Here is a 111588-nt window from a genome sequence, read left to right on the forward strand (position 1 = left end):
CTGGGATTCAAATTTATATCCTTATTGAATTTTTATCTGCCTGACCTAAAAAATACAGAGAGAAAATTGTTTAAAACTCCCAGTATAATGTGGATTTTTCAGTTTCTCCTTGTAGTTCTGTAAATTTTGCCTTATATATTTTGAAGCTATATTGTTATGCATACTCCAGTTTAGAATTGCTATATTCTTATGGTGACTTGAAACTTTTATTACTACTTAGTAATGATAAGTAGTAGTAATTCTTTATTTGTAGTAATGATATTTGCCCTCAGGTCTATTTTGTTTAATATTAATACAGCTATACCACCTTTCTTTTGGGTAGTATTTGCCTGATATATCTCTCCCCACTGTTTGACCTTCAACCTTTATGGGTCCTCATGTCATAGACATCTCTTGTAAAAACCACTGACTTAAAAAAAAAACCTAGTCATGCAGTCATTTTTCTTTTAGCATTAGTTGTTTTAATTTTGTTATGATTTAAAAAAAATACAGCTGCATTTCTTTTAACCATTTTGTGCTTTCCATTTGCACTACTTTCTGTTTCTTTTTTCTTGCCTTCTTCTGAATTAAAGTTTTTTTCTAACTCCATTTTTTCCCTTTACAGATTTGTAAGTTATTGCCTGTTTTTATTTTTAGCACTTCTCCTTATAATTCAAATTTAACTTATAGTCTATACAAAAGCCCTTAGAATATTTTTACTCTGATCATCTCCTGCTGACTTAAATGCTAATTTTAAAGCATTTTATTGAAACATAACATACCTACAGAACATTGCACATTAGTGTTGAGCTCACTGAATTTCTAAAAACCGAATATATTATTTAACCAACACCTGTATCAAGAAGTAGAACATTACCAGTACCCTAGAAGGCCCCTCAGAGACCCTTCTAGTCCCTACAGGCACCCCTGACCCACAAAGGTAACCATTATCCTAGTTCTAGCAACATAGACTAGTTTCACCTATATTTTTTACACCATGTATTATGTACTCCTTTGTATTTGGTTTATTTTGCTCAACACCATGTTTGCGAGAGTCATCCATATTGTTGGATGTAGTTATAGATCATTTATGATCAAGAGTGCATAGTAGTTCATTGGGTGAATATACCCCGATTTCTTTATCGATTCACCTGTTGGTCATCTGAGTAGTTTCCAGTTTGGGGATATTATAGTGTTGCTATAAATATTCCAGTATGTCTTTTTAGGAAACATACATGTTTCTAAAGGGCATATATCTAATAGTGGAAGTGCTAAAGATTAGGTATGTGTATGTTCAGCCATGGTAAGATACTGCCAAACAATTTTGCAAAGTTCTAGTTCCTCCACCCCCTCACCCACACTTGGATATGTGCTATTTGTAATCTATTTCAGTTTTTGCTATTTTTAATCCCACAAAGTAGATATTATTATGTCATTCTGTTAATATTTTAGATTTACCAATGTTTTCCTTTTGGAGCCTCATTTTTTTCCACTTTTTTTTTTTAGTATAATTGACACACAGTGAAATGCACAGATCTTAAGTGTAATCATCCTTCCTTCTTGAATGTCATACCTCCTTCTGGGATTATTTTTCTTCTTCCTGAAAAACATCATTTAGAAACTTATTTAGTGAGAGTCTGTTGGTGATAATCTCTGCTTTTGATTTTTAAAATGCCTTTATATTGCCCTCATACTTTTAAACTTTTAATTATTAAAAATTCAAACATTTTTAAAAATTGAAAGAAAATAATTAACTCCCATGTACTTCCTGCTGGGCTTCAATAACTATCCAATCATGCCAACCTTCTTTCATCCTTACCTCACATACTTTACCCTCACTTGGATTATTTTGAAGGAAATTCCAGACATCATATGATTTCATCCATAAATATGTCTCTCTCTATATATCTCTAAAATATAAACTCTAAAAATTAAAAGATAAAATTTAAAGATAACCACAATACCATTATCACACTATCACACATGGTGATTCTTTAATGTTTGAGATCACTGAATATCCACTCAGTGTGACATGTTTATGTTTCTCATGTCTCTTTTAATTGATAGGATTCCCCTTCTATCTTCTTGTTTTCTTTGCAATTTTTTTGTTCAGGAAATTGGGTTGTTTGTCCTCTTCCCAGAGTATGGATTTTGCAAACTGTATCCCTTTTGTTTCACTTGAGTTCACTAGGTACAATCCTGAACCAAAGAACACACATAAATCAAGCCATCAAAATTTCCTTTATTTCTTCTAGAGGTATGTAAACAAGGATGGCATCATCTCTATCCAGTGTGAAGTGCTAGGTAATTGGCATCCTCTGTGTTTCCTAACTATTCCTTTATAGCGTTTTACATATAGATCAAATATTGACTTAAGGTGGGGAGGGTATAGCAAAGTGGTAGAGTGTGTGCTTAGCATGCACAAGGTCCTGGGTTCAATCTCCAGTACCTCCATTAAACAAACAAACAAAAACAAACCTCATTACCCCCCTAAAAAACCTAACGACATTTAATAAAAAGATCAGATATCAGATTGACTGGTAGACAATTTAAAAAGTTAGGATAACATCAAATACCTTAGGAAATATCTGTGTTAAGATGGGGAAAAGTAGATGGAGAATTTGAAAGTTTTTACTTTAAAAACATATTTCTTTCAAATTTGTAGATACTGACAGGTATATATAGAATAGATAAACAGGATTATACTGTATAGCACAGGGAAATATATACAAGATTTTGTAGTAGCTCACGGTGAAAAAGAATGCGACAATGAATATATGTATGTTCCTGTATAACTGAAAAATTGTGCTCTACACTGGAAATTGATACAACACTGTAAACTGACTATAACTCAATAAAATATAATTAAAAAATATATTTCTTTCAAAAATTAAGGAAAAGTTAGGCATCAAATTCCTCTGCTATAAATGATGGTGTCTTAAATATATATATATAATACTTAATCTAAATTCTTTTTGGAGGTTTTAAGTAGTCACACTCTCAATGGAAATAAATCTTTTAATAACTGTCTTATTTAGATATACTCATAGTACACTGATGACAAGGCAATTTTCTGAATGTACATGAGATAAGTGGAGTTAATAGCACTAAGCAAACATGACATTTTTGTTGTACTATGAACACAGATGAGTCACTAAGTAAAATGATTAATCACAAATCAGTGTTACTAAGCTCACTGAGTGACTATTCTTCCCTTGCAAGGCAGTTAGAAACTCTAAATTTATAAGCTATTGAGTTTATTCTAGCTATAAAGAGATACAAGCATCAGAGTATTCAGGAAATTTGTGTGTAATTAACCTAAAATGATAAGTATCTTATAATATATTATGGCATATTTTTATCTGGGTATTGTACAAATATGTAAAATGAAATCAAATAGCTACAGATAAATTTTAAATAATGTAATAGTAAAAAACTATTTTAATAAAATAAAAATAAGAGAATTTTAATGCATGTCACTACAACACTCAAGATTCATAAATTATCTTCATTTCATCAGCCTGAAAATGTCTTTGCTTCATTTTGCAATGACTAGAACTTGTAACCTTAATAAGTAGCATTATCACAACCTAAATCATGTTGAAAGGAACAAGGCTTTTACAAAGAAACAAACAGTACCTCTGCTTTCAATAAATACTCTTTTTTAACAGTAAGAAAATGAAGAGCAACAGTGCTTGGATTTTGTAAACACCTCTGTTTGATTTGAAATCATTAACCTCAGATAAACAAAGCTATTATTAATATGAAATTAACTAAGTTTTTTTGCACATGTGCAAGGAACCATGGGGATGTAAAAATGAAAATGAGGACTAATGGGGAAGAGAAAAACCCTCCCTAACTGTAAGGAAGAATGGCATACAAGCTAAATCTCCTTTAGATTATTTCCTTCCTACTTTCTTAGCATTAAAAAGTAGCTTTCCTTTAATGAAATGCATCATGGTTCCCTCTTGTGAAATTCTGAAAACCAAAGCAAGATAATGTAAGCTGTTCGAGGGCAGAGACTGTGTCTGCTTATTTACCACTTATCCCCAAGTGCTTAACAGTGCCTAGCATATAGTAGGCATCCAGAAGATACTGCTGAATACACAGATGAGGAAGCAGCATGAGTTTTCCTTTGCAGGATAAGGATACAACATGAAGTCATTTCACTGTTATTTAGTAAATAATATATTAGTTATCTATTGTTGTATAACAAATTGCCCGAAAATTTAGGAGCTAAAAACAACACACATTTAGTATTTCACATTTTCTGTGGGTCAGGAATCTGGACATGACTTAGATGGGTGCTTGAGCTCAGGATCTCTCACAAGGCTGCAGTTATCTCAAAGCTCCACTGGGAAGGATCTACTTCCTAGATCAGTCATGATTGTTGGCAGGAAACCGTTCCTCATGGGCTGTTCTATCAAGGCCTCAGTCCCTTGATTCCTTGCCATGTGGGCCTCTCCACAGAGCATGTCACAGCATGGCAGCCTGCTTCATCAGAGTGAGCAAGTGAGAGGACAAGAGAGAGCACAAGCAAGACAGAAATCAAAATCTTTTATAACCTAATTGCAGAAGTGACATCCCATCCCTATTGCTGTATTCCGTCAGTTAGAAGGAAGTCACTAGGTCCAGCCCACACCTAAGACAAGGGGATTACACAAAGGAGTGAATCACCATGACCTTTGGGGGCCACATCAGAAGGTGAATATTACAAATGCTGAGTAGACTGGTTGATTTGAGTGTAAGGTAAATAAACACATAGAAGATGAAGCTGGAAAGTAGACTGGGGTCAGGGCAACCGTAGAGGCTTGAGATGTCCTAAGTTGTCTGAACTTTGTCCTGATGCTCACTACTCCAGATGTAGTTCATGGATCAGCAGCATTCGTATCACCTGAACACTTGCTAGAAAGACAGATTCTTGGGTTCCTACCACAGACCCACCGAATCAGAGTCTGCCATTTTAACAAGATCCTATGTACATAAAGTTTTTTTTAATGCTGCTCTTGTTGCTGAGAAGGAGAAAATAGCTTTTGTGAAAAGACTGAATATGAAAGGAAAAGGAAGAGAAATGAATAAAAAATGACTACATTTGCTGAGGATGCAAGATAGGATTTGGTCTGATAATGGGATTACGAGATTTACAGAAGAATATGGTTCACCCTCAATATCAGTGTTTCCCATATTTAATTCTGCATTAAAATCATCTGAGGAGTTTTTAAAAAGAAGTGCCCAGTTCCTTGGAGAAATGCTTATTCTAGGGCTGGAGCAACATGTAGTGTCAGAAAATAAAGTGCTCAAAATAGAAAAGGATGTGGGTAGGTCAAAGGGACACTGGAGCCACTCTTTAAGAGTTCCCAATGTCCAAAGCTGGAAAAATGTGAGCAACAAAATAAATAACATAGTATTAGGTTATACCCTAAAGATAAAATAAATATCCATGAATCCATACTGATATAAATGATTGAATAAATAAATAAATGGAGAGGGAAATCATCCATAGAAAATTCCTGGTAATATATGTAAATACTTCATTCTCTAGGAGGTAGAGCCTATTTTTCCTCTCCTGAGTGTGTGGCTGGACTGAGTGACTTGCTTCCAAAGAACAGACTATGAAAAGGGTAAAATAGTAGCTTTGCAATGAAGAGCCTGGCAAACACTAGCCAGGTGACCAAAGTTAGCATGACTAATGTTAAGTCATGTTGATAGTATATACCACCCTTCAGGATGATGTGGTAAGAATGGTACCTCATCCTTGTAATCCTCCACAAATCTCAAAACCCCAGCCTAATCATGAGAAAAACTTCAGACAAACCCAAACTGAGGATGACATTCCATAAAATTTCTGACCAGTTCTCCTTATATTTGTCAAGATCATGAAAAACAAGTAAAAACAGAAACTTACAGATCAGAGGTAGCTAAGGAGACATGATGATTAAATGCAACGAGGGATCCTGGACTGGATTCTGGAATAGAAAAACGACATCAGTGGAAACACTAGTGAAATCTGAGTAACGAATGAAGAAATAAAGAACTCTGAATAAATCTGTGGTTTAGTTAATAGTAATGTACCAAAGTTGATTTCTTAGTTTTAACAAATGTACCATAGTTATTGTAAGATGTTAACATTAGGGCACTAGGTAACTGGTATACAGGAACTCTCTGTGTTATCTTTACAAGTTTTCTGTAAACCTAAAATTGTTCCAAAATAAAATGTTCATTATAAAACAATAAATGTCCAGGCCTCACTTCTGAGATTCTGATTTAATTTGTCTGGGGAAGTGAGGGGGAAGTGGTTAAACACCATTATTTTCTAAAAGTTCCTCAGATGATTCTATCGTTCAGCCAGAATAGACAATCATTACTATATACTAGTAGTTCTCAAACTCGAGTGTGCATCAGAATCCTCAGGGGCAGGGTGTGTGGGGGTGGTTGCCTTGTTAAAACACAAATTGCTGGCCCCTACCCTCTGAGTTTCTGATTTGGTAGGTCTTGGGTGGGGGCCTGAGATTTTGCACCTCTTACAAGCTCTCAGGTGATGCTGATTTTTCTGGTGTAGGATCCACACTTTAACCACTGCTCTATACTAAAATCTTATGGTGGTTTCTCTCAAACCACTGTGAAAAGTAACAGCATGATACAAAGCAGTGTGATACAGTGAAAGAGCACTAGTCTACAACTCAAGAAACTTGGATTCTAGTCCTTAACTTGTCATCATTCATAGGACCTGGATGAAACCTTCTCTTAGCCTTAAGTGTCTTACCTACAAAATAGACTGGTTTAATGACCATTAAATCAGAAAGCTGGGACTTCTTTCAGTTTTTCAGTTTACCATCATAGTTGTGTTATCTCAAATTTGATAAACAATTCCATGAAATCTAACTCAATATTTCTAAAACAGTAGTGAGAGATTTTTCTCTAGAATACATGTTATGATTATGAAGTAATGAAGACTATTTTAATCAGTAAGCCAGAGCTAATACATTCAAATTAGTAACATCCCAATTTCATGTCATCACCATGTATCTAGTCCAATGATGTTGTCATTGTCCCAAATATTTTTGGAACTCTTTTAATATACATCAAAGTCAGGTTTTAGGTTATACAAGAAAAGCAATCTTATTACTTTTAAAATCACACCTCACTGGTCAAATGTAGCCAGTATTCTCACTCACATTAACCACCAGACAGCCCTTAAAATGACCCTTGGTTATTTCAAAAAACCAAAATTGCCCTGGAAGAACAGAGTCTTGGACATTAGGGGGAAGAAAACTCATTTGAGAACTTGATAAAAGATTGCAGCCCTCCCCGGAAAAATGCATCAGCATGCAAAAAAATGTTGCCAACAACTTAAATCCCTAGACTCTTAGAAACTCCCAATCTGGGGAGATAAATATTTACCGCTACTAAAAAATCCAAATGTTCCAAAAAGACTCAGAAGGAATCGTTTAGAGGCAGCTTCTCTGAAACAAATGAACAACAGGAAATGCACTGAACTTGGGGTGTGAATAAGGCACCTCAAAATTCGGATTCTGATTTGGCTATGTCCCTAAGCAGTTTGAAGCAAACAAGTCACTTTTCTCTTAGTGTCAATTTCCTCATTTGCGAAATGGAGACAGGACGAAAAAGGGATTGAGCTATATCAGTGGTTCTCCATCTGTTCATTGAAACAGCAGCATCAGTATCACCTAGGAACTCATTAAAAATGACTACTGAATCAGAAACTCTGGGTGTGGGGCCTGGCCATCTGTGTTTTAACAAGCCCTCCAGGGGATTCTGATGTACACTTAAGTTTAAGAACCACCAAGCTAAATGATCTCTATGAAATTCCTTCAAGCTCTCAAATTTATTTGGAAAGTAACTTCGGTTAAGATACATAACAAAAACCAATAGTCTCAGTCATATCTTGTTAAAAAGATTTTCTAAAATTTCTAAGGAAATAAAAGGATAAGAATCTCTATTTTTATGTCCCCCACATTATCCTTATACTCTTTATAAATACTAGGTATACATATCTTTACCCATGTGGTCCAATTCTGGCTGAAAAAGAAAATTCTTCAACCCAGAGCTAGGTGAGACAGAAAATACCTGATTCAGCTTACCTTGAACAGTTACCCTCCCTCCTTCCTGCTACTCAAATTATTCCATGGATTTATTAACTAAGTAGTAGAGGAAACAACTGGAATTTGTTTTTATCTAAAAGTGGTATCTTGCTTTCACTGAAAATGTGCTCAAGATACATTATCAAGAATTATCAAGCAATAATAAAAGTATTCTCCCTTAGTGCAAACAAAAGCAGAATTATTTTGAAATTAATAAGACTAATAGTTTTTGTTTCCATTTCAGGCAAGTAAATCAGATATTTGGTATTAAGGAATTATCTTTATTGAGGTATGATGGTATCAGAGTTATGTATAAAATAGAAGTGTCCTTATCTTTTAAAAACCTGATACTACAATACTTAAAAATGAAGTATGTCACCTGTGGGCTTTAGTAACATCAAGTGTTGAGGTAAGGTGAATGGGTAGGGTGGTAAAAAAGATTGGCCATGGAAGAGCTGAAGTAGATATGGGTGTGGGGATTCATTTTACTGTCTTACAAAACTTTTTGTAAGACAAAGCAGAAAATATATCAATTCTCTTGTCTGCTGTTTTTGAGAAAAAAATAAGCATATCGGGATCCCAGCAACCAAATGAATAAACTAGAATGTTAGGAATGTTATTTACCCACTACAAAGCAAAATAACATTGTACCTAAATCTAGTACCTATCAGTCTATTACTAAGAAACACAGATAATGTAATATAAACATTTCACTTACCAGGAGATCCAAACTGACAGTGAGGAAGATGGTGGAAGACTGTCCGACTAAGTTAACAGGGGCTCTATTAAGGCTCTCACATCACAAGAATAAAGAGACACTCTGAGGGATGATTCTGAAATACACATTTCTACTTATTTGTAAGCAGTTTTAAAAAAAAGTCTTTAAAAATTTAAGTCCCAGTGTTGTCACTTAAAATCGATTTTGCATTAGAGGGGGATGAACTCAGAGAAAGCTCCATGGTAGCAATCTTTACGACAATAAAAACAGAAACTGGCACCCAATTTCCACGGTATTCAAACGTGAAATCGTATTCATAGTCAAATGAAATAGTCAATATTTGAGAAATTTTTCCATTAAACCACCAAGTTCCCAACTCTGATAGTGGCTTTAATGAAGCAGTAAAAGAAACAGTCGCTCTCCCTCTCATACCAATTACTTACAACAGATAACTGTGGGTAGCGGCTTTGAGTCACTGATAAAATTTCACTCGTAAAATAATGATAGTGGTCACTACATAAAACATCTAATCCAGTACTATCCAATAGAACTTTCTGTGATGATGGAAATGTTCTGTATCCTGTATTTTCCAACATAGTAGCCTCTTGCCATAGGTGGCTACTGGGCACATATGTCGCTACATGAACTGTTACTAATGGAATCAAGGAACTAAATTTTAATTTAATTCATTTAATAGCCACATGTGGCTAGTGGCTAGCATAATAAACAGCACATATAGCCCCAGAGTACCTGAGGGAAGAAAAACACACACCCACATACGTTTCACTTAATATCTAACTCACATTTATTAAAAATTGCAGATTACAGAAAAGCATGAATAATATTGGCTTTATTAAACAAGCTCAATTAACTTACCTTTGACTAATAAATCAAAGTATTTAATACCACAAAAGGAATTTTGAGCACGAGGTTGAGTCCAACCTCTGAAATTAAAAGGAAAGCAGCTAAGGTATTTTCTGGAGAGAGCAACCACAGACCTCCCTCTAGTGGCAAGAGATAAAGCTGCTGCTGAAAAGCTGAATTGCTTCTGCACTATACATAAAACTGCTCACAGACATTTACATAATTATAACTTAAAAATACTCTAGAACAATATATAAGGAAAATAGATCTGATTTTTGTAAACAAAGGTTAGACCTAATTTTCACTTACTAGAACTGATCTTTCCAGAAAAAAAAATGATTTGCCAATGACATTTGGGAAAGTAGGGCTTTCACAAAACAAGTTTATGGAGCCTTAACCAAATCGTAAGCAAAAGAAAAGAGCAATTCTTCTCTGTTGATAAATGTTCTGAGATGGGACATGAAAAGGAGTGGATTCAGAAGTATAAAGTAGTAAGCAGCAGTGGGTTTGTAAAAATTCATGGTACATCAAAAGAGACAATGTAAAATATTACAGGAGTTCTTAAAAACCCAGACACTTTTCATTCTGATAATCAGTTTCAAAAGACAGCTCTGCCACATTGCCATTTTAATTACAACCATACATACTGATTTAGATTTAACTACTGAACTACTACTTTCAAGTACAAGAAGGAACTCAAAATAGAAATGACTTGTGTTACAGCTATTGTTTTTCCCTCACAGTTTCAGGAAAAACAGCCTTTATATACACTGTAGTAAGTACAGAATGTACAGAAGACAGTTATATATACAAAAGTGCATTAATATAGTAATACATTTAGCAGAAATACAGGAAAAAAATCCTGGTTAACAATCTGATACATTACAGTATTAAGACTACTTGAAGATTCTCCAAACCAGTCAACTTCCTACTTGCTTTGGTTATGATACTGATGCTACATAACTAACCTTTGAAATTAAAACAAAAAAAAAATGAAATTTTTAACCATCTCTGAAATGTTTTACATATATATACTTGTATTTATCCTTAATAGCTTTTGACAACAGTTCTATAAAACTCCCAACACAAAGATTTAGAATGAATAATACCTATATCTAAATTAGAGTACTCAAAGAGGAAATTAAATTGATCCACTACAGGAACAGACATGGTCTGCTCCATTCCCAAAAGCCTCAGCTAGATAACCTAACCCCATAGTCTCAACTTAAATCCAATTGGTCAGCTACTATTAAAGAGCAAGCAGCTCCACAAAACAAGCCATGGCTTCAGGCCACTGTTCCTTAGAACAATTCAGAATAGGTAAGTGTTAACTTGTCTTTTATACATATTAATTCTACAACTACTTTCATATAGTCAAAATGCATATGTATAATTAGAGCAATTCTCCTCTTTTCTACCCTCATCCCTCACCACAAAAAAGAACACAGATTTATTTCCACAGGTTCCATTGACCACGAAGACGTAACAAAGAAATTCAACAATAAAAAGTATCACATATTGAAATCAGAGAAGATCCAATCCATTTTTCCAAGTTCAGTATGAATGTCAAATTAAAAATTAATTTACCATTATGTGATCTAGGTTAAAACATTAATAACCTTAATTTAAAATATAATTGTGAGGGGTGCTGAAAACAAATAATTTTAATATTAGAAAAAAATATGAAAAAATTTTAGTGAGTCAACTCAGATCTTCGGTTATACCACGCAACTTCCTTACTCTCAATAGCCAGTTACTTAGAGGAATTTTCAGAGTTCCTTCTAAGCCTTTTAGAATAAGTAAGTTATTTTCCAAAGAAACAAGAATTAAGCATTTCTAAGGAGCTATGTTCCAGATACTATGCTGACAGAGGTCTAAATATTTCTCAGATGCTTCTCACTCACTTAGCATAATTTAATTGTAAAGATAAAATTTATCTTACTTTGTCAGACTTAAAATGAATCCAAAGTTACTACAGTACATGTGTACACAAATACTTACTTTCTACCTAATAGTCCTTTTAAGGATTAAATTTACCTCTAAGTTTAGACATGTTGAATGTCAGTGTGCTCAACATCAGTATCATTATTTGAATGTAACTGGAAATTTTCCTGTCTACCATCTCAAACTATAAACTGACTTTAACCCCTTCCCAATTCCAAGCAAACATTTTTCTTGAAGATAGACCTGCTAAAAGGTAATTTGTTAAAGGGAAGGAGAGTGTTCAGGTATTACACGAATGAATACAACGAATCCCCCAAATTAATAAGAGAATCAACTTGCTATATAATCTCTGTTCTTGAAGTACTTTTTCCTTGAAAATTATCTTTCCAGAGTTATCTGGTTTTAAAAAGTATTCTGGCTTATGATGTTTTTCACGGAAAAAAAAAAGAATACATTAAGCTATACTTTAGATAACTTCAGTGACCTAGCTGGGCCAAAAATAAAGTTATGCAAGTGAAATTTAAGATCTGAAGGTTTTTGTTTTGTTATATACTCTATTATCATTGGTTTGATTTAATGCCTTTGCTTACTGATATCCAACAGTGTGGACATTTTATAAAACGAATTACAACATTCAGATTACTTTTGATTTTGGAAAAGCCTGATATTGACAAAAAGTATAGAGTTCCCCTTTAAGGCACATGAGGCTATATAGAGTAAGCCACGAACAAAAAATTCTGCTAGAGACTCCTAGAAACAAGACTTCTATATTTGTCAGATATACTAACATTTTTGGCTTAAATATGAAGACATTTGATAAATTTCACAATTTTTAAAGCTCATCAGAATCTGGATACCTTTATAAGGTAGTTTCTTGAAATTTTTCCTTCATGAGGGATTTTAGCACTTCTAAGAGCTAAATAAAATGAGATGTCCACCCAATCCATAGAGTCATTTAATTATAAGTCAGTTTCTGGAATTCAGCAATATCTAGATGACCCAAAGGACTGACGAAATGGACAAAACTGCCACAGCCTAAATGAAAATGAGACAAGTTTCAAGGAAAAAAAGTGTTATTTTACTCTAAGTTCTTCCTGGGGCAGAATGAGTTAACCCTTTATACTCCACTACACATTATACTACATCACCTTACTTTAACTCGGTTGAAAAACTGTAGAAAAAGACATGCCATTTTGTTTAATTCAAGGTTTACACCTTTAAAAGCTGTGGTAGGGACTAACAGACTTCTTATAAGATCCTTTTTCCAGTTCTGTTGAGATGTAATTGACATACATACAAGATCTCTAATAAAATGTTTCTGGATAAATATGAGGGGATTTTATCATGCCCTCAATTAACAAGGCTTACTTTTAAAAAGGAAAACTTTATTTGCTCCAATGTCAATTCTCTACAGATAAGAACTGACAGTGGAGAAAATAAGTCTCATATTTTTATTAATTGGTTAGTTAGGGTTTATATTTTAAAACAAAAAAAATATTGAGTTGGATTTGTTTTAAATTGAACTCAGAGAGAGACCAGACTAAATTTATAACTCATTCCAAGAAAGAAGTAATTCAAATTTGAATTATCAACATGAGGCATTAAAACCCTCCCAAAATATAGCATATTAACAAAGACAAGTGAACTTTGTCTTTTTCTGCTGGTTTTTTTTTTTTTGGTGGGGGGCAGGTAGGTAGAAAAAGACTTTGTAATCTCCCTCTTCAGTCATAAGCAAAGCCAAGTTGCTTAAACTTTAAAATTTTTTTTCTTTCAATCTCTTCCAAACTAACTTTATGAGCAATCTCTAATCTATAGTATTGTAAAGATAATGCATCCGGATTTTACAAAATTTCATGGTGCACTTTACTATAAATACTCAAACCTTTATAAATTTTAAAAATTGGCTTTGTGGCACTTTGGTAAACTTGTTTAATAGTGAGTTAAGTTAAATCTAGGGTAATAAGACTATGTGATTGTTGGGAGAGTAGAGTAGAGGAACTGGTCTTATATCATGACACAGTTAAGGATTTTCTTTTACTCGTCACTGTCAAGTAAATTGTTTCCAACTATTTAACAGATAAATGCTGCTCTACAGTCTCCAAAAGTGGCCTGTTTTCCCTGAAGAGTGGGTAAAGAGAACAATCATTCTCTGGAATTCTGCTTTTGCTAAGAGCAGGTAGAGAATTTAACTGTATTTGCTCTTCTCTCCATTTACTCTTCCTGTATTTGGAAGGGAAAACACAATGAAGTAGATCCCTTCCATCTTCCTCAGAGTATTCTGGGATCTATCCCCAAGCTTTCTTTGGGCTCTCCAAGATAGCCAGGAGCACCAAAGCGGGGGGGGGGGGGTAAGAGGAAAATCAGGACTACTCCAACTGATACCCATATACACATACATACTTTCTTAAAGTAAAATTTTAAAGTGTGAATTTAGCAGTCTTCAAAATGTTACAACTATACCACAGACCTCAGCAAAGCTGCAATGCATCAATTTTTTTCTCAGTTTCAATTCTTTAACCTTCAAGGAACCAAAATGAAATCAAAATTTCAAAAACACATGATTTAAGCAAATCTTAAGCAAAGGTTAAGACTTTAAATCAACTGAGAATTAAGAATTTAAGTTGTTAATCTTTTTCTTAACAAGTTACCTGATAGGATAAAATGTAAAAAGTAGGAATCTATCAACCTCTGACTCTAGAGTTTAAAAAAATACTGATTACAACTCCTTCTACAGAATCATGATTACCTCCCAAGTTTCCACAATAAAAAGAAAACTATGAAAGTCAGAAAGCAGCTTGATTGTCAGTAGTATCAGTTTCCATTTTCTTTAACCCATGTGAATGCTTAAAGACATGTGGGAAAATAAAAGGAAGCACACTACTTCCAATGTTCACGATAACAAACTCTCCATGAAAACATTTAAACTCCATTTCACATTTAAAATTAGAGTTCTATTAGTAGCCAAGAAGCTAAGGTTTTTTTCTATATCTCACTGCTCAGTGTATTTCTAACAATTTATAGAGAAGTTTAGCAGAACTGTAAGGGGTTTTTTTAGTTAATTTTGAACATAACCTGTTCACATGCCAAAAGCTGTTATACCAAATATTTAAAAATTAGAACTGTGCTGAAAATAAAAAGACCTATGAAAAGAACTTGATAGAGATATTTTCTGCCTTTAAGAGAGTTTCACAGCCTAAAATTTCAAAAAGCAGTGGAAAAGTAGAATTGGTTGTTTTGCTTAATTGATTTCTCCATTTGAATATTAATCAACATAGCATCAAGTCTAAAATTCAGCTACTAGTAACATTATTTTCTCAGTAGTCATCAGTTGCAGAAAGGAATCTGAATTTACATAAAGTGAAAAACAGAAACAAACCTAACAGGAAAGATATCAGGGTCTGATTTTACACCTTTGAGTTAATAATGAATGAAAACAGACAGAACTAAACCTAATGAAGGCACTATTGTAAACAGCAATCCACACCCCACCTCCATAACCTCAAAAAAAGATTTCCACTAGGAATTGAGAATTATGCTATGGCCCTATAGAAAAACTAAACTAAGAAATTGTAATATTAAGAATGAAACTGAATCATGATCGCTGCACACACACACACACACACACACACACACACACACACACACACTGACATAATAAACTACTTGTCAGCAGTACCTTGAAATCTTCTAAACTGTAAAACTACTAGTCTTTGAAAAGCCCACTTAACCACCCTTAAGTTTAAACAGTCAAAACATTTACTAAATCAGTGGTTCTTAAAACTAGAGTGTGTGGCAGAATAACCTGGTGCTTGTTAAAACACGATGGTGGGCCCCTCCTCCAGCATTTCTGATTCACTAGGTCTGGGGTGGGGCCACAGAGGATGCATTTCCAATAACTTCTCAGGTGATGCTAAAGCTGCTGGTCCGAGGACCACCTGCTAAGAACCACTGACCTAAATTATTAATGGTACATCAGCACAGCCCTAACCAAAAGTTTGGTCAAGATGCATGTAAACAAATAAGGATAGAATACTTAATGCTTAGAAAGAACGCTGATAAATTCACCCTTATTACATCAAAACATCTACATCTGCTTCATGGTCTTCCTCAGTCACTTTCAAGGACAGCACTTCTTCATTAAGGAAGAGCCCACTGAGCCTCTCCTTCCGAGCCTGCCTCTGTTCTTTCAGCTGCCTCTTGCGTAAGGCCTTCTGCTGTAACTTCCGCTGCTTGGATCGCTTCTGTCAAAATAAAAATTTCTACATCAGTGGGGTTCAGTTTTGACATATCCACTGCAAAGTATTTTATGGATCAAATTCTATATTTTCAGATTAGAGATGTTCAAATTTCTCTGCAGTATGATCCTGGTTCCAGTAAGTGAGCCATTAGCTTAGACTTGAAAATGATTCTATTTTTATGGTATTTGACCAATGAATCTTCTGATAAGGAAGGGTTGAAACTTGATCATTTTGACTAGTTATGGACAACCAATCATTTCTAAGATTTTTTATATCAAATTAAGGTACACCGGTGTCAGTGCAAATATGTAGTGAACAGTACTGAATACAAATGTAGAAAATATTGCCAAAATCTCTAGTGCTTATGCTTTTAAGGTGCGTTTCATCCAAAAGCACGAGCAATTTTATAATGTCTGTGAAAGAACCATGTCTTTTTCATATTAGGCAAATACCATCTTAAAAGCCCATGAGAAACTCAGTGGGCACTCTATTCCTTGTCACTGGTGAACTGATGCCAAAAAGGAATGACCGCATATCCAAAGAAAACCCTTGACAACCAACAAAGCTGGCTATGTTTCTGCTACTTCCGTAAGAACCAGGGAAGAAATCACTGCATATCTTCTAGTCACCACTGGGTTCCTCAAAAGTTATAATAGAGATACCCTTATCATCCAAAGTTGGCTCCAGACTGTCACCACTGCAAGGAACCGAACTCCCCTGCTAAGTATCACAGGACCATTCTATATACACTTAAAACCTCCTATTTTTTATCTGCCCAATAATATTATACAGAACTTTTTCAACTGTGAAAAGAGTAGACAGAAATTAGAGAAAGCATTATTACAGTTGAAAAAGAGCTAAGAAGAAACATTCAAGATTAAAACATTAAGAAAACACTTAACACACACACAAGACATAGAGAACATTCTTAGGAGCTAATAGACAGCAACATCAGCAACATAGTGAGATTCGCTCAGTAGTAAGTTGCAGTCAGTATTGCAATCTTGAGACTCACTCATTATTTCCATCAATTTATCTTACTTAAAACAGACACAAAAATCAGGTAAAATTGAAGGTTATATGGCTGTGGGTCAAAACTGTATTTCAAAGCACTCAGCCTAGAGGGCTTTGTCCAACAGCAGAGAATCCTGCTTCTTCAGTTAAAACCAAAACCCACATGCCTCTAGATAGCAGGATAATTTTAACTCTCCAAGAAATTTATATGAAGGAATACTAATGTTAATATTGAAAGGTAAAGTTTTGTATTGATTAGACGTTTTACTTTTGAATCCCGAATCCGCTCTGCTGCACTTGCAGACAAGTTGCTGTCACTGTGTGCTCGACTCATGTTGGCACTGGAGTTTGAAGCAGAGTTTCCAACACTGGACCCACTGCTGCTTGCAGAACTGACCATGCTGGCACTGCTGCTGCTGGCACTGGCACTGGCACCGCTCACTCCACTGGTGCTTGCACAACTAAAGTTGCTTCTCTTCCAGGCCTCTCTTGCAGGCCGTAGGCGAGGGCTATGCTCCTTGATATAGTTTCTGACCTTGGAATACACAGACAAAAACTGGTTAATGTTGTTCCTTGATGTTCTGCCCTCAAAATACTGGAGAAAAGAAGAATATTGTACTTAAAGATTATAGAAAGTGTTACAGATGTACATAGGTAGAATATAAAGACAAAAGAAATCTCTAAAATGTGGAAACAAGTACCAGAAAAATTGACAATGTTCAAAATTCTAAAATATATATTATGAAGCTAGATTTTTAAAAGCATGTGAAATATAATCAGTAAATGGAAGGCTACTGGCTTCCAGAATTTAGGATTATAAGAAAATAACATTCAGGAACAGAAACCAACAGTAAAATAAAACAGATAAGATTAGGCATTTTTAAAGGGTTGCCACTTAAGATGATTAAAGTTAAGCTGTCAATTATATCTAAGATTAGGGTGTTTCCTAGATCTTAGCTAGGGGCCCACAGTACCTGTCTTCAAATGCAAGGCATCAATTTACCATACTAATGAAAAATGGGCTGGAATGTAGAAAATGATAGTATGTCTGTTGAGAGAAATACTGAAATGAGAGAAATTTTTTGTAAATAATGATAAATGCAAAAAATTTTAAAAAAAAAGTAGAACATAAGTAGTCATTTAGCTATGCACCAGAGAAAAAGAGAACAGCAAAGACTATATTTAGAAGATACCAGAAATGTGTATTTCAGCATAGCAGAAGGAAGACTCATTCCATTTTATCCTAGCCAGGATCAACTACTTCGTAAGACTACTCAAATCCCTCAGATTAGATGTCCACTCAAGTATAGCTCTCAATAATCAGTATTTTGATTCTGGCAATTGGCCTTTTGCAAGCTGAGTTAGAATAAATCTATACCTTAGTGTAACCACCCCTTAAATTTTGAAGTTAAGTTTCAAAACCTACACAACTAAAAAGCAGGTTCGAGATCCTCGGTACTGCCAGTTGACATGTACATAAAACCTCTTAAAACCAGATGATCTAATATTGCATTTCACAGCAGTGACTTTCACCTTAATTACCTATGTATTTACATATGACTATTCAAGTACACATGTTACAAAACAATGGTATTTTCAATAGTTGTACAATCTGTATTTTCTTTACATACCTGCTTCAGTTTTTCATCTGTGAGACAGTTAAGTTCAATAATAAACTCACTGTCTGTAGGGGAGATTTGAGCAGAAGGATCAATTATTTTAATAATATCAAGTTGCTCCCGAAGACCCATCTCAGTACTGACTTTACGACTCAGATACTCAATGTATTCCACCTATGTGATGAAAAATCATAATAAACAAGGTCAATGCCAAAACCTCTGATCTTTTAGTATGTAATTTATGTTTGAAATATCAGAAGCACTTAATGTTATATTTGTTCCCTGCAAAACAATTAAAGCTCAAATTCATATTTACTAAGCAATCCACATTTATCCAGTAGCTTTAAACAGACAATAATCGAGTTTCACATATTCTCCATATACATGCTTCTAATTAAGAATGTCGAGATCTCTACCTGTTCATCATTTGTCATTGCACTCCAAGGAAGTTCATCTAAGTTCCGGTGCTTGTTTTTCTTTTTAGGAAGCAGGCAAGGTGAACTTGGAATACTGGGTATGACATCAGAAAGTACATCACTCCCACTGGCAATGTCACTGCCCGGTAACTTTATAAAAATAAAGAGAAGCGGGTAGTGAAAGCACAATTTAAGAAGAATAAATTTTAAATGTCACAAAATGTTTCATATTGATTAAAAATTACCTTAATAAAAGACTAATGACAAACACAAAGTCAGAAGACATTAACTCTGATCACTTCTATTTTAGACAAAGCAGCAACATTAACGTAGTCTTTGTATACGCAGTCACTTAATCAATGAGAGAGATTTTCCAAAAGCTTAAAATCATAATCAAGACTTGTTAAAATGCTAACTTAAGAGTCAATCATCATTAAGGTTTTAAATTCATAATGCAATGTAGGCTAGGGTCCACACAGTATAATGAATAAGGAGCACTAGTCTCCATCTCAGGAGATCTGAGTGATCTGCCACTACCTGGCTTTTTGCCAGACACTACGCTAGATATACTGCCATATAAAGACAAATAAATCATGGCCCTTGTCCTCAAGTCTGTATTAACAACCTCGAGATAATTAAAATAATTTAAAATATGCTGTTAATAGAAAGAAAAACATTTTAAAGACCAGAAGTATTATAAAAGAAAAATTAGAAAAAATGGCAAGAGAATGTGCAAAGGAGAAAGCAAGCCTAACACAGAAAATCCAATCAGCAAAAATATGTACTATAATTTTATACTGCCTGTTAAAAACCAGCTGGAATGGACTTAATTTTCAACAGCTTTATTGAGTTGTAACTGATATACAAAGAACTGTACATATTTAATACATACAACTTGATGACTGGACATATGCATATACCATGAAACCATCACCACATTCAACAATCAAGGTAATAAACATATCCATCACCTCCAAAAGTCAGAATGGATTTAATTTTAAATAAGTGTGTTTAAGTTATTCATCAAAAAGGTAAAGCATTTTCTTCTACAAGGAGTACATAACAATTTTCAAGAATAACGCTTTCATTTTTACAAGGTACAGAACAGCACTTATTGTTGTTTTGGTTCTATAGACTTTGCAATTACATCTGAACTCTGGATGATTAATAGGCTTTTAAAACTGAAGTATAGTCGATTTCCAATGTTGTGTTGATTTCTGGTGTACAGCATAGTGATTCATTTATATACATATATATGTATATATTCCTTTTCATATTCTTTTTCATTATAGGCCATTACAAGGTACTGAATATAGTTCCCTGTGCTAAACAGTAGGACTTTGTTGTTTTATCTATTTCATATAGTTAGCATCTACAAATCCCAAACTCCCAATTTATCCCTCTCCAGCCTCTTCCCCCGGTGCCCCCACAGCTGGTAACCATAAGTTTGTTTTCTAAGTCTGTGAGTCTGTCTCTGTTTTGTAAATAAGTGTGCCTTTTTTTTTTTTTTTAGATACCACAAATGAGTGACATCATATGGTATTTTTCTTTCTCTTTCTGGCTTACTTCACTTAGTATGATGATCTCCATGTCCATCCATGTTGCTTCAAATGGCATTATTTCATTCTTTTTTATGGCCGAGTAATATTCCATTGTACATATATACCACAACTTCTTTACCCAGTCATTTGTCAATGGACATTTAGGTTGCTTCCATGTCTTGGCTATTATAAATGGTGCTGCTATGAACACTGGGGTGCACGTATCTTTTTGAATTAAGAGTTTCCTCTGGATATATGCCCAGGAGTGGGATTGCTGGATCACAGGGTAAGTCTGTTTTCAGTTTTTTAAGGAATGGATGATTAATAGGTTTTTGAAGTCACCAAAAGAGAAAAGCCAATTTAGTCATGAAAATTATTTGGCCTCCTATTGTACTCACTATAATAGGTACAGGGAATCCAAGGAGTGTAAGTCATGGCCCTTACACAAGAACTTTATATTCAACTTTATATTCCACAGGTGGAAGAAAAAACAAAGGATGAGGTTAAGGAGACCAATATAATTAAAACAGAAAATCAGTGCTAGGGATTTGAAAGTTTAACAAATGAACCATAGCTGTTATATGATATGAAGAAATAGGCCAATAACATTTTCTAAGTAGTAGTAATGATGAAATTGTTCTTGAGGGAAGATGAATCAAAAGGCAGTATGGGGACAAAATAGAGTGAGGAAAGACTGGAATTAGATAGGAAGCTCTTGTTGTGATCTGAGCCGGGACCAAGATAAGCAAAAATGGAAAGAAAAATAGGAACAGATAGGGAAAATTCTGAATGAAATACAATTTACAAGACTGCTTGATAACTGAATGGGTAAGAGTAACAGTCAAATGACCACATGCGAGACCAGAAGAAAACTGGCAACATTTCAGTCATACAGCTCATCCAGGTTAACACACAACCCTTAAAGACCTCATTTTTTTTTTTACAGCAAGAGACCTGAAGCAATGTTATATAGATCTTCTAGTCTAACACCTCATTTTACAAATAAGAGAAAAGTGATCCAGGGAGGGTCACTGGGTTAGTGGCAGCATCCAAAGTAGGACACAAGGCCAGTGCTTTCAACTATGTCAGGCCGTCTTGCCCTGAAGGTAGTTTGGAATGAGAAAAGAATGTAATCTAGGATATGGAGAGTTTGTAGTGATAATGAGAAAAGTGAGTACAAGTGTCCTTTGAAATGACAATAGTCATTTTTCAATACACTACAAGACATGTCACAAAGCAGAGTATTTTTCCCCATGGAAACACTGTAATTGGAAGCTACATTACTGATCAAGGACTCAGCATCAGATAATGGGTTAGAATTAAATAATAAGGCCATTCAAGTGGAAATGTCAAGTAGTCAATTGGAGATATGGGATTAGAGCTGCAGATGTACAGAAGAATTAATTGTATGGGTGCTCCTGTGTATTTATTAGATCAGCAGTTTTCTATTTTATAACTGCTAATATATTTCAGGATAAAAATGCTTAATAATTTTCATCTCATATTTTTCATGGACAACAATATTTGGTATATTTATATTATAATCAGTAATTGTGACAACTAAGGAAAATTAAATCAAACCTCTGCCATATTTTCTGCAGTATGCAGCAAAATTTTATGAGTAAGCTCATTTCTGTAATAGCTGATGTGCAATTTCAAATTGCACCTCTAGGTTTTAAGCATGACAGCTGAATTACTCACTCTTTAAATTTTCTATGCATTCTGATCAACAATAAAATAATTTCTCAAGTTCTAAGACTAGTCAAATATATCTTTAATAATAAAAGGACTGCAAGCAAAGAAAACTATCAGCAGAGCAAAATGCTTCAAATACTACTTCAGATGCCAAAATGCAACTTCATTCTAAGGTTAAAATCCTGCCTTTATCAAGTAGTTAGCATTTCTCTTCCCAGACAATCTATGAATCATTTATATTTACTTTAGTAGTAACTGAAACATCTGTTTAAAAGAAAGATTTAAACAGATGCAGTTTTTAATCACAACAGAGGTAATAAGAATTTTAAAACTGTGGTCAATGATTTTTAGCCTATATAATTCTAACACATAATTTGTAATTATCTTTAAGGGTTAATTTACTGTTCATCATTATGAGGTCCCACAAAGACAAGAGAGCATTTTAAACCTTTCAGCATATTTAAATAGCAAATATCCATGGTAACAGAGTACCTATGCTCCAATTTCAGAAGTGGGAAAACACATTACTAAGGCAGGCCTTATTTTTGTTTCAATGTTGTAGTCAGTCATGTGCATTAATGGTGAGTGGTTGGGGATAGTTTTCCACTCGAACTACTCATGAAATGAGTGAGTAAGTCAGCAATTAAAATTTTAAAATGCCTGCCACTTTGCAAAATTATGGATGATAAGAACTCTAAATAAATCATATGAAATAAGCAGAAAAAATTTTTTCTCAGAATTATCAGAACTCTACCTGATTGCACTTAATAATAAGAATCCTTGCAGTCTGATTTTAAATACGGAGTGCATACTTTTAAAAAAATGAGGCACTGAAGAATAAAAAAGTACCCACACAAATGGGTATTATAGATGCTGTATTATCTATAATAGAAAATAAATAGAAAACATGTAAATAGGGGAATGATTTCATAAGTTCTAGCACATCTAGTACCAGGAATATTATGTAGTCATTAAATGACTAATTTGAAGATCATAAAAAAGTTTATATATTAAACGAGAAAATTGTATTATAGTATTTTATCCAGAAGAAAAGGGAACACTTCCTAACTCATTCTATGAGGCCAAAGTGATACAAGAACATCACAAGAAAGGAAAACTACAGACCAATATCTCTTATGAATACAAATGCAAAAATTCTCAACAAAATATTAGCAAACCAAATCCAGCAGCACATTAAACGATAATACACCATTACCAATTAGCATTAATCCCAGGAATGCAAGGGTGGGTCAATATACAGAAATCAATCAACATAGGATGATGGGAAGAAATCAAGTGATCCTCTTAACAGATGCAGACAAAGCATCTGACAAAATGTAACACCCTTTCAGATAAAAACACTGAGCAAACTAGGAATAGAAGGGAAATTCCTCAATACAATAATGGGCATTTATGAAAAAAACCTACAGCTAACATACTCAGTGGTGAAATACTGAACGTTTCTTCTCTAAGGCCAGGAAAAAGATAAGGATGCCTGCTTTTGCCACTTCTATTCAACACTGTACTGGAGATCTAGCCAGGATAGTTAAGCAAGAGAAAAAACCTACCCAGATTGGAAAGGAAGAAGGAAAACTAAGATCGGATGACATGATCTTAAAATATAGAAAACCCAAAAGAATCTACACAGAAAAAAAAAATTAAAGCTAATAAATGAGTTCAGCAAAGTTGCAGGATACAAAACCAATATACAAAACTCAACTGTATTTCTATACACTAGCAATAAACAACCCAAAAAAATGAAATTAAGAAAACAATTCCATTTACAGCTGCATTAAAAGAATAAAATGTTTAGGAATAAATTGAACCAAGGAATTAAAAGACTTGGACACTGAAAGCTATAAAACATCATCAAAAGAAATTAAAGAAGGCCTAAATAAAGATATGCCATCCCACATTCATGGATTGGACTATTGTTAAGATGGCAATATTCCCCAAATTGATCTACAGATTCAGTGTAATCCCTATCAAAATACCAATTGCCCTTTTTGCAGAAATAGACAACCTGATCCTAAAATTTGTATGGAATTACGAAAAGAACCTCAAATAGCCCAAACAATCTTGATGAATAAAGTGGGGAGAACTCACTCCTCTGGATTTCAAACTTTATTACAAAGCTAGAGTAATCAAAACATAAGGATAAAGATAAGGATATCCTGGTATAAGGACAGACATATGTATCAATGGAACAGAATGGAGAGTTCAGAACTTAACCTGACCAATTCATTTCCACAAGAGTACCAAGACCATTTGATAAGGAAAAAATATAGTCTTTTCAACAAAAGGTGCTGGGACAACTGGATATCTACATGCAAAAGAATGAATTTGGACTTATCTTACACCACATACAAAGAGTAACTCAAAATGGATCAAAGACCTAAATGTAAGAACTAAAGGTCTAAAACTCTAATAAAGAAACAGATGTAAAATCTGCATGGCCTTGGATTAAGCAACGGTTCTTAAAATATGACATCATAAGCATAGCATTCAAAGAAAAAATAAACTGGAGTTCTTTAAAATTTAAACTTTTGTTATTTATATAAACTACATCAAGTGAACAGACACTATTAAGTGTACAGACAACTCACAGAATGGGAAATATTTTTGCAAACCATGTATATAAGGGGATAGTAACCATCACATATAAAGTACTCTTACAATTCAACAATAAAAGACAACACAATTTAAAAATGGGCAAAGGATTTGAATAGACATTTTCCCAAAGAAGATATACAAATGGTTAATAAGCACATGAAAAGATACTCAACATCATTAGTCATTAGGGAAATGGAAGTCAAAACCACAATGAGATACCACTTTACACACAGTAGGATTGCTACAACAGAAAAAGACAGAAGACAGACAATACCAAGTGTTCCCAAGGATATGGAGAAATTGGAACTTTCATGTATTGCTAGTAAAATAGTACAGCCACCTTGGAAAACATTTTGGTAGTTCCTCAAAAAGTTAAACATAAACTTATCATATGACTCAGCAACTCTAAGTGTATATATCCAAGAGAATTAAAAACATATATTCATATGAAAACCTGTATCTGAATGTTCATAGCAATATTATTTATAATAGCCCCAAAGTGGAAACAACCCATCAGCTGATGGATGAATAAATAAAATGTGATATATCCATAAAATGGAATATTCAGCCATAGAAAGGAATTGCTATAGACTAAATGTTTGTTATCCCCCAAATCTGTATCTTGAAGCCCTAATCCCTAATGTGATGATATTTGGAGATGGGGCTTTGGGAGATAATTAGGTTTATATGAGGTCATGAGGGCAGAGCTCCCATGATGGGACTGGTGACCTTATAAAGGGACAAAGAGACCAGAGCTCTCTCTCTTTCACTTCCATGTGAGGATGCAGCAAAAGGCAGCCATCTGCAAACCAGAAAGGGGGTCCTCACCAGAACCCAATCATGATGGCATTCGGATCTTGGACTTTCAGGCTCCAGAAACGTGACAAATAAATGTTTGTTTAAGCCACCCAGTTTATGGTATTTGTTATAGCAGTTCGAGCTGAGTTAAGACAGGAATAAAATACTATAACATGGATGAACCTTGAAAACATGCTAAGTGAAAGAAACCAGACACAAAAGGCCATGTTTTATATGAGTACATTTATATGAAATGTCCAGAAAGGCAAATCCATAGAAAAGTAGATTAGTGAGGGCAGGAGGAGATTGGGACTATCTGCTAACAGATATGGGTTTCTTCTGGAGTGATGGAAATGTCCCAGAATTAGATAGTGGTGATGGCTGCACAACATTGTGAATATATTAAAAATTGCTGAATTATACACATTAAAAATATTAAAATGGTGCATCCCAGTTTTTTTTAAAATGTTAATAATTTTTATCCAAATCATATTTACAATGATTTGTGAAACAGAAGCAGAATTTCAAGTAATATAAAATATAAAAATAGAGGCATTGTTGATTTTTTCCTCTTTAAAAACCTCTTAATTTTCTGTGTAGCATTGTTTATGACAAAACTGAAACCAACCTAAATATTCATTATTAGGGGACTGATTAAATAAATTACGATGCAGTTATCAAAAAGAATGAGATACATTAGTAGAAAAAAGCAGAGGGCCAAACACTGGCTGAAGTATGATCTCATTTTTGTGTCTTTTAACTCTCTGCAAACATACTTGTAGCTGCACAAGCTCTTAACAGTGGTAACCACAGCAAAGTCGGACTTGGAGACATTTTTATTATGCCATTCTGCATTATTTGATATTTTAATAAAAATTGTTTGAAATAAAATATTCGATTCCTCTTTTGGAAAACAACTTCAAGTACTTAGATGGATTTTAAAAATAGTAGGTATTCAAGTATTTGTTGAATATAACAGTTGCTAAATGCAAGGAAAGCTTCTTCAAATGTTATTGTCTTTTACAATCAGAAAATGGATATTGTGCCCAGAAATAAGCCCACGAACTTATGGTCAATTAGTCCATGACAAAGGAGGTAAGAATATACACCAGGGAAAAGACAATCTCTTCAATAAGTAGTGCTGGGAAAACTGGACAACTACATGTAAAAGAATGAAATTAGAACAATCTCTAACACCATATACAAAAATAAACCCAAAATGCATAAAGACCTAAATGTAAGACCAGATACTCTAAAACTCCTAGAGGAAAACATAGGCAGAATACTCTTTGACATAAATTAGAGCAATATTTTTTTCAATCCATCTCCTAGCATAAAGGAAATAAAAGTAAAAATAAGCAAATGGGACCTGATTAAACATAAAAGCTTTTGCACAGCAAAGGAAACCACAAATAAAACGAAAAGACAACCTACAGAGTGGAAAATATTTGCAAATGATGAGATCAGCAAGGGATTAATTTCCAAAATATACAAACAGCTCATATAACTTAATATAAAAAAACAACCCAGTCAAAAAATGGGCAGAAGACCTAAATTGACATTTTTCCAAAGAAGACATACAGATGGCCAACAGGAACATGAAAAGATGCTCAACATCGCTAACTATTAGAGAAATGCAAATCAAAACTAAAATGAGGTATCACCTCACACCAGTCAGAATGGGCATCATTAAAAAGTCTACAAATAATAAATGCTGGGTGGGGGGGCACGGAGGGTGGGAAGGGATAGACTGGGATTTCAAAATTGTAGAATAGATAAACAAGATTATACTGTATAGCACAGGGAAATATACACAAAATGTTATGGTAGCTCAGAGAAAAAAATGTGACAATGAGTGTGTATATGTCCATGTATGACTGAAAAATTGTGCTGAACACTGGAATTTGACACAACATTGTAAAATGATTATAAATCAATAAAAAATGTTAAAAAAAATGCTGGAGAGGGTATGGAGAAAAAGGGAACCTTCCTACACTGTTGATGGGGACGTAAATTGGTGCAGCCACTATGGAGAACCTCATGGAGGTTTCTTAAAAAACTAAGAGTTACTATATTGACCCAGCAATCCCACTTCTGAGCATATATCGAGATAAAACTATAACTCAAAAAGATACACACACGCAAATGTTCATGGCAGCACTATTTACAATAGCCAAGACATGGAAGCAACCTAAATGTCCACTGACAGACGAATGAATAAAGAAGGTGTGGTATACATATATACAAAATGGAGTATTACTCAGCCATAAAAAAGAATGAAATGATGCCATTTGCAACAACATGGATGGACCTAGAGATCACCATATTAAGTGAAGTAAATCAGACAGAGAAAGACAAATATCATATATCTCTTATATGTGGAATCTAAAAAAAAAAAAAGACACAAATGAACTTATTTAAAAACCAGAAATAGACTCACAGAAATAGAAAACAAATTATGGTTACGAAAGGGGAAAGGGATGGTGGGGATAAATTAGGAGTTTGGGATTAGCATATACCCACTGCTATGTATAAAATAGATAAAGAACAAGGACCCACTGTATAGTACAGGGAACTATATTCAATATCTTGTAATAACCTATAATGGAAAAGAATCTGGAAAAGAATATATATATATATAAATACACACATATATATAAAACTGAATCACTTTGCTGCATACCCGAAACTAACACAACACTGGAAATCAACTATACTTTAATTTTAAAAAATAATTTAAAATAAGAAACTAAAAAAAAAAGAAAACGGATGTTACAATAACATGATCTACATTTTCTGAAAGACTGTTCAGAAATGCTGCCTTATAATGAGTTCAATTTGCCACAAAGCCACTTTATATGGTATATGTGCCACAGAAGAAAAAACACTGTCAGGTGAAAAACATCTCTATGTATGAAGAGAATACAAAATGAGAAATTATATTCTTCATAACAATGAAATATTATATATTTATGATAATAGTGGTTTGTGATCTTAGATATATAATGTGACCCTAATGTAAGGATATAGTGCCAATAAGGACATAAAGGCTATTTATTAGTAAAGAGTAAACTTGCTTGGATTCATGCACAAAAAGGTACTGATGATATATAACAATGGGAACACTATACAAATATTAAATTACATGAAAATATACAAAAGGTAATCTGTAGCATCAGAAGCCTAAAAGATACATTAGCAAAAATAAAAGATACATATTTCATCTAATTTTTAATGCTGTCAGAGAATCTCCAGGACTGAATAAACATCGGAGAAATTTACCTGAGGTAGAGATGAAAATACCAAAACAGAAATTCATACTTCTGTGTATGGAGCAATGGTGGTAATATAAGAAAAAAACACCTACCTGCCATTCAAATTCACTATCTGACCAATCCCAGTATGTGCTAATAGAAGAAGATACATCACTGCAGACACTCCCCTCAGGGAATAGATCAAAGGACGTGAAATCTTGATCATCTAATAGGGAATAGCAATCATCTTGATCTCCAACAGAAACTGACGAAAACAGCTCCTCACTGCATTCTGAGCTGGCAACACTTGTTCCACAGGATGTTAAGTTCCATCTAAAAACACAACACAAAAGAAATCACAACAGAAACTACAGAATCCATACAAGTTTAAGATATAGGATACATTTATGAGGAATGTGAGTGTATTTTAGTTGTAAGAATGATGTTGTGCTTGTTTTCAAAAGAGTCCTTAGCTTTTAAGGATAAACACTAAAATATTTATGAATGAAATATGTTTGGGATTTGTCTCAAAATAATAAGGAAGAGGTTGAGGAATGAGTAGGAGTATAGATAAAGCATACTGCCATATGTAATTGTTGAAGCTGCATGATGGGTATATGGGGTTCATTACACTATTCTCTACTTTCATATCTGTCTGACTGGAGTCAGACTGAGTTCAAATTCTTGCTCTGACACTTGCCTGCTGTTTGATCTTAAGCAAAACACACCCTTTCTCCAAGCCTGCGCCCTCATCTTCAAAATGCAGTTACTGTGAACATTACATGAGAACCCATATAGAGCACTCAGCGGACATAAGTGTTCAATACATGGCAGCTATTATTATTATTAAAGGAAGAGGGTAGCCATTGAAGGGCAGAGAAAAGCACCAACAAAGTATACAAGTAGCTCAAAGTATTTCCTGTATTTACATAACTTTTACACATTGATGATATACAGAATCATTGTAAAGATGTTGAAAGAAGAAAGGAGTGATGAAGATTAAAATGACCAATAATTCCATTATGCAGTAATAACTGACCTATAATATTTTGCTACATTTTCTACATGCATATATATTTTTTATGGAATCAACATTCTGTGTGTGTGTATATATATACACACGAAATATATATATTTTAGTAGCCACCTTTTATTCACTTAACAGTATATACTGACCATTTTCCTAAGTGTATTATTAAACATTTTAATGCCTATATAATATTCAAATGATTAAATGTATCATAATTTAACATTATTCCTTTAATAATAGATAATTAGGCTGTTTCCAATTTTTTGGTATTACAAATTATACCGAAATAAACCTTTTTGTTTATAATTATTTATCCAAATATATAATCTCTCAGGATAGATTACTTGAAAGGAAATTATTGAGTCAAAGAATATGAACACTTCTAAGAGTAACAGTATACTTAGCTAAATACCTTTCTGAAAGGCCACACCAATTTATACTCCCAAAATCAGTGTATAAAATTGCTAATTTCACCATAACCTTCACAGCACTGTAATTTTCATGTTAAAATTACACATCTAATAGGAGAAAAACATTTTATATCAATTTTTATTTCTTTGCAAGATAAAAATTTAAGATATTTATTAGCTATTTTGCTCCACCAATTTACTGTGTGTTAATATTTTTCCTTGTTTAATTTGTAAGAGTTCTTTATGTATTAAGGATATTAACATTTTGTCTGTATTATTTCTTGTAGGGTCATATGTATTTTTTTTGGTCTTAAAATCTACAAATATGTTTTCTTTTATAAATTTCCATTAGCTTTATATTATTAATGAGATAAATCTTCATTGCTTTGGCAGTAGCCTAAGGAATTAATCCTTAAGATAATGATTTAGTATATCCGATACTAATAAGGTACTGAAATAATGACTTCCTGAAGAAAAGCCTGTTATTTACCTATTATTAGGTTATTTCTCATCTTTCACTAAATCCAGTTTTTTCTTGAATTGTGTATTTCCCCTTTAAAACTTCCCCTCTTTTTTATATAGCCAATCTTAATTCCAAAGTTCTTGATCTACAAAATTTGTGCAGCCTGACAATTTTACAGCACCTTTTCCTTTCTGCTGAAGGTAGAGTACTTTAAAACACTGAAACACACACATAGACACACACACTTTAAACTATTATAGTGCAGTAGACAGAAAAGCCTTTTATATCACCAAACTTTTATAAATAGGCAAAAATCTAAAATTCATCTAAGAATCCTACAATATCTTGTAGTATTACCTATTTTCATCACATGCTTGCTAGGTAGGCAGTATCCTCATTTTTTAAAAATCAACAAACTTAGTAGAATTAACCATACTGCCCAAGTCATGCAATAAGGCAATATAAACTGTGAATGGCAATTACAAGTTCTGTCCTTTCACCCACTCAACAAACATTTAGTCAGTATCTTCAAAGTGCCAAGTACTGTGTCATGTGCTAGGAAAAGCTGTTACATAATTGTTTTTAACGAGAATTTCTTTTTAACTTGCAAAAGTTTAGTAGAAATGTGTTTCCCTTCATGAGTAATGACTTTTTTTAAAAAAATGCCACATTTAATAATCTAATGATTAGATCACTGACAAGAGAGTCAGGAATTTGCTTGGTTCTATGCTCTTACCTTAGGGCAAATTCAGTATGTTCCTCAGTTTCCCATATCTATAACTATAATATATATAACAAGGTTATGTGTATTCTTAGACGCCTTTGCTCTTTGTTTTCTTTTTTCTAAAAATTAACAGTGGTAAGGAAATTGGTCTCACAATTGAAACAAATCTTTTACAAAATAGAAAAATAGTACTTTTACTTAGAGATTTTTTAGAAATTCTATTATCTTCTAATTTTCAAATATTATTTTTATTATTATTTTAAGACAATGTGGATAAAAACAAAGTAGGAAGTACTTTCATCCACTGCTGGTGGATGAATAGAATATATATATATATATTCTTTTTCAGATTCTTTTCCATTATAAGTTATAGGTTATAGATTAAATTGGCATAATCTTTCTAAAAAGCAATTTGGTAATGTATATATAAAGAGCTTTAAGAAGGTTCTTTAGACTTAGTAATTGACTTTCTAGAAGCTATCTCTTTCCTCAAATAGAAATTTGGAGAAAAGATGTATGTACAGACATGTCCAAACAATAAGCCAAAAAAAAAGAAAACAAATGCCCTCAAAATATTGGGAATAATTAAATGATATAGCTATATCTGAAAAATCATGTTTTTATAATCATTAAAAATCATATTTTCAGGCTATTTATTGAAAAAGATGATGATGATGATGATGATGATTAAAACACAATGTAAGTGCAAATGGCCTGGTCACAAATTATAGAGCCTGATTCTGATTTTTAAAATTATATATGTACACAGAAAGAACATTAAAAGTAACATCAAAATGTTGACAGCTGTTATCTTTAGTGAAAAGGATCATGAGTGGTCTTTATAGTTTTGTGTATGCCCACAATTTTCTATAATGAGCTTATATAATAGAAATTTAAGTGATTCTTTTTAGACTGTTCTGCCGGTTTCAAACGTTTAACACAAGACCACTGTGTATGTGAACTCAGCACTGAACTATTCAAATTTACAAAGCCCTTATACCTTATTCCACTATGAGAAAACCACCTAAGATCCTAGCTATAACCATGAAATTATTTACAAAGGAGACTTTCTCCATATCTTAAAAGAAAAATGTTGAAAAGAATCCATGAAAGGGAGTTTAACTCATTATCTAGGCTTGGTGCCCAAATTTTAACTTAAAAAAAGGAAAGCCTAGAACATTTATCTGCAAGGCTTTTCAGCAAGCATACACAGATGAAGGACTTTCAATGGTATTTTGGTAAAATTAAGAAAAGCACGTGCACTATATACACAGTCTTCGCAGCCCTTTCTCTCTCAGGTATACCTACCTACTACCTCTCAGGATGAGAATCCAGCAGGTGAGTACTGTGGAATGATGTCCTACTATCAAGTGGGATGAAAGTCATTCCAAATCCATGCCACACATTCATTTTCAAGTAACAGTCCCCTATCATCACTTGTAGTCATCACTGACTCCCTGCCAGAATTCCCATACAGCCACCTGACCTCTGCTACATCTCTGGAGCCCAATAGGCCACCAAGGGCCCAAGTTATAACAGATGACACAACCCCCCTACTCTACTCACTCAAATTCCCAACTCTCCTCCCAGGGACCTCAATTGTCTTGGGATTATTACCCATCCCTCCTACTCACTCTACAGTATGGGAAGCAAACATTTCATTTCATTTCATTTCTAAGGCTAATTCTTCCATTTGGGCTTTAAGTAAATCCCAGCCATCTCCTGTCATTCCACCTGGTCTTGTATTTTCAATTTCTCCCTTTCCTGTGGGCTGTTTCTAAGGAGCTACAATCTCTATTCTCGGAAAATAAAAACTAAACAAGGCAAAAAACAAATCACTTTTTCCCCCAAATTACCACATCTCTCCTTCCTTTCCCTGCTAAATTTACTGAAAAGTTTCTTCTGTTCTCTTAAGCTTTGTAATCCACCGTTCTGTTGCTATCACACTATTGGAATTTCTGTTCTGATTACTGCCAGTTCTACATTTCTAGCCTGAATAGTTCTCCAAAGCTTGATCCTCATTTTCAACTTGTCTTAACAAGTCCCCAAACCAAATTCCTCCTGCCTCTGCAACCCATCCCTCTTCATGAAATGTGGTTCTCCCACCTGCAACTCTTCTGCACCGCTAGTTCTCTAACAAAACAGGAAAACTGTGGGTGGAACAAAAGGCACACGGCAGTCTTGGGGGTTTTCTGGTTAATGGTGACGAAAATGGAGCTCTGAAATCACAGAAATGAGTAACTGCTTTATACAATATGTAGTTCATTTTGTATCTTGCCAATAGGGTGTACAAAAGTGAGACACTGTCCTCCCACATGCTTTTCACAATTGTTCAATGTCAAAGTACTGATGTACTCCTCAAAGGTGAAGAGAAGAACACACTGAGTAGTTCATATTAACCCCCTTCATCTCACAACTTAATTATAGGACCTATCAATATCATTATAATTTTTTCAATTTGCTAAATGATATACTTCTTTGATGACAGTGGAGGTTACACGGGACAAATGCTAACAGAAAACCCACAATTACATCAGAAAAATCTTTTCCCCGAAACCAAAAAAAGTCTTAAAAACTATATATACTCCATATTGATATTTCAACTGAAAATAATTAGGTTTTTTGGCTTACTGAAATTTATTTTATTCCCCCTAAATTCCAGACAAACCCACCTTGTTCATAAAATCCTAAAAGATACTCCTAGGAAGCTGTGAATTCTTAGGAAGCTTGCTATGTTCATGTAATTTATTTTCCACTGAACCTAGACCAGTGACACACCAATCTAAGTCATGGGTGATTCTAATTTGAACACTACAAACATCCGAACTTAGGGATCACAAGTAATAGTGCCTTGACTCTCTTGGTTAATGAAGACTGCAAATATAGCCCAGACTCCAGTAAATGAGCAGGCACAAAATTGTCATCATCATAAGGTCCTTATCAACCACATTACTTAAACAATTACCACAATTTTGTTATCCGGTAACAATGAAGAATTTGAGCAAAATAAAAAGTAAATCAAGTATCTACCCACTGACAAGCTTTCTACTTTCAATGAAACTTGTTTTATAATGACTAAACCCAAGGCAGACTATCAGAACTTAACTATTCAGATCTGGTTTTTGGATTGTTGCTTGAATTGGTGAATGATGTGATATAAAGGAAAAAAGTGACACATACAACTCCAAAATAAAAGAACTCCCCAAACTTGGTCCACATACATGATTTAGCTGTTTGCTTCTCCCTGAAAAGAAATGACTGGAAGCATACAGTCCTCTCAAATGCCACCTTGAGGAGAGGGTAAGAAGGCTGAACATTCCAGAAGGAGAAAAGACTTAAAAAGCAAGGTAGCCTAGGGAAGAAACATCATCTGCTGCTTCCCCTAGTCTCTGCGGAAAAGGGTACACAGAAGATACATTAGACCTCCTGCTACCAATCTGAGCCTTGTGAAAACTAGGGTAGGAAGAGGGGTGTTAAAAAAAAAGCAGGCAGTAACTAGAAAAAATAATGCTTGACTTGGGAAAACCGGGGCTGAACAGGAACCACCTCCTCTATCTTCACTATCCCATTCTGAAAAACAACCTTGACCTTACCAAGGTCTGTAAGAAAAGGAGTAGAAAAACACAAGGAAAAATGGGGAGGAGAAAGAACAGAACAAACTATAAAAAATATATTATTCACCATGCTTCACTCCCTGTCACCCCCACACATTTTGGCAGCACTTACCCTCAGCCTCTGTCCTCATTCCCTTGCCCTCATCATCAGAGCAGGCTAATTCTGAGATAATTTATCTTTCCCATGTATATGATTTACTCTAATGCTGCAAAACGTAAGTATTAAATATGCACAAAACTATTCTTTTATGTTATTTTCCAATGCGAACAATCTTAAGCAAATGTCATAAATATGTTACATTCATGTTATAGTCACATCACAGGTCAAATAGGCTTCTGTGAGTTAGTCTAAGAAACTCTAACAACCATTTATAACACTGGAGCCATTAGTTCTGTTCCAAGTTTTACCACAGGCTCCAAAGGAGTAATCCTGGCTTTGCCTAACTCCGTTTTATGACCTTGAACTCAGTCTTTTCTCTCTGGACCTCAGTTTCCTCATTTTTGCAATGAGGACTTGGAATAGTTGTAACAAATTTACTACCGCGTCCTTTTCAAATGTGTTCTAGTGGTGTTCTGTATGATTATTTAACAATAACATCTGCTTTCAGACTATAACTTTCTTTTAGGTAAGAATCATATTTTACATATTCCTTGTATTTGTAGAAGCTCAGTAAATCTGCAGACTGATTTATGGGATTGAGGGGCATGCAAAAGACATTACAATGTAGAAGGATTTGTTCTGTAGATGAGAAATCAGAACTAGACTCCTTAATTCAACTCCAGTGTTTTCCATAGCTGAACCCCTCTCCTCCTCCCTCCTCCCTTGTTCACACACTCTCCCAGGCCTCTGTGTGTGTGGTGTGTATATACATATACACATATACACACACATAATATATGCTATACATATATATACATAATATATGCTATATATACACACACATATACCTATACTATAGGTTGGGTCTATGTATAAAACATCCTCAAATCCCCCTTATTTGATATAACACTTAAATGTCTGCATCAGGGAATTCTCCAGAACACTCTATATCTTCTAGTAAAAACAGGGGATTCACCGTCTGAATAAATTTGTTTAAGCCAGCCCATCCTAAGCCTCGCTCCATCCCTCCACTGGGGGAGCAAACCAGGGGACGTGCTATATGAAGGAATCTTCCAGATTTAAGCTTATACATTTTGGCAGGGCCTACAGCGCTAGGGAAAAGAGTTCATAAAGGGGGAGGGGGAATCGTCTGGTTACCTAGAGCTTCACTAAAAATTGGGGGATACAGGGTGGAAATCGGGCTGTGAGACAGGTTAAAAATCGGGAAAAGGAAGATTCTAGCTTTTAAAGTGCCACCTTTCGAAAGATCTATGGATTGTTTTTGAGCCATCCGAAATTCACTCTATGGCGTACCGGAAATGGAAGGGGTTAAACTTCTTGTGGATGGATGGAAACAGGGAAGCATCTAAAAATCAAGGGTGGGGGTTTGGGATTCGCAGGATACAGATGGGGCGGGAGGGAGAAAGGAGGAGTCGCTTGGTCAGAAGATGAATGGGGGCAAGAGAGCGAGTAAAATGCCGGCCAAAAGGAAAATCGGAGGACAGGGGTGAAATAGGGAGGGGGAGAGGGAAGGAGGCCGGGAACCAGCGCGGGTCGCAGGGAGGTGGGGGGAGGGGGCGAATGGAAGCACAGACCCTCGGCCTCGGGCCAGGATGCAGGCGACCCCGCGTTCTCCAGCTGGGGGCAGGGGTGTGGGCAATTTGCCCCTGCGCTCAGCAGAGGTCCGTACCTGTTGGTGTGGAAGCGGTGAAGCGGGTCCGTGCGATGGCAAGACGAGAGCTGGCAGCCGAAATCGCTGATGTCCAGGCAGCCCGGCTCCTCACTCGGGCAGGTGCCCACCCCGCGAGGGGGTCCCAGAAGCGGGAAGGGCTCCTCGGGGGTTAGGAATTTCTCGTACGAGGTGGTGGCTGACGCCTCGTCGGACATGGTTGGAGAAAGCCTGGCTCGAGCTCCCTCTCCGGCCCCTGGCTGCTCCCGCGTCCGCCCCTGCCCCCACTCTAACCTGTCTGCGGTCGCCGTCGCCGCCGCCGCGCCTGAGGGGGTGCCCGCCGCAGCTCACTGGCAGGCTGCGCGCCGCGGCCCACCGCTGCCCGGGGAGTGCCGGGCGGCGTGAAGGGGCTGCTCGAGGCCACACGGGCCCACCGGCCACCTAGTCAGCGCCTCAGTGGCCTCTGCAGCAGCCTCAGTCGCCGCCGCCGCAGCCCGGCCCAGCCCAGTCAGCGAAGAGCCGCCGCCGCCGCCGCCGCCGCCGCCGCCGCCCGGCCCGCCCACTGCGCTCGCCGCTCGCGACTGCTGCAGTCCACCCGGCGGCCGCTGGGAGGGGAAGGGCGGAGGGAAGCCGCTCCCTGTGCCCTCTGCTGGAGCGGAGGAGGAACTGAAGCTCCGCCCGCCGCAGCCCCGCCCCGCCCCGCCCTCCACGCGTCGAATCAGGGATTCCAAGGGCTAGAAGGGCCCAGGCGCATCAGGCCAACCTCCTCCTCCGCTTTCTCACCCTCCGCTGATTACTAAGCAGCAAGTCGCAGCGCTGAGAAGGGACTTGGCCAAGGTCACACCGCGGGTGCGTGAGAAAAAATCCGGAGGCCTCAGTTCCCAGCACACTCGATCACCCTGTCCCAATTCAACAAGTATTTATTGAGCTCCTGCAGTGTGTGTGCCCAGCACTGTGCAATGAGCTGCAGGGAAAATGGGCCAAGTAGGGAGGAATAGTCCCTGTCTCACCCTTGATCACCTAAGCCGGAGAACTCTGCGCGACAGCCACTGGGCTACTCAGAGTTGCTGGACACGTAGTGCTCTTTTGTGCTCTGTGCTCTTGCTCGCATTATGTATTCTGCTTGGAATGCCCTGCCGTTTCTGCCCTGCTAATCCTTAAAGCCCCAGCTCTAACGTTACCTCCTCTGTGAAGCCTTCCCTGACTCCCAAATGAGACTTAGGTATTCCTGCCAATGCTCCCGTGTAAGATATATTATGACGCTTAAGTTCAACTTAAATCAGCTTACTAGGTGCTACATACTGTTATTTCTTCCTATCTTTTCCCTCTTTTCTCTGTTTTTCTAGACAAGTGGTTCCAGATCTCGGATGCGTAAATTTTTAAAAAATAGTCGGAGGAAAACACAAGATTGCCAATCACTTATTTTGCCAAATAGGGACAATTTTTTAAACTACCTACTACTACTTTATAAAAGGAAGCATGTTTTCATATAAAATGATAAGGGCACAATCTCTCAATAAAAATTTAAATATATTTAGGTTTATGGAGAAACATCACATTGAATCTTGAGAGAAGCTTAGAACTAAAGTAGGTAAAAAGGAGGGGAACGGTGAAAGAATGCAGAAGGTAAGGAGAAAGAGGGTCACATGAGCCCCAGTCTTAAACTCTGTGTCTTGTCCTACCGATGCAACTTATAATGAAAACAACTCCTAACCATTCCTTTAAAATTTATGTATTGTCTTGCTTCAGTTTACCCTACTGCTGAACACGTATGTCTTCTTTTACTTAAAGATCGTAGAAGTGAGGGTTATGATAGTCTGACCTATGGCCCCCTACGCACCAATTCTTGGGGGCCTGGGACTAGGGAAACCGAATGGGCCATGGCTTAGTTCTCAAACAAGAGACTTGATGGTCCAACTGAAGCAAGAGTCCAGTGCTGCATAATAATGTAGGTACTCAGTTAATAGTACCAGAAAGTATTAATAAGAAGCTAACAAAATACTCTCATTTACACTTATATTTTATACATACTATAACAGGACAGTGGTTTTTAATATATATTTTTATTGAAGTATAGTCAGTTTACAATGTTGTATCAACTTCTAGTGTACAGCACAATGCTTCAGTCATACATGAACATATATTTGTTTTCATATTCTTTTTCACCATAAGTTACTACAAGATATTGAATATAGTTCCCCGTGCTTTATAGTATGAAATTGTTGCTTATTTTATATATTAGTTAGTATCTGTAAATCTCAAACTCCTAATTTATCCCTTCCCCCCTCTCCCCACCCCCGTAACCATAAGTTTGTTCTCTATGTCTGTGAGTCTGTTTTTGTTTTGTAAATAAGTTCGTTGTCTTTTTTTTTAGATTCCACATATAAGTGATATCATATGGTATTTTTCTTTCTCTTTCTGGCTTACTTTACTTAGAACGACAATCTCCAGGTCCATGCATGTTGCTACAAATGGTATTATTTTATCCTTTTTATGGCTGGGTAGTATTGCATTGTATAAGTATACCATAACTTCTTTATCCAGTCATCTGTTGATGGACATTAAGGTTGTTTCCATGCTTTTTAAAACTAGAATCCAATGACAGAGTCTGTGAGTCTTCTACAAGTGTGTTTTACCTTTACATTCAGTTTTAAGCATATTCTGGAGTATCCGGATGACTAAATGATAACAGATGCCACATAATTAGGTCACGTACTTGAGTCTGTTTTTAAAATCTAGTTGGGACAAGGTAATACTACTTTAATTGTCATGAGCCAGTGAGAAAATAAATGAGGTGAACCTCCTACTTCATGGCTTACTATACAAATGAAGATTTTCTGGTAGTTTGAAAGAGGAATGCGATGGGAAAAGAGAATCCTCACAAGACACACATACAAGCTCGTTGACAGTCAAGAACACATGCTGGCCAGTCAGTAGTATGTTTGGGTTTCTAAGGGCAGTTCTGTCTCAGCAAACATCATATGCTACATTAAATAAACATTATTTTGTGTTTGTGCATAATTTTTAAGTTTATTTTTGTGTTGAATTTGTTTAAGAGCTTTATGAACAACACAGTTCATATTAAGTTGTATGTTTGTTTACATTTAAGAAATAATATTATAAAAAGAATTCACATAAATGATTGGGAATGAGAGAATGTTTTTCTTTTAAAAGAGGTCCCTTGAATATATTTTTAGCTGAGAAACACTGATACAGATAATGACAACAGTACATAGAGTATGTGTACTGTGTGTGTAATGTTTACTTAAATATATGGTAATGATGTACTAATACATCTTTACCAAGCTCTTAGCCACTAGGAGTTGATGACTGTTGTGCATCCTCCCTTCTTGCCCCACTTCAGTTTGCTTGGTTTGTCCCTTGGGGGTAGTCTGACTGCATTTACCCCATTCGTCCCTCCCTTCCATTATAATGGAATGGAATAATTCTAATATTTATGTATTAGTTCCCTACCTTCTCTGAGAGTCTGCGCCTGGAAGGCAACCCTGGGGTGATCTACCTTCCCCAGATGCATAACTTACCTCCCAGAGAGATGTTGGACTGCAGGAGGGTTGTGGAGAGACTGAACAGGATTGAGAATTGCCAACCAATCTTTATCATTTTGGTTACTATTGGATAGAAATATATTGACCTTGACCCAATAATGATCTATGATCTAACCATTATAATTTTTCATGTGACTGATGGATGCAAAGTATGTGTGTATATGTATCTAACTACATCTACATCAAGACATATTAAATAATATATATTATCTATAATCAGCTCCCCAAGTATCACCAACACAACCTGCTGTTAAAACAAAGCTTGAGTGTATTACTTATCACAGCAAGGGAGAACATCTACTCCACAGTGATTTTGCAGTGTCTCAGAGGGAAAAGGCAAAGATAGAATTCATTAAGAATTAGAAGTTTGGTTTCAAGTGGCGATTTCAGTGTGGGGACTCAGTTAGGATTAAGTAAGAATCATGATACAACAGTCCAGGAGTGGTGGAAGCAGCAAGGTAAGAGTTTTGAGGTGAGGAATTCAGAGAATCTTAGGGCGCAAACTTTGCTGATGCTTTCTATTGAAGAGTTGGTGGGTCTTTTGGGAAATTCTTAGGATGGGTATCCAGTCTGTGTCTAGACTAATTTTTTTGCATGTGGATATCAAGTTGTTCCAGCACCATTTGTTGAAAAGAGTATCTTTTCTCCATTGTATTGTCTTTACACCTTTGTCAAAGATTATTTTATGTGGGTCTATATTGGGATTCCACGCTGTTCCACCTATCTGTTTGTCTATTCTTTTGCCAATACCACACTGTTTGATTACTGAAGCTTTATAATAGGTTTTCAAGTTGGGTAGTGTCAGTTCTCTGATTTTGTTCTTCTTCAATATTGTGTTAACTATTCTGGGTCTTTTGCCTTTCCATATAAACTTGAGAATCAGTTTGTCAATATCCACAAAAATAATTCGTTGGGATTTTGATTGAGACTACATTGAATCTATGGATCAAGTTGGGAAGAACTGACATCTTGAAAATATTGAGTCTTCCTGTCCATATACATGGAACATCTCTTCATTTATTTAGTTCATGTTTGATTTCTTTCATCAGAAATTTATATTTTCCTTATAAATCACTTGATATTCTCTGAACCACAGCATGTAGGATTTGCTCTACTTTCTAGGCCTTTTATGAAGCAAGAAATTAAGAGGCCTGAGGAGAGGAAAAAGAAATCCAGACTTCCCCTAAAGTAGTTAGGGTTTCAGTTCTCTAGTCAGAGCCCCCACTCCTTTTTTTCCTTCTTGAATTAAATTATCTGATTATCCTTTTTCTTAGATGACAAACCAATGGGCCAAAATGTATATCAAAGACAATCCTGACAATAAAGCTGATTCCCAAAGTTTCAGACGAAGTACCTATAAGGATAATGATTAAGCCTATTTTCAACAAGGACAGTAAATGTTATATCTGATTTACAAAAAGAGAGATGAACATAATTTTTATAAAAGAAAAATTGTAAGATACAACATATAATAATACAGAGATATAATGTACATTCTATACCATAAATATACCAAACATATGGAAAGAATATATATTGACAGAGTATCACGAATATCAACCAAAGAGAATCAGTTAAGTCTGGATCAGGTACAAAAATTCTATATTTTAATGTAGCTCCATAGGTTAAGTCTGATACACATCTTCACTTAAAAACCACTGGCCTCGAAGATGCTAGATTCAAATTAATAAGAAGTAAGGCCAAGTAAAGGTTTAAAATAATAACTGAAATCATAATTGACAATGCTATATTGCTACTGCCTAATATTCTCAAGCAAAGCACCACCAGGACTCTGATAAATAGAAACATCGTGGAGACCAAGAGCACTGAGAAATCTCTAGGAACTTCCCATATAGCATACAATTTCTGAAACTTTTATATTAATAACATTTACCCATACAAATTTAACCTGGTGAAGGTTGAGCATCTCTTCCTTTTTTTAAATTATCCTGGTTTTATTTTCATTCTGTGGTATCTGTATCAGTTCAAACTACCTTCTTACTAGTATGGTTCTGAGGTAAAACCCAAGTTTTTGAATAGGGAAACAGTAATTGGATTTGTATTGAACACTTTAGGAAACAAACTTTACTTTATGTCATCTTGTAATCTTTATTAAAAGAGGCTCAGAAAAATAGCACATTCAAACTTCTTTTTTTCTTATGCTGTAAGACCTCTCCATTTCCAGATAGTCTATAAAGAGAGTTATGTGAAATACCCATAGTTTAAATAACAAACACTTTCTTTATTGTGCAAATGATGAAACCTGTTTTGTTAAAATAGTTTGTTTCTACTTCAGAATTATGTTTTATAATTAATGAAAGATTCCAAAAAATATAAAGTTACACCAATCTAATCTTAATCTGCTCTGGTATTCCTACCTCTCTTATAAAGTGATTGAAGAAAGATTAGGTGAATTTTAGTCTTCTGGGGCTTTCCTAAGTTTAAATGCATTCTTCTTTGGTATTAAAAAAGTATAAGATAGGTATCTCCCCCCACTTAATATAAAAAGCATCCATTTATTTTGAAAGAGTTATTCTCAGCCCACCCTTAGTTAAGGTTAATTAATTTACTTCTTATTGAATGGTCGGTCTAGATTTAACCAAATAGCAACTGATCACCTTTCTGTTCTGTGTTTATCTTGTCCTTTCTTTCACTCCCTACTAAGTGCTTGGTCTCCTATTTTAGCAATTTCAGTGTAATATGGCCAAATTTCTGTTTCTGGCTCTTAATGATTCCATTTCAAATAACTGATCTAGAGAAAATATGAAGTTACCTTAATTCTAACAACAAAGTTTTAAACGTGCACTTCAAAAATGGAGTTGTTAGACTTGCTGAAGTTATAACTGGACTTGCTAAGGCAGTTAATGCTGCTTTTGGGTTAAAAAGGCAACTATATACTCTGTTGAAAGAGAAAATGTTAGAGAAACTAAGAACTGAATAATAAAAATCCTTACATGTTCCTATTTTTAGATAACCTTTGCTTTTGGAAAATTGAGGGCAGTATCCCTTTCATATTCATTTTCTGGGATTGGGCTTGGAGAGACTCATGGTTTTCCTCTGCATTGACTGACTTTATATGAGGTAACAAGGACTGCATGCATGTGAGGGAGCGATACAAATATTTTTTAACTAATGCATTAGTGAAATTAATGAAAGAAAAACAGCACAGACTCAAGACATAAAATTAACATTTTTTTGAGGTACTAAAAGTTGAGAGCAGAGTGGTCATGGGGATAGAATTTAGATTGTGATTCGCAGTCATAACCCATGGTGATTGAATCTTGGCTGAACAATGACAGTATTGCATTCTGAGGAATTTCACTGAATAAAAGGGATGAGTTAAAAATGCCTCTTAAGGGATAACCAAATAAAGAAATAGGAATAAGCATATGAAATATTTTAAGGAAAGATTTACATAACCTTTTCCTGAGTCCATGTTTCTGACCCTCAGATAAGGTCTTTCCAGCCTACACACTACTTGGCTATAGTTGCAGTTTTCTAAAGAGCCCGTAGGCAGTTCAGATCGAAGTTAGGCCAGACAGCTGTGGATGGGAAGTGAATTGTATTTTACCTGTTCTGCTCCATTCCTTAAAAAATGCTTTTCTATATACAATAACTCAGAGATTACAAGCAATTCTCTTATAAATAATAATTAAGCCTGTTTAGAACGAGGAATACAATGGAAACTACTATGAACATCTTAGTTAAAAATTCTCCTTCTGTGTGATGGCTGTAGCTACAGCAACCATATTGTTACACTGAGGAAACTGTGAGTTAGGAAGGCAGAGCTTGAGCTTGGAAAATGTAGCAGAAAGATGAAAGGAGCTGCTATAACAATATTGAACTGCCTACCTTTGGATTTCCTTTATGTGATAGAAAAATAATTAGTTTCTTAATGACAGCCAAACACAACTGCTAACTGATACAACATATAATTATAATACAGTGAGATGCAAGGTCTAAAAGAAGTATGTATAAAGACCTATCAATACACATTTAAGGAAAAGATGAATTCTGCCTAGGAGAAAGGAGATTGGGAATGGCTTAACAGAGGGAGTGACATTCGGCCTGGGCCCTTAGAATATGAGTAGCTGTCTACTAGGCTGGGAAAGATAGGCATTTTGGATGAAACAGTGACGCTGAAATTCCATATCATTTCTGTGGTGAAATTAGTGAATGTTAAAAGGTAGATGAAGGACTTAGAAAATTTTTTTTATTATCATATTTATTTATCATATATGTCGGTGTTGCGATATCATGTACATATACACACCATATGCGGAGAGAGCTGATGGCTACTCTGTTTATTGATTTTTGTAAAAGGGTTTATATAGGACATGCATGATGCCTCACATACCATCTAAGTTATAACAATGTTAATAATCTTAAGCTATTTAGGTTCCCAGGCTCCAAGTTCCCAGGCTCCTGCAGTAAGCACAGGATGTTACATGATCAAGGACAGATTGTTTTAAAGTTCATCACAAAACTTCATTAAGTAGGCCATCTCTTATCCAGTCGGCTGTGCCTGTCTTAGGTTGTCCTCCTCTGAGGACCTTACCCGTCATTGGCTATCCAGCCGTCCATACTGGATACATTAAATAGGCCATCTCTTATCCAGCCAGCTACATGACATTTTTCATAGCTTGTTTATCAGTTTAGCCCATGGCTTATTCTCTAGAGCCTTCAGGTGGGGGCCTACAATATATAATCATGGAAACCCCTAAGGTTTAGTGGCCAGAAAAATTTTAAGAAATGCTAACAGAGGGGCTTATTATAATAAAATTTACCTATCTGTTCTCATATAATTTTCTTCTTATTTCTGTGAGGGAAATAAGATGTATTGTTCCCCTGTATGATTCTACTCATTCCAATGTTTAAGTACTTAAAAAAATTTAATGAGTAATTCACTATTCTTCAGTTGCTCTTACCAAACCTTCATTTAACCATTATTACAGATAAGTTAGGAAAGTAGTATCTTCTCTTCAGAATTTGTGTGTGCTAAGCAAGTTAGCATAGTATTCTTTCCTATGTTATATTGAAAATCTTGTACACAACTAAAATACTGCACAAGACCTATAAATATTGAGATTTATTTGGCCAATGTAGAAAGGACTTTTCAGAAACAACCAATATATCTCAGATCAGTATAAAATTTTAATTAATGATATTTTCTTCTTATGAAAAAGAGGATGTTTATTTCAGTTACCAAATCAAAAGCAACCACTTAAAAGACACTCTATAATCTGATTTTTTTCCAAGGGAGGGGATGACCAACATATTTTGCTAAATAACAAAAAAATTATAATATGTAAATAAATATAAATAATAAATAAAAAGGGAACCAATTACAAGAGGCCATACTGGAGGAATACATTCAAATATACACAGAAATAGGTTTTCAGGTATATCTGGATCTTAATTTAGGGGGAAGTTAACTGAGAGGATAATCTCTGTGAAAAGAATTGTCTTCGCACTTTTATTTTAAGCCAGAAGAGTGGATTTTAGTCAACTGTTTTGGTATGGGTGGCTTTACAAGATATATATGCTGGGGCGGAAAACTGAACAAGATGCCAGAAGTTATGGATTTTGTATCTTTGCAAATGTAAATTTTAAATATCTGATTGTTTTAAACCTGAACACCTTTTCAACCTGAACACTTCTCAGCTAATATCTATATATTTTAAAATATTATGATCAAGGTTTATAATAATGACCCCTAATGTTTTCTGAATCATAGCAGAATTATTAAGTTAGGATATATTTTTATTATTTGCAAACTAGTTGCCTGGTCTATTTTTTTTTTTTAACACTTCTAGATTAATCAGAGCATCCTTGTTGGGCATCCAACCTTGGGCTTGATCTTTGGCCATCTTCACTAACAGATTACAGTTAACAGAAATGAAACAACCAACAGATGATAAACAAATTTAAGAGTCATTAGAGCAAGAATATCTATCACAAAATAATTGTAATTGAACCAAAATTTTAAGTGTCTCATAGCTTTTTCAACAAGATTTTTTCATATTCTGTAGTGAAAAAGAGTTACAATGAAGCATGAACGAATGTACTTTCATTTCTAACTTGATAGAATGTGGTCTGTTGGTGTCAGCATGACAAGAGATGTTAGGAATAGGCTGGGCCTCATTTTCATTTGTTAGGTCATATGTCCAACTTTAATTGGAGGGGCCCTATCTAGCTGCATCTTAACTTACCCCTGGCTTCCCTAGAGATGGTTATGACTACTTGGCCTACAATGGAGGGCTACAAAGGGCCTTGTTTACTTAGTTCTCTGATAAACACGAGGTAAGAATGTGTCTTAGGGAGGGTTGCCTGAAGCAGAGCCTGAGGTTGGCGGGGGAGTTCTTCATGTGAGTTATTGAGGGAGCGATCTCAAATGCAGGGGAGTGAAGGAAGCAGGATAGGGCAGGGGGAAAAAAACCCAGCTGGAGACCAGCCTTAGCCTGGCCTTACAAGGAGTGCTGGGGTAGGTTCTGCACCACAGAACTGGTCCACTTTGGAGGCAAGGTGGCTGGCGTTATGTACCTTCATCATCAGTCAATCACTGACTGCAGGTTACAGGGGTGTGGGGAGTGGGGGTGTTGTAGAGTACTGAACCTCTTATTCTGCAGAGTGCAATTCTCCAGGGAAGGAAGCAGCTGCAGTTAGCAGCTAACACACACAACTTATGGGGGATGGGTCAATCTGCCTTGTAAAGGGGGCCTGAACTGGTCACCAGCAGTGTGTGTACACTACAGTATAGAAACACTGCCATATGTGTGTTAGGACCCCGGATCCACCCTTAAGAAACATACAACTGAAACACACCACAGAAAGCACTGCAGAACTTGAACACTTAAACTACGAATGACGTTGTTTCTAAAATTATGTTATGAGAACAACTGGGATGAGATGCTTGAAACACATCTCCCTTTCTAACATCGGGTTTAGGAATATCCTCTCCCCTTACCTACTCTCTTCACTAAGCAGTAGCAGCTGGTGGCGGCTTCTGTGATCAGGGCAAGATGCCCAGCAGTGAAAGAACCTGGTTGGTTAGGAGAATTCAAGGCAGATGAAGTCTCTGGAATGGGGATATGGGGTTTAGGGTGAAAGCAGCTGTAAGGGCAGGGTCTCTTGTTTGTGTCTGACATCTGCACCCAACCTCTCTGCTCTGTTTATTTCTACTGGCCCTAGAGACACCTTTGTCTGCCTGTTTTTCCTCTGTCAACACTTTTGCTGTGCACCAGGATTTCGATCTTTTCCTGGCCTCTGGAACCTGACTTCTAGCAGCTTTACCCCTATGCTGACATTTTCTAATAGTTTAACACTAGAAGTAGTAGGGGGAAATTGAAAGCCTTCTCATGCTATATCTCTCCTATTTCTTTTTAAACTTAGCCACCTGAAGTAGAAGACCAAGGCCAGACATGTGTGCTATTGTTGGGAGTTGGGAAGAAAAAAGACAAGTTTGTTCTTCTGCAATTCAAGCCCAGAGGCTTTCTAGGGTGTGCAGGGTAATGAGTTCTGAAGTGCCAAGAGGGAGTGAAGAAGGTCAGGGAGCTATAAAAGTGGTACAGGGAAAACGAACTTATTTACAAAATGGAAACAGACTCACAGACATAGAAAACAAACTTATGGTTACCAGGGGAGGGAGGAAGGGGTAGGAAGGGATAAATTGGGAGTTCGAGATTTGCAGATACTAACACTATATATAAAATAAACAAGTTTATACTGTGTAGCACAGGGAACTATATTCAATATCTTGTAGTAACCTATAATGGAAAAGAATATGAAAAGGAATATATGTATGTATATGATTGAAAAATCATGCTGTACACCAGAAATTGACACAATATTGTAAACTGATTGTACTTCAATAATAATAAAAAGTGGTACAGGGATGGGGACAAGGCAGGACTTGTTTTACCTGCAGCAAACGCTTACCTTCTTATCCTTCCCCCAGTCCCTTTACCATCACCAGTCTGGCTCCTGAAAAAAAACATTGTGGACTGCCTGAGAGTGAGTCAGGAAGTGGGAATGGGTGGGTGTGGAGCAAGAATAAGAAGACCCTGGGTACTGAAGGCTCTGAAGAAAAGGAGGGAATTCCTTTTTTACTTTTATCTGGAAAAGAGGAGATTTCCCTGTGCTCTTGGGCTGCGGTAGAAATACCTGATTCTACCAACTGCTAATGTGGAAATTACTAGCACTTTGGCTGGTTCAGAATAGTACATTAAAGAGTCTCTTGGTGCAGTCCTAAAACAAGCAAAATCTTTGATAATATCCAAGCTTTACAGAATGATGGGGTGAGGTAAGTATCCAGCAGCTTTATCTCCGGTGGCCTTAGGCAGTATGGGTAGTAGTGAGGCCTGTGTAGCACAGTGGGGCACAGTATTTGACCTCGTTATGATTATTGCTATTTTAGTCATCTCCTTTGCTGCCAGCCTTCAAGGGTGAGACCCTTGCTTTATTGCCTGCTGACCTGCCTCTGAAGAGAACCTAGTCTTCCTGACCTGCATGGGTATTGAGGCGACTCTTAGGGAAAAGAAGAGCATTCAAGAAGAGTTTATGGCTGTTTTCTCAGTGATCTTTGAGAAGGGCCAAGACATATCTGAGTTTAAGTCTTGGCTCCATTTGTTACTAGCTCTGTGACCGTGGGCAAGTTATTGAGTTATCTGCTGTCTCTCTGGCCTGAATTTTCTCAGCTGCTTTAGAGCCACAAAGAGGAGGGGAGGGAAGGATAATACTTATAACTACCACCAATAATTGTGAGAATTAAACAACAACAACAAAAGTGGGTGTAAAGCACTTAACATAGTACCTAGTCCATAGTTGCTCAAGTGTTAACCATGATTATCATTTATTATTTATCAGCTAGAAAGTCTTAGCTGAGAAGGTATCTCCATCAAAGTCAATAATTATAATTTCTATTTCAATATACTGCTTAACTCTGTGGTAAGCAATGTTCTAGGTGCTGCTTGCATTTAAAACTTTTAGAATTCTCACTCCAAAAACAATAAATGCTGGTGAGTGTGGAGAAAAGGGAACCCTCCTACAATGTTGGTGGGAATGTAACGTGCAGCCACCATGGAAAACAGTATAGAGACTCCTTAAAAGATTAAAAATAGACTTACCATATGATCCAGCAATCCCACTCCTGGGCATATATCCAGAGGAAACTCTAATTCGAAAAGATACATGCACATCAATGTTCATAGCAGCACTATTTACAATAGCCAAGACATGGAAGCAAACTAAATGTCCATCAACAGATGATTAGATAAAGAATACACACACACACACACACACAAGAATACTACTCAGCCATAAAAAGAATGAAATCATACCATTTGTAGCAACATAGATGGACATAGAGATTATCATACTAAGTGAAGTAAGTCAGACAGACAAATATATGTTATCACTTATATGTGGAATCTTAAAAAAATATATATATATATGAACTTATTTACAAAACAGAAAGAGACTCACAGACGTAGAAAACAAACTTATGGTTACCAGAGGGGAAAGGAAGGGGGAAGGGATAAATTAGGAGCTTGGGATTAGCAGATACAAACTATTATATATAAAATAAACAAGAAGTTTCTTCTGCATAGCACAGGGAATTATATTCAATATCTTGTAATAACGTATAATGAAAAATATATGAAAGAGAATATATATGTATATATAAAACTGAATCACTATACTGTACACCAGAAACTAACACAACATTGTAAATAAACTATACTTAATTAAAAAATTAAAATTCTCACTATAACTCTAGAGGTAGATACTAATATTATCCCCATCTACAGATGAGGAAGCCAAGGAATAGCATGCTTAAATCACTTGCCTAAGACTCCACGGTTGGATACTGGTAGAGTGTAGATTCAAACCCAGAAAGTCAGGTTTACAAAGTCTGTGCCCTTAACCATCGAGGTATGCGGTTAAATAATCAGACAAGAACCGAAAGGAGATGGGGAATGGATGATAGAAAAGGCACAGGTGAACAGCCAGAAACTGAAAATTTAGAGTTTGGGTTGGTCCGGAAGTTTAAAGGCATCATTATGAACTGTTTATGTTGTCAATTTAATTAACAAGTAAGTTAAGCTCCTATTTAAAAATGACTTGGTAAGATTACAAGTCAAATTACAAGAAGGTTGAGAAAATATTCAATAGCTAACTATAACTAACAGGATAGGCCTGGTCTCTTACATCTTTTACCAGATAAGTGCCCTGGATCTCCGAACCAAGCAATCTGCGTGCCAGGGGGCGTGTCGACGTGCCAGGGGGCGTGTCGACGTGCTAGGGGGGCGTCGATAGTCCAAGGAACATAGGCGTGAAGGGGTTAATGCCAGAATTGGGGGGTGGGGCGAACGGGGACGAAGAGGATTGTGGGATATCCGTTGTACGTCGCCCCATGGGCGCCTGGGATATATCCAGTGCGCGTCTCTATTATTACCGACCCTAAATGGGGGCCAGAGGCGGGTTGGGGTCTAGCCAGTGCCGCCGCAGCTGCTCTCCGAGGCCGCAAGACAGGAGCCATCGGCCGCGGCCCGCGGCGGAGAGAGAGGATGAGGCGGAGGTTTGTAGCACTTGTTTTGAGCTGAAGGCGTAGGCACGTCCTGCCGCCAGCCGCGCAGGAACAGGGGAACGGAAGTGAGAGGGGGTGAGGACTAGGGGAAACTGACAGACAGACGGACCGGTCGGCGAGAATTGATGACGTCAGTGTCGCAAGTGGGTGTGTAATCATGTCGTGAAGGTATTGAGATGTATGACTCTTCTGGGTAGTGTTTGGGCGTGGGAGAGGTTGGGAACACATGAGTGGAGAGTAAAGTCAGCAGGGTGAAAACGTGTTGTCAGCTAGGCACCAGAACATACAATCCTACCTATAAGGGATGATTTTATTGGGCCCTTGGTTTCAGATTCTTATTTTGATGGGCTGGCTGGGTACTGCACTAGAAGCTCTGTATGAGGAAAGGAATTAACCTTTATCCTCGACACTTACTAGACTGTTTTGCACTACTGAGTTTTGGTTGGTTTATCACAAAGCAATAGTAACCCAGAGGTAGAAATTTTGGTTAGCATAAAAGGAATGGAATTAAAGGAGCAAGGAAGGCAAGTAGTTATTAGAAGAAAAACAGACTAATGACATAGCATTTAGTTTTGCTGCTGCTGCTGCTGGGCTCTTTGATCCCAGAAACCCCAGAGTGGGGTTTCAATCTATCTGTATTGTTGTAGTATGAATAGTTCTTTTCTTTTTATTGCTGATTAATAGTCCATTTAATGAGTATACCAGAACAGGTCCATTCACCTTTTGATGGACATTTGATTGTTTTCTTAACTGAACATCTTGCTAAAACTAGCCGAAGTATGTGGGAGTTTTCTCTAAGGAAACAAGTAGTAATATTAATTAACACCGGCAAACTAATCAGTGAATAACAAGATTTACTATTATAGTTGCCTATAGTAACAATCCTTTGAGGAAATTCCACTAATCATTTTTCAGTCAATTATCTTGAATTATTTATTTAAAAAATAACTTCTACTTTGCTGTGGTTATATGAAGGCTTGCCTCAGTATACCTTATTTGAGGTGTTTACATAAAACACTTTGATGGTGTTAGTGTTGAAACTGTGAAGACTGGTAGCTCTTTAATCTTCCTTGGTAACTGTACTTAGTAACCAGAAGGTAAGGGACGTTTGCTCTCCTCTCATTGTATGAAGCTGGAGGAAAACACAGTATTATTTCCAATGACGTGTATAGAAATTTTATTCTTTTAATCTGGCAGAATTTGGTTTACTTTTAAAGCCTCCATATGTGTCTATATTTTACACACACGGGTAGTTCTTGCTGAGTAACTCATTCTACCTCTAGGTTAGAATAGAAGTCCTAGGACTATTGTTGGAATTCTGTAATTGGTGAGTACTCAAAGATAGTGGTTATAAATGTTGAGTACAACCACCAGCTGACCTTCTGGTCATGGGCCAAGTACAGAATGTCTCAGTCTCTTGTTTCATTGTAAAAATTCATGTGAATTTGGTGTTTGGATCTTTCAAATGTGTTCCAGCCACACTGAACTCCCCCATAGGAACCTTGATCATCCTTCTACTGCTGATTCTGCTTATTCCCTCTATACATTCTTCCTTGAAAAGTATTTCTGTCCATTCACACATACCCCAATCTTTTGCAACACTCAAGGCCCAAAGTCAGTGCCACTTGTTTGGAAACCTAGATCGCCTGTTCTCCTCTGCATCATCTTTCCCTGTTGTAAATAGGTTTTCGTGTACAAGGATGATAATGACAGGGACCTTAGGGGGTGTGGTATTGTTTATTTATCACAGGTTCTTATCTCATGCATTATATTGATGCATGAAAGGAGAAACACAAAGCCAGAACCCCCCAGCTTTTTCTGTGCTTGTGTTTTTCCACTGCTCTCTTACACCACTTGTCTCTCCCTGGTAGCAATTCTGAGGACTGTGAGGCAGCTCCCACTGAACTCTTGTTTAGTGTACTGATAAAAGAAAAATGTGATGTGCTGGGCACAAAAATATCTTCATTTTATGTAAAAACCTTCTTGGGAAAGTTAGTATTTCTTTAAAATACAAAGGAAAAAAAGCAGAGCTCATTACTAATTGCTGCCTTATATTGGGCTTGCTGTGGGCCTCACAACGGGACAATGTGGCTGGGGTCTAGGGTTGCCCAAGAGGTCCTGCTCTCTCGGTGAAGCTGACCCCAGGTAATGGAGGCCATAGGTGTGACTGAAAAACAAGAAATGAGATGGATAAAGCCACATACCCTTTAGCCCCTGTACTCACTGACCTGTGGTCATCATCCTGGTAACTCCTACCTCAAAACTCACTAAGGAAATCCCCTGCCTCCCTCCCCCCACCTGAATTCTTCCCCCTTTGGCATAGTAGTCTTTTGTCTCTTTACCTTTGCTTATTGGGTTATGAAAAAGATACCTTTTCCTTGACTTTATTCTAATGTTTCTTCTCCTGATTCCCACCCCAGGGCCAAAGTGACTTGAACAAATATATATAGGAAAAGTGTCTCCTTGTCTGTGGTGCCTGAAGGTACAGTTTCTAAGATTTCAACTCTGGGGCGGAGGGATTGAGAACAGGAAACCCACTTTGGCCTCAACGTAGTCCTAAATCACATGACTTATAAGAACCTCTCCATCCGAGGAGTTAAGGGAGCATGCCCAGATGGAGAGTGCAGACTCTGGAGCAAGACTGCCTGTGTTGCAATCTGGGCTCCACACCCTGTAGGCCTTGATGACCCTGCACAAGTTTCTGCCAACTCAAATCTGCCGTTGAGCCCCTCTAGTAAATGTTTGATGTATTTTTCAACTCCAGAATTTTTGTTTGGTTCTTTTAAATAATTTTGTCTCTTTATTGATATTCTCTATATGGTGAAGCATCCTTCTCATACTTTAAGTCTTTACACATGGTTTGCTTTAATTAGTTCTTTGAGCATATTTCTAATAGGTTATTTGAAGCCTTTGTCTAGTAAGTCTAATGTCTCAGCTTCTACAGGGACAGTTTTGACTGTCAAAAAATCAATATTGACTGGTTTTCCTGTTTGGGCCATTCTTTCTTTTTTTCTTTTTTGTGTGTCTCATAATTCGTTGTTTTAAAGTGGACATTTTCAATAATGTGGAAACTCGAAATCACATTCACACTGCCAGGGTTTGTTGCTGTTTTTATTATTGCTATTTGTTTATTGTCTTCCCTGGACTAATTCTGTAAAGTGTGTGTTTCTTATTGTGTGTAGCCACTGAAGTCTTGCCCAGTTACATCACTAAGCTTGTAGCTTAGTTGTCAGCTGATAATTGGTCAGAGGTTTCCTAAAATGTCTTAAACCAATAACCCTCCCACCTTTTGCATAGGGGCTCTGTGTGTATTGTGGTACACTGTCAGTGCTCTGGTAAGCAGTTCACAATTCTGCCTTAGCCTTCACTTCCTGTTTTTACAGACTTTCAAGGTTAGCCAGAGGTGAGAGATGAGCACCTTGTCACGTTATTCCATGTATTACAGCCTTCCACATGTGTGTACTTTTAGATCCTCAGGAGTGTGTCGTAGCTTTTCAAAGACCTTTTTGGACATCTCATTCCCCAGATCTTCCTTAAAGCTTTTTGGCCAGTCTCTTGTTTTCCCTAACAGGTATTGTGGCCTAGACAGCTGTGATGTTAAACACTTGCCACTAATTGTGTTTGGTAAATACCCTGTAGATAGGGCTTTTCCCATTATCTCATTTTTCCTTTTGAGTTGTGTCAAATAACTCCAGGCCATGCCAAGGGATTTTTTTCAGGGAGCTGACAGACAGATCAAATAGTGGCAGTGCTCTAGGGATGGGAGTTTTTGAGGAGCTCCAAGCTGCTCTGCCCTTTCTCGTGACTGTTAAGCAGCTGGTTTTCATCATTTACTGTGGGTACAAGGCTGCTGGTTTTCAAGGCTACCATTTTTCAAGGATACCGTTGAGCAGGAGAGAGGGTGATGAGAATAGGAAAGTTAAAAGTCCCCAAAGATCAGTGTTCTTAGCAAGATTCAGTGGTTTTCTTGAATAAATGCTCCTTGGACTGTCTGCAAGCTTTTAGATCATTTCCAAAGTTCTGAAAACATTGGTTTTTAACACCTTTTGCCAGTGTTCTCGTTGTTTTGGAGGAGTGGATTTTCCTAGGTTCTTACTATACCATTCCAAAAGCCCCTACTCATATATTTTATTCTGTTTAGGGTACAGTTAGATTTCCATATGAAATAACAATTTTGGTGTATGGATATTTGGATCAGAGCATCTTAGCAGTGGGCAGGATTTGGACTAATAGTGAAAATGCTGAAGACGGCCTCTTCCTGTGTCTTCAGGACTTAAAAGACTGTCCTGAGCTGAGGCTGGGCTGTGATCATGAGTAGGCCAGTGGGTGAGAACTGTGGACAGCCAGTGAGATAATGTTGTTTTTTCTCCTAGTAGGCTGTTTCCTTCTGTGCTTATAAATACCTGAAAACCTTGAGATGTGTTTGAGCCAAACTTCTCCAGGAATGGGCCACCAATTCCCCTTTACTGTTTACTATATTTCCCAGAAAGTTTATTGGACTTGGACCTTTCCTTTAGAAAGAATTTGGAAGAGAATGATATTAAAAAGAGGGAAACAAACATTTGTTGAATGAATCAATGAATAGTGGGCTGGAGAGATCAAGGAAGGCTTCCTGCAGGAGGCATGGGATTTGATCTGGTTTTACAAGAATGGGTGCATGTTGGTTACTTGAAGAAAATGGGTGATAAGTAGGAAAGCAGTTAAATTTAATGGAACCAACTGAGATTGCTATAATTAATTCCCCTCACTGAGCCACTGTAAGAATAAATCCCTGGGAACCCTCCTACACTGTTGATGGGAATGTAAATTGGTGCAGCCACTGTGGAGAACAGAATGGAGATTCCTTAAAAAACTAAAAATAGAGTTACAGATGATCCAGAAATCCCACTCCTGGGCATATATCTGGATAAAACTCTAATTCAAAAAGATACATGCACTCCAGTGTTCATAGCAGCACTATTTACAATAGCCAAGACATGCAAGCAACCTAAATGTCCACTGACAGATGAGTGGATAAAGAAGATGTGGTATAAATATATATATACAATGGACTTACTCAGCCATAAAAAAGAATGAATGTCATTTGCAGTAACATGGGTAGATCTAGATAGAGATTATATTAAGTGAAGTAAGTCAGAGAAAGACAACTATATGATATTACTTATATGTGGAATCTAAAAGAATGGTACAAATGAACTTATTTACCAAACATAAATAGACTCACCAACATAGAAAACAAACTTATAGTTGCCAAAGGGGAAAGGGGGGATAAATTATGGGATTAACAGATACACACTACTTTATAGAAAATAGATAAACAAGAACCTACTGTATAGCACAGGGAACTATATTCAGTATCTTGTAATAATCTATAATGGAAAAGAATCTGAAAAAGAATATATATTTGTGTAACTGAATCACTTTGCTGTACACCTGAAACGTTGTAAATCAACTATACTTCAATAAATTTTTAAAAAGAAAGAATAAATCCTTGGGAGAAAGCCAGATACTAGGCAATGATAAAAAAATAATAATAAGGGAGGAGGCAGTATATCATAGTGGTCAAGAATTCAGGTTCTGATGTCAGATTGCTTAAATTCCAACCCCAGGTTTTCTGCTTATATGCTTTTTAGCTCTATGATTCTGGGCAATTTTCTTAACCTCTCTGGCTGTATTATCTTAATCTGTGAAATGGTAATACTTTCCTGCCTCACAGGTTTGGTGAGAAATTAAATGGGATAATTCATCAATAGTGCAAAATACAGGACCTAGAGATTGTCATTCTAAGTGAAGTTAGCCAGAAAGAGAAAGAAAAATACCGTATACCACTCATATGTGGAATCTGAAAAAAAGGAAAAAAGAGGACGCTAATGAACTCATCTACAAAACAGAAACAGATTCGCAGACATAGTGAACAATCTTATGGTTACCGGGGGAAAGGGAGTGGGAAGGGATAAATTTAGGAGGTTGAGATTTGCAAATGTTAGCAACTGTATATAAAAATAGATTTTAAAAATTTTTCTGTATAGCACAGGGAACTATATTCAATATCTTGTAATAACCTTTAGTGAAAAAGAATATGAAAACGAATATATGTATGTGCATGACTGGGACATTGTGATGTACACCAGAAACTGACATATTGTAGCTGACTATACTTCAATTAAAAAAAATAGTTCAAATTACAATGCCTTGTACAGAGTGAGTGCACACCAAAACGCAGCCATATATTTTTTCTGCTGGTTTTCTTGAGATATAATTGATGTACAGCACTGTATAACTTTAAGGTGTACAGTACAGTGATTTGATTTAAAGACATCATGAAGTGATTATCACAATAAGTTTAGTGAACATGCATTATCTCATATAGGGACAGAATAAGAAATGGAAAAAGATTCTTTTATTTGTGATGAGAACTCTTAGGATTTACTCTCAACGATTTTCGTATATAACATACAGCAGTGTTAAGTATATTTATCATGTTGTACATTACATCCCTAAGGCAGCCATATTTTTAATCTATGAGTCCAGCCATGAATCCAGATACCAAGTGTGCAAAGCTAGAAACCATGTAGGTATGATCAGAATTGAAATTGTTTTTGAATGCTTCCTGCAGTTGCTTTGTTTATTTCTATTCAGTTCACCTTTAGATTTTGGTAGCATCTTCTTGAAAATGCTAGCATCATGTTAGGTAGAATCATATGGAGTGTTTTTTGTTTATGTTTGAGACAGAACATTAAAGGGAGAGTACTCACTTTGGGGGCAGAGGGTGCAGGGCTGCAATGAGGCAGGGATCCCACAGAGAATCCTCCAGACCTAGGTGAGATTCAGAGGGGTGGAGCCAAGTTCTGGATCAGCTTAACCTCCTGCTAGGAGATTCTACTACCTGAGTTTTTCTTTCTCCTTGGGTTTCAGAGGTCCACAGTTCTTATTTATTCCATCATCAAACAGGCATTGGAGTTAGTGGGGGGTTCAGTAGTATATTTTTTAAACCAGAGCATGGGCTCTGGACCCAAGAGAGGCTTAAATCTGAGCCCTGATATTTCCTAGCTCTGTGACCTTGGGCAATTTACCTAAACTAACCTTTCTGCACTTCTGCAGGATAATAATATCTATCACATAGGATTATTGTAAGAGTTAAATAAGTTAATACAGGTATATATAAAAGACTTAGACAAGTTCGTGACATATATTAAGTGCTCAACAAACTACTTTCATAGTGGGTGGGGAGGTGACTATTTTAATTCTCTGTTTACATGTTTAATTTTCTGTTTATATGCTCAATTTTTTTCGCCACTGTGTCTCCTATGCCTAGTAAGTTTGTTAGGTGAATGAATGAATGCTCACTGGTAAACAATCCTAATAAAGTGAGAGATGCTACAAGAGAGCCTGAGTACAAGGCCCTTTGCAGGACATGGAGGATATACTATGCTATGCTATGCTATGCTATGCTCAACTCTGAGCAGTTCAGGGAACGTTTGTTTGAGAGGCACTGTTCCCTTCCAGAATTTCCACAGTGCAGTCAGGAACTATGAGAACAAACTGCATCCTGGAACTAGGAGGAAAAGCAATGCTAGAGAGCCACCAGGTGGCAGTACCGCACAGGGAGTCAAACAGCAGAGGCAATGATGAGCCCTTTCCAGCCAAGGGTTCATGTTTATGTCTGACGCAGTTTTCTCTCCTCTCCACAGAAATTGAAGCTGTGATTTCTTTCCCTTTGTTCTGCTCGTCTTGGAGCACTGCCATTCCTACTCAAGGCTGCTTGGGAACCATCTGGCACTCTAGCCGCTCGGTCTTTACCAAGCAGAGGAGAGAAACGATACTGAGTTTCCAGTTCTTCAAACGTTGGGCTTCTAACTCCCACATTACTGATCTATTTCTCTTGCTCTGCCCTGGATGGAATTACAAGGGTGAGTGAAGTAAAACTAACATTTTTTGAGACAGCAGGCACTATATCAGAAATTTTATATAATCACGTCATTGAATTGCCACAGAATGCTAAGATTAATTTTGTCATTTATTTTATCCATCGTCTTGCTTCTGCAATTATTAACATGTGTGGCCAGTCTTGTTTCAGCTATACTCCCCACCTAACACCACTGGATTATTTTCAGGCAAATCCCAGATAATTTTTCATTTTATAATTTCATTTTCTGTACTTTCTTATATACTTCTAAAAGATGAGGACTTTTAACACACCATAGTACCATTATAACACTTAAAAACCCCAACCAACAACAATACCCTAACATTATCAAATATACACATAGAGTTCAAATTTACCTGGTTGTCTCAGTTTTTTAATTGCATTTGGTTAATTCAAATCAGGATTCAAACAAAGACTAGATTGAATTCATTTGATTCCTGAGCTGTAGGCCATTTTACATAGAGGAAAACTGAGGATCAGAGAAGATCATCTGTTCAGTATTCAAAAATGATTCTCTATTGAATCAGACCTGGTACCAGATGTTGGGGAAACAAAGATTAGGAAGACCCAAGTCTCTGCTTCAAGGAACTGCATTGTATGCTCCTGTAATGCTATGTGAATATATCTATCACAGGACTTAATACATTATGTTATTAGTATGTGGTTATGCATCTGACTTCCCAGATAGGTGGCAAATCCTTAAAAGGCAGGGGCCAGTTCATGGCCAACATTGCATTCCTAATAAATACTTAGCCTAGCCCCTGGTACATAGTAGGTATTTAACAGCTATGGAGAAAGGAATCATTTTGTCTGACTGGGCCGTGGGAACCAGTGAAGAGTTTCCAGCAGGGCAGTGGCATGATAAGGTTATCGCAGTAGGGAGGTGATGCACGTCATCATTTGGATGGGAGGCTTGACAGGCTGGAGGCAGAGAAGGGACTATTGTGGAGTTCATGCTAAAGAGGGTGAGAGCCAAACTAACGCAATGGCAATGAGTGTGGAAAGGAGATGGACTGGAGAGTTACTGAGGATGTGAATTTGGCAGTCTTGGTAACTTCTTAGTTGTAGAGAATAAAAGAAAATGGAGAGTTCCAGGTTTCTGCTTTCCGTGATGGTGGTGCCACGAATTGATTCAGAGTAAAGAAGAGAAGCGAGTTTGGAGTAGAAGATGAGTCCCGTTTAGGGACATGTTAAGGTTGTGTCTATGTGATCTTCAGGAGACACTCCCCCTTAGGATGTGTGAGATCAGAGCCCAGGCAGGGAGGTCAGGAGTGAAGATCAGGGAATCACAGCGTGTTGGTGGAGCTTGAAAGTCTGACAGGGGATGCCATCACTCAAGGAGAAGACATGCAGTGAGACCGGGAGTGGACTAAGGAGGGAACCCCGACACTTACCAAGGGGGTGGAGAATGAGAAGCCCATGAGAAAGATGGAAAAGGAACAGCCGGGAGATTGGAAGAAAACCAGGAGAGTGTGGTGCCACAGAAACCAAGGGAGGAAAGAGTTCAGGAGGGAGGGCAAGCCAGTGGTTGGCATTCTTGAGGCAGGTAAGGAGGGGATGGTAGAGAATAGTTCAGTGCTGCGGCCAGGGTGTGGTTGGTGGTGGATAAGTGGCAGGAGGTGAGCCTAGAAAGGCCAGTTGGGCCCTCATCCAAAAGGGCCTTGGTGTTAAGACTTCATTCTGTAGATAATGGGGAGTCATCAAGAGGTTTCAAGCAGGAGTGACCTGGTCAGATCGGGGTGCTCTAGAAAGGTCAGCCTGACGCAGCATGGAGGTTGCTGTGAAGGAATGGGGCTGAAGACAGGGCTCCTTGGAGTGGAATAAAGTGTCACTTGGGCTGTCAAGGTACAGACTATCTTACAGGATCTTTAGTAGATAAAATGGGCAGGCATTGAAAACAGCTAACACTGAGCACTTATCATGTGCCAGGCACTGTTCTCAGTGCTTATGTGAATTATCTCACGCAGTTCTCACAACCAATCTGTGGGTAGATAACATTATTGATCTCATTTTATGCCTGAGGAAACTGAGGTACAGAGAGAAAAAGCAATCTGCTGAGGATCGCAGAGCTGGTAAATAACACAGCCTAGATCCGAGTCCAGGTGGTTGTTTCTAGCCCACTCTAACCTGTTTCACTGTATGCCACTCTTAAACTCTAGATTGTTTTGCCTTGATCAGATGTGTTAGGATTCAGTTCAGCTGTGAGCTCTCAGCCATCCAAAATAACAGTGGATTAAACAGTAAAGAAATTCATTTCACTTTCATGTTAAACCCTGAAGGGTTGAATGGCCTATCATCGTCACAGGATGACACTTGTCCCCATGGTACAAGGTAGAGCTCCAACCATCACATCCACGCTCTAAGCAGAAAATGCCGGGTAGGAGGAAGGGAAGAAGGTTCCTCCACAGGTTCCAGCTGGTGAAACCCTGAATTGTGTCTTCTGGTAAAGACTGTTGTACTCATCTATCAGGTCACTGACTGAGGCCTGCTCTGTGGCTAAAAGCCTTAAAAATAGGAAATCTCGCCTAGTTCTAATCCTATCTTTTAAGTGTACGTTCTCTTCCAGTTTCTGCCTGCTTCAGGTTGTTTGTCAGTACTTTCAGGTAGTTGTTTTTTAAGGGTTTGTCTAGAGTATATCGTTGTTATATCTGAAGGAAAGGTGGGCTGGATAGAAGCTACTCAGTCATTTCCTGGAAGCCAGAACCTGCCTGGTCACTGTTATATAACCTATGGCCACTGTAGCAAGAATGTTCTAGTGTGGTAGTAAGAAATTATACCCGGATTCTATCCAGATGTTCCCTCTCAGTGATGTGGCTTGATAAAGGCAGTTTTATAACCATATTAAATGTGATAAAGTTTCAGGATGACGGGTTTGGAGGTATAAGAAGCTTAATAAGCCCCAACGTTGGCTTTCTCATGAGCTGAAATAACATCACTCTGGACAGGCCGAATCTCACTGCTACCAACCTGAGTGCCTCTTCCCATGAGGAGATTCACTCTAAATATTCCCTATCCTGGTATGTCCTGGCCACCTCTGCTTTAAAAAAATTATCAGAGTTTATTATAGTAAATGTAACTTCTATACAATTTATAGATCAGAATGAGAGGCCAAAACCTCTACCCAGTTCTCTGCCAGATCTACTATCTGGGATGGAGAAGAGTGGATAAATTGAAAAGCTTTTTAGCAGGTTGAATGGTCATGGATTGGTGACAAAGTATATGAGGGAGAATTAGAGGGTAGAGTTAAGGATGACTTCCAGGTTTCTGCCTTGGGCATCTGGAAGGATGGTCAGTACAAAATAGAGAATATAAGAAAGAGCAAGTTTAAGGGGAAAGATGAATTCATCTTTGACCATGTTTGAGGTACCTGTGGGAGGGAGTCAGAATACATATGAGTCTGGAGGACTAGAGAGAGATATCGGATGGAGATATATATTGGGGAATCTCCAGTGGGTAAGTGATAGATGAGGCCATGGGTATAGATGATATAGCCAGATAGCATCTTCAGGGTGAGAGGAGAATTGATAACAAAGCCCGGTAGTTAAAGGGGAGAGCATAAGGAATGAGTCCCTTTAGAAAACTGAGAAACAGCCAGAAAAATTAAAGGCAGACAAGGAAATGTGGTATACAAAAGCCAAGGGACGAGAATTTCACGAAGGGGTTGGTGGTCAGTAGGGTCCAGTTCAGCAGAAAAAGCAAACAAAGCAAGTACTGAAAAGCATGCATTGGATTTAACAACTAAGAGGTCTTTACCTCAGAGATTGCAGTTTCAGTGGAGTGGCAGAGTGTTGCCAAAGTACAGTTTGGGGAGTGTACAGGGGTGGTAGACTTTTAACACGTGTTTCCTGTTAACCATTCCTCCCAGTAATCATACTTCTGTATAGTCCCTTAGTCTTGAATCTGGTAGGCTCTGTAAGTAGGTTTGACTGATAGAATGCAGGAAAGTGATGCTGCCTGACTTACGAGGGTAGGTCATGAGAAGCTGTGAAGCTTTTGCCTTGGTCTTTTGGAGCCCTGAGCAATCATGTAAGAAGTCTGACCTCCCTGCTAGAGAGACTGCGTGGAGAGATGGTGAGACGACATGGGGAGAGAGAGAAGCCCAGCTGCACCCAGCATTCCAGATACCCCTCCCAGGCGCCAGACGTGAAGGAAACCATGTTGGATCTACCAGATCAACCTCGCACCAACTGGATACCACTGAGTGACTCCAGTAGATGTCATGTGGGGCAGAAGAATTGTCCAGTAAGCCTTGCCCAAATTTCTCACCCACCCAATCATGAGTATAATAAAATGATTACTGATTTCAGCCCCAGGTTTTGTGGGTGGTTTATTGCACAGCAATGTATAACTGGAACATTGAGCATTGAGGTAATAGAGATTGTATATGCGTGTTGTACTTCTGATAAGCTTGGAAGATGGCAGCTAGAAGGTCTCACAAGATTGTGGGAGGATTTTTTAAAAGATGGTGGAGACTTCAGAATGTTCACATGCTGATGGGGAAGGAGCTAGGAGAAAGAGGATTGAAAATGTGGAAGAGAGAGGCAATGGCTGGTACATGAGGTTTCTGAGAAGGGAAAGGATGAGATCCAAAACTCCAGTGAAAGAGCTGATCTTGACTGTAAGGGTAGTGGGGCACTTTAGCCTCTAAACTAGGAGATGTCTGCCTTCCTATGGATCTTTAAAAAGTTTTCCGATCGACTAAGCCTGAGAGAATATATGGAAGTTAGCTGGACAGTAATGGATCTCCCAAGAACTGGTTAATTGAGGTACTGTCTCTGGCTTACTCACTTAACCCAGACCGAGAAGTGACTAGAATTCACATCCTTGTTTCTGTTTTTCCTCTGTTGACTAAGAGCTTATTCTGTACCAAGAACGTCGGGAACAGGGATAGGTGTCAGGCTTGAAGATTGTGATAAAGATTTGGAAAAGCTGTTGTGAGAAATAAGAGCAGAAAGTAACTAAAGTTTTGTGGGAGGATTTCCAGGCAGTATTAGATTGAAAGCCACAAAAAAATGAGATTGCACTGATTATTATACCTGTGATATTTTTTATCAGCTCTTAGAAGCCATGACATAAGAGAAAAAAGTCCTTGCATGGATTCAAAGCTGATGTCTTCAGGGCAAAGTTTGATGAGAATATTGGTCAGAGAGTTTGAAGTGATTGATTATAAGATGTAGAATAAATAAGCAAGGAAATGGGAAGCCATGCTTGGAGAAAAATGGAGGGATCGAGGAGGTCTTTATAAGGTTGAAGAGTAAGTGCAATGGGAATAGGAGTGAGAATGAGCTGGAGAGACAGAAATAGACTAAAATTCATTGTTTCAAGGATAAAGAATTCTAGGTGACCATAAAGTTTAGGGTATGACCATGGAGGAAGGTCATTGGAGACAAGATGATCAAGGGAATGAGAGGCCTGGATGTTGTATGAGTAAAAATGTGGACCTTGAAATCACTTAAGATAATGGAAAAACAGGCTTAGAAAAGAAATTAATTGAGATGCCATATCCCTCAATGAATGTAAGGGAGTGAACAGAGTTCAGAAGCTGACAAAGCAAAAAGGCTGTGATGTGTCTTACAGAGAAAATGCATGCATTAGATAAGCTTCATTCAGGTACGAGTTACAGTGATACTAGCTGTGAGTTCAATTTATTAATTTAACAATAGGGTGCATCTAGCAAAGGGAAGAGGAAACTTACTGATCTATAGGTGACACCACTCCAGAAATTGCTAAACTAACATCTGTTGTGTGTGATGAAGCTATGGGAAAGATGGAAAAGTAGCTAAATTTGTGGATTCAGAGGATGACAACCAAATTTTATAAAGCCCGGTAGACAACATTGTTGTGAGGCTGCGAGCCAAGGAAATTCAGTCATGTTACCCAGAGTCAGGAAAATGTTAGACCCTTCTCGCTAGTGTTTTATTATAAAGAAATATTGCATATAATTATTTTAAGTAATATAAAATAAGATGTCTTTAAACAGAAATACAAGTGAAACAAGTTATATGTTGATTGGTTGATGAGACGGTGACCAGGACTTGCAGGAACCTCACCCTGTATATCCATTAGAAGCAATGACTCAGCATTTGCTAATTCAGCGCTCGAGATAATTTTATTGAACATAACTACCATATATAGTGAGAATTGACGTTTGTGTGTATGTGTGTGTGTGTGTGTTTTGGAGTATTTTAATACAAATTTCAGTCATCTGAACATTTCCTTTGTAAATATTAAGTATGTTTCTCCAGTATGTTGGTTCTCCAAGTGTGGTCTGGGGACCTTGGGGGCGCCTGACACCTGAGTTCAAAGTGTCTGGGAAATCCTCCTTTTTCCCACTACATACCTCCATAAGATTGGATTTCTTTATATACTTCAACCAAAATAACTACAACTATATCACAGTGCTGAAACAAATATAAGAATCTAGCTGTCTTTTATGAAAGCAGACATGAAAGAGATTTTCAAAAATAGAAAGCATTAAAAAAATTTTTTTGTTTTGAAAATATAGTTATTTTAATAAAATATGTTCTTTATGTTAACATGTAATGGGTTTATTGTTATTTTTAATGAATTAATAAATATTTTTAGGTATTTTCAGTTCTGATTTTGAATATAGTAAATATTGATAGATCTGTAACCTACATAAGCAGAAGCTCTTTAGGGTCAAAGAAATAGTAGTAATATGTTTTTACTATGCGCATGTAATTTTATTTTAAGCTATATTGTAAGAAAGCTGTCAGAATTTAAAAAGAAGCACTAGTGCTAGCACTAGTCCTTTGAGCACATGTTTGTGAAACTTGCCAAAAGGAGGAGGAATTTTTAAACGACTCCAGCTATGCATGAAAAGGAACTAACACAGAATGATTCTCGTAACTAAATTCACCAAGGCTACTTTTTGAAACTCTGGAATCCCACAGTAGCTTTTCAAAAAAAACCCTTTTTGGTCTCACAGGGTGTTGCGAAAGTGCTGCTTAGAGGCCCACTTGCCTGTCACCAGGCTTACTCCAATGGTGGTATCTTACATAATTGTAGTAAAATATCAAGTCCAGGAAGTTGGTATTGGTATAATATTGTTAACTAGACTACAGAGCTTATTCAGTTGTCATCACTTTTTACATGCATTCATTTTCATGTGTGTAGCTCTATACAGTGTTATCCCATGTATGGATTTGTGTAACCACCACCACCACCGTCAAGATAAAAACTGTTCATTATCTCAAAAGTGCTCTCCCTTGTGCTACCCCTTTATGTTTTCAGCCCCTTGCTTCATTCTGTCCTTATACCCTGGCAATGATTAATCTCTTCTTAGTCTCTCTAGTTTTGACATTTTAAGAATGTTATGTAAATAGAACCCTATAATATGTAACCTTTTGGGATTGGCTTTTTTTTTTTTTTTTTTTTACTAAATGAAATGCCTTTGAGGTCTAGCCTAGCTGCTGTGTATATCAATAGTTTTTTCCTATTTATTGCTGAGTAGTATTCCACTGGATGGATGTACCAGAATTTGTTTATTCAATCACTAATTGAAGGACATTTGGATTATTTCCTGCTTTGCCATTATGAATTAAGCTGCTGTGACTATTCATGTACAGGTTGTTGTGTGAACACGTTTTCATTTCTCTGGGATAAATGCCCAAAGGTGTACTTGTAGGGTCATATGATAAATGTCTGTTTTGTTTTATAAGAAACTACCAGAATGATTTCCAGAGCCTTATTGTTTTACATTCCCAGCAACATTGTATGAAGCATCCTATTTTCCACATCTTTGCCAACATTTGGTATTGCTATTTTATATTTACCCATTCTAATGGGTGTATAAGGGTAGCTTACTGTGGTTTTAATTTTCATTCCCCTAATGGCTAATGACGTTGAATATCTTTTCATGTGTTACTTTGCCATCTGTGTATCTTCTTTGGTGAGATTCTGTTCATGTCTTTTGCTCATTCTCTAATTGGATCATTTGTTTTTTACTGTTGAGGTCATCTGAGAATTCTTTATACATTCTAGATACCAATCCTTTGTTGGATATGTGGTTTGCACATATTATCTCCCAGTCTGTAGCTTGTCTTTTCATCTTCTTACAGCACAAGAATTTTTAATTTTGGTCAAGTCCGATTAATAATGTTTTTTTCTTTTATGGATGTCATTTTTTTTGGTGTCTAGTCTGAGAAATTTCAACAAGATTGAGGTCCCAAAGATTTTTCTCTTATGTTTTCTGCTGAAAGTTTCATAGTTTTACATTTTATACGTAAGACCATGATTCATTTTCAGTTAATTTTTGTATCTGGTTTGAGGTTCAAGTTGAAGTTCATTTTTTTTACCTGTAGATGTTCAATTGTTCAAGCACCATTTTTTGAAAAAGCTGTTCTTCTATTGAATTTTTTACACCTTTGTCAAAAATCAGTTGGGTGTATTTGTGTTGGTCTATTTCTGGGTTCTTTATTTGGTTTCCACTGATCTGTGTCTCTCATTCCTCTAATAACACACTTTCTCAATTTACTGTAGCTATATAATATGTCTGATGAATAAAGTGATTCTCCCCAGTTTATTCTTCATTTTCAAAATTGTTTTAGCTATCATAGTTACTTTGCTTTTCCTTACAAATTTTAAAATAAGCTTGTATGTATCTGAAAATTCTTGCTGGGATTGTGATACTAATTGTTTTAAACCTAGAGATCACTGTGGGGAGAATTGACATCTTTACTATTTTGAGGCTTCCAGTCAGTGAACACTGCATGTCTCTCCATTCTTTTAGATCTTTGCTTGCTTGCTTTCGTCAGTTTGACAGGAAGAGGTACACCTACGAAGGGAGAGGACTGGTAGAATTTCAGTGGCTTTATCTTGCTCTGTGAACTCCGAAGCCTTAATTGCCTCCTTTGTGGTGACAGCTCTCTCATAAGTTCATTGTGAAGATTTAAGGAGACACTACAGATCTGAGTCCTGCCTCTGACATGTTTGTTTTCCTCCTTATTTTTCCTCTTTTTAGTTTTTGGGCCTCTTAAGTCCTATCTGTGAACCCACATGCAAAATAATGTAACTGACTTCCATGGGGTTGTTGCGAGGAAATGATGTGAGAGAATTCAAGTGAAGCTCCAAGGAGGCTGCCTGGCACAGAGGAGGGGCATGATAAGCAGTGGCTGTATCAGTATCACTATATGAATGTATGGAGGTAAAACTGTAATTTCTTCCTTTCACTGAGAGAAACTGGTGATAGAAATCAGGGATCTAGTCCAAAGACCTGCCAGCACAAGGCAGGTAGCAGGATCTTGCTGAAGGTTCGGGAGAGTGGAGGAAGTTCATCCCCACACAGCAGACAACGTGAAAGAGAACCTCAGAGCCAAGTGCCTGCTATGACCCAGCTTTTATAGAAAAAGAACTGGAACATATATGTTTGTGTAAAAGCAGATCTGGAAGAACATATACCAGTCTGGACTGTGGGGAGATGGGGTAACTTTCACTTTTGCTTTTACTTTGTTCCTTTCTGTGTTTGAAAACTGTTTCATTTTAATTGAGCATATACTACACTAAACAATGTTAAAATGATTTTTAAAAGGCCAATCAATAAAAAAATAACCAATCAGTAAATTACACTAAAAAATCTCAAGGCAGTTTCACTCAAACTTCTCTTCCATTCAGCCTCCTGCCTGGCCCTTAGGCTCCCTCATCTCCTTAGCTTAGCAGCTCCCATCCTCCAGAGTTCCTTCTGCAGTTATCCTTGTACAGAGAAGTTTTGCTGCTATCTTCCTGTAGACCCAGGCCATCTCATCCAAGTCCAGAGAGCCTCACTCACCTCCCTAAGCACACAAGCATAAAGCATTCTCGCAGGTGTGTTCCTAAGCAAAGACAGTTCCTGTTCTGAGAAGAATTATTTGATTAGCTCTGAAAGGATTTTTATTCTCTCTGCCTTTGCATGGGTAAAGTAACCTAAGGCTATGGAGTTTAATGGAATTCCCTGTGAAGAGGCTGAGGGAGGGCTTAGGTAATCCACCTACAAACCTGTTTGGAAAATTTGGAAAGAAGCATTTGATGCAGTTATGACGGCATTCTGTGGCATGGCAGTTAAAATGCACCAGGCCCTCTTAGAAAATTCCCAGATGTGCACACATTTCATTCTCACCACAACCCTATGAGGGACTTCCTGTTATGACTCCAGTTTACCAAGGAGGAAGCTGAAGCACAGTGAAGTTCACTACCATGCATAAGTTGTAAGGGAAGGAGCCAGGGTTTCAAGAATGCCCAAATCATGTCCCTCCTCTCTTTATCCAACTGCCCAACCCCTCCGTAGGCAACCTGCTTGGCTGCTTTTATACAAAATGCAGTATTGGAATCAGGAGATCACTGCTTTAAGAGCTCAGTCGGTGCTAACTCCCAAAAGCCAGAGTGAAGAACCTGGTTTATTTGGTACAGTGTAGCAAAATGTCCAGCTTAAACTAAATTTCTGATTACCTTCTTCATCCATATGTTATTAAGGGTAGTTATGTCCTTATAAAAGGAAGATTTAGGGTAGCTAAACAAAGAAGGGGGTGATGTAGTCTCATTCCACAAAATGCAAGTGAGATCAACCTTTTTTCAGTGGAGTACTTCAAGACGTGGTATTTAGCAAGTGTCAAGGTATAGTGATTGGGACTGTAGAGCTAGAAGTTTACAGAAGCCTGTGACCATCTTGAGGCTAAATTCTGCCCTTGGTCTTCAGCCAGTGAAGTGCCTGCATCTGCTGGAAGTGGATAAGAAAACATGTAGAACTGAATGATGATGAAAAATCTGATTTTCAGCCAAGCTTGTGGAATACACCACAAACAGTACTAGAAAGCAAATTTAAAGGCAAAGTGTGTATATTTAAAGTGAAAGACTGGAAATAAGTGCAGCGAATGTCCAATATAATTTAGGTAAGGTAGAAGGGAGGATCCAATAAAGATAAGAGTAGAAATCATTGAAGTAGAAAACAAATAGAAAAGTCAGAGAAACCAAAAGTAAATTTGTCCAAAAGACTAGTAAATGAACCTCTGGAAAAACTGACTCAGAATAAAGAGAAATGCACAAACAAGAATAAAAAGAATGTATTCTAAATGCCACTGAATTATACACTTGAAGTGGTAAATTTTATGTTCTATGAATTCTTCCCCAATAAAAAAATATTTGGAATGGAAAAGGGGAGAGTAACTATGGATAGGATACAGATGAATCATATCATTTGATATGATGTTTAGTAATTGCTTTAAAATATGCCATTAAAAATTATAGGGAATTACAGATGAAGATATGCAAATATTAATTCTTGAAGCTGGCTGATGGGAACACGAGGGTTCACTATACCATTCTCTATCCCTTTGTATGTGTTTGAAAAGTTCCATTAAAAAAGTTAAAATGCAACTCCCTAAATCATTTGAAAATGTGGGTAATTTGGTGATTTCTTAGAGTTGAATAAATATGGCATATTAAAGTCTATAGTAGCTCTAATTTAAAAGAGCATTACAGGCACGTGAAGAAATGAGGAAGGACCCTGAATGTGAGCCAGTGCTACCAAAGTAGGTCATAGAATGGGCCACCTATCCCCCCTGCTCCTGTGGAACATAGTCCTTCATTCAGCAGCTCTGCTTCTAGGAATTTCTCCTCTGGAAGTATTGGTCACATGTGCAAACCACAAGCATGTAGACCCCAGACTGGTTGGAACCAGAAGTTTAATGATTAAGCTCCCCTAAACATCATGCTGTTACCTCACCACCAACCAGTCAAAAGAAAGTCCGTGAGCTGCAGCCCTCACCTGAAATGTCTTTAAACCCTGAAAGCCACTGGGGAGTTTGGGTCTTTTGAGCGTGAGCTGCCCAGTCTCCTTGCCTGGTGCCCTGCAATAAACACTGTACTTTCCTTCACGACAGCCCAGTGTCAGGAGATTGACTTTTCTGTGCAGAGGGCAAGCAGACTCGAGTTCCATTTGGTATCAGTAGTTCTATTTATATAACGTTTGAAAACAGAACAACAGTGTTGGGGATTCATATTTGAGTGGCAACGCTCTAAAGAAAAGCAAGAAAGTAATAGCTATAACTATCATGAGAGTGGTTTCCTTTAGGGAAGAGGAGAGAGGCTGTGATTGCACAGGGGCTCACAGGGATTTCAGGAGTTCTGGCCTTGCTCTCTTTCTTGATCTTTGTAGTAGTTTGCTTTTATAACAATTTTTTTCTCTTTCTTCTCTTTTTAAAAATTTTTTCTTTTTAAAAATATTTCTAGATTAAAAAATTTTTTAATTGAAGTATAGTCAATTACAATATGCCCATTTCTGGTGTACAGCATAATGTCTCATATGTAGAGTCATGCATATATATATATATATATACACATATATACATACATTCATTTTCATATTCTATTTTATTAAAGGTAATTACAAGGTATTGAATCTAGTTCCCTGTGCTACACAGAAGAAACTTGTTTTTTTAATCTATTTTTATATATAGTGGTTAACCTTTATAATAATTTGTTAGGCTGTATACTTATATTTTATGCATTTTCTGTTATTTCGCCCTCAGTAAGAATGTTTTAGAACCTGAAGATAATATTAGGATTATCTCAGGTTTAACTGTGATAATGAAATGAAACCATGTTGAGCTCTTAGAATATGCCTGGTACTTTGAAAGACCTTAATAAATGTTAGCTATCTACAATAAAAGTTTGCTGTTATGTTTTTCATATTTGTTGCCTATATTTCTCAGCTTGTTGTTTGTCTTTTATTTCTGTTAATGCTGTCTTTTGAGTTATTGGTCTTGAAGGAGGATTAATAAAATGGCCTCCCTTCGGCTAATGGATTGCTTATTATGTTTGCCCTTAAAACAGTCAGCTGACCTGACTGACCAGTTGCTACTCACAGTTCCAGGCCCATTGTTAAAACTAAAGCTATTGATCTTACTGTTTATACTTTATTCCAGGAATCGAAAGCTATAATCATGCTTGGTCTCTGAGTCGATTTCCAGGGAGAAGGTCACAGAACTGTAACCTTACAAAGTAGGCTAAATACCAAAAAGACCACACCTTGAGTGCTTACAGGATAAAGAAAAAGTGACAACAGCTAGCCTCTATAGAATTGGTCGCCTGGAGGCATCATGATGCCAGTCTAAGTCTTCTGATGAGAAAATGATTCTGTTGATTGTTATCGATGTTTTATTGTTTGAGCTGTGGCTGTATAACCACCCTGCCCCATCCCCAAGGTGGGGTCACGGTTTTGAAGGCACTAGCCTGCTGTGAGTCCCCTTTGCCCAGCAAAGTAATAAAGCTGCCTCTTTTTTTCTAAGCTCCAAGACCCCATCTCTGAGTTATTTGGCTCGTCAGGGAAGGGGGCCAATCTTTCGGCAACAGCCTTTGCTTTATAATTTCTTTCATCATTCTTAACCATAGAAAGTCTTCTCCAGTACAGAGATTTAATAAATATTTTATTTTCTTTGCAGTTTCAAAAGGAGTTGCTTTTGATCATTTGATTCTTTTTCTTCATTTCATAACAACATATTTAAAAATTAGTACACACTTGGATAGGATAAAATCTACATTTATTTCTCAAATTGACCTGGAATTCATATGTAATGTCATGGGAGAAAATAAACTGATCTTTTCTCCAATCAGGTAATGAAGTCCCCCCTAGCACCACTATTTAACAATTCATCTCTTCCCCACTGAATTCTGCTGCTTTCTCCTTTTGCATATGTTAAATTCACAAGCATTTGCACCTAAAGCATAGAAATGGAATGTGATAATGCAGCTGAAGGAGGGGGAGGGGATGGTTGCCAGGCAGCTGCAACCTGGAGGGACAGAAAATGTGGAAAAGCCTTTTTTCTGTCAAAGAAGTGTTCCTTAAAGATTCCATCCTTGTGTATGACACACAAGGTGCCTGCACTTCTGACCCTCAGCTAATCACTTCATGTGCGGAGACGTCAGTCTCCTCACGCGACACGTGCGGATAGCTACAGCACCTGCGTCACAGGGTGCGGGGCACAAGAGCTAACTGCAGTAAGGAGCACAAGCTTTGGAGTCAGTCGGCCAGGTGTCTCATCCCTGGCTCCACCACTAACTAGCTTCATGACCCTATGTCGTTTCCTAACTTTCCAGCCTGTTTCCTCATCTGAATATGTGACAATTAATAGTAATGAAATTAATATTAATAGTAAATTAGAAATAGAAAGAGTAATAGCTATCCTCTGAGGTTGCTTCTGGGAATTAAAGAGCTATACTGCACTTTAAGGGCTTACTTAGCATGAGGGTGCCTGACGCATAATAAGCTTTCAATGAATCACATTTGTGGTGATTTTAATCTTTCTATCACTATTATGATGGAACAATGAGGAAGAGAAAAAAATTCAGGAAAGGAGACTAAGAACTAGGCACCAAAAAGATCTCAGAGGGGGAAACTAAGAGACAGGGGTGTCATGGAAACCAAGGGAAGATCGTATCTAGAAGGAGGGAGATAATGCAAAGGAAGGTCATTCAAAGGCTAGTTTCTCCTGCAAAAGACCCATTTCATCTCTTAGCGACTAATGAGACTGGAGGCAGAGAGGAAGGAAGAAAACCCATCACCTTCAATAAAGGCTATTAGATGCAAAAGTATCTAAAAGCATTCTTTCGGCTATTTCCCTCAGTCTGATCTGAATTCCCAGGTCTCCCACGTCTTCCAAATAGGGAAAATACGTATTTCCTGAATAAGGGAAAAGCCAGTCTCACACAAACTAAAATAAACTATCAGGTTCGCGTCATTTTGGTGAAATAAAAATCTAGACAATTTCAAGTTTATACAACAGAGCTGAGGCTGGAGAGGGAAGAAAAAGGGATGAATTATGGGTTTTCAAAGCAGTGGTCTGTGAACCCCCAAGCTAACTCCAGTGAAAAGGAGGGTGGTGTATTTAAGAGAAAAATTGAGAAAAGGAGAGCAGAAAGAGGAATGATATTCTTTGGAGTTTTTTGAGGGGGAGGTAATTATATATATATATATAATGGAGGTACTGCGGATTGAACCCGGGACCTCGTGCACACTAAGCACATGTTCTACCATTGAGCTATACTCTCCCCCCCAGGGATGATATTCTAAGATATTAATAACAAGAATGATAATCTAAGATAATGAATGATCCCCTCCAAGTGTAGATTTAGAGAAGGGTATAGTGGACTAAAGTATTATAAACCTACAAGAGTCAGGGAATGGGGGGCCTGAGTGGAGCTACCTCCTCCCTGGAGGGGAGGGATCCCCTGTGACTCTGGAGAGATAGAGGTGGCTGCCAGGGGCCAGAAAGTGCCCCAGAGGGATGCCAGGAGTGGGCCTCACGAGCCTTTGCTCCTGGCCAGCTCTCAGCTGAAGGGTCCAAGGCAGAGGAGCCCTCCCAGCCGCCTTCTGGCCCTGAGGGTTAAGGAGGTGAGATTAAAAGCACCCGTGGACTGCTGGGGGTCGAGGAGGAGTGACGGCAGAGCACAGGAGGCTGAGCCTCCACCCCCTCCACCTGCAGACACTGTGGCTGGAGGGCGTGCATGGGTTGTAAGGTCAGACTGTGAAGTCACGGATGGAGCAGGAGCAGGAGGCCAGGGAGGAGCTGATGGGGGTGATTCTGGAAGGAGAAGCAAGTCAAGGCAGGTTCTGGGTGTGGCAGCCCAGGGAAGGCTGCAGTGGGCTTCTTGCAGTGCCTGGCTTCTACCCCTCCCTCAGTGCCTCAGCCTGGAGGGCGGGGGACCCCGGTGTCCCTGTTGTCGCTACTGAACAGGCCATCAACTGCTCCCATAATTAGAGCCCCAACCGCCCTCTCCCCTCGGGACCACACAGCGCAGGGTTCTGTGTGAAACCTCTGGGTCTGTGAATCCTACCAGGCTTCCTGCAAATCTAGCTGAGTCCCCTGCCCGGTCGTCGTGCCCTCCCCCGCCACCCACACACAGAGAAAGCTCTGTGCTTTCTCTCCTCCACACACCATCTCCCATGCAGCACACCCTGTCCTCTCACCCCTATTCCCTTCCTGACAAACTCCCTCAGGTCTTCATTCATTTCACTCCACACACAGACATAAATGAAATCATTCCCCTACCAACCTTGTCCTGCTCACAAGGACAGGAACTTCTTTACCCACCAGGAACATGGGACCCTCAAAGACTGAGGTCACAAGTCAGTCATTTTTTTTTAATCACCCTCCAATCTGAAGCCATGAGATGTAGCAGGAGCAGATGTCCAGGAAGGTCCTTCTGTGTTTTCTCTCCCCTATTAATACCCTCAGTTCTAAAAGGGTATGTGGATGGGGTGGGGGGTATAGCTCAGTGATAGAGCATGTGCTTGGCATGCACAAGGTCCTGGGTTCAATCCCCAGTACATCTGCTAAGGGAAAAATTAAAGGGGTATGTGACTTTCTAATTTCCTTGTGTTTTCACACACCCTGGCGTCTGGATTGCTTCTCATCTTTCGTTGGCAAGTCCCATTTCTTGGATCACGGAAAGTTAGCTGGGAGTCCTTGGGCTTCTGATGTCCTCTAGCATGTAGCTAGGGTGAGGTTTGCATTGTGCTGCTCCCCCTGATACTGAACTCTCATGAATAGCTCCTTTCTCTGTAATTGGAAAGGAGGCAGAGGGTAGAATCAACCCAAGGGACAGTCTTGTTCGACAGTCTTGTTCAGGTGTTGTCCAGAAGGAGCAGTAGCAGCAATCTAAGGAATATACCCAGGCAAGGGAGAGCCTTCGCTTCCTAAAGTGAACAGAATGGAGCCCTTGAAATACCCATATCCCATTTTTGCCCCACCCCTGTCCTCATCATCAGAGTTCTCAAGATGCATTAGGGAAGAAAGCATTGTTAACTAGTGGGGCAGATTTGACTCTGTGACATAGGAGACAGATCAGTTGTGATAAGGGACTCTGGGAGATAGTCAACTTATTTCAGCTTCCATTTTCCTCATCTGTAAATGAGGTTGATAAAAACTCCACTTCACAGTACGACCCCCCATTTATAGCTTCTATATTTAGTTTTCTTATTATTTTCCTTCTATACTCCTAAAAGTATTATCACACACAGAGACATTAAACTTGATGCTTACATATATTAATTGACATAGGAATCCACAACATATATTATTTGGTGAAAATATACACAGTATAGAACAGCACTTATATTTGATCACTTTTATCTATACATATATCTTTCTGGGTACACAAGAAGAGGGAAATATTTAGGACATTCATCCAAGGACTGACTGGTTATACAAGGGTGGACAGTTTCAGGTAATGTGTACTTTAGTTTTTGTTTTTTCCTTCACTTTTTGAAGGTTTAACAATGAGTTATACTCCTTCCATAAAAAGAATAAAGTCATCAAGGAAATAGACACAGACACATCAAGAGAATAGACACTTAGGCAGATGGAGGAGGGAGCAGGGACAGAGGTCAGGCCATTCTTTCCACTTTGCTGGTATACATAACCTCTTCTCCAAAGAAAGCCACTTTGTGGATAAATTCATGCAAAGCCTCCCCCACCACCCCACCACCCCTGTTTTCCCTATCACCAGTCTCTGAATACAGTTATGGGTTTACTTAGGGCTGGTCTAGCACCTTACTTTGGCTCAGAGAGGTCATTGTGTCTGCCAGGAACCTTTTTTAACCTCTCCTCTTCAGTATGGGTCAGCTCCTGCAGGGTAATGATTAGATTCTCAAACCCCTGGGCCCTGCTGCTCTCATCACAAGTTTCCTTTGAATGGCCCTCTTCACCACAATATGAACAGTGGATTGCATATTTTCTCTTTCTGGCTCTCCGTATATCCCCAGGACTATCATTCTTATACCCAGAACCACCGCTGATAGGAGATTGAGCCCGGGAACTGTTTGGGGAATCAATGACCAGTACGTGATCCTGAGGTCTGGCCCTGACTCTAAGGGGAGGGTCACCAATGGATGTCAGTAGAGGGTTCTGAGAGTCCACCAGGATCACATCCTCATCTGAGTCATTGAGGGTATCATCTATCTCTATCACGTTGCAATCAGCACTGCTGATGGCTATTGGCTGGGGGTCCTGAAATGCTACAGGGCTTGCTGTCCTCTCCATGATTAGCTCAGATCTTTTGGGCCGCTTCCGTTTCATAAAAGTGTCATCCCAATCCTCTTCCTCCCTTATCATCTTGATTAACTCCAGGAAATTGGGAAGATGCTCTGGATCATCTGCATAAATCCTGAGAAAATTCTTCAGCCTAAAGCGCAGGTCCGCATTCAGTTCAGCCCCTAAAAGAAGCTGGTGCAAGCAAGTCTGGTTTGCATCTTTCTGAGCTATGATCCCTGCCTGAATAGCATTCTGGAGCTGCATCTCTAAACGGATCACATAAAGAGAGGCTTTCTCCCCTTGTGCCTGCAAAGTGTTAAAAAATTTCCCATGGGCAGTGACACTGCTTTTAGACTCCCCAAACACCAATTTCATGGCGCGCAAGAAATCTGCCACACTTAGGTTGGGGTTGGCCGCCTGCAGCAAACGCATGACCTCTCGCGCGGGGCCCCTCAGAGTTTTCAGCAAGCGCTTGAGCTTTTCCTTCTCAGACATATTCCAATCTGGCAGGATCCCACTGACTTGGATCAGCCAGTTTTCAAAGGTGTCTTCCCCTTGGGCTGGCACCACCCTTCCGGAGAAAAACTTCACGTTTCTTTCGGCCATATTGACCCTTAAAGGACCAAGACTCCTCCCCAGGGACCTCAACATGGAATGGGCCCAAGGTGGCAAGGATGTGTTCTGCCACCGGCTATTACCCACACGTGCAATGATGCTAGCCATGACAGACGATGATGATCGTCTATCTGAATATAACAAAATGCTCAGGCTTTTTAGAAAAGTCTAATCTGCAGGCGAAACCCCCAAAGCAACGTTCCCGAGCTCTGCCTTTCTTGTATCTCAATAGGAACTGCAAAGAAAAGAAAAGAATAAGTCAATAAGATAGTTGACTGCAGGGAATCAGTCTGCGGTCGTTTTCTTTATCTTCCCGAACACCCGGCAGTACATTTTCCATTTGCCCACTGCAGGAAACTGGCATTGAAAATACCTTACAGGAAACTGGCAATTATAACCTTCAGGAGCTAGTGGGTGTCCCATGCAAGCAGGGAGCTTGTCGGAGCTACAACCATTCCCTCCCACCTGTTACTTAGGTGGCAACTGTTAGAATTCTAGGTGAAATTGTCAGTGTGTGGAGCCGATATTGAGCTTTCAAAATAGACTGCAACGGTCTAAGTCTCACAAATTTGGGGTAGTAAATAAGATCTCCATTAAACTCATGGTCTCAGGTCTCAACCACACCCCCTTCTCAAAGCTTCCGCCGTTATTTCTCAGATTCTTGTATGAGTTTGGAAATAAGTGCGCGCCTTTATTTCCCGTTCAGCCTCCGCAACAGGTGCTTCGGTGAGAGAGCTTGCTCCGGGGCTAAGTCGACCTGTCCACGCGGGTTGCAGATCCCGGTCCTCAGGGCCATCGCGGAGGGCAGGGCATGGAAGGGAAGGGTCAGAAGCAGCCTCATCCCTCATCCCGCTCCCTCACCCCCTCCTCCGCCGTAGCCTGATGGAAAATTCCTCTCCCACGTTGTGAATACAAGCCAAAGCGACGCCCCCGTTACATCCCCCGCCCTCAGCCCGGGAAATCGTTGGCCTACCAGCTCCGCAATCAGCCGTACAGAATTCAAGTTCAAATTCGGCTTTGATGGCCTGCCGTGGAGAAAGGGAATGGGAGTTGGACACGTAGACCCACATATTCCTCACCAGGAAGAGACCAGGAGATGCAAAAGGGGTTCAAGGCAGACAGATTGCGATTCTACCCCACCACAAGCCCCTTGCCACCACCATCCCTGAAACGTCCCCCTCTCAATCCAGGCAAATCCTACCCTTTAGGCAGCATCCCATGGAACCCCACCTCCTCCCTCAGCTCAGCAGGGCCAACAAGAGTGCTCCTTTCCCTGCCTGTCAGTTCTCGATTCCCCAAGTGGGGAGCCACCCAGTCCTGGTGGGACTTCCTCCTCCTCTCTCCACGCCAGGCAATGGCTCCCCCTTTCTTTACCTGTGCTCCGCTGGTGGACAGCGGATGCTCTGGCGTGGACAGCTGTGGATGCCGCCTCGCCGCCTCAGAGGCTCTGTAGGGAGAAAGGATGACGCCTCCTAGGCCGCTAAGAGACCCGGAGCAGCCAGACCGAGATGCTTCGAAGGATTGCCCAGTAAGGGATAGCAGAGTCGAGGCAGCCCGGTTCCCACGGCAGCAGCGGCCGCCCCCGCCCACCCGCTGGCCCTCCCAGCAGCCGCCGCTTCTTTTAGCCTCTGCCCATTGAGACAAAAGAGCATGATGAGCGGGGCGGCACGGCCAATCAGCGGGGCGCGGGGGCGGCCTCCCCGCGCAGCCTCCGGCCCGAGGCCATTGCTAGCAAAAAGGGGGGAGCCGGCCTGCGGGGGCTGCGGCACACGAGCGCGGGAGCCGGTGCGGTGTCAAGTGCAGCTCGGACTCACGGACCGGGCCGATTTGCATTTTACCCGTGAGTTTGCTGCTTCCCCCTTGCTTTCTTTCTTCCTCTCCCCTTCCACCTCTGCTGTCCTCCGCGCTTTGAGACCGGATGCCTTAAACACGAGGTGGGACAGAAATCAAGTGAACAATAAGAGTTCCTTACCTTTGTATAGGGCGAAGGGGGAAAAAGATTTACTGAGCGCTTTCTCCGTGCAAATGCACTTGCGCGGACATCTCATTTATTCTCAGAAGCCTTGTGCAGGAGGGAGCAGTATGCCCTTTTAACAGAGAGGGGACTTAAGCACTCAGTCACTCTGGTTAGGAAGTGCAGAGCTAAGAGCTCACACCCAAGTCGATATGTCTGATTTCAAGGGCTGCCCCTTGTAAACACTATTCTCTCCTCTCAGACTGAGGGTTAATGAAGAAAAGCCAAAGCCAAAGGGGAGATGGGAAGGTCCATTTGGAACTACATAGAATTAGTGAGCAAGGAATATTATCTCCATTTTACAAATGAGTAAACAGACACAGAGAGGTTAGGCGTCTTGCGCGATATCATACAGCAAATAAGTATCAGTATCCGGTTTTACACCTAAGTCAGTTGTTCTCCAAAGGCCAACTATTTATCCTCCTGAGTTGCCTAGAGGGTATTTTTCACATGGGCGGTCCCGAACCATTTCAACAGCTTCTTGGTGTCTTGGTAGTGCTGAGGGAGAGGTGGGGAGACAGTGGGGAGAGGGGAGGGGGAAGAGGTAGGCAACTTTTATGGTACCCATTGTACAGAAGAGGAAACTGAGATACTTTTATCTTTTTTTTTTTTTTTTACAACAAGCTGTCTGCCTTTTTTTAAAAAAACATTTTTACAGCTTATGACCCCAAAGGAGACAAGGCTCAGAGAGATAAAATGAGTTGCCTAAAATTACAAGGTGAAGCCAAAATTTGGACCAAGTCTCTCTGACACCAGAATCTATGCTATTAACCAAAGTATGGGTACAAGGCTGGCTGCCTCAGAATCATTTTCAAGAACTTGTTAGAGATGCAAATTCCTGAACCCCACCTCTGGGGGGGTTGGATTTACTAGGACTGGGCGTGGAGAGTGTGATTGATAGTTTTCACCAGTGCTGTAGTTAATTTTGAGGTGTAGAGAAGTTTGTGAACCACTTCTGAAAACACCACATCATGCTGAGGGCAGTAGTCAATTGGTCTGTGGCCAGTGTAACTGTCCACAAGGTATCTGTCGTGAGATTTAACTCCAAGAGCGGAGGTTCCTACCTAGGGTCTTTCCTGAAATTGTTTGCAAAGATTAGAATTTGAACTCTTTATTTTTTGGAGTTCATAGCTTTGTAAATTTTCAGATGAGTCCAGAAATAGTTAAGGACCACCTCCCTACAATCTTTCTTCCTAACGTTTTTCTCTTTCAACTTGTGCTTGAGGAAGAAGTGTGAGAAACGAAACACAATTTGATCTAACCCCCGAACGACAGCCCTCAGCCGCTGATATAGATAGCTCTTTCATTTCCTGGCTTGAGGACACGTTGCTAGGTTGCCCTTCTGTGAGCTCTTGAGGGGACCTCTTAAATGCTGAATTTGGCATCACTGGCCTCAGAGAAGGAGCAACTCCATGGAAACGGCATGTAGGGCTGTCCAGAGTGAATGGACCGTGAAGCCAGTGAAAGAGAAATCTGCACCATTTTCCATGATTTCTGGTTCTTGAAGAGCAGATCTTACTTCCCTTACATAGATTGTGGTTGGGAGGCCCCCTGCAGGGCTGGTTCTTCACTCCTGATGCTTGGCAGCAAATGAACACTGTGCCCTTTGACAGCTGTTGGGAGGTCTTCAACCTGCCAAGGTACTTCACCTGCTCCTTTCTGCCTTCTTCTTGACTTACCTCAATACCTAGAGTTCCCTGGAGTAAACAATTCAAATTTGGAGATGAAGCACCTTCCATCTGAGGCCTGAGGGCTTTTTTGTGGATGGAACCACGGGGGGATTGGAGGGTGGAGGAAATAGAGAAGAAGGCTCACCTCACACAGTCAGGGGTGATGCTGGCAGTAGCGCTTGGGTTTCCTTCAGACTCTTGCTCCTGCTCCCCAGCATCGTGACATCTGACCCTGGGTCTCTTGCAGACTCTCGTTCTGTGTTTAAATGGGCTGCATTGCCAAAGTAGGTGATCTGCAGTTGGACCTGGTGGGGTTGGGATCACCCAGGACAAAGAATAGATCTTAGAGCTCTGACAAAAAAATGTGAAAAGAAACAGATTGGGTACATGAGCCTGGATTGGGCCCTTAGAACAAAGTCAGGATCTCTTTTGCAAGGCTGGGAGGAGGGTATGCTAAGCTGACTTCAGTTAGATACAGAGCATCTGTGATCTCTGGCCTCATGTATGGGAGTGTGTTCCAATTCGTGGCTGTAATGTGAGCACATTTTCCAATTTCAACAAAAAAATCTTAAAAGCCTGAAGATTAGGGAGATAAAGCTTTTAGTTGAAACAATAATAGCTGCCCTTCACTGCCTGCCTCCTCTGTGCCAGGAACTTGCTGTTGATTACCTCATTTAAGGTTCTCAGCAATGCCACTGATACAGACATTGTTATCCCATTTTGCAGTTAGGACAACTGAGTTTCAGGGAGGTTACGTAACTTGTATAAGGCCAAACTCCTTCTAAGTGGAGGCACTGGGACTCCAGCCCAAGGCTGGCAGACTCCAAGGCCCATCTTCTCTGTTGTCTTCCAGATAAGCAATTTAAAATGCACTCTTCAGTTGACCCAGTACATTAGACTGATTTCAACTTTTAGAAGAATGTGGTGGTAATCTTATCTATATTCCAGAGATCTCTCTTTTTTTTAATGAGACAATTAATATAACTTACGGAGCAACTCGTATACCAGGTACCACACTAAGCATTTTATGTACTTCATCTCATGCAACTTTCATGACAATCATTTTGCAGGTAAGGATACTGAGGCTCAGAATGTTGAGGAGACTTGGCCAAGATCATAAAGCTAGGAAGTGGCATGGTGAACTCCAAACCCAGGGCTGTCTGATTCCAGAGCCTGTATCTTTATGCTATAATGCGCTGCACTGGGAAAAATAAACAGGGCCCTCTTTCTGATTCGGCTAGTCTCTGTCAGCCAACAGCTCTGTCTCCTTCCCACGGCCTGTGTCCAGAGCCGGGTACCACTCAGGCTTTTAGGCATCTGTGCCTTAGGCATCTTCCTCAGTCCAGAACTCTTGCCCTGACACCTCCACCTAACAGAAGCCTGCTCATTGGTAAAGGATAGTCAGATGTCCCTCCTCAAAAAAAATTTTTGGCCACTCCCTATCCCAGGTGGAATGAATTGCTCTTGTCTTTCTGCTCTGACCTGGATTAGAGTACCCTTTATCCTACCTTCCAGTAGAGTTTAGCTCATGATTGACCTGTCTCCTCCACTAGATTCCCGGACCCTTGTGGGCAGGTACCAAGTCTGTTCATCTCTAGCTCCGCAGTGACTTACACACAGTGATTTCGTAGATCAATACGTGTTTGTGAGCTGATCAAAGGACTGGCTGAGGGATGCCTAGAATGAATGGATAAATGGGGGGCTAGATACTGATGTGGTCACACAGGTTGTCCATCTAGACTAGACTGATCAGGGGAGTCTGGAATCCCCTGGGCTCACTTTACTAGGCTGTAAACATAGGAGACCTATCATAGGGTCCAGGCGATAAGTGCTCAAGGCCAACTCCAGGCTCATTCTGTGGTCTCTACTTTGGAATTCACCTTTAAGAGGCCAGTCTGTCCAGGATTGTGTATATAACACCTTTGCATTCACAGGAGAAAGGTCTTCCTTGCCTCCCACGTGAACATAGGATTTGTCCCACCAAACCACTTCCCTCTGGCGCTGAGAGAGTCCTGCAGGAGCGTATGCTCTGTGGAGACAGATGGTGAGGTCAGGAAGTGTCTTTAAAAAAAAATACTGGTTGGGGAGGAGGGTATAGCTCAAGTGGTAGAGTGCATGCTTAGCATACACAAGGTTCTGGGTTCAGTCCCCAGGATCCCCTCTAAAAATAAATAAATAAATAAGTCTCTGTTAAAAAAAAATACTGTTTATTGAGGCCACCATGCCGTGGATGGTCAACCACTTTATCTCATTTTATTTTGTGATCTTTGCAACAACCTTCTGAGGGAGGTCTGTTGTCCCTATTTTGTAGCTGAAGAAACCAAGACCAAGTGAAACATCTTGCCTAAGGTCACAAAACCAAGCAAGTGGTGGAGGCAGGACCCAGGCTCAGGTCTGTCTGTCCCCAAAGCCTGGCATCTTAACAGAAAAATACATGGGAGAAAAGTAGACTCCCCTCCCCCAGAAAACTGGAAGAATTAGATTTATAAAATGATGAATTCCATATTTAAGGTAAAATATTTCTAAATTATTGTTCACTTTTAATCCCGGGAAATCATGGGCAAAAACGGCAGAAGGAATCAGGGATGGAAATGGACAATTCCTCTATCAGATACTGCCCCGAATTCCCCCTGGTCAGCCCCCTGTCACATGCACAGCGTGAGGATGCTTAGAGAGCATTCATCCCGGTCTGCTCATTTTATAACTGAGATGCATGAAGCTCCAAGGTGTCAATGTCTTTCTAATGGTCACACAAGAAACTGATAATAGAATGGACACCTAGAATTCTGATCTGCCAAATTCTAGCCTAGTTTTCTTTCTGCTAAGTCAGCCTACCTTATGCAGTCAGTCAACACACGTTTATAGGTTACTCAGGAAAATGTGGGGAGGAAGTGGAACATTACTATACTCTGAACTAGAAGAGGTGACAAATGTTTCCCTCACCACTCATCCTTATGCAGGTGCAAGTAAAACTTGGGGAAGAAATCTTTGGTAGGAGAGCTGGGTAATGTTGGGATCCCCTGTGGCATTGGGGGCCTGAGTGGAGCTACCTCCTCCCTGGGGGTCTGTGACTCCTGTGACTCTGGAGAGATAGAGGTGGCTGCCAGGGGCCAGAAAGTGCCCCAGAGGAATACCAGGAGTGGGCCTCACGAGCCTTTGCTCCTGGCCAGCTCTCAGCTGAAGGGTCCAAGGCAGAGGAGCCCTCCCAGCCGCCTTCTGGCCCTGAGGGTTAAGGAGGTGAGATTAAAAGCACCCGTGGACTGCTGGGGGTCGAGGAGGAGTGACGGCAGAGCACAGGAGGCTGAGCCTCCACCCCCTCCACCTGCAGACACTGTGGCTGGAGGGCGTGCATGGGTTGTAAGGTCAGACTGTGAAGTCACGGATGGAGCAGGAGCAGGAGGCCAGGGAGGAGCTGATGGGGGTGATTCTGGAAGGAGAAGCAAGTCAAGGCAGGTTCTGGGTGTGGCAGCCCAGGGAAGGCTGCAGTGGGCTTCTTGCAGTGCCTGGCTTCTACCCCTCCCTCAGTGCCTCAGCCTGGAGGGCGGGGGACCCCGGTGTCCCTGTTGTCGCTACTGAACAGGCCATCAACTGCTCCCATAATTAGAGCCCCAACCGCCCTCTCCCCTCGGGACCACACAGCGCAGGGTTCTGTGTGAAACCTCTGGGTCTGTGAATCCTACCAGGCTTCCTGCAAATCTAGCTGAGTCCCCTGCCCGGTCGTCGTGCCCTCCCCTGCCACCCACACACAGAGAAAGCTCTGTGCTTTCTCTCCTCCACACACCATCTCCCATGCAGCACACCCTGTCCTCTCACCCCTATTCCCTTCCTGACAAACTCCCTCAGGTTCTCAGATCTGCAATGAGCATTCATTTCTTCTTGACCCCAAATTTCCTTCCTGTTCCCTGGCTCCCCAATCATCTCTCATACTACTCTGTCTGCTCCCAGACCATTCTGGGGTGGGAGAGTTTGGAGTCCTTGCACTGTCTCTTCCCTCTAGTATAGTGGTTGTGAACCAGGGACGATTATACCCTCCTCCCAGGAGACATATGGCAATGTCTATAGCTATTTTTGTTTGTCATAGCTGGGTAGGTCACAGTTTGTGCTGCTGGTTTTGAGCGAGTAGAGGCTAGGGTTCTGCTAAACATTGTATGATGCACAGGGCAGGAACCTCTGGCAAAGAATTATCTGGCCCAGAATTTCAATAGTATGTAGATTGAGAACCCCAGCTCTGTTATATAGCTACAGGTCTACAAGGTTAAGCTTGGAAACTGCCAGGTACAGAGCCTTTTGGTGCTAAACTTCCAGGAACAGCTACTCTTTCTGTTCCTCAATTAGGAGAGGGGGGCGGGGTGTTGCCATGAAACAGCTACAACATCGTCAGGAATCTACAAAAAGAGAGGCAAAGAGATTCCCCACTCCCTAAATTTACTACCAACTTTTAGAGAAAAGTACTGGACTATAACTGTTGAATGCTGTACTGTGTCTACAGGAGAGTGCCACATTTCAGAAAGGGAATAGCAGCTTATTATTTCAGCAGTTTATCAAATGCAAAATTTCATGTAGTGAAGACTGAATACAGTAAGGTTTTGGAGCCCTCCTTCCCAAATTTGATTTTTTTCAATCCTCAACCTTCTTTGAATATTAGAATATTTGGGGGGTCAGAAAAACACTGAAGAGGTGGCTCTGTGCAGAAAAACTAACTGCCTTTGTTTTTATTTTTTATTTTTCTGTTTTTTTTTCCTTGGTGGGGGGTAATTTGGTTTATTGGTTTATTTATTTATTTTTATGGAGGTACTGGGGATTGAACCCAGGACCTCGTGCATGCTAAGCACGTGCTCTACCACTGAGCTATACCCTCCCTCCTTGTTTTTACTTTTTAAATTGAAGTATAGTTGATTTACAGTGTTTCAGGTACACAGCAAAATGACTCAGCTATATATACATATATATGTGTGTTCGTGTGTGCATGTATATTCTTTTTCAGATTCTTTTCCACTATAGGTTATTACAAGATATTGGACATATAGTTCCCTGTGCTGTACAAGAGGTCCCTGCTGTTTATCTGTTTTATATATAGTAGTGTCTATCTCGTAATCTCAAATTCCTAATTTATCCCTTTCCCCTTTGGTAACCATAAGTTTGTTTTCTGTGTCGGTGAGCTCACTGCCTTTGTTAATTTAAGTTTGATGAATTCTTTCTTAAGAGCGTGCCTGTTTCTCAGAAACTGGCCCAAAGAGTTGCTTGTTTCCTTAGAACTGAGTTTCCTGGGACTCTGTTTCTAAACTGAGCAATGAAAATGCTCACCAACAGATTTGATTGGTCAGTCTAACCTCTTTTTTCCACTCTTGCCAGTTTCTTCCCCCTGCACCCAGGTGTCTTCAGCATGGGGGAACAGAACCACTCTCCCGGGAAGGAACTTCAGCACTGGACACGAGCAGAGGCTCCAGGAAAGAAAAGCTGGCCCTCCCAGGCCTATGCCCTCGGGGCCGTTTCCAACTTTATGTCTACTTTTCTGACCTTTCCTATCTATAAGGTTGTGTTCCGGCAACAGATCCATGCCGTGGCGGTGTCGGAGGCTGTGCGACAGCTTTGGCATGAAGGCCCTCAATACTTCTACCGGGGAATCTACCCGCCTCTTCTCTCCAAGACGTTGCAAGGGACTCTGCTGTTTGGGACTTACGATAGCCTGCTCTGCTCTCTCTCCCCTGTTGGGCCACACTCCCTGGGACACCGCTGGGCTGCAGGGCTCATGTCTGGGGTGGTGGAGGCTGTGGCCCTCAGCCCCTTTGAGAGGGTGCAAAATGTGCTTCAGGATGGTCGCAAGCAAGCTCGCTTTCCCAGCACCTTCAGCATTCTCAAGGAATTCCACTCTTACGGGCTCTGGGGGCGGCTGTCGCTGGGTTACTATCGAGGTTTCTGGCCTGTCCTTCTCAGGAACAGCCTGGGGAGTGCTCTGTATTTCTCCTTTAAGGACCCCATCCAGGAGGGCTTGGCAAAGCAAGGCCTGCCCCATTGGGTGCCTGCCTTGGTGTCTGGGAGTATCAATGGAACAATCACCTGCCTGGTTCTGTATCCTCTAATCGTGCTAGTTGCCAATATGCAGTCCCATATTGGCTGGCAGAGCATGCCAAGTCTGTGGGCCTCTGTCCAGGACGTGTGGGACACTCGGGGCCGAAAGCTGTTCCTGATCTACCGTGGGGGTTCCCTGGTCATCCTAAGGTCCAGCGTGACATGGGGCCTCACCACTGCTATCCATGACTTCCTGCTGAGGAGGTTTCATTCCAGGAAAGAGCTGCAAGACTGACTAGCTGTAGGAAGTGTGGCCTTGGCAATTTTGTTATTCTAAGCCTTCTTGGGTTGGTTTAAATAGCTTACTTCTTTGACTTGGTCACCTAATACAGCTATTCCTTAACATCTTTGAACTGTCAGTGCACTGGAGAAGTTCCCAACTACCAACCTGTTGGACAAAGACAAAGCCCAACAGGGTTCCTTGGTTAGAAAGAGAAATTTACCCCAGTCTATCCACAGCTGCGATGGCCTCAGACCCAGGAAACCTTTAAGTAACTCAGAACCCAGATGGAATGTCATTCCTTTAAGGAATTCCTTGACAATAAGAGGAAATTCTAAAAGATGCCTTTAATTAGGCACTGTGAGTTCTGGGGCCCCTCCAGTTGGCCGCCGGACCAAACTGGACGGAGGACCAGGAATTCCAATTTCAGAGAACTAAGCTTGACTCGTAGGACGGGGATTTCATAGACTTTCTCAGATGGCTGCATTTTCACGACATTGTTCCCTGCTCCTACCACCACCACTCCCACTTCTCAAGGCTGTGGGTTGAGAAGTTTCAGGATAGCAGTTGTGGCTGGAAATCCTAAATTAGACTTGCCTCAACTGATCAGGTGCCACAAGAACTTGTGGGGCTGGAGGTGGGAGTGGGAAGAAGTGTGGTCCCTGGATGGATAGAAAGAATAGACTTTGAAAGAAGAGGTTTAGTTGCATGCAGCATAGAACATTCTGTAGATTGCTTGGTGTTAAATGCTGGGATGTTTTTGATAGCAAGGCAATAATAATATTGCCTAGAAACATTTGAGTTTCCCTCAGAAATACGAAACTTGAATGAGTGTATCTCTTCATAAATAATTTCATATTTTCTTGTTGGGGATAAATATGGTTACTAGGACATAAATGTAAGATCTGAAATCTTAGCCTGTCATTCAGAGCCATTTAAAATATGGTCCCCATCAAACTTGTAGCATTTTACCATACCACTCCCACTTACATGGATCCCATACAGCAGCCAAACTGGACTATTAGTTCTCTCCCCAAGCATGCCACTAACTTTTTCATGGCCATGCTTTTTTGACCCACACTATTTTCTCCACCTGCAGTACCCATTCTCCACATGCCAGTCTGCAAAATCCTTCCAGTTCCTCAAAGTCCAGCTCAGATGCCACCTTCTCTAAGGAGCGTCTCCTGATGGCCCCCAACTGAATGTGATGTTAGTGTCTTGTGATGCCCATCGCCATTAGCCCCTCATACATAGCACTGATTCCATTATGTCACTGATCTCATGTGATCCTGTGTTCTTGATGTTCTTCAATACCTCCTACTAGACTGTAAAACTCCTTGAAAGCAGGGATTCTTCTACGCAGTTTTAAATCTCCCATGGTGCCTAGGTGCTCAATAATGTTGGCTGAATTACTGAATTGATTATCAAGCTGTGATATGGTCTTTATCCTCAGGGTGCTGTCCCTTGTACATGAAGATAATGTTATTGATTCACTGTCATCAAAACACCTGCCTTTGGGGTGTCCTTTTTGTTTTATCAGTGAGTTTACTTTTGTGTGCTAATGATAATGATGCTGATGATAATAACAACAATAATTAAACAATGATTTTCAACTGACACATCTGATGAGTTTGTGTTATTGATGTTTACTGTTAGCAACACTGGAACTGGAACTGAAATTTCACAGAGACACATTGCCCAACTCTCTGATTTGTTTCAACTCTGGAATTTTGAGGATTTCCAAGGTGGCATATGTTGCAGTTTTGCTTTTATGGATTATATCATGCAATGACCTCCACTTGTACCTCTTTACCAAACCAAAATTGTCATTTATATATCTTAGCAGTGAGAATTCCTCACTGAATAGCACAGCAATTGAAGACATAGCTCCAGGTGATCTGCGATCAGAAAGCCTTTGCCAGCAAGATCAAGAGAAAATGACTGGTCCAGAACAGCTGCAGATGAGTACCCACGTGCAGACCTGGACAGGTTGGGACAGACAATACTCTCTGCTTGGGGATTCAAGGATGGGGAGCAATAAATCCGCATAAGGGAAGAAAAAAATCAAAGAACAGCTAGTTATATTTCAAGGCCAGCTCTCAGAATGAAGGAAATGTTTACAAAAAATCATTACTCAGCTAATGGCTTTGGTTTTTAAGCTGGAAAGAAGGGGATAAACTTGAAATCAATAAAATGAGGTAATAAATACCTCTGTCTGTTTAAAATTTATAAAATGTAAAATTTAACACTAAAATTAGTTGTTATAAAAGTTGAAGAAAAAGAATAAAAATCCCTGTATAAGCCCCGTGTAATTTTGTCTAAATATAAACTACATCAGCTTTCTAAAGCTCAAGGTGAAATAATAAATAAGTAATGTATTATGACTATTACTGTAATTATATGGTTTATTAAGACTTAATTTTGCTTTCAACATTTATTTTTAAACATTAGATAGCATTATAATGTAACTACATGTTTCCAATAACTGCATATAGTATAGTATATTGAAGTTAATAAAATAATGTTATACAGGAGACAAAAAGCTTGATTTAAAAGGTGAAATTTTCCTAAAAGAATAATGTAAAAAATACTGTATTTCTCTATTCTGTTCACTCTCCAGTGTTCTCTCTGTTTCTTTCATACTATCTTCCTTTTCCTCAAATCTTCAACACTCCACCCCCATCCTCAATCGCAGTTGGAGACCTTACCTTCTATTACTCTAGGAACAGAGAAGTATTCAGAAGAGAACTGCCAGTTAAAAGAATATTTATAAAGCTATCGCCCATATAATGACCACCCAAGACCAGAAATGGGACACCTTGATGCCCCTCACACCCTACTCCTCCTGCACCCCAGGGCCCCCACTGATGACATTCCTCCACCCATCCACCCATCCCAGAGGTAACCCCAATCCTGACTATTATGATATCATTTCTTTACCATTCGTTATAGGTTTATCTTCCATACAGGCATCCCTAAACAACACAGTTTTGTTTTACAGATATTTGAACTTTATACACTTTATGTATTTGCAATTGTGACTGTCTTCTTTCCCTTCACATTATTTGTGAGATTCATCCATGTTTTTGCAGGTAGTTGTAGTTATTTTGTTTTTCTAAATTGTGATAAATTTACTTCAAAAAAGTGTTTTCTGGAGAAGTTTCAGGTTCACAGCAAATTTGAGAGGAAGTTATGGAGAGTTCCCATATATCCCCTGTTCCCACACGTACATAGCCTCTCCCATTATCAACATCCCCCACCAGAGTGGTACATTTGCTACGATTGCTGAAATTATATTGCTACATCATTGTCACCCAAAGTCTGTAGTTTACCTTAGGGTTCACTCTTAGTGTTGTATATTCTGTGGGTTTGGACAAATGTATAAGGACATGTTTCCACCATTATAGTATCATACAGAGTAATTTCACTGCCCTTCAAATCCTCTGTGCTCTGCCTAGTCATCCCCCTGCCCCACCTCTGGCAACCATTTATATTTTACCATCTTCATAGTTTTGCCTTTTCCAGAATGTCATACAGTATGTAGCCTTTCCAGATCAGCTTTTTTCACTTAGTAAGGTGCATATAAGGTTGTTCCATGTCTTTCTGTGGCTTGAAAGCTCATTTCTTTTTAGTGCTGAATAATATTCCATCATCAGGATTTATCACAGTTTATTTATACCTTCACCTACTGAAGGACATCTGGGTTGCTTCCAAGTTTTGGTAGTTATGAATAAAGCTGTTATAAACCTCTGTGTGTAGGTTTTTGTGCAGACATGTTTTTAACTCCTTTGGGTAAATACCAAGGAACACAATTGCTGGACCATATAGAAAGCATACGGTTTAGTTTTGTAAGAAACTGCGAAACTGCCTTCCAAAGTGGCTGTACCATTTTGCATTCCCGCCAGCGATGAATGAGAGTTCCTGCTGCTCGACATCCTTGTCAGCATTTGATGTTAGTGTTCCAAATTTTGGGCATTCTAATAGCTGTATTAGAGGTATCTCACTGCTATTTGGTTATTTCCCTTTTATTTTTGTATGCACTGTTGTATGAATATACCACAAATTATCCATGATAACTTTGAGGGGCATTCTGATTTTTTCCCATTTTTGACTGTTACAAAACAGGGCTACCATGAGTTATAAAACAGGGCTACCATGAATATTCTTGGTAGAGTGTATAAATACAGATACCTCTAGGATATTTACCTAAGAGTGGAATGGCTCGTTTATAGGGTATGGGCATCTTCAACGTTACTAGATGATGCTTAATTTTTTTCTTTAAATTTCTTTTGGGGGGGGTTGGTAATTAGGTCTATTTATTTATTTTTAGAGGAGGTACCAGGGATTGAACCCAGGACCTCATGCATGCTAAGCATGTGCTCTACCACTTGAGCTATACCCTCCCCCTAAATTTTTCTAATTACTAACTTTTCCTAATGTTGTTTACCAATTTACGCTCTTACTAGGAGTCTGACAGTTTCCATTGCTCCACCTGCTGGCAATATTTGGTATTATCAAACTTCAAAATTTTTGCCAATCTGGTGGGTGTAAAATGGCCTCTCATAATTTGATTTTCCTGATTACTAATGATGTTGAGCATCTTTTCATATGCCTACTGGACATTAAGATTTATTATTTTGTGAAGTATTTATTCAAGACATTTGGCAAGTTTTTTTTTCTGTTGGGTAGTGTGCCTTTAAAAAAATAATTTGTAGGTGTTATTTATATAGTTTAACGTTAGTCCTTTGTTCTTTATATATGTTGCATATATCTTTCTCCAGTTTGTCTCTTATTTTTGATCATTTCTTGATGATTTCTTTCAATAAACAGAAGTTCTTAATTATAATATAGTCTAAAGTTACCAATCTTTTCTTCTTTAGGCATAGTGCTTTTTTGTGTCTTTTCAAAGAAATCCTTCCCTACCCAACATCATGAAAATATTCACCTATATTAACATTTAAATTTTCTATAGTTTTGCCTTTTACACTTAAGTCTTTAATATATTTGGAGTTAATTTTTGTGTAGAGTGATAGAATAGATGCCCAATTTCATTTTTCTCCTTACAAATACCCAGTTGCCCCATGTCATTTGTTGAAAAAGCTCTCTTTGCCCCACTCATTCACACTGCCAATTCTGTCAAATATCAAGTGTTCATGTGTTCTTAGGACTATTTGTGGCTTCTCCGTTCTGTTCTACGGGTCTGTTTGTCTAATCTTTTTCCAATATGATATTGCCTTAATTACTATAGCTTTGTAATGAGCCTTGATATCTGATAGGGAAAGTCTTCCCACCTCATTCTGTTCTCATCAAGAGTTTCTTAACTGTTCTTATCAATATCTACAAAAATACATGCTGAGATTTTATTTTCTACAAAAATTAATGTTGAGATTTTAATTTTAGCAAAAGTAACTGTTGAACTTTAATGTAAGCAAAAATAATGGTTGAGACTCTAATTTTAATGTTTCTCAAAGTTTCAAAATATTTTACATAGAGTCTAACATATCTTTTGTTGGATTTTTGTTAGTTGCTGAATTTTTAAAAGTTGCTAACAGTAAAGAGAATTCTCAGGAATGGGATCATAATAGGTTTCTTATAGGTAATGCTCTTCTGTTTTGTTTTAAGAGAGAATATATATCTGTTTTAAGAAGTCTATTTATATGTGTTTCTCCCTCATATTGACATAGTCAATGTAATATATTATATATTGATTAATATACTATTATCGATAAAGATGCCAACAATTCATCAGGCTTTCAAAAAATGAACAGTTCACCTTAAACAAAATACTATGTTAATGGAGAGGAATTGTGGGATGGAGCACAGAAAAGCTCAAAATGTCTGTATCTAACTGCTTCCTTGACATTTCCACTAAAATATCTTATAGGAATCCCAGAGTTAATATGCATCCTGCTGTTCCAACCATAGAGGACGACTGGGTATTCCCCGAGTGTGCCCTACATTTCCTTTTCTTCTTATTTTTCTCTCTGCATGCAATTCCATTTCTTCCCTCACCAAATGATACCTATCTCTTATAACACAATTCAAATATCATTTCCTCTATGCAGGCATCCCCAACTATCCCACGTAGAATTAGATTTAACTTCTTTTCCACTCTCCCCTGGTATTTAGTACCCTTGATGTAGCACTTACAATCATAGAAGTCATAGAATCATAATGTTAGACTTGGAAATAATCTTGGTGACCATGGTCCAACATCCTCATGCTATGGAGGGCCAGAGAGAATCTGCCTTCCCTTATGATTATTTGTGTACATATTTTATATCCGTTACCTGCAGGTCACTGCGGGTAGAGGTAGGATCTTATTCATCTTTGTGTTCTCCATGATACCTAATACAATCCATTACACATTGTGGATATACAGTGAGTGTGTTTTGATTGACTTGAGAATTAATACCAGAGGGATGGATGAAACAGAGTTACCACTCATAAGAATTACTATATATTGAATGCATGCTCTGTGCCTGGTACTATATGAAAGCGTCACAAGAATTATCTAATTTATCATACACTACATTATTCCATATGAGTAGCTAAACGAGTGACATGTAAAAAGGATATAGAATTCAACAACCAATTAGAAAATTCAGTAGAAAAAATAACTCATTCACAGTAGCCCCAAAATCTATAAGGCAGTTAAGAAGATAGCTAACAAAGATGAACAAACCATTATGCATAAAAGTATAAAATTGTACTAAAGGAAATTTTTAAAAATACCTGAAAGTAAAGAAATATACTTGTCAAGACCTGCACAGGGTTGGGGATTTTACCTATATACAAGCTAAGACATTAGCCTGCAGTGTTTTAATGGATTTTAGCATAAGATATGAGAATCTTGGGTGAGAGACAAAGGGCTTTATTGTTGACAACAAAAGCAGTAGCCAGAGCTTCATGTTGGTTTGTCTGTTCCTAATGTCCCCCCAAGTCCCACAGGGATGATGTAAAGGACCCTTATGGATGGCTGCACACACAGTGGATTGTATTACAGGAGAGGAACAATGAGTTTGGAGGTTCCATTGATTTTATGGAAAGTAGAAGTAAGCCTGCTCTTTGTCTATGGGGAGATACTTCCTCATCCCTCACGGTTCCCCACTGCAAACATGACCCTAAGAAATGATTCAGATAAACAGTCGTCAAGGACTGGCATGTTGGCACACTCAGCAAGAACATGGAGAGATGCTCAGGGCCAATGGTGGACTGTCTCTCCCAACAATACTGTATTTATGTATGGGAAGACTTCATGTCAGTAAGTTAGCAATTCATCTCAAATTAATCCGTAAATCATTCCAATCAAAATATTAACAGGCCCATTTTTTTTGTGGAATTTCACAAATCGATTACAAAATTGGAAAAGGCACATATGGCAAATTGGTTTATGAAAAGTGTGACACAGCAAAAGAGTGGAGAAAAGATGGACAATGTAATAAATATGATTGACAACTGGCCTTCCTTAAAAATATCTAGATCCACGCCTTATACAAAATAAATTCCAGATATAAGAGAGACCTAAAGTACACAACCAAATTTAAACCAGTTAAAAGTGTAGACAAAAATCATAATGTCCTCAGAGTAGAGAAGAATTTCCCGAACAAAACATAACAACACAAGTTTTGAAGGAGGACTGATACATTTGATTCCATGAAAACTATATAGTAAAAGACATAAGAAGCAAAGTTAAGGTCAAAAGGCAAGCAGTAATTGGCTCCTAAAACGGAGCATATGCATGTCCTATGACCAGCAGCTCCTCTTGGTATATGCCCAAGAAAAGTGCATATGTATATTCATTAAAAGGCATAAGTGTGCTCATAACAGCACTATTTGTAATACCCCCAAATGGGAAAACCCAAATGTCCATCAACAGCAGAATGAATAAATTGTAGTATATTCATACATTGGAACCCGGTACATAAAGGAGAACACATGACAACACACATAGCAATATGGATGAATCTTATAAACCTAATGTTGAGCAAAAAAAGCCAGACACAGAAGAATATGTACTCAATGATTCCATTTACTTAAAATACAAAAGAGACAAAACTAATTTTCAGAACAGGGGTTACCATTCTTGGTCACAGTCACTGAAAGGGTACACAAGAGAGGCTTCTAGGGGGACTGGTGGTGTTTCCAGTCTTGATCTGGAGGCTGATTATGTGGGTGTCTTCATTTTGTTCACATTCATCAAGATGTACACTTAAGATACGTCTATTTTTCTGTATGTATATGATACTTAAACAAAACCTTTTGAAAACCTGCCTACTAAGGATACTTTCTTATACGTGGCTTTTACCAGTAGAGTTACATGTGTACCAAAAGTCATTTTTTCCTTCAGATTTATTCCAGTTCTACTTGTTGTAAGCCACCAAAATAGGAATGCAGAAAAACTTTTGCAAAATATATTACAGACCAATAATTAGAATATAGAATATGTAAAGCACCCATCAGAAGCAATAGTAAAAGGACAAACAAAAGAAAAACGGGTAAAGGATATCAAAAGGTAATTCATAGAAGAGGAAATATGTATGGCCAGAAAACATAAAAAGATGCTCATCTCATGAAATACTCTGGGAAAAGAAGATTCAAATACTAGAGAGATACTCATTTTCACCCATTAGACTGGTAAAAAGAAATCTAAAAATACTTATTTGTAAGAATGTGAGGGAAGTGGGGACTTTTCTACAGTTGATACATGTGTAAATTTGTGCAGTTACTGTGGCAAGCTATTTTGCAATGTCTGGAGAGGTTGAAGATGCACATAATCTGTCATTTAGCAATTTCACTTCTAGGGAACATGTTTATAGAATAATAGGAAGCTATAAAAAGACTATTAATTGCAGCATTGTTTATAATAGAAAAAAAGCAACTTAAATGTCCACAAGAATGGAAATGCATAAGTAAACTATTCATATAATGGACTACTATATATCAATTAAAATGGATGTACATATGTTGCAGTATGAACATGGATAAATCTAAAAAACCATAATGTTGGGTGAAAAAAATCAAGTTGTAGATAATTACACACAATGTGATATAATTTATTGTGATGCAAAAATCACGAGAAAATCATTCATTTAACAGATCTTCATTTTGTGCACAATTCTAGGTACTTGGAATCAGTGAACAAAACAGAGAGCTTTGCCTTCATGGACTTTACATTCCATGGGGGAAGACTGAAATAAAGCAATAAGCATAGCAAGTAAATAAGTTGTATAGTGTGTTAGTGATGAAAGCAGAGCAAGGTAAGGCAGGTAGGACAGGGATGGGCAGGTTGCAGTATTAAATAGCATAGTTTAGGTGGGCCTCAATGAAATGAGCCTTGAAGGAGGTGAAAGAGTTTAAATAAATGGATAACTTGGAAAAGAGCTCTCCTTGCACAGGGACATTACAAAGGCCCTATGGCAACAGTGAGCCTAGCTTGTCTGATGAACAGTAAGGAGAATACAGACTGGACAGAGTGAGTGAGGAAGAGAGCAGGTAGGGAGGTGAGAGGTATAGTGGAAAGATGGAAAATGTAGGGCTTTTGTAGGGACTTTGGCTCTCACTCTAAGTGGAACTGGGTATCTTTTCAGGATTTTAAGCAGAGAAGTACAAGAATTTGATTTATATTTTTAAATGATCACTTAATTTTTTTGTGTAGAGAGTGTACCATAGAGGATCAGGGATAAAAACAGAGAGATCTGTTAGAAAGCTATTTCAGTTATCAGATGAGAGATAATGGTGGATTAGATCTTATATGTAGCAATGGGTATGGTGAGAAGTGGTTGGATTTTGAATACATTCTGAGGTTGAATCAAAATGATTTCTTGATAGATTGAATGTGCAGTGGGAGAGAAAGGGAAGAACTCAAGATAATGTCAGGATTTTGGCCCTGAGCATATGAACTGATAGAACTGCCATCAATTGAGGTGGGAATGGCCATAAGAGAAGCAGGTTTGGGGGAAAAAATTAGGAAGTCAATCTGGGACATTTTGAGTTTGAGATGTCCATTAGACATCTGAGAAGAGGTGCTGAGTAGGCAATTGGATATATTAGACTGCAGTTTGGGATACAGATCTGATCTGCAGACATGAATTTAGGAGTTGTCAGTATAGAAATGGTTTTACAGCATTGGACTGGAAGAGATAACCAAGGGAGTGTAGAAATGAGAACAAGGACTGAGCCCAGGGGCACTCCCATTTTAAGAGGTCTGGGAGGAGAGGAGGAGCCAGTAATAGGGACTGAGAAGGAGCAGTGAGTGAGGTCAGAGGAAACCAGGAGAGTGTGGGATCCTGGAAGCCAAGTGAAGAAAATGAACTGAGCAGGAGGGGCTCATTGGCTGTGCCAGTGCTGCTGATAGGTCAAGTAAGACAAGTACTAAGAACTGACCACTGGATTGAGCAATGTGGAATTTATTCATGACCTTGACAAGAGCAATTTCAGTGGAGCAGTGGAGGTGGGGCGCTGATGGGAATGTATTCAAATGAGAATAGGAGGAGAAAATTTGGAAACAGTGAATAAGACAAATATTACAAAAGGGTGAAGTAGTCCAAGTGGATGTCTGAGGGATGAATGTTCATGAAAGTGGAACAGATATTAAAAAGGCCCTTGGAAGCAGTGAGTGTGACTTGTCTGAGGAACAGGAAAGAGGCCATAGTTGGAGCAGAGTGAGTGAGGTGGAGAGCACACAGAGAGGGTAGGGGCTAGGAAAAGAAGGTTTTGTGAGGCTCCCTCTGGACACCAGATTGATGTAGGTAGAAGGCCTAAGGGAATGTGGTCTTAGACCAGGAACCCTGATTCAAACAATGTCTTCAAATATTCATGTTCAAATATTACACATGGTGATGTAGATTACATATATCTGTAAAAGAGATTTGCTTCAAAGGGGAGTAAAGAAATGGGATGATAGCAAGTGTGGAAAGTGGAATTAAGAGAATATATATAGAATAATCCATATATAATGATGAGAATGTATTTATATGAAGATAAGAAACAACAGCATGAAGGTATCCTGACAGAAACAACGTGGTAGAGAGCACAACATCGATGATGTTGGAGATAAGCGGGCGAGAGATGGTAGAGAGAGATTGTGAGAGAAAATGATCTATAGATCTTCCTCAATTTACGATAGGATTACATCTGGATAAACCCATTGTAAGTTGAAAATATTGTAAGTCAAAAATGCATTAAATACACCTAACCTATCAAACATCATAGTTTAGCCTAGCCTGCCTTAAACGTGCTCAAACACTTACATTAATTAGCCTACAGTTAAGCAAAATCATCTAACACAAAACTTGTTTTATAACACAGTGTTTAATATCTCATGTCATTTATTGAATGCTGTACTGAAAGTGAGAAACAGAATGTTCGAATAGGTACAGAATGATTGGAAGTGTGTTGGTATCAGTCGTTCACCCCGTGATCACGTGGCTGACTGGGAGCTGCGGCTCTCTGCTGCTGTCCAGCATCACGAGAGAGTGTCATACCACATACCGCTAGCCCGCAGAGAGATCAAAATTCAAAAGTTTGTGGTTGTGTATTCCTCCAGTCAGGTTTACCTGTGTGGGTTCAGGTTCTTTGAAGTGTATTTGGACTTAGCTAGAGTTATGATTTTGCCAGGGAAGCAATACAAAGTGAGAGAGGGGCAGGAGAGTGGAGGGTATATGACAATGAGTGATTGTAAAGACTGAGCATGACATTTGAGCTAGGGAAGGAGGAAAGAGAAGACAATAAAGGAAAGAGAGATGGTGAAATCTGGTAAGACCAATGGTCTGGAGATTCTGGCGAGGCTCAAAGAGAGTGGGGACTGGGTACCAAAGGGAGTGATCTGGAAAAAGAGGAGAAGATAGTCATAGAAAGGGATGTTTGAAATTGAGATTATAGAGGGGTTGCCATAATTGCTATGACAAGGGCTATGATATGGCCATGAGAGTGAGTAGCTGAGTTGGGGTCGGGGTCAAGGTCAATGTCATGGAGGAGAAACGTTCAAGGAACTGAGGGAGCCAGTGTATCAGAATGATCATTCTTGAACTCACCAGGAATTAAGACAGGACTACTACCATTTGGAGTGACTTAGTTTCAGGAGCTAAAATCTTTGAGAAATAAAGGAGGGGAACAGTGAAGTTGGTAGATGATCACAATGAAGGCTAGTTGGTGACATAGCTGTCAGAAGCTGGAGGTTTTCAGGGATGTGGGAGAAGGATGTTCTATAGGCAGCAATGAGAAGCATGGAAAACATTTACTGGAACTTCAGGCTCTGTGGTACAATGGTTCTGGGAGAGAAAAATCATCTCTTCCTCTTGACTGGACTTCAGGAGACATAGAGTCCTCAGGGAAGAGCCTGGCTTCTGTTAGGACAAGACAATGAAGGGCACATTCAGAGAAGAGAGTGAGGATACAGAAGAATTATTAAGGTCAAATTGCATTTTAGGAGTAGGGAAGGGGTGTGAGAAGTAAACTAAAGAGAGAATGTGGTCATAGCCTTATGAAAATTAGAATGTAGGAGTTAGGGGTGTCATGGGGATCTTAGGGTTCTTGTGGTGACTGGCACAAATGGGGATAAACATAATTATTAGATAAGTTCTAAGGGATTTGAGGCAGATAGACTGAAGATAGACTTTGAAGTTTGGGCTAGGGAGGGGGAGGTGGGTGTGGAGGACTTCCTGTCGACCCCAAGTGATGTGGAAATTCAGTCTCAGACCTGGAGCACTGGTCCACAAAATGCTCCATATTGCTCCTGGAAACAGATCACACCAATCTGTAATGATAGAAAAATGGGCTGAAAACTACATATCACATTCAGGACAGGAATAACTCTGGGGAAGTGGGAGGGGAATGGAAATGGAGTGAAGGTCAAGGAAATCTCAACTTTTCTGCAACGTTTTTATTCCTAAAAAAATAAAAGAGCAAAGTAAATATACCTAAATATTAACAACATCTAAATCTCAGTGGTGGAAACACTGGTGTTTGTTATATTTAATGCCTGGAATGTTGTAGGTACTCAATGAATATTCTTTGTTGAACAAGTATGCCTTTCTGTTTTAAAAGTTCCTCCAGAAAACAAATACAACTCTGAAGTTAGCACAACATGCTAGAAGAGTATAGAAAAGGGATTGGGGAGAGGTGGGAAGGCCTGAGAAATCCTTGAGAGAGTGATTGCTGATCTATATGGATTTCTAGCACCATATGTGAGCCATATGGAGAATATGGGGTGCAGGCTAAAGACATAGCCCTATCTCCATTTTACCTCAACGCTCCATGGTTCTGGGTGAATATCCAGAAGATGACCTTGAAGATTTGTTCTTTCAGGTGGAGTCTCACTGGATCCTCACTTTTCTCTCCCAACATAGACACTGGGTGGTGCTGCTGTCCAAAAATTCCACTGTATCATGAATTTACTACTTCAATCTAAAGATGGGCATTTATCTAAGTGTCAACTGTAGGCCAAGCAAAGGGCTCAGGTTTGGAGATATAAAGATGAATAGCCTCTGTAGATTATCCTCTGATTACCTCAAACTGACTGTTATCATGTTCAGTGGCTGTAAAACTAGAAAATGTGACATTTACATAGGAGCGCACCACTGTCACAGAAATGCCCAGCTGTGGGGGTGAATGACCCCGAACCACCCATCCTCTCTATGAGCACCCCTCCTCCACGACCTGGCCGAGGATTAGAACAGACAACACTGAGCACCAAATCACTGGTGGTCACCGCGTACTTAGGTTCCTTTGGCTATAAAAAGCCGAGAGTATCTGATTACCGCGCCTTCAGCTTGGCTCTCGGAGCTTCAGACGTTCAAAGGTAACTGGGCAGGATATGCCTGTTTATTTCAGAGTCCCCTATTATCGTGGAGGAGTGATATACTTGGGAGGAAGAGAAGTGGGCCCTCAGGGCGAAAGTAGTGGGAGAGGCAGGGGAGGTAGGTCAGTGACTGGTCCCCGGGCAAATCCGAGAGGGCTTGGGTGGGGTCTGGGGAGGCGGATCTCGAATGATGTTATCAACACCCTGTTACAAGGGTGAGGTCCTGAGTATCCCGGAGAAGGTGGACTCAGGCTAGCAAGGTTAAAGCGGTGGGAGGGGCGAGGAGGCGGGTCTGGGATCCCTTGGCCAATGGGAGACGACTCGGGCGGGGTCTTCCACGCAACTTAACTTCAGGGTTCCGCGCGGGAAGGCTAACCTCGTCCTGCGTGCGGAGCAGTCTCAGCGCAGCCGTCGGCCTGTCCCTGGTCTTCAAGCCTTCGGGTGAGGACGCGCGGCCCCGCCGGAGCCAGAGGACTATGGGGACAGGCGGGCCCAGAGGCCGCGGGGCTGGGGTGTCGGGCCTTCTGGAATTGGGGGGGGGGTTGGGACTGGCGATTGGAATCTGCACTCCTGGCGAGTCCGCGTCTTTGTCTTCGCAGCGCCGCCTTCTGCGCGCGATGCGCAGTCCTCCCGGGTGGGTGCCTGGAAGGTCCGAGTTGGGAGCCCCCAGAGCGACGGGTCCGTTGTGGCTGCAGGACCGAGGCTGCGAAGACGAGGAGTTTGGGGCCGCCCGGAACGGGCCCTCTGGGGCTGGCCCTCCTCCCCCTCCCCCACTGTAGCTGTTAGGCTGGGCGCCCGACAATGATGATAGTTATTTAAAAATGTAAGCAAATTGCTGCTAACCAAGTGGCTGATGCGCCCATCTCTTTTATTATTTATTTGAAGTCGCTGTTTCCCCGCCTCTGGAGATTGGCGGCTGATCGCTCATCACAGGAGGGTCTTAGGGTAACCTCGACGGGAAGGAGGCATATTCGCGACGTCTGGCTGCTTGGGGGCCTCTTTATTCTAGTCTGGGCACTAGATGTCTTACCCCACCAGGGTGGGTGGGGCCAGGTCCGCTTTCCGGTCTCAGGGGTCTCCTGTTGTCTCTTCTGGACAAATCGGGAATGATCACTGGGCACCTCATCTCCCAGCCTCGCCCTTTGAGGATAAAGCGTTGTGAAATAAAAATTATCTCTATTTGGTTTATCCCCTTCTGCTGAAGTGCTGAGTCTGATCATAATTAGCTGGCCCTTCTTACAATGTTTACAAACCAGTGCTACAGGGAGCTACTGAGAAGTGTAATTAGTTACGACGAGATTAAATCCCCTCCTTCTCTTATTGCAGCTCCTTAATCTACTGTCTTTGGGCAGATGAAATGAATACAGAGTGAAGGTGCTCAAATAGTGCTTTTTCCTGTTACAAATTCATTAGCTGGTTAAATCCAGTCTTTACGTCTCCTTTTACTTCTATATGCTCTTGTGCTTCTGTCACCTACATTTGACCTTCAGTGTGATTTTTAAGAGTCAGACATATTGACTCTGGGTTTTAGAGCATCTTGGTTTCTAGTGCATCCTGATTCAGTGGCTATCGGAAATGGGGTACTTATGTGGAATTCAAAGCATTTTGATAAAATCGTGACTTTTTAAAATGTGTGCTGTTTTCTTGTTGAAAATCAGCAGATAAAATACACATTGATATTAAATGTGAGAATTTTTGGCTGTGATCCATTAGTATGATAATAGTTCTGTCAGTTGGGTTTAAAATTTTTTTCAGTGTTTCTTTTAGTCAAGATGAGTGATAAGCCAGATTTGTCTGAAGTGGAGAAGTTTGACAGGTCAAAACTGAAGAAAACTAATACTGAAGAAAAAAATACCCTCCCCTCAAAGGAAAGTAAGTCATGGAGTGGGGGTTTCTAGTGGAGAAAAGGAAAGGTGAACATTCATATGTTCAGTAAATAAACTCTTCTAGTAAATTTTGCCACAAAGTAAGCGATAATTATGTAGCCACTGAATTTAATGAACAGTTAAAAATATCAATCATCTTTTTTTCTTTTTTTTGTTTTTTAATTTAATTTAATTTAATTCATTTCAAATAGTCATCATCTTACTTGGGTTATGTAAGTGGTTCTTACACGATAGACACAAGCAGTGATGAGGGGATGAAAAACTATTTGCTTGATGGAAAATCACTAAAAAATCACATTACGACCAATTTTGGAATATTAGACTTAGCATTAGAAAAACCTTAGTTTTGTCCATTTTATGGTTACTTGGAATTTTCTGCATCTAGCAATTTGGGCCCATGATCTCATTCCTGAAGAACCACACAAAATCTGCAGATTTGGCTTTCTGCACTTGGGGCTCCCAGACTCAAGGGATCAGTTTCGTCTTTGAGAGTTACAGCCTGATGGGGAAACTCCCAAGCATATTCACAAAACCGAGGGGCACTTTTTTTTTTATCATGTTGGTGTTATTTGAGAGTTCCTAATTTAGTCACAATTGTCTGAAAGGGTATAACTTCCTAATTATATAGTGATAGATAAATCTGAGGAAAATGCTTCACTTGCTCTTCAGTCTCAGAATATTCTATGGAAAAAATGGCAACAACCTAACTCTAAGTCTGAAAAGGAAAATAAGACACAGTTGATGTAGATTCTAGTGAATGTTCTGGTGGTTAACACACACACACACACACACACACACACACACACGAGGATTTATGGTTAGAGCCTTGGCATTCTAAATTTAAAGCAGGTATGGTAGCCTTCAATGACTTGGCAAAGAGTGGCAAAGAGCTCTTTTGGAAGAAACTGAACTTAATCTTATGAAAATACCATTTTAATGATTGTTTATGTTTGGTTTTTTTTCCCAGCTATCCAGCAGGAGAAAGAGTGTGTTCAGACATCATAAAATGGGGATCTCCTCCCAAGAACAAATTTCAACATTGCCTGAATGTCTTGGTTTTAGGCTTGTTTTTTGTAAACCTATGTGTTTGTAGAGATTTTAGGCATCTTCTGATGTTTTCTCATCCATAATCCCTGGCTAAGAGGTCAGAGATAACCAATGTTCCCTTACTTTCATTTTTAAACTTTCCATTTTTGAACATTCCAGCTGGCTGATGCTGTCAGTAATCTCACCACTGATGACCTTTGTGTGTGTAGTCCTTGCATCCCTAAAGGATAAGTCACTTGTAACTTTCTACACCGGATGTCTCTAGTGTTCCATAACCTTCATGAAGTGACATGCATTTGCAGCTTCTCACAGTTTATTTTCATTTCTAATGTAGCAATAAAATAATAAACATAATCATTTTGGACTCCTGCGGTGGTCCATTCTTGGTGGTCTTCTAGGGACTGAAAGTACACAAGGCTACTCTTTTCAGCCAAACAAAATGGTTGAAGGAAAGCCACTTTATCAGATTAGTCACATGGAAAAGGCTCCTCTCTGTCCAGGTCCAGTGGGTCCTGACTTGCTTTTTTTCCATAGTTGGAATCATAGAATTTGAGAACCTTGGGAGGGGAGGTAATGTGGACTAGTCCCCTTATCTTGGAGTTGAGGAAATGAAAACAATGTGGTCTGAAGTGATCTTTTAAGGTGAGTAAGGATTGGGATTTAAACTGGGTTCCCTTGTTTTCTGAAAAGTGTTTTTCAACTTAACGAGAGGAGACAGACACCCACTGTTGGGGTTGAATCGGGAAGGGGGCAGGAAGCACTTGCTAACACCCAATGTGCTAAGCACATTACGTCATCTATCGAGCATAAACTCAGATACCTAATGCCAGCTAATGACCTGCAGCACTGAACCTTTTGTCTGGTTCTTCTGAACAGAATCCACTGTCTTATGAACCAAGCATTTTTGATGTTTGTGGTAAGCACAAGGCATACGTATAAATGGGAGTGTCCCAATCCCTGCCTCTATACAATATTTTATTACTTTCGATTTATAAAAAAATCAATCACTTATAATCCCACCAATTAGAAGTGTTGGCATTTGGGTGTATAACCTTCTAGACTGTGGTCTATTAATATCCAAGTATACCTCAGAGATATTGTGGGTTTGGTTCCAGACCACTGCAATAAAGCGAATAGTGAAATAAAGTGGGTCACAAATTTTTTGGTTTCCCAATGCATGTAAAAGTTACATTTACACTACACAGTTGACCCTTGAATGACACAGATTTTAACTGCATGGGTCCAATTTTGTGCAGATTTTTTCAATAAATATATTGGAAAAATTTTTTGAGATTTGCCATAACTTGAAAAAACACAGATAAACCAAGTAGCTTAGAAATATCAATAAATTAAGAAAAAGATTTGCTATGAATGTATAAAATATGTAGGTGTAGCGTAGAAAATGTGTTAATCAACTGTTTATGTGATTGGCAAGGTTTCCAGTAAACAGTAGGCTACTGGGAGTTAAGTTTTAGGGGAGTCAATAGTTATACGTGGATTTCAGACTGTGCAGGGGGTCAGCATCCCTAACTCCTGCATTGTTCAAGGTCATCTGTACTGTAGTCTGTTAAGTGTGCAGTAGCATTATGTCTAAAAAATGTACATACCCTAATTTAAAAACATCTTATTGGCCCCTCTCTCTCCCTCTTCAGAGAGGGCCCACATTCTGTCTATGGAGTGTGTACCTACTTTTAATCTGAGCACCCAACCCCCACAGCTTGTGGCCTTTCTCTTGCCTTTCAATGTATCCCTTTGAATAAATCTACCTTTGCTCAAAAAAAAAAACCCCACCTTATTGCTAAAAAAATGCTACCTATTATCTGAGCCTTCAGTGAGTTAATCTTTTTGCTGGCAGAGGGTTTGAAATATTATAAGAATTACCAAAATGTGACACAGAGACACAAAATGATCATATGCTGTTGGAAAAATGGAGCTGATAAACTTGCTCCACACAGGGTTGCCACAAACTTTCAATTTGTGAAAAACAAACAAACAAAAACCCCAAAGCACACTGTCTGCAAAGTGCAATAAAGCAAAGTACAATAAAATGAGGTATGTCTGTACATATCTTTTCCCACAAAAAGGGAATTATGCTGTTCGGACCTATTTGAAATGTCGAGTATCATGTTACCATCCCTTTCTTACCCTCCACAGGAGGTGGAGGCTGTTTTCTTTGCTACAGCATAAACTTCCACAAGCAAAACAGTAGGTGTGAGGTGACAAAAAAATCACAGGTCAGTGTAACCAGAGGATTAGAGACTTAAAAGTAACCATGTTGGCCACCAAGACCTAACTCTTGCTTGAAACAATTGTCCAGTTGAGTTATTCAGTCCCTTGCAGAGACCTGCTGTGTATACTGTGCCCAAGCCTTACTCCCTGTAACTTCTATCCCATAGTCCTAGGACTGTATGCTGGAGACACACACAGCATGGGTGATCCCTGCTCCAGTATTTGAAGACAGCTGCTGTGTACCTGCTCCCGTACCTCCACGACTTCTTATGACACTTCTCAGATCCTTTGGACCCAAGTTACATGCATGGAGAACCATCCTGGTGCTGATGTGCTCAAATTTTCTCATTATCAGATCTCTTTGGATCCTGATTCTTTCCTACAACACATTCGCTCTCCTTCCAGTATTGCCATTTGGAAATTTGAGAAAGATTCTGTACATCCACGATAAATTCAACAACCCCTGCATTTGTGCACTAATCCAGCACAAGATTAGGCCCATTGCAAAGGGCCTAAAGGGAAGCATGAACATCTTTAGATGAGCCAGTGTGGACAATAACTGCCATTGTTCAGTTGCATCTAGTAACCATTCTTTTCATTAATGTACTGATTCTACCCTCGGCAGTGTAAGTGCTAAACTGAGTGGGAGCAGATGAGAGGTACATGGCAGGAGATGAAAGCTGTTAAGTGAATACTCATAAGATGAGAAAACTGATTGCCCACCTGGAGTAGTTTGATCCTGCCTTTCTTAAATATATAATATGAGGATCTTCTTCTAGTCACTAGAATCACTTGCCTGTCCAAGGGGGAGAATTTTTTTCCCAATAACTCCACTATAAGCATTGAGATTTAAGTCCTGAGTCAATTTATTAATTGCGACTCTGGAGGGATAATGTCATCGAGATTGCAACATATGTCACTCCTGACTTCATTCCCGCTCATAAGAAGACCCACTAGCAATTATCCATAGACAAGACACCACTGTAAAAATTCCAGAACCCAGGGGTGAGGTTGAAACCTCACTTGCACCACAGAGACCAAGAAGGACTGCATATTAGAAGGATATAAGGAGCAGTTACACTCTGATCACGCCGCACATCCCTCAGGCTGGTAAAGCACTACACCAGGATGTTTATCCACTGAAACAGTTTCTCCACTGTGACAAAGATCAAAAGTTGGACATTCAGCTTCTCCAGTGTTGCTGGACATTTCCCAGGAAGCTCACATGGGTCTCACCTCACAGGGATCACTGGGAAAATCTTCAGGGCTCAACCACTGGGGGACAGATAGAGATGGAGAAGGGAAGCAGGACTTTCAACAACCAGCACTCAGATCAAGGCAGACTGCATTCCTGCTTGCAATGGTGCCTAAGCAGACATCCTAGTCAGTGGTTTTGCCCATCTGCTGAGGTGAGCTGGTGGCCACATCTGGCCAGGGAGGTTGGTTGGCAGTTCTGCCTGATTTGGATCCTCAGCCAATGAGCCACATGGGCTGTGGAGTCCCTTCTATGGGCAGAGAAGCAAATTCAGAGCCCCACCCAACAGCTGAGTATGGCTGCTAGTCCCACCTGACCAGGATGCTTGGCTAGAGAATTCAGCCAGCAATGGAGCCCATCTTACAGCCCTGCTTGGGTGGGGAGTAAACTATGGGTCATCATACAAAAATCAGTATATGATACACCGCATTAACAGAATGAAGGATAAAAATCACATGACCATCTCAATAGATACCAAAAAAGCATTTGAAAAGTTCAAATCTTTTCAAGATAAAAACTCTCAACAAATTAGGTAGGGAAAGAATGTACCTCAACATAATAAAGTCCATATTTGATAAGACCACAGCTAACATCATACTCAAAAGTGAAAAGCTGAAAGTTTTTCCTCTAAGATAAGGAACAAGACAAGGCTGCACACTCATCATTGTACTGGAAGCTTTGATTAACGCACAAAACAAGAAAAATTGAAGTATACAGACTGGGAGGAAGACATAAAACTTTTTGTTCACAGATGACATAATAGTCTATGTACAAGATCTGAAGGAATCAACAAATGCCTGGAATTAACAAGTGACTATAGCAAGATTGCAGGATACAAATACATATGAGTCAACTGATTTCCTATATACCCCAATGAACAAGTCAAATCTGAAATGAAAAAAATACCATCTACATTAGTACCCCAAATATGAAATAATTAGGTATAAATCTAGCAAATTATTGCAATATCTATATGAGCAAAACTACAAAACTCTGATGAATGAGATCAATGAAAAACTAAGTTAAGGAAGAGATAGTCTATATTTATAGATAGGAAGTCTCAGTACATCAGGATGTCAGTTCTTCCCAAATGAATGTATAGAGTCAATGTAATCCAAATCAAAATACCAGCAAGTTGGTTTGTGTATATTGACAAAATGATTCTAATGTTTATATGGAGAGGCAAAAGGCCCAGAACAGCCAACACAATGTTGAAGGAGAACAAAATGAGAGGATTGACACTACCCAACTTCAAGACATACTATAAAGCTACAGTAACCTAGACAGTGTGACATTGACAAAATATTGGACAAATGGAATGGAACAGAGAACCCAGAAATAGACCTACATAAATATAGTCAACTGATCTTTGAAAAAGGAGCAAAGGCAATAGAATGGAGAAAAGATAGCCTCCACAATAAATGGTACTGGAATAACTGGACATCCATATGCAAAAAAAAATGAATACAGACATCGACCTTATACAATTCATAAAAATTAGGTCAAATGGCTCACAGACCTAAATGTAATGTGCAAACTATAAAATTCCTGTCAAATAACATAGGACAAAATCTAGATAATCTTGAGTTTGGCAATGACTTTTTAGTTGTAAAACCAAAGGCACAATCGATGAAAGAAAGAATTGATAAGCCGGACTTCATTAAAATTAAAAATTTCCACTCTGTGAAAGACACTGTCATGGGAATGAAATGACAAGCCATAGACTGAGAGAAAATACCTGCAATGGATATCAGATAAAAAGACTGTTATCTAAAATATACAAAGGTCTTTTAACACTCAAAAAGAAATCACAAACAATCTGATTTTAAAATTGGCCAAAGACCTTAACAGACTCCTTGCCAAAGAAGATATACAAATGACATATAAGCATATCAGAAGATGTTCCACTTCATATGTCATGAGATACCTGTAAACTAAAACAATGAGATGTCACCACACACCTATTAGAATGGCCAGTTCAGAGCAATGACAACATCACATGCTGATGAGGATGTGGAGCAAAAGGAACTCTCATTTATTGCTGGTGGGAATGTAAAATAGCACAGCCACTTTAAAAGACAGTTTGGTGGTTTCTTTGAAAACTAAACATACTCATACCATACTCAATCATACTCGTTGGTATTTACTCAAAGGAGTTGAAAACTAATACCCACACAAGAGTCTGCACATGGATGTTTATAGCAGATTTATTCATAATTGCCAAAACTTGGAAGCAATCATGATGCTTTTCAGTAGGTGAAGGGATAAACTGTGATCTATCTGGACAATGGAATATTATTCAGAGCTAAAATTTAATGAGCTATCAAGCCTTGGAAAGAAATGGAGGGAACTTAAATCCACATTACTAAGTGAAAGCCAATCTGAAAAGACTACTTACTGGTAATTCCAATTATATGACATTTTGTAAAAGACAAAACTATGGAGGCAATAAAAGACAAATTTTAGGTTAGGTGGAAGGGAGGGATGTATAGGCAGAGCACAGAGGATGTTTAGGGTTGTGAAATTTCTCTACATGATATTATAATAGTGGGTACATGCCATTATACATTTGTCCAAAACCATAGAATGTTCAACATCAAGAGGGAACCTTAGTGTAGACTATGGGCTCTCGGTGATAATGATGTGTCCATGTAGGCTCATAAGTTGCAACAAATGTACCATTCTGGTGGGTGATGTTGATAATGAGGGAAGCTATTCATGAATAGGGGCTAGGGGCATACGGGAAATTTTTGTACCTTCTGCTGGATTTTGCTGCAAACCTAAAACTGCTCTATAAAATATACTCTGTTTTTAAAAAGACAGTTTAACTTATATAAATTTAGTATTAATAGAATTTCAGGCATCACTGAGTAGAGTCTTTTAAACAATCTAATTTTTGTGAGGAAAAAAAATGGTGTCATTCTGAATAGTTTTTCTTAGAAACAAAGTAGAAACCTGATTTTTAAAAAGAGAAATCAGTTTCTGGTATAGTGAAACTTATGCTTTATGAATGTAAAATTTGTTGTTCAAATCAAGAAAAATATATTTAATCATTTCTTCTGAGTGTTGTGTGACAGCATTTTGTTTCAAAGTTGATATTACTAAGGCAAATATAAGGGGAGGATGAGGAAGATACTGAGATTTAGCATTTATTAGTAGTATACACTCTCCAGCTATGCAGCCGCTTTACTGGATTCAGAGGGTGGGTGGAGTTTGCTTAGACTGGAATGTTCTTGGGCCTTTCCTCTATAACTCTTGTGCAAGATACCCACACTTCACTATTGACACGAACAAGGCAAGGATTGGGATGAGAATTTGGTCAAATTATAGTTTTGTTTTACAAAAAAAAAAGTGGGTTGAGGGGAGGGTATAGCTCAAGTAGTAGAGTGCATGCTTAGCATGCACAAGGTCCTGGGCTCAATCCCCAGTACCTCCTCTAAAAATAAATCTAATTACCTCCCCCCAACCCACGCCAAAAAAAAGTTAATGGGTTAAAAAATTAAGTCAGGATGTAAGAGCAGGCAGGATGGAATAGTGTAGTGTAGAGATTGTCTTTTAAATATATTTTTTGCAAAATTTGGAAATGAGCCAATCCAGGGCTCCTCAAATCACTGTGGTAACCGGCCAGTAGAGTAAAAAGTAAACTAGGAGTAAAGAATGAGCAACACAAGGGCCCTTAGAGTCATCTCTTCCAGTACCCTCGTGTTCTAGATGATCTCCAAGGCTCACAATTACATTGTAATGAAGAGCATGCCAGGAAAACAGTTGGAAGAACCAAACTAAAACCCAGGCTCCCTCTGAGACTTATGATCTTGCCCCTTCACCACAAAGCTTCCATGGCCAGACCTTTAAAATGACGCTTGGTTTCCACAC

General features: G+C 39.0%; 3 protein-coding genes, 1 long non-coding RNA gene and 1 other non-coding gene across 12 annotated transcripts; 2 read left to right on the forward strand and 3 right to left on the reverse strand.

The window, feature by feature from the left end:
• Positions 1 to 9576: 9576 nt before the first annotated feature.
• FAM199X (family with sequence similarity 199, X-linked) lies at positions 9577 to 37413 on the reverse strand. Its single transcript, XM_010963804.3, has 6 exons — positions 36827 to 37413; positions 28909 to 29128; positions 18895 to 19044; positions 18491 to 18652; positions 17128 to 17394; positions 9577 to 15848 (listed from the first exon to the last, which is right to left on the reverse strand). The coding sequence occupies exons 1-6, from the start codon at positions 37021 to 37023 to the stop codon at positions 15678 to 15680; spliced, it is 1167 nt and encodes a 388-aa protein (XP_010962106.1). The 5' UTR covers positions 37024 to 37413; the 3' UTR covers positions 9577 to 15677.
• A 13329-nt stretch (positions 37414 to 50742) lies between these two features.
• Positions 50743 to 89118, forward strand: LOC105075858 (solute carrier family 25 member 53). Of its 6 annotated transcripts, XR_835954.3 has the most exons (4): positions 50748 to 50950; positions 58651 to 58869; positions 62938 to 63128; positions 67870 to 71567. It is a non-coding gene; the product is annotated as a solute carrier family 25 member 53 (long non-coding RNA). The 6 variants fall into 6 exon arrangements; XR_012504793.1 differs by lacking the exons at positions 62938 to 63128; positions 67870 to 71567 and adding an exon at positions 86561 to 89118 and having other exon boundaries at positions 50743 to 50950; XR_012504797.1 differs by lacking the exon at positions 62938 to 63128 and having other exon boundaries at positions 50747 to 50950; positions 67639 to 71567.
• Positions 75903 to 79126, reverse strand: ZCCHC18 (zinc finger CCHC-type containing 18). 2 transcript variants are annotated; one of them, XM_074359605.1, is made up of 4 exons: positions 78899 to 79126; positions 78498 to 78549; positions 78214 to 78309; positions 75903 to 77759 (listed from the first exon to the last, which is right to left on the reverse strand). In XM_074359605.1, exon 4 carries the CDS (start codon positions 77630 to 77632, stop codon positions 76430 to 76432), a length of 1203 nt encoding a protein of 400 aa, XP_074215706.1. In that variant the 5' UTR covers positions 77633 to 77759; positions 78214 to 78309; positions 78498 to 78549; positions 78899 to 79126; the 3' UTR covers positions 75903 to 76429. The 2 variants fall into 2 exon arrangements, with proteins under 2 accessions (XP_074215706.1, XP_045379206.1); XM_045523250.2 differs by having other exon boundaries at positions 75903 to 78309.
• TRNAA-AGC (transfer RNA alanine (anticodon AGC)) lies at positions 85995 to 86067 on the reverse strand. The gene has a single exon. It is a non-coding gene; the product is annotated as a tRNA-Ala (tRNA).
• Positions 89119 to 101442: 12324 nt separating the features above from the next.
• On the forward strand, positions 101443 to 104578 carry LOC105075856 (thymosin beta-15A). 2 transcript variants are annotated; one of them, XM_074359246.1, is made up of 3 exons: positions 101443 to 101739; positions 103054 to 103170; positions 104152 to 104578. In XM_074359246.1, exons 2-3 carry the CDS (start codon positions 103071 to 103073, stop codon positions 104187 to 104189), a joined length of 138 nt encoding a protein of 45 aa, XP_074215347.1. In that variant the 5' UTR covers positions 101443 to 101739; positions 103054 to 103070; the 3' UTR covers positions 104190 to 104578. The 2 variants fall into 2 exon arrangements, with proteins under 2 accessions (XP_074215347.1, XP_074215348.1); XM_074359247.1 differs by lacking the exon at positions 101443 to 101739 and having other exon boundaries at positions 101802 to 103170.
• Positions 104579 to 111588: the final 7010 nt, after the last annotated feature.

This window comes from Camelus bactrianus, chromosome X, assembly GCF_048773025.1.
Source record: "Camelus bactrianus isolate YW-2024 breed Bactrian camel chromosome X, ASM4877302v1, whole genome shotgun sequence".
Lineage (NCBI taxonomy): Eukaryota > Metazoa > Chordata > Mammalia > Artiodactyla > Camelidae > Camelus > Camelus bactrianus.

What these genes read in the sequence shown, in the direction of transcription:
- ZCCHC18 (XM_074359605.1), bottom strand. Translation starts at nt 77,632, where the DNA reads ATGGCTAGCATCATTGCACGTGTGGGTAATAGCCGGTGGCAGAACACA.
- FAM199X (XM_010963804.3), bottom strand. Translation starts at nt 37,023, where the DNA reads ATGTCCGACGAGGCGTCAGCCACCACCTCGTACGAGAAATTCCTAACC. An exon ending in CAATGACAAATGATGAACAG is followed by an intron (nt 18,653 to 18,894) that starts GTAGAGATCTCG and finishes TTCATCACATAG; the next exon opens with GTGGAATACATTGAGTATCT. An exon ending in CAGATGAAAAACTGAAGCAG is followed by an intron (nt 17,395 to 18,490) that starts GTATGTAAAGAA and finishes GTGTATTCCAAG; the next exon opens with GTCAGAAACTATATCAAGGA.
- LOC105075856 (XM_074359246.1), top strand. Translation starts at nt 103,071, where the DNA reads ATGAGTGATAAGCCAGATTTGTCTGAAGTGGAGAAGTTTGACAGGTCA. An exon ending in TACCCTCCCCTCAAAGGAAA is followed by an intron (nt 103,171 to 104,151) that starts GTAAGTCATGGA and finishes TTTTTTTCCCAG; the next exon opens with CTATCCAGCAGGAGAAAGAG.